The sequence below is a fragment of the Neophocaena asiaeorientalis genome, unplaced genomic scaffold (assembly GCF_003031525.2).
Source record: "Neophocaena asiaeorientalis asiaeorientalis breed wild unplaced genomic scaffold, Neophocaena_asiaeorientalis_V1.1 scaffold401, whole genome shotgun sequence".
In the NCBI taxonomy this organism is placed as follows: Eukaryota; Metazoa; Chordata; class Mammalia; order Artiodactyla; family Phocoenidae; genus Neophocaena; species Neophocaena asiaeorientalis.
Genome location: NW_020174937.1, coordinates 476,877 through 621,055, shown reverse-complemented (window position 1 = coordinate 621,055; position 144,179 = coordinate 476,877). Strand labels below are relative to the sequence as shown.

Here is a 144,179-nt window from a genome sequence, read left to right as displayed (position 1 = left end):
ACTTGACCTTAAAAAGTATTTTCTTCTTTGTGGTGATAACAATGTCAATCCTAGATTCTAGCAATTACCCAAATGAAATGATACCATTGGCTGATGACCATTGGGACTTTAGGTTGATTACTCCCTCATTACCCACCCCCTCCAATTTTACCTAAGGAATGCAGCAACTAGAAAATGACAGTATTCTGAAAAAATATTTCTTGCTGTTTTTCTTTGTTTAAGATAAAAATGTTTGAAAATATAGAAAAGCACAATGAAATTAAGAAACATTTCTTATAGTACCACCAGCAAATGTTAACTGATTTTGATGTATTTACTTTGTCATTTTCCCATTCATATCTTTTTTAAAAAAAATCAAGAATTGGGATCATCTTATTAAAGAATCTCAGCAAATAGTGTTTGAAAAGACTCCCTGATACAGGTGAGCTAACCTGGAGCAGTCCCATGCTGGTCTATGATCTCTTTACAGATTGCTTCATTCAGGGTATATCTGAGTAAACAGGTACATTACCAGAGACACTGATCTAACCCTCATCAACAAAAGCCCAAGCTGCCTTAATGTGACTTTAGGTATTTGCTCATTGTTAAGAGGACAAGAATTAGGTGATTATATCTAGTTATGCTTTCGATCACAAAGAATTTCTCCCATTTTCATTGCTCAGATTATGTCACTAAACTCTGATCAAAAAATGAAACAAGGAACATTTAATGGAGACATGAGTGTTCCTATTAATATATGTCTAATACCTGGGTATTTTATTACTTTAAGCATCCAAACTGTATTACCTAATTAAGCTACTTATAGTGATTAACTTAATGGGCAAATTTCCATTTCATTTCATAGTGACAAGTAGAAAATATGAATCCTTCTGACATGCTGGTCAAGAGTCATGCTCTTCAAAGTTTTTTCACTGCTCTTGGTGTAGTTAATGAAAATTACTTGCTAGCTGGGGTTTCCCTGGTGGTGCAGCGGTTAAGAATCCACCTGCTAATGCAGGGGACACGGGTTCGATCCTTGGCCCAGGAAGATCCCACATGCCGCAGAGTAACTAAGCCCATGTGCCACAACTACTGAGCCTGTGCTCTAGAGTCCACGAGCCACAACTATTGAAGCCCATGTGCCAGAGTAGCCCCTGCTTGCTGCAACTAGAGAAAGCCCCCGCACAGCAGCAAAGACCCAACACAGCCAAAATAAAAACAAATTAATTAATTAATTTTTAAAAATTTCTTGCTAGCTAACGAAAATTGGACAATCTCTCTAATCTGTTTCCTCATCTGTAAAATGGGGATGATAGCATTGTTTATTTCACAGAATTGGTTAAAGATTCTTATGAGTTGACTCATGCAAAGCACCTAACAAAGTATCTGGCACTTGGTAAACACTCAGCAAATAGTAACTAATAGCTATTATTAACAATAAGGATTATATAATTCCTAACCTGTTTTCAGACAATCTCTGAGAAACAATGTTAGAGTTCATAATCATGTGATGGGTTCGGTAATGTGTAAAAATGGATGTAACAGCTACTTCAGTGGGTAAGTGTAATAGGATACTTAAGCAGAAGTGCTGTAATGAGCTGTGAGTTAAATGTACATGAAGAAATGTGCTTTGCTAAGAACATGAGGACATGCAGAATCATAGGTCACTTCCTTTTTCAGAGTATTGTCTCTAAGCCTGGGTTCCACACCTTTAAAATGCCCAGAATAACAGAGAAGTTACAAAAATGAAATACAAAATAATTTATGTGTAGTATGTATAAATTATATCTGTTATATATAATAATACATTAAATTATATGCAAATAATAAAGTTGACTTTAAAAATAATCTTTGGCACCTTACCATACAACTGAGCAATTCCACATTTAGGTATCTACCCCCCAAAAATGAAAAGATACCCAACCCAAATTTTGTACATCAATGTTCATAGCAACATTATTCAAAATCACCAAAAACTGGAAACAAGAGACTTCACTGGTGGCGCAGTGGTTAAGAATCTGCCTGCCAACGCAGGGGATATGGATTTGATCCCTGGCCTGAGATGATCCCACATGCCACGGAGCAACTAGGTCAGTGCACCACAACTACTGAGCCTGCACTCTAGAGCTTGTGAGCCACAACTACTGAAGCCCACGTGCCTAGAGCCTGTGCTCTGAAACAAGAGAAGCCACTGCAAATAGAAGTCCTTGCACCACAGTGAAGAGCAGCCACTGCTGGCCGCAACTAGAGAGAAAACCTGCGTGCAGAAACAAAGACCCAATGCAGCCAAAACAAAAAAGAAACAAACAAAAAAAAAACACCTGGAAACAATCCAAATGTCCATCAACTAGTAAAAGGACAAATAAATCGTGGTACATTCATACAATGGAATACTACTAGGAGATGATCAAGGGGTATAGCCAATGAGTCCAACTCCAAGATAGCCTGCAGATCTAGGATAAAACATGACTGGAAGCTATAGTCATTAAAGGGATTAAACACCTGGATTACAGGGTTGAAACTTAAAAGAATCAACATCAGAATTGGAAATCTTTTCATAGGAAATCTTTATAGACATTACCCATGTGTTTATATACTTTATTTTTGCTACATGTTTGGCATATGTAATATATAATATAATATATAATATATTTAACATACTGTATATACATATTACAAAATAAAATAACTGTAGGAATACTCTAAACAATAAGGAAGGCTACAATTTACTACAAAATGAGGAAGAACTGTACCAAATTGAATAATAAGAGTCAAGAGATATTCTTGCACATTTATTTGAAATGACCTACGTCCAAGGATGTTTATTCCACCCTTGTTTTCAAAAAAGCAAAAAAATGGAAAGAACCTACATTTCCATCAATAGGAGAGAAGTTAAATTATGATTCATCTATATAATGGAATAATTTTCAGCCTTTACAATGAATGAGACAAATTATATAGACCAATCTTGAAGATATATTGTTAATAAAAAACTTAAGATACTGAACTGTAGGTGTGGTTTGCCCATTTGTGTAAAAATCAACTATACATACATATATGTGTGTGTATATATGTATATATGTGTATATACATATATATCAATTTTTCATGTATATATATTTATGTATGCATATAAGATACTGAGAATCATGGAATGGTTGATGATTTCTAGTTCTCATTCTTATAACATCCTAGAATGGCTGGGATTTTTAAAAACTAAAGAAAAATTTAAATGCTATTAGTTTAAAAAAATTTATTTGGCTGCGCCGGGTCTTAGTTGTGGCACATGGGATCTTCATTGCCACATGAGGGATCTTTTAGTTGTAGCATGCAGGCTTTTAGTTGAGGCATGCAGGATGTAGTTCCCTGACCAGGGATTGAACCCAAGCCCCCAGCATTGGGAGTGGGGAGTCTTAACCACTGGACCATCATGAAAATCCCTATCAGTTTTGTAAGTGTCATATTTTTTAGGGATCTGAGTTTAGACTCAGACTCACTGGTGCCTCAATGAAACAAATTATAATTTCATTAGTAGTACTAGTAGTTGCAGCAGCATTCACTGAACTCTTGCTATGTTCTAGGTACTTTTCCATGTACTTTAGATGTGCATGGAAACCTTCACAATAACTCTATGAAATATGTATTCCTTTTTTAAAATTCATTTTAAGATGAGGAAACTGAGGCACAGAGAGACTGGGTAACTTGCCTAACCCTCTCTCTCTCTTCCCTCTCTTAAGTGTACACTATGACTGGGTTGCTCACTCATCAAGGACAAGGGACAGTCAGTATCATTTTTATCATCAAAGTTCTCATCTGATTTTAGCAGGACCGCTGCCAGGATGAATTCCTTGATCACTCTGTGAACATAGTACTTGAAATGCTTGGCTCACCCTACCTCAGACAGATTTAATGAGCACTGAGAGGTGAACATATGTGAAATATGTTAACATTTTAAAGAAATGTACAAAGAAAAAATACATTCTATGACTGTATGATTCTAAAATGCTTGAGACAGACAAGGTTTTACAACCTCAATACAGGTGATATTACTATTTACCTAGCTGGTAATTTCTTTAACAAGAAAAATCCTTTTTCTCTTTGGATCTCATGCATTTTAGGAAAACTATTATATTTCCCTTTTAAAGTAAGTAAAGAAACTTGCAATTGAAGGGAAATCGCAGCAGAAATTCCTAAGAGAGGGCATGGGGACAACAGACGATAAGGAGACACTAAAGAAAAAGAAAAAGACGGTAAAGGAAACAAAAAATAATAGCTCCCACTGACAAGAAATAAGAAAAAAAATCTGTCCAAACCAAACTGTTTAATAGCTCTCTACTCTTAATAAGAGCAGAACAGGCTCAAAACAGGCATAATTCAGAAATTATAAAGTATTATAAGCTGATAGTGTCTTTCTTTTATAGGAGATTATCAAAATATTTTACCCAAAGAGCAAATTGACAACCTCCTTATTCTCTAGAGGAAATCTCTTGCCCAGAGTATTGGAGGTTTACCAGAGATGGTACAAAGCCTGAGAGAGATTTCTGCCCTTTGATTTTACACTCAAACTCCCTCTCCTGTAGAAAACTGGGCTTGTGAAATATGCAGCATTCATACTTTAGGAAAACATAAGCAAGAAAACGGTAGACTGTATTGTGAGAGGGCATTGTGACTTATTCACGGAAAGCCTTTTCTCAGCACTGGCAGCTCTGAACTGTAAGCCAGAACACGGCTTATGGCAGCAGGAAGGTTACAAAGCAGTAAACATCTTTCCTCCCTAAATAGTCTGGCTTATAAAGAGAGTAATTATATTGAGCAGATAACAACGTGGAACACAGTGGGAAGAGAAGAGAGTCTGGAGCAGAACAGAGTTGGAACTCGGGGTCTTTTGTGTTTCCATACAAATTGCGAAATTTTTTGTTCTAGTTCTGTGAAAAATGCCAGTGGTAGTTTGATAGGGATTGCATTGAATTTGCAGATTGCTTTGGGTGGTAGAGTCATTTTCATAATATGATTCTTCCAATCCAGGACCATTTTATATGTCTCCATCTATTTGTATCATCTTTAACTTCTTTCATCAGTGTCTTATAATTTTCTGCATACAAGTCTTTTGTCTCCTTAGGTAGGTTTATTCCTAGATATTTTATTCTTTTTGTTGCAATGGTAAATGGGAGTGTTTTCTTGATTTCACTTTCAGATTTCTCATCATTAGTGTATAGGAATGCCAGAGATTTCTGTGCATTAATTTTGTATCTTGCTACTTTACCAAATTCATTGATTAGCTCTAGTAGTTTTCTGGTAGCATCTTTAGGATTCTCTATGTATAGTATCATGTCATCTGCAAACAGTGACAGCTTTACTCCTTTTCCGATTTGGATTCCTTTTATTTCCTTTTCTTCTCTGATTGCTGTGGTTGAAACTTCCAAAACTATGTTGAATAAGAATGGTGAGATGGCTTCCCTGGTGGCGTGGTGGTTGAGAGTCTGCCTGCTGATGTGGGGGACACGGGTTCATGCCCTGGTCTGGGAGGATCCCACATGCTGTGGAGCGGCTGGGCCTGTGAGCCGTGACCGCTGGGCTAGGGTTTTTATCATAAATGGGTGTTGAATTTTGTCGAAAGCTTTCTCTGCATCTATAGAGATGATCATTTGGTTTTTCTCCTTCAATTTGTTAACATGGTGTATCACGTTGATTGATTTGCGTATATTGAAGAATCCTTGCATTCCTGGAATATACCCCACTTGATCATGGTGTATCATCCTTTTCATGTACTGTTGGATTCTGTTTGCTAGTATTTTGTTGAGGATTTTTGCATCTATGTTCATCAGTTATATTTGGCCTGTAGTTTTCTTTCATGTGACATCCTTGTCTGGTTTTGGTATCAAGGTGATGGTGGCCTCGTAGAAGGAATTTGGGAGTGTTCCTCCCTCTGCTATATTTTGGAAGAGTTTGAGAAGGATAGGTGTTAGCTCTTCTCTAAACGTTTGATAGAATTCACCTGTGAAGCCATCTGGTCCTGGGCTTTTGTTTGTTGGAAGGTTTTTAATCACAGTTTCAATTTCAGTGCTTGTGATTGGTCTGTTCATATTTTCTATTTCTTCCTGATTCAGTCTTGGCAGGTTGTGCATTTCTAAGAATTTGTGCATGTCTTCCAGGTTGTCCATTTTATTGGCATACAGTTGCTTGTAGTAATCTCTCATGATCTTTTGTATTTCTGCAGTGTCAGTTGTTACTTCTCCTTTTTCATTTCTAATTCTATTGATTTGAGTCTTCTCCCTTTTTCTTTTGATGAGGTCTGGCTAATAGTTTATCAATTTTGTTTATCTTCTCAAAGAGCCAGCTTTTAGTTTTATTGATCTTTGCTATCATTTCCTTCCTTTTTCATTTATTTCTGATCTGATCTTTATGATTTCTTTTTTTCTGCTAACTTTAGGGTTTTTGTTCTTCTTTCTCTAATTGCTTTAGGTACAAGGTTAGTTTGTTTATTCGAGATGTTTCCTGTTTCTTAAGGTAGGCTTGTATTGCTATAAACTTCCCTCTTAGAACTGCTTTTGCTGCATCCCATAGGTTTTGGGTCGTCGTGTCTCCATTGTCATTTGTTTCTAGGTATTTTTTTATTTCCTCTTTGATTTCTTCAGTGATCACTTCATTATTAAGTAGTGTATTGTTTAGCCTCCATGTGTTTGTATTTTTTACAGATCTTTTCCTGTAATTGATATGTAGTCTCAAGCATTGTGTTCCGATAAGATATTTCATACAATTTCAATTTTCCTAAATTTACCAAGGCTTGATTTGTGACCCAAGATAGGATCTATCCTGGAGAATGTTCCATGAATACTTGAGAAAAATGTTTATTCTGTTGTTTTTGGATGGAATGTCCAATAAATATCAATTAAGTCCATCTTGTTTAATGTATCATTTAAAGCTTGTGTTTCCTTATTTATTTTCATTTTGGATGATCTGTCCATTGGTGAAAGTGGGGTGTTAAAGTCCCCTACTATGAATGTGTTACTGTTGATTTCCCCTTTTATGGTTGTTAGTATTTGCCTTATGTATTGAGGTGCTCCTATGTTGGGTGCATAAATATTTACAATTGTTATATCTTCTTGGATCGATCCCTTGATCATTATATGTAGTGTCCTTCTTTGTCTCTTCTAGTAGTGTTTATTTTAAAGTCTATTTAGTCTGATATAAGAATTGCTACTCCAGCTTTCTTTTGGTTTCCGTTTGCATGGAATATCTTTTTCCATCCCCTCATTTTCAGTCTGTATGTGTCTCTAGGTCTGAAGTGGGTCTCTTGTAGACAGCATATATAAGGGTCTTGTTTTTGTATCCATTCAGCCAATCTGTGTCTTTTGGTGGGAGCATTTAGTCCATTTACATTTAAGGTAATTATCGATATGTATGTTCCTATTTCCATTTTATATATTGTTTTGGGTTCGCTACTATAGGTCATTTCCTTCTCTTGTGTTTCGTGTCTAGAGAAGTTCCTTTAGCATTTGTTGTAAAGCTGGTTTGGTGGTGCTGAACTCTCTCAGCTTTTGCTTGTCTGTAAAGGTTTTAATTTCTCCATCAAATCTGAATGAGATCCTTGCTGGGTAGAGTAGTCTTGGTTGCAGGCTATTCTCCTTCATCACTTTCAGTATGTCCTGCCACTCCCTTCTGGCTTGTAGGGTTTCTGCTGAGAGATCAGCTGTTAACCTTATGGGGATTCCCTTGTGTGTTATTTGTTGTTTTTCCCTTGCTGCTTTTAATATGCTTTCTTTGTATTTAATTTTTGACAGTTTGATTAATATGTGTCTTGGCGTGTTTCTCCTTGTATTTATCCTGTATGGGACTCTCTGTGCTTCCTGGACTTGATTAACTATTTCCTTTCCCATATTAGGGAAGTTTTCTCCTATAATCTCTTCAAATATTTTCTCAGTCCCTTTCTTTTTCTCTTCTTCTTATGGGACCCCTATAAGTCGAATGTTGCTGCATTTAATGTTGTCCCAGAGTTCTCTGAGACTGTCCTCAGTTCTTTTCATTCTTTTCTCTTTATTCTGCTCTGCAGTAGTTATTTCCACTATTTTATCTTCCAGGTCACTTCTCCGTTCTTCTGCCTCAGTTATTCTGCTATTGATCCCATCTAGAGTATATTTAATTTCATTTGTTGTGTTCTTCATCACTGCTTGTTTCACCTTTAGTTCTTCTAGGTCCGTTAAATGTTTCTTGCATTTTCTCTATTCTATTTCCAAGATTTTGGATCATCTTTACTATCATTATTCTGAATTCTTTTTCAGGTAGACTGCCTATTTCCTCTTCATTTGTTAGGTCTGGTGGTTTTTTATCTTGCTCCTTCATCTACTGTGTGTTTTTCTGTCTTCTCATTTTGCTTATCTTACTGTGTCTGGGGTCTCCTTTTTGAAGGATGCAGGTTCATAGTTCCCTTTGTTTTTGGTGTCTGTCCCCAGTGGCTAAAGTTGGTTCAGTGGGTTGTGTAGGCTTCCTGGTGGAGGGGACTAGTGCCTGTGTTCTGGTGGATGAGGCTGGATCTTGTCTTTCTGGTGTCAGGTCCACGTCTGGTATTGTGTTTTGGGGTGTCTGTGGCCTTATTATGATTTTAGGCAGCCTCTCTGCTAATGGGTCCGTTTGTGTTCCTGTCTTGCTAGTTGTTTGGCATAGGGTGTCCAGCACTGTAGCTTGCTGGTCGTTGAGTGAAGCTGGGTGTTGGTGTTGAGATGGAGATCTCTGGGAGATTTTCGCCATTTGATATTATGTGCAGGTGGGAGGTCTCTTGTGGACCAATGTCCTGAAGTTGGCTCTCTCACCTCAGAGGCACAGCACTGACTCCTGGCTGCAGCACCAAGAGCCTTTCATCCACACGGCTCAGAATAAAAGGGAGAAAAAGTAGAAAGAAAGAAAAAGGATAAGATAAAACAAAGTTATTAAAATAATTATTAAGAAAAAAAATTTTTTTCAAGTAAAAACAAACAGAAAAAGGACGTATAGAACCCTAGGACATATGGTGAAAGCAAAGCTATACAGAGAAAATCTCACAGAGAAGCATACATATACACACTCACAAAAATAGGAAAACGGGAAAAAATAATAAATCTTGCTCTCAAAGTCCACCTCCTCAATTTGGGATGATTCATTGTCTATTCAGGTATTCCACAGATGCAGGGTACATCAAGTTGATTGTGGAGATTTAATCCGCTGCTCCTGAGGCTGCTGGGAGAGATTTCCCTTTCTCTTCTTTGTTCGCACAGCTCCTGGGGTTCAGCTTTGGATTTGGTCCCGCCTCTGCGTGTAGGTCGCCGGAGGGAGTCTGTTCTTCGCTCTGACAGGACGGGGTTAAAGAAGCCGCTGATTCGGGGGCTCGGGCTCACTCAGGCCGGAGGGAGGGAGGGGCACAAAGTGCGGGGTGAGCCTCCGGTGGCAGAGGCCTGCGGGACATTGCACCAGCCTGAGGTGCGCCGTGCGTTCTCCTGGGGAACTTGTCCCTGGATCACGGGACCCTGGCAGTGGCGGGCTGCACACGCTCCTGGGAGGGGAGGTGTGTAGAGTGACCTGTGCTTGCACACAGTCTTCTTGGTGGCGGCAGCAGCAGCATTAGCGTCTCATGCCTGTCTCTGGGGTCCGCGCTGTTAGCCGCGGCTCACGCCAGTCTCTGGAGCTCCTTTAAGCAGCACTCTTAATCCCCTCTCCTCGTGCACCAGGAAACACAGAGGGAAGAAAAAGTCTCTTGCCTCTTCAGCAACTCCAGAGTTTTTCCCGGACTCCCTCCCCGCTAGCCGTGGCGCACTAACCCCTTCAGGCTGTGTTCACTCCGCCAGTCCTCTCCCTGCGATCCCACAGAAACCCGAGCCTCAGCTCCCAGCCCCCACCCGCCCCAGCGGATGAGCAGACAAGCCTCTCAGGCTGGTGAGTGCCGGTCGGCACTGATGCTCTGTGCGGGAATCTCTCCGCTTTGCCCTCTGCACCCCTGTTGCTGTGCTCTCCTCTGCGGCCCCAAAGCTTCCCCCTCACTCCGCCACCCGCAGTATCCACCCGCGAATGTGCTTCTGGTGTGTGGAAACCTTTCCTCCTTCACAGCTCCCTCCCACTGGTGCAGTTTCCGTCCCTATTCTTTTGTCTCTGTTTATTCTTTTTCCTTTTGCCCTACCCAGGTACGTGGGGAGTTTCTTGCCTTTTGGGAGGTCTGAGGTCTTCTGCCAGCGTTCAGTAGGTGTTCTGTAGGAGTTGTTCCACCTGTAGATGTATTTCTGATGTATCTGTGGGGAGGAAGATGATCTCCGCGTCTTACTCGTCCACCATCTTCCCCCTCTCTCCTCTCTTCCCCCTCTCTCCTCAATTTCATATTTACTTTTAAGGATTTTGTTTTTAAGCCTTTACTCAGAGATGGACCAAGTTCTTGGTCTTAAAACTTCCTGATGTCAGAAAAGGATGGAAAAGAGAGAAAATTCCTCCCCTTTTTGCAATAGAATTGGAAATGTCAGCAAAAGGTATTGGTTTGTTTTCTTTGTTCTTTTTATCAGCAAAGCCAGTGTGTTGCTATTGTTTGCTGGCCTGACAGAAAAGGAATCAAAGCTTTCACTGTACAGCCTTCTATTCTTCAGCCAAATGCTGAATCAACAGCCCAGATTCTGTAACAGCTTGGTTTACAGCCTAGACAGCTTCTGTTTGTGTCATGTACTGGGTCACAAAAAGGATAAAGGGAGAACAGAAAGGAGCATGAGAGAGAAGTGAAATGAGCACTTTGAAGGTTATTTGGGCTGGTATCAAATTAGCTCCTCGGGAAGGCAGGACTGGAATTATTAGCTTCCTACTACATATGTTTTTAGTTATTTCATGTGTTGTGGTAAAAATTAATGTTTTGTAAAATCTCTAACCTCATTCAACAGAGTGCATTCAACTATTCTCAACAAATCCTTTTATGATCTTTATAACTCTTTTGGGAATTTTGATTTATTGATTTTTAAAACTGTTAGTGAAGGACTTCCCTGGTGGCGCAGTGGTTAAGAATCCTCCTGCCAATGCAGGGGACACGGGTTCGATCTGGGAAGATCCCACGTGCTGTGGAGCAACTAAGCCCATGCACCACAACTACTGAGCCCACGTGCTGCAACTACTGAAGCCCACGTGCCTAGAGCCTGTGCTCCGCAACAAGAGAAGCCACTGCAATGAGGAGCCCGTGCACTGCAACGAAGAGTAGCCCCCACTCACTGCAACTAGAGAGAAAGCAACAAAGACCCAATGCAGCCAAAAAAACAAACAAAACTGTAACTGACTCTACCTAACAAGCACAGTCAAGGTTTTGATGCAAAATCAGATAAGCAGTCTCCAATCCAGAGGTTTGTTAGGGTCTCGGGGTGCCCTCACAGCAGCTCTCACAGTACAAATTGCTAGAGGGGTTCAGTGACCCCAGGGCTATGAATTAAAAATGATGACTTTTAATAATGATGGTTGCATTCTGAGCTAGAGGGAGTCAGGCTTTCTTTTGGGACATTCAAGTCACCACACCCTCCCATCTGGTTTGTGGCACTGAATTCCCCATCTTCCAGGAAACTTGCAGTAGAAGAGATGTTCAAGACCACAGTTATGAAAAAAGCAGCAGCAAGGAATGGTTGGCTGCCCTTTTCTACAAAAACCACTCTAATAATCTGAAATTGCATAATTGAAATGCCTCAAGTCAATGAGGACTCTTTTGAGCAACATTAATTAGGGTGTTTTTGTGATCAGTGTTGACTAAGTAGTGAGCTATGTAGGAGTCCTCTTTAACTCCCTTGATGACAGAATGTCTTCTGGTCATTTCTAATGTAAAAGTCCCCTTGACTGAAGTTGGGGGACTGATAAAAAGTGAAGAAAAAAGAAAAAATTAAAGCTGGAGAGAGTAAAAAAAGAGAGAGAGAGATCACTTAAACATGTTTGGAGATAAAACCACCTATCCTTGCTCATCCTTTGTATGGGTCACCACCATTAACTGCTCATGTATATCCACCTGCTCACTTCTTAAAATATTGGGTGAGTGTTCCCAAAGTTGAACTAGGTTTTCCCCTTTTCCCAAGACATCTTTTACCAAATGGAAGAATAGGTGAATGAGTTAAGGAATGAAATTGAGGAAGGCAAAGGAAAGAACCAACAGCTTCTAGGACCTGATTTCTTAATCTACCTGATATACCAGGTATACTTGGACTCTGAGCACAAGTCAACTGATAATGTGATAAATTAACTCAGACACTAAAATACTGCCATTTTACCATTATAAAAGAAAAATATGAAAATTCCCTCTTTACTCCAACCATATGCAGCTTAATTTTAGTTGATTTTGGGTTATTTTGCAGTTTCACTTCACTCTTGTCATTTATTTGATTTCATTAGAAACAGACTATTTACTTTCTGTTTCTTTTATTCCTAATTTAGGCTACAAATGGGCTGTAACTGAGGGAAACTGCAGATGAGGGTAAATCACATTTGCTGTTAATTTGAAATTACAGACCCTTGATCTTTTTGAGGAGGTAATTTATCTATAGTGGCTCAGCGGCCATGGCTCACGGGCCCAGCCGCTCCGCGGCATGTGGGATCTTCCCAGACAGGGGCACGAAGCCGTGTCCCCTGCATCGGCAGGTGGACTCTCAACCACTGCGCCACCAGGGAAGCCCTAGGTCAAATTTTAATTTAAAAAATACAGTTTTATAAAATTGATGTTGATAAGAATAAAAAACATAGTCATAGGCATTCTATATTATTCTGAGAAAATGTTCTATAAAGTGTGAAAGAGTTGCACTATTTGTCTTTCCTTCATTTAAAAATTGCTAATATAAATTTTTAGTAGAATTATAACCAGAAGTAACTTCTGAATGAGCAAGGAAGGAGGTGATCATGGCTAGTAGAGCTTGTGTGTTAAATGATGTGTAAGCAGTTTAGAGCATGGACTTTAAAATCCAAGAGACCTTTAAAGGCTTTGTGGCTTTCTGGTGAAAAGACGCTGGGAAAGCTAAATAACTTCTCTAAAGTCTTGGGCTCCTTGTCTATAAAATAGGGATAATAATAGCATCTTACTTTACATGGTTGTGATGAAAATTAAATGAGATGATGCATTAAAGTCCTTAGCACAGTACACAAAGTAACTACTCAATAAACAATAGACATAAGATAGGATGATATATGATATGAGATTTCTCTGAAACTGGCACAAAATTAATCAGAATTTTGAATTAACTAGAATATCTTTTCCTTGGTCATTTGAGAGAGTATAGAAAACCCTAAAATAAATTAATAACTTTTTTGGGAAGGTGCTAAAAATAATGATTTACTACATTTTGTTTGTTCTATTTGTTCTATTTGAATGTTTCACTATTATTATTATTCATCAGGGGTACTTTTGCAAAACCTGGTTGCTTTAGAACCAGTTTGGTTGGTGACAGAGATTTAAATTCAGGAATAAAAACGATTTCATTTTAATATTTGTAAAACAATCTCAAATTGTTTAACATATGGAAATATAGAAAAAAAACAGTTTTCTAATAGTTACATACTTTCCCAGTAATCAACACTAACATGCAGTCACATAGGTTAAAGAAATCCACATTAGAGAAAATATATGTCTCTAAGATTATATAGAAAAAAAAGGGGGGTAAGAAGGACATTAAACGTAATGATCTGGTGAATTTTTAAAGACTTCTTTAATCCAAGCTATCCATATGACTTTTGGAAGATTCTGTTATCAGACCATAAATGATACAACTAAGCCTACAGATGAGACTATATGTTGGAAATTCCTCAGTGTGGAAATGTTAATAACTCTCAGGAAAAGCTTAACTCTCATACTTCTAAATAACTATTACTATATATATTTTCTCTCTGGTGGAAATCAGTGTTAATCATTTTGTAATTCTCCTAAAACCACCTGTGACCCCCCCTTAGGCATCTTTTCCTCCACCTGCTGATAGTAATAGTAATCACTACACAGTTTGTGTTCTGGTCATGGCAGAACATCTTAAATTTCCTAAGGAATACAGAGGAAGGACCAAAAGAAGATCTAACTTGTCTATTCCATTTGCTCAAGGTGTACCATTTCACCTATAAGTAAAAACAGTCATTGATTACTCTTAGAAAGTCCTGGGCTTTTGAACCAGGCAGATGTGGGTTCCAATTTAAATTCTAAGTAGGACTTACTTAACTGGGAGGTTTTGGGCAGGTCCTAAAAGCTCTCTGAAACTTGAGGAGTTTCCTCATCTGTAGAAAACAGGTAACAGTATGTTGTAGCACAGGGCAGGGCTTACGGTAAACCCCTGATGCACAGGAATGCCCTCCATTTGTAACTCTCCTCTGACCTCTCATGCCTATCTTCAACTCTTCTATTTTCCACATAGTTATATAAACAAATATGTATCCACAGATTAAAAAAAAAAAAATCTCCCCAACTCAGAGTTGTATTTAGCTCATTAGCGATTAGAGGTCCTCAATTTTACACCCATGAAAAAAATCAAGAAAACTCAACAAAATTCTGATTTTCCCCATGATTATTATTTTGATTTTTTTTTTTTAAATAAAACATTGACTAACAAATCCTTTCCAAGGTTTTTTGTTTTTTTTTTCTTTTTAAATTTGGCGGGGGTGGGGGTGGGGGCGTGCATCTTTCCTTTGCTGGTGCCCTAAATACTTGTTTAAACTGCCTACTGTACAATCCAGCACTGCCCCAAATGTTGCATTATTTGCTTTTAGAATTAAGGAGAAAGAGAATAAAAACTACATAAGGAAGAGTGGAAGTTACCACTTTCGGAACATCAGTGGTGCTTACTAAATGACCTATAAAAGTTAGTTTCCAACAAACGAAAGGTAGATAGCTAGTGGGAAGCAGCCTCATGGCACAGGGATATCAGCTCGGTGCTTTGTGACTGCCTGGAGGGGTGGGATAGGGAGGGTGGGAGGGAGGGAGACGCAAGAGGGAAGAGATATGGGAACATATGTATATGTATAACTGATTCACTTTGTTATAAAGCAGAAACTAACACACCATTGTAAAGCAATTATACCCCAATAAAGATGTTAAAAAAAAAAAAAGTTAGTTTCCTTTGGCTCTTCTTTCAGGGTTTTTAAATAGTATTAATTTACTCCTATTATGAAAGTTAAAGATTTGGCTCATTTAGACCATCTCCCTCTCCCTTACCCCATTTTTGAGAGTTTATGAGCTTTACTCTTCTATTATATACGTTTATAATATTAAATAATATTTAATAATATTTCTATCATTAGATAGAATATTTTGATTCTTCTCAAAACAACTGTTTTGATATGTATATTACCTTTATCTCATTGATAAGGAATTAAGATTCAAAGGTTAAGTAGCTACCAAGTGGTAGAATTCAGATTTGAACATTTACAAGATAGAGCAAAGATAAAAGAAAAAATATATGCTCCCAAGTGAGTGAATACACTGTCAGAAGTGAATACAAATAGGAAAAAACTGGTACCGTACTTGCTGTAACTAAACTATTGTTACTTCCTAGCACAGTGTATTCTTTCTACTTTCAAAGGTTGTCTGACAGGCAGATCTATAATAGATCCAAAGTAACTATAACAGTTTTTGAAATTGGGTGGCTGCAATGACTAGTATATGTGAGTTACTTTTGTATCAGTAAGCTTTTTTCCAAATTGTATTTATTAGTTGCCTTTTATTTTGCTTTACATCGATTTACTATTTATCTTTTTGCCAAATCCACAGTATGGATTTGAGAACCAGTAACTTAATAAGCTAACTAGTTGAGCTTGAAATACTACTTCCAATATTAGTTTTATTTTCCTTCATGCTAAGTAGGTGGCTGCCACCTCATTTACAGCTGCTTACAAGAAAAATAAAGTTTTACATGAAATAGCAGTCATATCGTCTCTATATGGTCAAAGTCAGCAAGAATTTGAGTAATTAAGTTTTATGTTCTTAGGTGAACATAATATGAATAAGTTATTATTCAATATTAACGAATAGACATCCTTTCCTTCTCGTTTCAATGAACTTTGACAAAATTCATGGGAAGTAAAAGCTTCTATTGCACCTAGTTAACTTTAGAGGATGTTTTCTCACCTTGATTTAGGTATGAGTGAGCCATTGGCATTCTAAGAACTTCTTCGTGGTCAAATCTTGGCTCCTTATTTCTCAAATATTATGTTGTACAGACAAAAAAACTGTATGCATCTAGGTATTTTTTGCATTGTTAACATTCATGTATATGACTTCAGCAAGTTGACTCTCTCTGTGTTCTCTTGTAAGCAAAGAAATAATGACACCTTTTTTGCATGAACTATTTTACAATTTTTCATGATATATATATTCAAATATGGTTGTCAAGAATGAACACAAGGGCTTCCCTGGTGGCGCAGTGGTTGAGAGTCCACCTGCCGATGCAGGGGACGCGGGATCGTGCCCCGGTCCGGGAAGATACCACGTGCCGCGGAGCGGCTGGGCCCGTGAGTCATGGCCGCTGGGCCTGCGCGTCCGGAGCCTGTGCTCCGCAGCGGGAGAGGCCACAGCAGTGAGAGGCCCGCGTAACGCAAAAAAAAAAAAAAAAAAAGAATGAACACAAACTTCTCCCCTTTTCTGAATAATAGAATAGTCTAAATGTCTCTTTATATTGTCATGGTGAGTCCAAAGAAACTCAAGCACAAGGATAATACATACCAGTTGGAAACCCTGAGATTAGCTACATAGGGTGAGGAAATTAACAGTTATTGAGTGGTGAGTAAGCAAATGTTCCGCATATGTTACTTAACTCTCACTACTGTCTCTCAAGAAGGGTATCAATATCCCTAGTTTACAGATAAGGGAACTGGGGCTCAAAGAGGTGTAGACCTGAAATAAATGGACTGCTAGGTATTTTTCCAGCAAAGACGGGCTTATTTGGGATAGAGAATTGCAATTCTGGGTCTGCAACCATGGTGAGCCATGTGCAAGTCCTCCACACAGCAAGGGAAGGAGAATGCTTTTATACAGGGAAAAAAGAAGTTGGGAGGGCTATAGTAAACAATGTGTCTGTTAGGGAAACCACTGTCTGAAACCACCCACTCTGGCCAGGCCCGATAGCAACCACTTGCATGAGTTATCTTCAACAGGAGGTTCTGGCAAGGAATGTGGAACCAACAAGCTACCACCAACCAGAAGAATTCGGGAAAGGTCAAAAGGAGAGAGGAGACTCCAGTCCATATGTCCTATCAACCTCCCAGAATCCTTCTCGCTGAAATCCATCTTGGCTGAGTGATGCATGTGCCACCAAGAATGCCCTGAGTCAGAATGATTGGCCAGAGACAACCCGGAAACTAATCCCATCACCATAAAACCCAAGACTGCGAGTCACATGGCAGAGCAGTCCTCCTGGGTTCCTTTACCATCCTGCTCTCCACCCAGGTGCCCCTTCCCAATAGAGTCTCTTGCTTTGTTAGCACGTGTATCTCTTCAGACAATTCATTTTGGAGTGTTAGACAAGGGCCCATCTCGGGCCCTGGAAGGGGTCCCCCTTCCTGCAACATGTCCATGGCTTTTCATTGGCTGAGTCCTTGCCAGGAAAAAAAAGGACTCTTACTTCCTCTTGAGTTTGGCTATCATCAGAGGGTGAGAGAGCTCCCCCTTCTGGTCTCCCAACTCTATTTAACTGAGGTTTCTGTTTATTATCTTTTGCAGAGGATAAGGGGCTTGCCTCAGTTCTTTTTACCACCTTTTATTTCCTTCAAGTGCTGATGGCTAAAAATGTCTGAATGTAATTATTTCACAATGGATTGGAAAACTTGTTCACTTCAAAACCCTCTATAGAAAAAAATATGTAAGTCTCTAGATTTTTCTCAAATCTGTTAATACTGGAAGTGTTTGGATTAACTAGTAAGAATACGAACTGGAAAATCTTCATATTGAAATTGAGCAGGAAAATGAGGGGGCCTCCTGGGTACAAAAGCCTGTCCATGTCCTCCCTTTCTTGTTTGTAGAAAAAGGCTTTTGTCTCCTAGCCCTTCCCTGAGTTCCAAAGAACAGACCCAAGCAGTTACTAATTAGAGAAGTGAAGGAATGCAGAAACAAAGGAAAATCAGCCAAGCAAGAAAAGTAATGATAGCTTAAACTATAGTTCAGCAATAAAACAGAATCCTAGTTCCTCCCCAAGGAATATGCATAACAATCAGATGCATATCTTTGAGTTTTTCTGCAGAAACTAAGACCACCACACAGGTGGAGGATGGTGACTGCATGCTGACCACAAGCACGTAGACCCCAGACTGGTTGGAACCAGCAGGTCAATGATTAAGACTCCTGAAACGACACACTGTTACCTCACCACCAACCAACCAGAAGAAAGTCATGCACCCTGCAGCTCTACAACAAATGTTACCTTTAAAAGCATTTCCCTGAAAACCATTAGGAAGTTTGGGTCTTTTGAGCATTAGCTGCCCATGCTGCTTGCTTGGCACCCTGCAATAAAGGCTGTACTTTCCTTCACCACAACCCAGAGTCAGTAGATTGGCTTTATTGCACAGCAGTGAGTGAACCCAAGTTAAGTTCGGTAACCATTTTTTGCAAAAATAGCAGTTAAGGTTAATTTTATTAAGAGAGATGGACACAGAAAGGCCTTTTCCTTAATCAGTTAATATTTCAATAACAGTTTCAAATTGTTAAACCACAGAAAAGGTATTTCATTTTCCCTCTTTATCCAACTCTGATAATATAGTCAGAACTAAATAATTTCCTGTAATTGATTGGAAGTATTGGGGAGGAAGAAATTTTCCCCTACCCTTCTAGGTTCTTCTGGATGGTCTAAGCATTAAATGGACATGAGACAAATTAACAGGAGAAGATCAGCGTTTAATAACATGTTTACATGGGAGAGACCTAGGAAAACTGAGTAACCTGTCAAAATGGCTGAAGCCCTCACCTTAAATACCATCCTCAGCTAAAGATAAAAGTAAGTCGAGAATGAGGAGAGTCAGTTAAGAGAGGTTGCAGGAAAAGCACAGTAAACAAGGATGATTTTGTTACAGATTTAAGTCATCGCCTATTCCATTGATAAGAGTTTCTAGAGATTTGGTCATCCTCCTCTTCCAGAGTCAGAGAGGGAGATGCCCTTACAAATGGAGATTTCCCTTACAAATGTAATGTTTCTTACAAAAGTGCAAGTCCTACTTGGTTTTTAGAGCACTTCTAATGTGTGCTGTTTCTCAGAAAATAACCAGCTTAAAACAATTAATATGCCAAGGAACATATTTTAGGGTGGCAAATTCTGCTCTGGAAACTACATACATATATACAGATACATATGTATATATGTCAAGGAATTCTCATGTCAATTTGCCAAATGTTGTCAATAATTTCAAGTCTATATATTAGTAAGGTATAGAGAAACACAAAAACTAAATATATGTGGTGAGATAAACCTTGAGACAAACTACAGGAGACAAATAACAACCACATAAGAAATTAAAATGAAGTCCACTAGAGATCATACTAAGTGAAGTAAGTCAGAAAGAGAAAGACAAATACCATATGATATAACTTATATGTGGAATCTAAAATATGACACAAATGAACTTATCTACGAAACAGAAACAAATTCACAGATATAGAGAACAAAGTTGTGGTTGTCAAGGACGGGGGTGAGGAAGGGATGGATTGGGAGTTTGGGATTAGCAGATGCAAACTATTATATGTAGAATGGATAAACAACAAGGTCCTAGTGTATAGCACAGGGAAATATTTCAATATCCTGTAATAAACCATAATGGAAAAGAATATGAAAAAAGAATATATATATATACACACATATAACTGAATCACTTTGAGTACAGCAGAAATTAACAGCATTGTAAATCAACTTATACTTCAATAAAATAAAATTTTCTAAAACAATAACAAAAAAATGAAGTCCAATAGAAAATGATTCTGTGGGAACTTCAAGCTTACCAGCTCAACTGGAAAGTATTTTCTAACAGTATGTGTCTGCACAAGACCTTCTAATCAGCACCATCCAAGAGAAGTTTAACAGGAACCACATATACAATTTTACATTTTCTAGTAGCTACATTTTAAAAAAAGAAACTAGTGGGGGCTTCCCTGGTGGCGCAGTGGTTGAGAGTCCGCCTGCTGATGCAGGGGACACGGCTTCGTGCCCCGGTCCGGGAGGATCCCACATGCCGCGGAGTGGCTGGGCCCGTGAGCCATGGCCGCTGAGCATGCGCGTCCGGAGCCTGTGTTCTGCAACGGGAGAGGCCACAACAGTGAGAGGCCCACGTACCGCAAAAAAAAAAAAAAAGAAAAAGAAAAGAAACAAGTGAAGTTAATTTTAATAATGTCTTTTATTTAACTGAATATATATTTAAAATATTTTTTCAACATGTAATCAATATAAAAATTTTAATGCAATATTTTAGATTTTTTCATATTAAATCTGGTATTTTAACTTTATTTCAAGTATTCGGTAGTATGGGGTTAGTGGTTACTATACTTGAAACAGTTCAAATCCTGCTGAATTATGCAGAGTTCTTAGGGATTCATTTAGGATCTGGGCTTTGATATAATTAGGCAAGTCCATTTAACAACAATAGGGAGCTTGACACGCAGGTGTTTGTCTTACGTCTAAAATCTTAAACCTCTCCTGTCTTTTATACTAACGTATGCCACTGATAAGAGCTATTGATATCTAAAAAGCTGTGAAATGTTGTAAATATATATCACATACTTTGTAAATTTGATATGTGTGCACTATGAAAGTATCAGAAAAGCTAATGCAAACTCGGATTCTGAATAAAAAGATAAATCCAGAAAGAGAAATTTGAGGGTCATGCCTTGTGTTTGTCACTCTTTTTAAAGAGGCGGGGGCTTCCCTGGTGGTGCAGTCGTTGAGAGTCCCCCTGCCGATGCAGGGGACACGGGTTCGTGCCCCTGTCTGGGAAGATCCCACATGCCGCGGAGCGGCTAGGCCCCTGAGCCATGGCTGCTGAGCCTGCGCGTCCGGAGCCTGTGCTCCGCAACGGGAGAGGCCACAACAGTGAGAGGCCCGCGTACCGCAAAATAAATAAATAAATAAATAAATAAATAATAAAATAAAAAAAATAAAAAGGCGGGCAAAGACTAGGGAAGGAAGAGACAAGTCCTCCTACCCTTCCTGACTCTCATGCTTAGTGCTAGTGTTTTCTGGTTTTTTTTTTTTAACATCTTTATTGGAGTGTAATTGTTTTACAATGGTGTGTTAGTTTCTGCTGTATAACCAAGTGAATCAGCTATACATATACATAGTGCTAGTGTTTTGAGAAGGATACTAACATGTGCAAATCAATTAACAGCAACCAGGGGAATTGTGAAAAGGCTTGAAACCACATCCTGTGGATGTGGAAAGCAACAGTGGAAAGCACTAGGAATATGGCTTCTGAAGACAGAGGGTGCGGCCAGGGTGGTTAAGCAGAGAGATAATAAGCAGAGGAGAGTGGGGTAGATATGAGGATTTGCTGTATTGGCAAGTATTTAAAAGGGGTGTCACAGAAGAGGAATAGGCAAAAATAAATAAATAAATAAAACTACTCGTGAAATAGAGGGCAAGTTGGCTGAATACAAAGAAAGTGGTTTCTAAAACTGCAATGAAAAAAATGCCTTGGAAGCCAGGGAATATCCCACTTTAGTGGAATTTAGGAGGGGTGGGTCAAGGCGGGGGAGGAGGGGAAATTCATGACACCTAAGGCTCTTCCTAACTCCAAGTATGGATTTTATTTTTCCCAAATATTGAACAGAGAGGTAGTGTGGAGGTTTAATAGTTCACTGGCCTTGATGTTACAAGTCCTGTAGCTAAATCTCGGCTCAACCTTTAGGAGTTAGGTTACCCTGGGTAAGTTTCTTAGACTCTTTCGGTTTGTTTCCTCTATAAAATAAAAATAATACATCCCACATCTACTTCTGCGATTACTGGAAGGCTTTGTAAGCTATAAAATGCTACATAAACACAAATTTCTGTTTCCCTGGGATAAACCAAAGAAGGCCCCTTAACTCAGCCCTCCTATTTCTTTTTCCTTCTCCTCCCTTTATACTGTATTTCAGGTCCTGTTGTAACCAAGCAGGACCCTATGGGGCCTTCCTGGGACAGATTACTTGCCCCCTCAAGTCCTCTGCCTGCCTCTTGTTTGTGAAAAAAAAACTTTAGCCTCCTAGGCCTTCCCACAGTTTCAAAGAATAAATTTAATCAAAGAAGTGAGAAGCTGCAGAAACAAAGCAAAACAGTCAACCAAGACAAAATAATAATAGTTTAGCCATTAAACAAAGTCAAGGACCTTTAGTTCCTTCTCAAGGGCTATAGATAATATTCTGAGACATATCCTTTAAGCTGTTTTGCAGATACTGAAACCCTCACCAGGTGGAAGAGGTTAACTGCCTACAAGCATGCAGACCCCAGATGGATTGGAACCAGAAGGTTGATGATGTTGACTCCTGATTACCTCACCACCAAACAATCAGAAGAATGTCCCTGAGGTGATCACACACTCCACAACCCTCTCCCTCACCCTGCCTTTAAAAACCTTTCCCTGAAAGCCACAGGGGAGTTCAGGTCTTTTGAGCATTAGGGGCCTGCACTCCTTATTTGACACCTACAGTAAACACTGCACTTTCCTTCCCCACAACCTGCTGTCAGTACATTGGCTTTACTATGCACCGCAGCCAGCGGGTCCAAGTTTGTTTCCGAAACAGTATTCCCACACCCAGCTATTCCTGGTGCCACCCCTTAGATGTACCTTATCTTACTGATGGAATACAGGAAAGTCTACTGTAAGGATAAATGCAGTCTTTTTCTACCTCAAGGTAGGGCAAAGGGTCAAAACAGTCAGGAAACAAAATCTTTAACAGCCATTGTCTACATTCTTCATCCTGCAATTGCCATCTCTAAAAACGAGCCAACCAGTGCAAGGACCGCCAAAGAAAATATTATACTATTTCAGGATTCCTCTACTGAGGATTAAACCTCTTACCAGAGACCTTTAACCCTCATTAAAAAAATGAATTCATGCCAGCCACCTACACCACCCATGTTTTGAAGTTTGCAGCAGAATTTTAAAGTTTGCACTGTTAAAACCAAAAAGAACTGGATTAACTTCAAATTATTTTTGAACTGTGGTCTTTAGATTTCAGGTCTGAGAGTGGAGACTGAACTTAATTAAACCCTTACCCACAGGTAACACATACAATCACCTCTTTTCTGTAACCTGATTCCCCTCCCCCAGCTTCCATATACGTTCAGGGAGATAGCATCGAAGGTACAGGTCCTAGAGTGAGATTGCTTGGGTCCAGTGCTGTGGAGAGGGGCCTCAATTTATCTGCAACACAAAGATAATTCCTACTTCACAGAGTTGAGGATTAACTAAGTAAACCCCTTGACACGTGATCAGTAATAAAAGGGAGCTATCAGTACTATTCTGGCACTCCCACCAGCAAAAGGCTGTCGGTATTTCCGAAGCTTTGGTCTCCGTGACTTCCCAAACCAACCGATATTTAAACCCTTTTCAGCTGTCTTCTGGGAGTGTCAACAGCAAGTGAAACTACCGGCTCGCGATCCACCAAACCGGGTATAGACTGCCTCGAGGATACTCCATGGCACTTTAACTCAAGACTAGGTAAATGCTTTAAAACAAGACCTCAGGGGATTAGGAGTGCAAAACCCGTGCCGCGTGACGACCACTGGCGGGACTCAGCCACACGCTGAAAGACGGGTTCCCTTCCCGCGCTGCATGGATTCCAAATCCCACTGCCGGCCTCGACGTTCTGCGCATGCCTAACTGCATTGAGTGAGGAGGGCGGGCGAAGCAGCTAGCAGTGTAGCGGGCGGAACGCGGAATTTCATTGAAAGTGGGCGAATAAGACGCGGAGGGCTGGATGCGAGAGGGCGGAGCAGAAAGCGGAAGAATTGAAATCAGCTGACCGGGTCTTGTGACAGCCTGGGCGGGGGCGACGCAGGCGTATTGGAACGCGGTCGCTCAAAGCCTGTGCGAAGATGGCGGCCTCCAGAGTGAGCTTCTGAGAGGCAGAGGGAGGAGGCGGAGGGGGCGGGGAGGCAGCGCCGCCGCGGCATCAGGACCCCGCGGGAGCAGAGCTACAGGGCCCTCGCGGGGGAAAGGGGAAGTGGCGAGGGGGAGGAGGCCGGAGGGCGCCTCATCCCACTCTGGACGTTGAGCCGGCGGCGGGAGGAGCTCGGGCTGGAGCCTCTCCAGCCTCCCGCGAAGGTAAATCACTACGGGCACCGGACTCTGGAGCTCTGCTTTACCCCCTCGCCACGCCGCGGGGACTTGGGGGACCAACAGCAGGGAGAAGGAGGGGTGGTGTCTAGGCCGCAACTTCCTTCAGTTAAGGAAAGCAGATTACCCTCCCCCCAGACTGCTGGTCTGGTTCCTGCCCTCCGACCCCGCCCGCCCCCCGCGGTTCTGAGTGACAGTCGCCCAGGGCCCTGCCTTGTTCAGCCCCACCCCTCTTTTTGCCTCGTTTTCTGGTTTTCTACCCACCACGGTCCCCCACTCCACTCTGCACATCTTTACCCCATACAGCCCTTATTCCTTTCTGGGCTCCGCCCTCGGGATTCCCTTCCAGCTTCCTAGTCTGAGCACTCTTCCCGCTGGAGGCCGGGAACTCTTGTTTCCTTGGGTGGGCGACCCTCCTTCCTCCCACGCCCTGCATAGACTATTTGCTTAGTTTTGTTTCGTTTTGTTAGGAACTGGGGAGCACCCGCGTGGTTTCTTCTCTAGTCCCTCCCTTATCCAAAATGAAGTTTTCGTCCACAGCTTTTCCTTTTTGCAAGGTAGCTTATTCACAGGGGCCTTTCCTTCGCTGCTGTGATTTTGCCTCTGAATGCGGCCTTTGGAGTGGATGAAATAGGACTTAGACGCTTAGTTAAGAGGCTGTTAAACGCGGATTTGACTTACGGCACGTAAGAAGAGTGTATTCCTTTAAATTGTCTCCTTACTATAGGATGTTAAGTTAACCACTCTTGTCTTGAGATTGTTACCTTTATCATTTGCTTAGGGGAGAAAATTAGAAATCTTCCCCAGATGTGGCGATGGTTTCCTGAAGTAATGATTTCTCAATTCCCCTCTCTGCTTCTCCCTTTGACCCGACCTTGATTTCTCTCAGGGCCTCTACCTGATGCTGTTGCCTCACTGTGAAGGACTTTATACTGTAGGGTTATTTTGAGCGTCTTGGAATATAGTGTCTTGGGTAAAAAGTTAAATTTCAGAATATTTCTTCAGGACCTGTCCCGAGGATTGTCTTACTGTGTTTTCTTTCTTGCTTGATGGATCTGGTAGAGTTCTAGGTTTGAAAGTACTGTCAGCAGAGTTTAAGGAAATTACTCACGGTGGTCAGGTTTTGTAGTTATGTTACCAGTACTCTCTGAGTTTATGGGAATATGAAACAGAACTTGCCTTTAAAAAAAAAAAGGAAATTTAGAAAATTACTTGTCAGTAATTGGGTATCCCCAAAAGACTTGATTTCACTGGTTTTTAGAAAGTGCTTTATTGTTTGACTTAATTTAGGATATAACGTAAGATCTTGTTAACATTTTAAATGTAATGTGAAACAGTTTAAGCAGCTATGTCTCAAACTTGGCTTTTGCGATTAATATCACAATGGAACATAAGTCCATCCTTGCTTAGAAATATTACATTATACTCCTTGTTTGAAAACAGGAAGTAGAACATATTAAGGGAGGAAAAGAGGAGTCAGAAGGTTAAGAGATAGGAATGTAAAGCTGTAGTGCAGTTCATGGAAAATACCACAATTTGTATTCCACTGGGAGGTAATGGATATTCCTGTTTTTCTAAAGTGGTGGTAGTAAATAGTCTAAAATATATGAATGGTATGAGAGGGAAAGTTATGGAATTATGGAAAGCATAAATTCTTATTTGTAAGAATTAACTTTATCCACAAAATGGAAGCTGGTTGCTTAGGTGGACTGAAACAATACTGGCTATATTATTGAATTTGTAAAAAGGTTGGTAGTGGAGTCAGGTTCTCAGTAGCTGTTAAATTCTGGTTGAAATAAAATGTTTTAACTAATTAGGCTCCATTCCTCAACCAGTTCTATTTACACAGGTGAATTTGAGGTTTCCTTCGCACATACCTTTCCCCTTTTTCTCTGATTGAAATACTTAAAATTGGTAAAATAGAAGTAAGGCTAAGCAGATAAACTAGCAAAAATTTTGTTGCTACTAATACTGTAGTTTTAGGCCTAAATGTTAACTGTAATACTTATTAGTGGTTAAAGGGGAGTTGTTTTGAAAGAGATCCTTTAAGTCAGTGTATCTCAACTTTATCAAACCCAATAAAGGCCAACATTTTATTTCAAATAATTAGTAACAGCCCCTTTACTATCCTGAAATAATAGTTTATAAATAATATAACCACCTTCTGGCTTTGGCCCTGGGACAAAAAGAAGCTTTGCTTCCACTGTTAGAACAAAAAAGAACTGGACTAACTTCAAATTCATGACTTTTTTTTTGAAACCTATTAAAAAGCTGAGGCCACAGAGCAAACCACTGGCCCAAAGTTTAAGGAGAGAAAGAGTATGTATGAACTGACATTCACCTTCAGTAGACACAGCTGGACACTGTTAAGCGTTCAGCTAGAATAGCTGACAAGAAAAGGAAGCCTGGGTGCACCTTCTTCCAATCTCTTTACCTACAAACCTCACTGGGTACTCCTAGAAAAGACTGGGTTGAGCTCTGGGGAGTGTCTACTGTGGTGCTGACCTAAAGGAGGAGAAGAGCAGCAGAACTTTCTGGAGGGGCAAGAAAACTGTGCTCTGAGTCTTCCCCTCTGTCTGTTCTATGGAACAAAAGCCTTAATCTGTGGAGGGAAGGGCATCTCTGCTAGCAGGCCCTGCTGGTGAGCATTCATTGAGCTGGGGGAAGACAAAAGTAGGGGGAAAGAATCTTCTCTTGGGGGAGGGGCACTGAGCCCCAAACTGCAGCCTGGGGAAACAGGAAGATCACATCCCTGTGATCCAGAGACAAAGTGTGTGTCTAAGAGTAAACCTTAATCAGAGCAACAGAGACTGTACCCCCAACTCACTGCCATCAAGCTAAGAAGCTGTGAATAATAAGCAACTGCGAAATAGTACAAGGTGAAGAACAAGATTATGCAAAGAGGCTCAGGGCAAAGAATCAAATAGACATTGCTTTAGTAAACCACCCCCCACCATAGGCACAAGCTATTGTTTAGATATTCGAAGGCTGTGGTACACTGAGGATAACCGTAGCAACAGCAAAATCATAAACCCAGCCCAACTCCTAACACCCAGCACTAAATACCTAGCAAAGAAAAGGTGTGCCCATTTCCTGTCACAAAAATTATTTACCTCTATCTCTACTGTCTTATACATGTCCAGCTTTCAACAAAAAATTACAAGTCATACAAAAGGCAAAAAAAATTCCCAAGAGAAAGAGCAATCATCAGAAATACTCTTTGATTAATGCAGATGCTACTATCTGGTAAGGAATTTAAAATGACTATAATTAATATGTTAAAGGTATGAACAAAAAGTGGACAATGTACAAGATCAGGTGGGTAATTTCAGCTGAGAGACAGAAACTATAAGAAAGAATCAAAAGGAAATGTTAGAAGTTTCATTACATAGTAAAGAGCTGCAGAATGCCTTTGGGCTCAACAATAGATTTGACACAACCAAGGAAAGAATCAGTGAACTTGTAGATGTCAGAAATTATCCAACTGAAACACAAAAAAGAGTTCAAAAAAAGAACAAGATCTTGGGGATAATATCAAACATTTATTATAAATACATGCATAGTTGGAATCCCAGAAGAGAACAGAGCAGAAGAAATATTGAAATATTTGAGGAAATAATAGAAAATTTCCCCAAATTAATATCAGACATTAACCCACAGGTGCAAGAAGCTTAGAGAACACCAAGCAGGATAAATACCTGCCCCTTAAAAAACCAACACAAAACATACCTAGACATAGCAAATTCAAGCTGATGTAAGCAAAGGACAAAGAGAAACTCTTGAAGGTAGCCAAAGAGAAGCATTACAGAGGAACAAAGGTAAGAGTTACAGCAGAGAAACCATGCAAGCAAGAAGACAGCTGAGTGACAACTTTAAAGTACCGAAAGAAAAAACAATAAGAAATATAAAAAGTGAAGACAAAATATAGATACTCTGAAAAGCCATGAGAATTCAAAGTATAATCTCTCAGTTTATATGATATATGTATTCCTGGAAAATTATGTGCATATTAAACTGCAAAACATACTTTGTGATTTGTATTTTAACATAAAACTAAATTCTGGGGTTAACTATAAATAGGCTTTTATCTATGTGAATGACCACTTGGATATTTGAAAGTCACTTGAGGACAATTCTTCAATCTATGGGACTGTCTTATACATTAAGGGGTATCTAGCCCCATCTAGTAAATCCTAGTAGTGTTTCTAATCATAGTGTCTCAAGGATCAGCATTCCCCCCCCCCCACCTCCACCCCAGCAACCATTACTTTAATTCAGAATTTTAATCAGTGTTTTCAGCACGTTTTTCTGCTTCAGCAGTGTTCACACATGCTTAGCACATGTCAGTCAGTAACGTCTCTTGTCATATGGTGTGATTCTTAGTTCTGGGAACTCCTTTGAGAATCACTGATTTAGGCGATATCTTTGTAGCAAGTAACTTAAGCCAATATGGTTGTGATCATTTTTGCAAACTTAAGACACAGTTACCTGTGCAAAGTTACATTTAAGTATGGTTCAGTCAATAAAGCTGAGCATAATTTGCTAGTAGTTCTTTTCAGATGCTCTTAAGTTTATTCAGCAGCCTACATATTTGAGTTTTACTTGTACTTTTATGGACTACTTCAGGGGAAGAGTGATCTCTAAAATAAAGTCTGAAATCAGTGGGGTTTTTATAGTTTCAGAACTTAAGTTGCCCTTAGAAGTAGGCCACACTGCTTAAGCAGTGTTCACATATTTAGCACATGCCCATTGGTAATATCTTTTTTTGCAGTTGATCAATAAGAATTTGACCTTTTGATGAACAAATTGAAAACAAAATCCCTAAAGCAATCTAAATTATTTTAATGTTCTGATTTTGCCAAGTATAGTTGTGAAACATAATGGAAGGATTGATAAGGTTATGGTTAGACTTTCTCTAATGTGTAATAAATTCTGTACTAATTATATTAAAATTTAAATTCTCTTACTAGTGCTGTGGGGTTTCTCTCTCCCTCAGACTTGTACAGAATGTATTTTGGATGTTTATCAAATCTTAGAGTAGATAAGCCATTTCTCTCGATAAGCCATTTCTCTCCCCAAACTAATAGGACTGGGTTTAATTTTAAAAGTAGAATTTTCCTTTTTTTTAAAGATAACTGGTAGATTTGGGAGTGTTCTGTAAACTGTGAAGCACTATGGCAGAGTTAGGAATAATAGGGATTTTTCAGAAAGAGCCAAACTAGAAGCCTACTGTTGTTGCTATTTTGTATTGGGTGAAAGAAAGGGAAATTGCAGCCACTTAAACTCTGTCTTTTACTAGTATAAAGAGCACAGGGTTTGGGTATTAAGATGCTTACTGTAAAACTTTATTCAAGTTATATTTGTTATATGCTTAGGAAATTTAAGTCCCCCATTATGCGTTTACTATATTGTTAAGAAAAACAAGCTAAAATGTGGAATTTTTTACCATTAGGGTCTATTTAGCATATTAGAGCAAGATTATTAAGTGCCTGTTTGTGAGCTGAAGAACAGTTTATTGAACTAGTACATTTTGTTCTTGCATAAGCCAAGTTAGCTTCAAAGATAAAATGAAATAAAAATTGTGTCTAGAAAGTTTTAAGAATGTGTGCAAACTAAAAATGTGTAAGTGATCAGTACCACTGATTTCACAGAATTGCTTAAGTGAACACATTTCTTAGTTGTTTTTTTGTTTTTCTCTAGGTGAATATTTTAAGGCATTTTTAAGTTTTGGAAAGGGAAGAGTAATAACCATGCATCTTTCCTGGCAAAAACATTAATTTTTTTTTTTACGACAGATAGACGTCTATTTTGTGAGAAATAAGAATTATTCCCTCAGATTGAATCTAAAATATGAAGAGATAGGTATCTTTTTCAATATCTGATTTACATTGAAGAGAAAAAGCCAGCAAAATTAACTGCTGTGGTATATATGCTTGCTTCTCCCCCCATTGAGATCATACTAAGTGTTTCTTCAGGTTTAAGGGTTGCTTTTGAATTTCTCTTGCCCTTTTATTTCATGAATATATATTCAGTTTCTAATTGGAGAGGAATGGATTTTTTTTAAAGAAAATGAGGGGATCTTAGATTATTTTGCCCTATGGTGGCAGAAGTATTTGAAAGTTTATTTTAATGTGGCAGACAATTCAGAGGTTTCAATATTGTAACTTCTGGGCAATTATTTGGAGATGTGATTGTCAGCTGAAATTTGGTGTTACCACTGGCTTTCTTACCACATTTATTTCTGGAGTTATCGGGTTCTTCAGCAAGTTAAGAAAGCTAAGATAGTGTGTACTAAAACCTTACTTTGTGATCTATTTTATAGTTATTTAAAGATCCCTGTATTGGTAGGTGTCATACGCATTACATATTACTGATTTGTTGTTTATTTAGAAGGAAATGCTTTTGCCTATACTTGAGTTATATATTAAAACATGAAAATTAAAAATTAAAAAAGAGGGTTAAGGCTCATATCAGTTTTCTTTCATACACAGCACATTCTAAGACAGTCTAGTTGTAGCTTTTTAATGTGGGTAAAAATTAATGTTCTGTTAACCATTTATATTTTTTACCTTTTATATGAAACTGAACTAACCTAGTGATATAATTCACTTAGGTTTTGAATCTAGTTACAAATAAAACTAGGTGTTTAAGGGCTTCCCTGATGGCGCAGTGGTTGAGGGTCCGCCTGCCGATGCAGGGGGCATGGGTTCGCACCGCGGTCGGGGAAGATCCCACATGCCGCGGAGCGGCTGGTCCCGTGAGCCATGGCCGCTGAGCCTGCGCGTCCGGAGCCTGTGCTCCACAACGGGGAGAGGCCACAACAGTGAGAGGCCCGCATACCACACACACACGAAAAAATGTAATCAGTCCTAAAAAAAACCCAAAAAAACTAGGTCTTTAAGAAGCCAGTAATAAGGAATTCTCTCTTCCATCATTACTAAGGATTAGCCTTTGCCTTAGCAATCGTTCTCCTTCCTCCTGCATTTTCAGTAGGATATAGATGTATGAGGAAGTATTAAGTTCATAAATTAGTTTCTATCATGTGAATGTCTACCATATTTTCAGGTGTAGTTTTACAATGTAGCAGAAAAACTGTTTCTTTTGTAGGCGAGTTTGGTCAGAAAATAAAGGCAAATGTAGTTTTCCCCCAATTTAAAAGTTTTCACCTATAGCCAAGTTGAAAGAAATTTACATTAGGCTCCCATATATTCACCTCCAAGATTTACACATTAATATCTTGCTATACTTGATTTATCACATATCTATCCATCTTTCTATTCACCTTATTTTTTGATGCATTTCAAGACAACCTCATGTTTTTAATTCATTATTTGAGAGCAGAGTTAATGATGAAAGAGTTCATTCTTTCATTTTATAGAGTCAAGCTGGAAAGTTAATATCTGCTCTCTGGAAGTTGTCATATTTGTGTAAAAATCATTTCCAGTTGGTCATGCAAAATGTATGCTTTGAAGGCAAGTAGCCTTGATTAAAGCCAATTCCTTCGTTCATTCACTAGTGTATTATTTTTCTGAGCATACTCATTCAGCCCTGGCTAAGTGCTCTGTTTGAGTTTTTACTTAACACAAGCCATGCACATAGACTTAATTTTGCTATGTGTGCAAATTCTTTTGCTTATTGCCTGGCCGTAATCTGCTTGGGTGCTTGTGGTGTTGAGTCCCTTCATTCTGCTTTTTGTTCTTAGTGTCATTTTGATGTAGTCTTCTCTCATTGGACTCTCAAATCCTGCAATTTTTTGTCAAAATCATACCATCCAAAAGATTGTTCTCATTTTATCCATAAATGATCTTAAAAGAATTGTCAGTTTTGCTGCCAGTAATAAATTAAAGAATGTGAGAACGTTAAGTGTTGTTTGAAAGCATGAAGCAAGGGAGCTCATTGAAAAAGGTGAATCTAGCCAAAATGCCAGTTAACTTGAATTTGACTTTTTAACCCTTAGTACAGTTCTCTCAAAAGAACAAACTGAGAAGTTGCAGAAAAGCTCTGTTGGTGGTATAATATTAGGATGTAGAATAAGAATAAGTAAAGCCAACTTTAGAGTTTAAGTGAAGCAGAATTACAGGGACTTCCCTGGTGGTGCAGTGGTTAAGAATCTGCCTGCCAATGCAGGGGACATGGGTTCGAGCCCTGGTCCGGGAAGATCCCACATGCCGCGGAGCAGCTAAGCCCGTGTGCCACAACTACTGAGCCTGCGCTCTAGAGGCTGCGAATCACAACTACTGAAGCCTGCGTGCCCTAGAGCCCGCGTACTGCAACAAAGAGAAGCCACCGCGGTGAGGAGCCTGCACACCACAATGAAGAGTAGCCCCCGCTCACCGCAACTAGAGAAAAGCCCCTGCGCAGCAATGAAGACCTAACGCAGCCAAAAATAAATAAAACTAAAAAAAAATTAGAAATACTTTCAATATGATTTAGTTACAAAGGGCATGTAAACTTGAGTTTTTCTCATCAAAAAGGTCTTTGAGAATTTGAAGTGGGACAGTCCTGCAGGGAAGGAGATGAAATTAAGCGGTAATTAGTTTGAACAGATAAATTCTTGCTAATTTGAATAGTACCTTAGCAACTGGCAGGATGGCAAATGCTGATGATACAGCTGCTACCAAGATCTCATCCAACAAGTTTTACACTTTTTTAGCTGGACAATTTGTTGTTTTTTAATCGAATATGCCTATAAACGACTTACGCTATTTTGCTTGATGCTAGAAATTCTGCAGATTTTTCATCGCTATTAATGCGAATTATGGTTGCTTATGAGTTTTTGCCTGTAAGCAACAGTTCTAGAACCACTTTTAGAGCTTATTTAAGAACTATACAGAGGAGATAATTGAATGGGGATTAAATTATTTTTATGGAGTTTTATGGAAACTTTTTTTCCAACAGTTTCATAAGCTGTAACTTATAGGCATCAAACATAAATTTTAAAACATTAGGTTGGTTTCAGGTAAAGAAGCATTTCTAAGAGCTGAAATTGTAAATGCCTAAGTGGGAGATATTTTAAATGTAGTAAATAAGATTGACTTGCAAAATAATAGTATTTTGTAGGAATAAAGTTGAAATAAAGAGAAGCTTATAGTTAAGATGATTTTTTTTTTTTTTTTTTTTTTTTGCGGTACGCGGGCCTCTCACTGTTGTGGCCTCTCCCGTTGCGGAACACAGGCTCCGGACGCGCAGGCTCAGCGGCCATGGCTCACGGGCCTAGCCGCTTCACGGCATGTGGGATCTTCCCGGACCAGGACATGAACCCGTGTCCCCTGCATCGGCAGGTGGACTCTCAACCACTGTGCCACCAGGGAAGCCCCTAAGATGATTTTTTTTAAATGTCATCTATTGTGGTTATCTTGGCTTTTATATTTTTTCTTTTTAAAAACACTTTAGGAAAGAAATTGTAAAGAATAAAATAATAATAATGATAATACCCTGATGTACTCCATCCAGTTTAAGAAATATGATATATTGGTATAGTTATTTTTGAATGAGCACATTAACAAGTATGAATACTGATTAAATCAATAGAACACTATTTTTGAAGGTAGAAGTTCTATGTGACACATATTGATGATATACATTGAATAGTACAAGGGCTGAAGTTAATAGATAAAAGATTTAGGATCAAGTAATTTAATAACAACTTTCCCTCCATAATGCCTTAAAAAGTACAGGAGCCTGTAGGTAATCTTGAAAATGAAATAATAATGCTCCAAAGAACTATTGCATATCTGGGGTAGTATATTTAAAGTACAGTAGTAATTATTATGATTGCTAACAAAAATATTAAGTATATTTTTGAGTGCTTATTCTGATCCAGACATCACAGTAACCCGTTTATTCAAGTTATCTCACTTGGTCCTCACCATGGCCTTTTGAGACAGGTACTGTCATCCCTATTTTATAGATAAACTGATTCTGAGAAGATAGGAAACTTGTTCAAGGCCATGCAGCCAGTAAATGGCAGTTATCACTAGTTTGTCTTTGACCATAAGTAATATTTTTAAAACTCACTACTTTTATCTTGGTGATAGCTTATTAAAACTACTTCAGCTTGTGTCTTATTAACATTAGCTTCTTGTGCTCATCATTAGTTAATGTTTAGTGTGTGCGATAGCAACTCTAGTTATCTGTGCTACGGGGAGGTATTCCAAGTGGGTCTTCCCAGATTGAATTATCACTTGACCACGGCACTTGGGGGACCTCTAGACTTGCTTTTACTCATTTTCCAATGGTTCTTTTGAAGTTGTTCCAACTGTCACTTTAAATGATACATAGTCAAGCACAGAATATTTTTGTCTTAGTTTTTCTGTATTTTCTGATATCTGTGCATTACCATTATCCACTAGTGAATTATTTGTGTCTAGAAATATCCTCATGGTCTGAAAGAGTTAATGCAGTTTCCACACCAATTACCTTCATTAGATGAAATGACTTTATCGCAAAGTGGTTGAGATTTTATTGAGCATATAAAATAGATTTACTTGAAAATGGAGAGGTTAATATTGCACCATTGGGAAGTAGGTCCCAACCTATCTCATTAATCTGATTCTTTTAAAAGCTCATTGTTTGTTAGAATAGTATTTTTCTGTTGGATTCTCCTTAAAAATTATCCTGAAACCACATATTGGTAGCAGATTTCTGTTGTCGTGTATTTGTTTTGAACACTTTGTTTTTTTAAAAATATGTAAGCTTATTTATAGATGGAAACATTTAAAATGTTTATTTTTACATAGTAGAGTATTTCAGCATTGGCAACATCTTTTTTGTTTTATTTCTTTTGCCCTGTGTTAAGTACTGTAATTTGTTTCACTGCTTGAAATTGTGAGTTTCAAAGTTTCCAACAATTGCCTAATCATATTTCCAGGTGAAGATAATAATTGGCACTAGTTCTGAATTAATCTAGGAATGTGCTGTCAATGATAAGTCTGTAATTACATGGTCAGAATGAATTTATTTTGATTTTCTAAATTTGAAGGAAGGTATTATAGTTAAGCTTAAGTTCATAGAATGTGGAGTTAAGCAGGTTGAGTTCAAAAGCCTGGCCCAATCACTTACCAGTTGTTGTGACCTTAGAGAAGTGGTTTAATTTCTCTAATTCTGTTTTCTTGTCAATAAAATGGGGATCATCATTCCTGTATCTTAGTGTTGTTATGGGGACAGTGAGATACATAAATGGGTGGTAAGTGCCCAGTGTCATCATTAACACATGATGAATACTTAATAAAAGTTGCATAATTTCATGACATGTCATAATTTTTTGGTTAGGGTCACCTACCCTCCCCAATTTTAGGATAATCTTTACTGAGGATTCAGAATAGAAAAACATTATCCTAATTTCCATTTTGAGGCTGCGCAGGCACTAACATTAGCTTTGAATTATCCCATCATTTCTGGGGTTAACTTGGCTACTTAGGTAAGTATTTCCTGCCTTCATTATCTCTCCGGTGTATCCTTACCTAAATATAACATGGCTGAAAGTGAGCTTTTCAGGTAGAGGAGTGATTTTCTTCCATAAAGAGCACTTCCATTTTACTAGCCTTAGCCTTTTTGGATTGTTGTCATTCAGGGTTGGATGCAGAACAGCAATATCACTTGTTGCTTCCTAAAACATGAGAGGTAGTTATCAAGTGTGCTGATTTTGGCCACAGGAACTTGTATTGATGTCCAGAGAATCCTTTAATCCTACATTATATTTTTCTGTTAGCATTGTCATCTGCATCAGGAATACAGTATTTTTTTTCTGACAGGCCAGCTAGTGGTATACTTCTTAAATTTTTAAAATTTAATTTTTTGGGACTTCCCTGGTGGCACAGTGGTTAAGAATCCACCTGCCAGTGCAGGGGACATGGGTTCGATCCCTGGTTCAGGAAGATCCCACACGCCACGGAGCAACCAAGCCCATGCGCCACAACTACTGAGCCTGAGCTGTAGAGCCTGCGAGCTGCAACTGCTGAAGCCCACGTGGCCTAGAGCCCGTGCGCTGCAGCTACTGAGCCCGCGTGCCTAGCGCCTGTGCTCCACAACAAGAGAAGCCTGCACCAGAATGAAGAGTAGCTCCTGCTCGCCACAACTAGAGAAAGCCCGTGCGCAGCAACAAAGACCCAAGGCAGCCACAAAAAAAAAAAAATTAATTTTTTGAGGGTAAGAACACTTAACATGAGATCTACCCTCTTAACAGATTTTTAAGTGTACAATACATTATTGTTAACTATAGGCACAGTACTGTACAGCAGACTCTAGAACTTACCTTGCATAACTGAAACTTTATACCCGTTAATTAGCAACTCCCCATTTCCCCCTCACCTTGGTCCCTGGCAACCACCATTCTACCTTTCTGCTTCTGTGAGTCGGACTATTATAGATAACTCGTGTCAGTGGAATGACGCAGTATTTGTCTTTCTGTGACTGTCTTATTTCAGTTAGCATAATGTCCTCAAGTTTCACTGGTGGTGTTGAATATTTCAGGATATCCTTTTTTAAGACTGAATAATATTTCATTGTGTGTGTATACCACATTTTCTTTATCCATTCATCTGTTGATGGACATTTAGGTTGTTTACACATCTTGGCTTTTATAAATAATGTTGCAGTGAATATGGCCATGCTGTCTCTTAGTGGTCCTAATTTCAGTTCTTTTGGATAAATACTCAGAAGTTTGATTGCTGGATTATACGATAATTCTTTTTTTTTGGCCGTGCCATGCGGTTTGTGGAATCCTAGTTCCCTGACCAGGGATCAAACCCAGGCCCACGGCACTGAAAGTGCTGAGTCCTAACCACTGGACCGCCAGGGAATTCCCTAATCTATTTTTTAATTTTCTGAGCAACTTCCATACTGTTTTCCGTAGCGCACCATTTTACATTCCCATCAACAGTGTACAAGGGTTCTAGTTTCTGTACATCCTCACCAAAACTTGTTGTCTTTTATTTTTTTGATAATAGCCATTGAACAGGTGTGAGGCAGTATCTTGTAGTTTTGAGTTGCATCTCCCTGATAGTGACATTGAATATCTTTTCATATACCTGTTGGCCATCTGTATGTCTTCTAGTAGTTTAATTTTATATTAATGTGTTTTATCTTCTCTCCCTTTATCCTAACCTTGGAACTCTCTGGAGTCTAGTATTTTCATCACCCCCGAGTTCATAGGTCTCCAAAAAGTTGTAGATAAGCCTTCTTGATGTAAACTTGTTTTAATTCATTCCCCTCCTAAAAAATTCATTTGAGTTACATATTCCCCCAAACCAGTGATACTTATGAGATCATTGTTTAGGGTTTTTTTTTTTAATTCTTAAATTTGCTTTGTTAGTGTGAGATTTCCCCCTCCCCTTTGATTTATTAGGGATCTTTACTCCTGGGTCATGCCATAAGTTCTCTGTGGCTGTCATTTTAAACTCATATTATTTTTTCTCTCACTTTCCTTTTAAAGTCCCTTGATGAGGTCAGCCAGTCTTCACTCAAACACATTTTCTTTCTTGTCAGTTTTCTCTAGATAGGTCTTTGGTTCAGTCAGTCATTCTGATGTAAGAAATTGTGGACTCAGAATCCAAACTCCACTCTTCAATGTCAGCCATTTACCTTTTCTGTCCTCCTTTTTCTTACATTTTTCCAATCTTCAGTTACAGTATGTAAGGGGAAAATATCATCTGTAGACCTATAGTTTTTCACTTTTTTGGCAACTTCTCAGAGATCCAACCTAAGTTTCTTTTCAGCAATATCGTTTACTACAAGTAATTCAGGAGGCAGGGATGATGTGTGCTGGGTGTAGTAATTCTTGGTTGGCTGCCTGTGTCATTTCAGATACACAATCCAGAAAAAACAAAACAGCACACCAAATGACAGGACTATATTTAACTGTCTCCATGCACACTAGTAGGAAGATGTCATTGACTGTTAAGAGATATTTCCTCTCTGGTAACAATAATGGTTTCTCTAAACTTGCTGTTACTTGTGGTTCTCCTATTATTCCTCAGAGCATGAATTGATGTTTTTCTGGAAGGTTTGCCAAAACCTTATTTGGGAGTACCTGTTAGAATATCAAGTTTGAAGTGGCCATCAGAATTACTCATGGGGTTGCTGAATTTCATTCATTCACTCAGATACTCATTGAGCACCTGTTTTGTGTTAGGTACTCTTGCCAGCTCTGGAGAGCCTAGAGAAAATGAGCATAACAGACAAAAATACCTCTCTGGATATTCTAGTAGGATTAGATAAATAATAAATAGACTAAATTGCACGTTAGACTCTGAAAGGTACCCTAGAGAAAATATGAGCAGGAGTTAAGATAGAGAGTGTAGAATGAGGAGGGTAATCACAATTTAAAACAAGATAGTTAGGCTAGGCCTCATTGTAAAGGTGACATTTGGACAGAGTTGAAGGAGCTGAAGGTGTTAGCCATGTAGATATTTAGGGGAAGAGCGTTCTACAATACATAGAGTACAGAGGCCCTTGCTAATTTGCTGATAGAAAAACAAGAAGAATGAAGAAAGCAATGTCAAAATAGAGGTATCTTTAAAAATGTGTTTGCCTCTCAGATACATATCCAAGAGAAATGAAAACATTCACACAATATGATTGTTCATAGCAGCATGATTGATAATAGCCAAAAAGTAGAAACAACACAAATGCCCATCAACTGATGATAAAATGTGTTGCATCTATACAATAGAAGGAAACTGATCTATGCCACAACATGGATAAACTTTGAAAATGTTATGCTAAGTGAAAGAAGCCAGTCACAGAGACCACATATTGTATGATTCTATTTGTATGGGATTCCAAAATAGGCAAGTGCGTAGTGACAGGAAGTAGATTAGTGGATGCCAGGTGGTGGGAGTGAGGGGGATTGGGGAGTGGCTCCTAGCAGGGGTTTCTTTTTGGGGTGATAAAAATACTGTGTTGGTTGTAGAACTCTGTGGATATGCTAAAAACCCATGAATTGTACACTTTTAAAAGGGTGAATTTTATAGTGTGTGAATTGTGTCTCAAAAAGCTGTTATAAAAATGTTTTTGGATAAAAATGGTTTTATTCTAATTATGAAAAGAATACTTGTTGACTAAAAAAAGTTTAGACATATAAAGATGTAAAGAAAGCTAAGTGAACCATACTTCTAACCATACTTCTAACCAGTTTGCATTATTGACCCTTTGGTATGTACCTTACAGTACTTTTTAGAGAGCATTTCTAATTATTAAGGGTAGGAAGCAATAGCCAAGTGACACAAGAAATAAATAACCATATTCATTTTTAACTTTTATTCAGTGTGAAGCAAATGATGCAGAATTTTCAAAATTTATCATCAGTCTTTCATTAGTAGCCAGTTTATGCAATTATTCTGTAAAATTAGCTAAATTGAAATTTTTTCATGAGATAAATGGATTCTGGATTTTTTACACCTCAAGGTTATAGTCAACAAACTAATCTTGAAATATTGCACATAACATGGTCCCTCTGCCTGTGGCTGTTAGGAAGTTCAACAATCTTCAACTGTCCTGTTTAACTAGAGAGTTCACTAACCAAACTGTAACAAACATTTCTAAACACTTAATTTCTGCACTCATCTTGATGTTTGCAACTACACTTTGAGTAGCATTGTTCTAGTATGGAATACCATGTGACTTAAAAATTATTTTCTCAAAGTATAGTTCTGTGGAAAAAGGTTAATATTCTGTAAAAACAGGTTAAGTGGTATGAATGACAATCTCAATTTTGTTTAAAAAGTTATTTTTTCTAGATAGAAGAAGGGAAGCTAGATTATCTTTGGATGCTAGAATGAAAGATGCTTTACTTTATGAACATTAAAAATTTTTTATTATGTACTTGAATTACTTTTATAATGAGACTATTAAATTAAACCTTACTTATTTACAATAGGTTCCCTTTAAAGTGACAGGGACAGCAAGATGGCTGACACTTAGCAGCTAAGTGTTTAGCTAAGTGTTTTGTCTAATAGACAAAAACCTATTAGATTGGTTTGACCCTTGGGTGCCCATCATGTGTTAAGACATTGTTTGGCAATGTGAGATTTAAAGATTCATTTACTTTAACATTTTTTAAATTAGGTTCTCTGCAATCGAGATGTTGATAGAGGGCGATTCTTGTCCTCAAGAAACCCAGTGTAGTGGAAGAGAACTGTGACAATATGCTGTGCTAAAGGCTGTGATAGAGAGGTGAACAGACCATCCCTATCCTTTAAAACCTTATGGTCGTGTAGAAAAATTGGTGTCTTAAAATCAGTGACATATGGCAGGTTATGAAATTATGGTATGGGAGATTCAGGGAAAACTCTTAAGGATAGCACTATTATGAAATTTATCCATATTTTTATCTTTCAGGTTTCAGCACAAAATGAACATAATTAGGGAAAATAAGGATTTAGCATGTTTCTACACAACAAAACATTCATGGAGGGGAAAGTAAGTATTTCTGTTGGCTTTACTTTTCTCTGCCTCTATAAAGTATTTTAAACGTTACTTTTTTAGTGTCTTGAATAGTACTGCACAACTCAATAATGTCATTCAGCCCTTCTCTTCTGAAAAGCATATGTACATATTTTAAATGCAAATGCTACATTTAGAATAAATTATTGTTCTTTTTTCTTTTGATATGTCTGGTTTTTTCTGTCTGTCTTGGGAAGGAATTTGGTAGGAATTAAAAGGAATATAAACCAGTTATCCACTGTCTTGAATGCTATCAATTAACGATGAGGTTATGTAGTAGTGGAGTGCTAAGTTCACAACTCTGTTGCTTAAAGATAAGCCTGTGTTATCAATACATATTCATTTCCATTTGACTCTCAGGGAAAATATGCCAATAATGCATTTTGTAATCTTTTTTTAAACCTGTAATGAAATGTAAAAATTGGGTTTGGTCTCTTCCTTGGCAGGGGTTGATGACATTTTTCAGTAACTTGTGTGGTCAAAGCAAGGTGTACATGCTTTGTATCCTTTTGTAAAATGGATAGTAATTCCTACCCCTCAGACTGATATAAGGATTAAATGAATTGATATGGAGTATGTGAAGGTTTTAAAATTATACCTTAAATATATTGAGTATTCAGTGAATGGCACCTTTTGACCATTACAAAAAAGTTTAGTCTGTGGTCATTTTGAATAGTAATAAGTAAAATGAGTGTGCCACACTTTGACAAATAGGTAACCACATTATTCCAGATCAGACCTCAGACAGATAAAACATGACATGTGTACAAAGCCAATAACTTTAGTTTTTATTCTTTTTTTTTTTTTTTCCTCTGGAGGATGAGGAGAGAGGTTGGGGTAGTTCTTATTTTTAACTTTCCATTTTTTAGGTAATAGTGTTGTAACTTCTTAGAATGGTGCAACATCTGAATTCTGTAGTGTTTCTGGTTTGCATTAAGAAACTGACTATAATTTTGAAAGATTTGAGTGTTTAATTTTGTTTCCTTTTAGTAGCTCAGTTGTATGAGCTACTTAATTGTTATCCTGTGGAATACTTGTCTTGAAATTTTTTTCTTCAGGTAATTTCATAGAGCAAAGTTAGAATATTGGCACATCCAGAATAGTATGAGTCTCTTTAGTTCTTTTAGCCTTAAAAAAAGTTGTATATTTAAATGATCTTTATTTTTTCCTCAAGAGTTAAATTGCTCTAATCATCATAATATAGCTTTTGTTTTTTAATACAATTATAGCATACTGTTGAATTAATTCTAAAGAACAAACTTCCAGTAATACTTTTTGCTTTGTGAGCTTATCAGTAACTGTGATCACCTGGAAAAACTTTTAATGTTCTTAGTAATGACTGTGACTTAAAACAATCCTTTTTTTTCTTTCCTTTTTTTAATTATTTGGAGCAGAACTATTTCTATGCTCCAAGCACAATTCCTTACCTCCATCATTCACACCTTGAAACTTTTTTGTTTTGTTTTTATAACAGCTTTATTGATATAATTTACGTAACATAAAACTCACTGTTTTTAAGTGTACAATTCCGTAGTTTTTTTAGTATATTTGTAGAGTTGTGAACCATCACCACTAACTATTTATAGAACACTTTCCTCACTCCCCAAAAATACTCCTCTAAATATATTAGCAATTCCTCCCCTCTCCCCTCTTCCCTGCATCTGGCACCCACTAATCTATTTTTTGTCTCTGTATTGCTTATTTAGAACATCACATATAAATGGGCTCATCCAATATGTGATCTTTTCTGACTATCTTCTTTCACTTAGCATGTTTTCAAGGTTTATCCATGTTGTAGCATGTGTTAGTACTTCATTTCTTTTTATTGCCAAATCTATTGTATGGATATTGCCACATTTTGTTTATCCATTCATCTGTTGATGGACACTTATAGTGTTTCTACATTTTTACTATTATGAATAGAATAGTGCTACTATAACACATACAAGTTTTTGGTTGAATCTATAATTCCAGTTCTCTTGGCTATATACCTAGGAGTGGAATTGATGGTATTGGGTTGGCCAGAGTTCATTGGGGTTTTTCCATAACATCTTACCAAACACCCAAACGAACTTTTTGGCCAACCCAGTATATGGAGTTACATAGAATTATATGGTAACTCTATGTTTAACTTTTTGAGGAATAGCCAAACTGTTTTCCAAAGTGGCTGCAGCATTTTATAATCCTCTCATCAATGTATGAGGATTCCATTTCTCCACATCCTTAACAACACTTGTTATTGTCTTTCTTTTCATTTTAGCCATCCTAGTGCATATGAAGTGGTATCTCATTGTGGTTTTGGTTTGCATTTCCCTAATAACTAAGATGTTGAGTATCTTTTCATGTGCTTATTGGCCATTTTTTGTATATTTCATGAAATGTCTATTCAGATCATTTACCCAGCTTTTAATTGAGTTGTTTATTCTTCTGTTGTTGAGTTGCATAAGTTCTTTATGTATTATGAATACAACTTCCTTACAGAGGTTTGATTTGCAACCCTCCTGCTCAGTGGGTTGTCTTTTCACTTTCTTGATGGTATGCTTTGAAGCACAAAGGTTTTAATTTTGATGAAATTTTGATGAATCCAATCTATTTTTTTCTATTGCCATTTGTGCTTTTGGTGTCACATCTAAGAAGCCATTACCTAATCCAAGGTCTTAAAGATTTATTCCTATGTTTTCTTCTAAGAGTTTTATAATTTTGATTTTGGGTTAATTTTTGTGTGCAGTGGGAAGTAGGGATCCAGCTTTATTCTTTTGCATGTGGATATCTAGTTATCCCAGCACCATTTGTTGAAAAAACTATTCTTTCCCCATTGAACTGTTTTGACAACCTTGTCAAAAATCAATTGACCATAAAAGTTTATTCCTGAATTCTCAGTTCTATTCCATTGATCTATATGCCTTGCCTACCGTTATGGCAGAACCATATTATCTTTTTTTTTTTTTTTTTTTTGGGCCGTGCCACACGGCTTGCGGGGTTTTAGTTCCCCTGACCAGGGATCAAACCTGGGCCCATGGCAGTGAAAGCGCCGAGTCCTAACCACTGGACTGCCAGGGAATTCCCAGAACCATATTGTCTTAATTACTGTAGCTTTGTACTAGGTTTCAAAACTAGAAAGTTTCAGGTTCCAACTTTGTTTATTTTCAAATTATGTTGCCTTTTCTGGGTCTCTTGCATTTCCAAATGAACCTTAAAGTCAGTAGTCAATTTTACAAAAAACGCAACTGGAATTTTGATACGGATTGCATTGAATCTGCAGATCAATTAGGGGAGTATCGCCACCTTAAGAATGTTAAGTCTTCTGATCCACAAACATAGGATGTCTTAACATTGAAATCTTTTAAAATTTCTTTCAACAGTATTTTGCTTTCAGTGTACACACCTTGAAACTTTTAACTTCTTCTTGAAAGGTACTACATTTTCCAGATAATGAATCATTTCATTAGGTTATATACATTATTATGTGGCACTGAATCTTTTATTATATTACCTATTTTATGTAGCCAATTCTAATCTAAGTATTTCTCATTGGTCTTATGAAAAAAGTAAATGGTCAATATTAAAAATTTTCTGTTGTTTCAGAGTTGCTATTTGAACCCTCTCTCTAGCAACAAATCTATATGCAACAAATTTTGTGTGTGATTTTGGGGTTTTAGGGCCTCAGTTTTAAGAGATTCCAACATTTTAGAAAATGTTATTGATAGTGACAGTAAAGATGGACAAATATTTTTCTTTATCTTAATATACCTAAATTAAAGATAACCTTTCCAGATATTTCCCTTGGGGATATTCATGTGACCTATTTCATTTTACCTTTGTAATAGTTTTCATATGTTTACATTGCAGCCGCTACTCATGTTTTTAATGATTAAGGTCTCTTCACCCCTTGGCTAGCAGAAATGCTGTGTTTGTCATTTTCCCACTTGTAAAGTACACAGTTAAATTATATCTTTGTCTGGAAGGAGCAGGAAGGGGGAGGAGATTTCAGTGGTAAAAAGCACTTTTCTTTCATGAAAGAACAAAGTTTCCTTTTTGACCTGGCAAGTCATTTCTGATAGGAAGGAAGATGCATACATTTCAGTTAAAGCAGAAATGCAGATTCACTATGGAAAACTTCACAGTAATGTTGAAAATTAGATGCTTAATTTTTTTCTGGATGGAAATTACATGTAAAATCTACCTGTGGATCACTTTAATATTTGCATACATTAGTTGTAGCAAATGCTCTGAATTTAAAAGTAGCATTTTAGTATCTGAACAGGATTTTAACTGCAGTACATTGGGATATATCATAATCAGTCTATGAAATTCATTGGCAGTTGCCCACTACATTCATAGACAGCCTGTGTAATGACTAGATACAGGAAATTGAGAGAAGAGTTGAGGGAAAGGGAAGCTAGTGAATTTCTCATACCTTTCTTATAATGTAGGAATAGAGTCCTACAAGAGAAGAGAGACTCTTCTCTTTGGCTGCCTGGCATTTACACATCTCACCAACTCTGATAACTCTAGGAAACCTGGGGTTTTTTTCCCCTGCTTTGTTAATTTTAGTCCTTGACCCTGCCAGCCTCTAAACCTCACATACGTCCATCCTGAATTCTCTTTGTGTTTTCTTTGTACATCTCTTTGTGCTTATTATCAAGCAGTCTGGTATTTGAATATCTTTCAAATGCAAATAGGATCACATCTGCTAGGAATTTTATATTTTACACACAATGCTCTATTAAAAGCTAGTTTTAGGAGCAAAGAGTCTTTCCAACAAATGATACTTGAACACCTGGACATCCACATGCAACAAAATGAATCTAGGCATGGATTCTACATCCTTCACAAAATTAACTCAAAATGGATCACAGACCTAAGTGTGAAATGTAAAATTATAAAATTCCAAGAAGATAACATGGGAGAAAATCTAGATGACCTTGGGTTTGGTGATGACTTTTTAGATGCAACACCAAATACATTAGCCATGAAAAAAATGAATTGATAAGTTGGACTGCATTAAAGTTGAAAATTTCTGCTTTGTGAAAGACACTATCAAGAGAATGTAAAGACAAGCTGGGAGAAAATATTTGCAAAAGACATATTTTATAAAGCACTGTTATACAAAGAATCCTTAAAACTCAACAATAAGAAGACAAACAACTTGATTAAAAAATGAGCCGAAGATCTTAACAGAGACCTCACCAAAGAAAATATTCAGGAAATTCCCTGGCGGTCCAGTGGTTAGGACTTCACACTTCCGCTGCAGGGGGCGCGGGTTTGATCCCTGGTCGGGGAACTAAGATCCCACATGCTGTGTGGTGCAGCCAAAAAAAAAAAAGGAAAGAAAATATACAGATGGCAAATAATTCAGAGAAATGCATGCAAATGTAGAGATACCACTATACATCTATTAGAATGGCCAAAATCCAGAACACTGACAACTCCAAATGCTGGTGAGGATGTGAAGCAACAGGAACTCACATTTATTGCTGGTGGAAATACAAAATGGTATAGCCGCTTTGGAAAATAGTTTGGTGGTTTCTTACAACACTCAACGTTCTCTTACCGTATGATCCAGCAGTTACACTCAGTTTACCCAAAGGAGTTGAAAACTTATGCCCACACAGAAACCTGCACAAAGATGTTGATAGCAGCTTTTTTCATGATTACCGAAACTTGAAAACAACCAAGATGTCTTTCAGTAGGTGAATGAGTAAATTGTAGTACATGCAGACAATGAATATTATTCAGCACTAAAAAAAATGAACCATCAAGTCATGAAAAGACATGGAGGAAATTTAAATGCATAATAATATTAAATAAAGGAAGCCTGTCTGAAAAGGCCATGTGCTGTATGATTCCAACTGCAGTATATGACATTGTGGAAAAGGCAAAACTTTGGAGACAGTAGAAAGATCATGGCTTTCAAGGTTTAGCAGGGAGGAAAGGATGAATAGGCAGAGTTCAGAGGATTTTTAGGACAGTGAAACTACTCTATGTTACTGTAATGGTGGATACATGTCATTATACTTTGGTCCAAACCATAGAATGTAAGGCACCAAGAGTGAACTCTAATGTAAACTGTAGATTTTGTTGGATAATGATGTGTCAGTGTAGGTTCACCAGTTTTAACAAATGTATCACTATGGTGGGGCTTGTTGATAACGGGGGAGGCTGTGCATGGGTGTGAACAGGGAGTATACTGGGAATCTTTGGACCTTCTGCTTAATATTATTGTGAACCTAAAACTGCTCTAAAAAAGCCTGTTTAAAAGAAAGCTCCATCTGAGCTGGAAAAAATATGGACCCTGCATCACAGAAAATAAGTCCTTAAAATACTACGTTTCGGGCTTCCCTGGTGGCGCAGTGGTTGAGAGTCCACCTACCGATGCAGGAGACACGGGTTCGTGCCCCGGTCTGGGAAGATCCTACATGCTGCGGAGCGGCTGGGCCTGTGAGCCATGGCCGCTGAGCCTGTGCGTCCGGAGCCTGTGCTCCGCAACGGGAGAGGCCACAACAGTGAGAGGCCTGCGTACCGCAAAAAAAAAAAAAATACTACATTTCATGGGATGCCCTTTAATTAGAAGTGGGACATTTTCTCACTGAGTTACTGCAGAATGTTTCCTATACATTTCTTTTTTCTCTTTTCTGAGGAATACAACTTCTAATGTAAATGAGCCCTCTCAGGTGAAACTCATCTTTCAAGTGGAGTTTGACCAGAATGGAGTATCCCGGTAATATAATGAGATGAATGATCAATTAATTTTGTTCTATATTTTAAATATGAATTCAGCAGTCATGGATACTTGAAACATAATGATAGTGATAATAATTAGTTCAGTGACTAGGGGAGTGTTGAACCCTCCCCCCCGTTATTCAGTCAACAGAATAAGAGCAATAAGAATAACATATATTGATTATAAACACTAAGTGACAAGCACTTTACATGGATTATTTAATTCTCACATCATGAGCTAAGTATGCATATTATCCACATCTTTCAGATGCGGAAACTGAAGCTTAGAGAGGTTAAGCAAGTTATCAGAGGATACACAGTAAGTGAACAGTTTAGGCAGTATTTGAACCCAGGCAGTGTGACTCCAGAGCTGATGGGCTTAACTGTCAGAGTGCTTACCATTGATCTCTTAACTCTTTGAGAAAACTTGCACTTCAGTTATCCCTAGTTACGTTATCTGATGGACTAAAATTTAGTTCAAGTAACTAGATTCTCAAGCTTTTAATAATAAAAGGAAAAACTCTAGATTCTTTGAGAATCCTAAAGGCTCCTAGAAATTGGTGTCCAAATCTTTTTGTTTATTTTATTTTATTTTTGGCTGTGTTGGGTCTTTGTTGCTGCACGCAGGCTTTCTCTAGTTGCGGCCAGCAGGGGCTACTCTTTGTTGCTGTGCGTGGGCTTCTCATTGTGGTGGCTTTTCTTGTTGTGGAGCACAGGCTCTAGGCACGCGGGCTTCAGTAGTTGTGGCACACGGGCTCAGTAGTGGCTTGCGGGCTCTAGAGCACAGGCTCAGTAGTTGTGGCGCACGGCACCCCGCGGCATGTGGGATCTTCCCTGGCCAGGGCTCAAACCCATGTCCGCTGCATTGGCAGGCAGATTCTTAGCCACCGCTCCACCAGGGAAGCCCCCAGATCTTACTTTTAAATGGTTGAGGCACCTAGGTGTTCAACCTAGGAAAGAATTTGCACTGAAAGTCTGATTGGCAGAAAAATTAGGTATGCTTCATATGAAGCTGAAGGCAGAACTTGGACCAGAGGGTGAAATTTGTGGAGAAGTATATATTGGCTTAGAACTAAGGAACAATAGTCAATATCTGCAGTACTGGAAAACAAATAGAAGGTTAGTTGGTTCTTTCGTACTGGTAGTCGTCAACTACTAAAAGTAGCCAACTTTACTCAAGGTACTATAAGGGTTCGAGCTGTATGTTATGAGGACTAGATGAGGTAACATAAAAGCTGTCTTCCAACTCTGATTAGATGTGTTTGGCTTATTTGAGACCTGTTGCATAGACTGTCCACTGAAAGGATTGAGGATCTTAACTTTAAAAGTAACACACAAAGGTTTTATTATCCCAAGAAATTTGAGAATCATTATTTTATAATAAACACAAAGCTTTTTCTATACCTTACAAAAAAGTAATGTTTAATTTTCTCTATTTTGAGAGAACTGAATAATATGAATTTCTGTGCAGAAGGGTATGACATTGTGATGGTGGCCAATATTTTTGTAATATCTCTTTCTCTTGATACTATTGTACATGCCTAATTGATATAAGCTAGTTAAGAAATTCAAATCCGAAATAAACTTTCATACAATAACCGACAGGTATCTTAGCTATTACTACTTTGAAGTTTATTTCAGATGTCTGAATTAGTTAACTAAATAACAAACAAAATATCTGCCCAGAGGAAACCAGGTCTTTAAGGGACTCTTATTCACTGCCACACCATTCAACCCAGCACACTATGCTCATTTAATATTGGATCAATCCATGATAATATTTAATATGCAATATCTGACCTAATGTATTAGTTTTTTCTCTCCCCCCCAAAAAAATTTGCCATATGGAAAAAAATCGTGATATAAAAAGTTGTTTCAAAGAAGAAAGCAATATTCATAAGGACTAGAAAGTTTAAGAATAGCATAACATTTTTATTTGCAGGAATTAATACAGGAGTGTGTTTTCATGTAAGTTAATATAAATTTAATCTGTCTGTTAAAAAAATCTGAACATCACTTATCAAGATCCAAAACTGGAGTACATCCCCAGTTTTTGCTTCAGCGGTCTTGCTTTGCTGTCAGATGATCTTTCTTATCTTATCAGCACTATTGTTAGCACATCTTTTGTTCTTATCACCCAGTTATTTATCACCGATTGCTATGGGAGCAAAATGCCCCAACATAGAAAGCAGTTGTCTCAAATACTTTGTAATTTATTTGAGTATCATTAGTTTCCTGATTCTAAATAACCTTATAGTTAATGGGTAATGTAAATCATTTCTTAATAGGCTATCACATTGGAATAAATCTGTGAGTTAAGAAAACTTAAGGAGTGGAAGAAATGCCTACTCCCTACAGGCATTTAATGATGTGTGTGGCTTTAGTTCCTGAAGAAAAGGAAACAAGTGCAGTAAATATATTGAATATTATATATTTACTAATGAATATTAATTTCATTAATAATAATGAATATTAATTTCATTGGGGGCAAAGGTGTTTGCTTTCACATTTCATCATGTGTATGGCATCATCTGTCATATTTCTCATTTTGTCTACTTTAGTCTTTATTCCTTTTGTAGTTGATTTTATGTAGCTGTATATTTTGTAATAAGAACTTGTTTTTAGTATGATAATTTTTAAGAATTAGTCAAGAGATTCATCTCAGACCCATAGAACTGCAAATTAAATTATTATGATTTAAAAATGGCAATTTCATAGACTTCCCAGGTGGCGCAGTGGTTAAGAATCCGCCTGCCAATGCAGGGGACACGGGTTCGAGCCTTGGTTCAGGAAGGTCCCACATGCTGCAGAGCAACTAAGCCCGTGTGCCACAACTACTGAGCCTGTGCTCTAGAGCCCGTGAGCCACAACTACTGAGCTGGCGCACCACAACTACTGAGCCTGCGCACCACAACAACTGAAGCCTGCGTGCCTAGAGCCCGTGCTCCACAACAAGAGAAGCCACTGCAATGAGAAGCCCGCGCACCACAAGGAAGAGTAGTCGCTGCTCGCCTCCACTAGAGAAAGGCCTCGTGCAGCAATGAAGACCCGATGCAGCCAAAAGAACAAACAAAAATCAGCTTTATTGCTGATTGCAAATTGCAAATCAGCTATATTTCAATAAAAATTATTTTTAAAAAATTAAAATGGCAATTTCTCATTACAGATAATGAATAAAATGTATTTTCTTCCTAAAGATATGAACAGTCTTTTCCTGGTGTCACAATGGTTATGAAGAAAAAAATTGGTGTGCTGTTAATTGCTATCTGATTTATATTGTGTTTTAAAAGCAATAGTAAACTCATGGGTCATATAGATCTGAATGCATGGATTGGTCTATTTAGCTATTGGATAAACATTTATTGAGTACCTGGCTTTATGCAGTGCTGGGTACTATGCTAGGAGTTAGAGTTTCAAAGATAAGGAAGACATGTACCTCCTTGAATATATAGAGTATTTGTCTATTCTTTATGACTTAAGACACCAGTGACTTGGTGAAAGTAAAATTTAAGAGAAAAACCTTAAATTGCAGGTGTAACTAACATACCATACATGTGAGCTCATTCAGATTTTAATCTCTAAATCTGATTTCCAAGGGGCTTTTTAGATACTCTTTGAAGGTTTAGGGCTGCTTATAAAGGTTTTAAATGACCTAGAAGTATTTGCCCTAACGTTAAAGAGTAGTCCAGCAGCCATTCTAGAGGAGAGAGGCATGGGGAGCTCTTAGAAGAAAGGAAGGGGAAGAAAGGGGAATGGAAGGGAATTCTGGGAATTTTCTTACAGCTCTCTTCTTAGGAAGGCTTTAGAGCTCTGTATTTATCTGAAAGATAGCTCTGAGTTTACCAGTCATGACAGTACTTTGGGCCTAATGAGCACCTCACTCCAGCATCCTTTTGCTGCAGGATCTAGACTGTGTTCTCTCCCATATGGTAGCCACTAAACATGCATGGCTATTTAAGTTTAAATAAAATATAAAATTCAATTGCCCATTAGCCACATTTCAAGTGCTCAATAGAGCTACCTAATTGGACAGTGTAGATACAGAATGTTTCCATCATTTTGGAAAGTTCTTTTGCACGGCACTAATCAGGATGAAAAAGTTACATGAGAAAAATGTTAGAAATTAGAAAGGGCTTCGTTGTGTGGAGGAAATTAGTATAGAATTGAAAAGTATATTTTCTTAACTGAGATCCTCTAAGATTTTGAATATGACAACATTAGTTGACATTTGGAACATTTCAGGCATTTAATTCTTACACTTTTGCTCCCAGAGTAAAATAAGTAAGTTCTGTAGTTTTATTTCAGGATTATAAAAATTGGCATGTTTGAAATGAACTCATGTACAAAACAGAAATAGAGTCAAAGATGTAGAAAACAAACATGTTTACCGGGGGTTAAGGGGGGGAGGGATAAATTGGAAGATTGGGATTGACATGTACATGCTACTATATATAAAATAGATAACTAATAAGGACATATTGTATAGCACAGGGAATTCTACTCAGTACTCTGTAATGGCCTATATGGAAAAAGAATCTTTAAAAAAGTGGATATAGGGCTTCCCTGGTGGTGCAGTGGTTGAGAGTCCGCCTGCCAGTGCAGGGGACGTGGGTTCGTGCCCTGGTCCGGGAGGATCCCGCGTGCCACGGAGCGGCTGGGCCCGTGAGCCATGGCTGCTGGGCTTGCGCATCCGGAGTCTGTGCTTCGCAACAGTAGAGGCCACAACGGTGGGAGGCCCGCGTACCGCAAAAAAAAAAAAAAAAATGCATATATGTATATGTATAACTGATTCACTTTGCTGTGCACCTGCAACTAACAACATTGTAAATCAACTATACTCCAATAAAAATTAAAAAAAACAAAAAGTGGCATGTTTGACTCAAGATGATTCTGAAAGTTAGAATTTGTGAATTCATATTTCTGTCATACGTTTGATTTCATTATGCAATCTTCTGAGGCAAATATTGCTTTAATAAGATTTTCTTTGTTCCCATTAATTGATTAAGCTTCTGAAGTTTTGAGACTTTTTATCTGTTTAGATAAATCCTCATCCACTTCACCAATCCTTCAACTTCTCCCCACTTTAGAAAGCAGCAAATGAATGTTTTTATGTTAAAAGGAAGGGCTCTCATTCTTTAGTTTCCCATTCCACTTTAGACATACGAAATTAGGGAGAAAAATTTGTAATGTAGCAATATGAAAGATTAATACAATCTATCGTTTTTCCCCAAAATGGAAATTTCATCATTTTATTATATAATATTATGATTAGAAGAAATAATAGGGAAATTAAAATGTGAAAGAGAGCTCTCTTGATCTTAATGGGAATACTCCTAGTGTGTGACCCTTGAGTCAGCTAGTGGCTGCTGGATTAAGGTGCCTTTTTACTGTATTAGTAGTTTAAAGCAGAAAAGCACAGTCTTTTCCATACATATAAAAAGACATCTGGGGGGCTTCCCTGGTGGCGCAGTGGTTGAGAGTCTGCCTGCCAATGCAGGGGATGCGGGTTCGTGCCCCGGTCTGGGAGGATCCCACGTGCCGCGGAGCAGCTGGGCCCGTGAGCCATGGTGGCCAAAACAAAGAGAACCATGATAACCCAAAAAAAAAAAAAAAAAAAAAGGCATCTGATTGTGTTTAACATACATTTTTGATCATTTAAAAATCTCTTATTAAAATACAAATATTTCAATAAATATTATCAATTAATACATTCTTTTGATATTCAGCTGTTTTCCTAAAATGACTGTCTTTGGTCATGGTGTATTACTATTTGAACATGCCATTTGATTCATATTGATAGTATTTATTTTAAAATAGATTGGTGTATTTTTTTTCTTTTTTGTATTGACTTACCAGATTTTAGTATCACTGAAAGAATTGAGAAGCTGTCCTTAGTCTGTTTCTTGGAACAATTTAAGAAGCATAGGATTTACCTGTTCCTTTAAGATTTCATCTCCTTGTTTGAGCCTTGGTACTTTTTTAGGGTGTAATTGTTTGCACCTTTTTAAAATTCTTCTATATAGGGATTGATTTATTCGTAATTTTCAAATTTATCAGCACAGACTTAGCATCATTTTTTTTTCTTCTGTGTCTATGGTTATAAATTCTTTCATTCCTAATTTTGTTTTTGTATTTTCTTAGACCTATTTTATTATTTTATTTCCAAAGAGCTAATTCTTCAGTTTTAAATAATTTTTTCTAATTCAGTTTCCACTTTTATCATTATGAATTGCTGTCTCTTCTAAAGGATTACTGATACCCAAATGGTTTTTCTCCTTCATATATGTTGCTTTAAGTGAAGGAAGTGAAGTGAGAAGTGAAAATTGCTTGTCTGTGATGTAGCCTTCCTACTTTTATAAAATTGCAGCACTTAAATGTAATAGGTAGTTGCTTAAATAGAAATTATTTAGATTCCAGAATAGTAGCGTGACAGACCAGTTGTAGGCCATAGCTTTTCCTTCATTTGCATCATGTTCTTGTCGAAAGGATATTTTGAAACAATTAGTAGTGTACAGTGTCTTTTTTATTTTAATAAAATTTTCCCATTTAGAATCTTTTGGCATCCTCTGGCAGTGATTTGCTAACTTCATGTATACTAACAGCACAAGATTGCTTGCATAGGTTTTACTTTTCTACTTAAGGATCTTACTGTTTCACAGTAAAATGAGTGATGGGTGGGTCTTAATACCAGTAGCATTTCAGAACATTAAAAATGTGAGAATATAAAACAAAGATATATTTAGTCACATTAATCAGTTAACACATTTCTATTTATTTATTGAAATGTTCCTTTTGTGTTATATGTATTTTGTTATAAAATGTTTCTTTTATTTAAGACTAAACTTAAGTACTTCCTTTGTAGGTATAAGCGTGTCTTTTCAGTTGGAACCCATGCGATTACTACATATAATCCCAATACCCTAGAAGTAACAAATCAGGTAATTATGTTAGAAGCTATTAGGTGTTTGAACTCCATTTGAATTTTAAAAGCCAGGTTAAAACCTGACCCATGACTCCCTGTCTGAAATCAGTACTTTAGGGTAGAAGTGTCAAATCTGAAAAAGATTAATATGCTTATATAATGCTAAGTGCTCAGGACCAAGCATAAATAAAGGGGGCATGTGTGTGCTTATTTCTAGGCTCTAAGGGGTATAACATTTTAATATGTTACTATTGATTACAGCAGTCTTTTTAATGTAAAATTTGTAAATTCTTTATAATTTTAAAGGTAGCCTTGTTACTGTAATACAGGCATACATAAGTCAGAAGTGCAGTGGTTGGAAAATACTTGTAATGGAAGTAAGGTTACTATCTATAAAGGCAAGACTAATATGAATATGGATAAGTAAACATAAATATATTCTAGTTTATTTTAATTCTAAATTAGGTATGTTTTACAGATTCTTCTTTTTGTTGCTGTTTTTAACACATTTGTAGGTAATCATAAAATGCTATTCCCCAGTTCTTTTCACATCTATGTATTTTAATTGTTTTGGATTAATGTCATCAATTATTGAAGTTGGAAAACGGATAGGACTTCTTTATTGTCTCTGATGACTGAAAACGTTTAAAAGTTTGTTTTATAGAATTATTGTAAGACAAAACCATTTCTAGACCTCAGTACTGTTTTGTAAAATTTTCTCATTTAATCAGTGATTGTGAAATTAAAGTAGTAAAAATAAGTGTTGCATTTCCCCATAGTATAGCACAAGTTGAAAGAATTCCTTTCTTTTTGTTAGTGGCCTTATGGAGACATTTGCAGCATCAGCCCTGTTGGAAAAGGACAAGGAACAGAGTTCAACCTCACATTTCGTAAAGGCAGTGGAAAAAAGTCAGAAACATTAAAATTTTCTACAGAGCACAGAACAGAACTTCTTACAGAAGCATTGGTAAGAACCATTTCATGTTAATAAACTAAATTTCTCTCTTCTTTTTCTTAATGAAACAGTTACATTAAACTACAGATATTAATGTTCTGAGTCCCTGTTCCCACTATGCTTATTTTTTTCTTATTGACCCTTAACTTGACACTGTGAAACTTTCACGTTTTTCTTACTGACAGGCTGGTTAATCCCTTATATTTGATAGTTTTTAAATACATTATACAGAACAAAGCAGTTTTACGTTTAATTAATCTATCCTGTTTTTCAGTAAAATTTCACACTTTATTGAATATCCTTAAACTATAACTTTAATAACATTTTTTGTAATTTATTTATTTATTTTGGCTGCATTGGGTCTTTGTTGCTGCACACAGGCTTTTTCTAGTTGTGGCGAGTGGGGGCTACTCTTTGCTGCGGTGTGGTGGCTTGTTGCGGAACACGGGCTTTAGGCGCACGGGCTTCAGTAGTTGTGGCGTGTGGGCTCAGTAGTTGTGGCATACGGGCTTAGTTGCTCCGCAGCATGTGGGATCATCCTGGACCAGGGCTCGAAACTGTGTCCCCTGCATTGGCAGGCACATTCTTAACCACTGCGCCACCAGGGATGTCCCTAATAACATTTTTTAATATCAGGGTTACCAAGTTGGGATTTTAACTTTGGATAGAAAGTACTGAATTGAAATGTGAGTCTTTCTTACCAATCTGTGGTTATAAACTATGCTTATATCTTCTCTTTCAGAGATTTAGAACTGATTTTTCAGAAGGAAAAATCACAGGAAGGGCAAGTATTTAACATTTATTAATATCTATCTTTATTATTTCAAATGTTGTGCTTTAGAAATCATTCCATGAACTGTGTGTTCCCTTTATGGCAAAGTTAAAGGGGAAAAAAATGAAACAACTTTAATGTCTCCTGATATCATGTGATAGAGAGATGAGTGTAATTTAACAGGAAACTCAAATATGAATAATTAGACTTATGACTGTTACTGCTGATAGTTGGGAAAAAATCTTCAGCTAGAACTCAGCATGAAAAACAATGCTTCATTCACGAAGTCTTTATTCAGTATTCTAAAACAGCAAGAGAAGCTTCACACTGCTGATAATACTTGTTAGACCATGCAATAGTTGTTTGGTGTAGGAGATTCCTATTTCAGAAGTATTAAAGTTTTAAGAATGTTTATGTATTGAAACTGTCTTATTACATGTTCTTGCACTGGATCTGGCCAATAATGAAGCTTTGCAGGGTGCACTGACAGCTTTCAGGAAGTCATGGTTACTCATTAGAATTTAACTTTTCCAGGCCTTCTCTGGTCATGTTACAGCAGCATTTAAACTAAATCAGTCTTCTGGGGACGGTAAATGGGTGTTGATACGTTTTTCACTCCCTTGAAATAGGGGGGATGTAGAGTAATGTGTAAACTCATAGCACTGTCCAGAACGCTAGCTTCTGGCAGAAGGCAGGATCTGAACTCTCATATGCTGGCAGCACTGTTCCCCTGTTTTTTTTAAAAGCCCTCATCCTGTATATAGATGTTCTATTCCTGTTTTAGTGTCCCAAAAGCCTCACTGATCTCAACTCAAGCAATTGACTGGTTGCCCAGGAGCCATTTAAAATAGCTTAATGGCGTTTGGTGAGCTGCTTGTTTCTTATACATGATGAGGCACAATCAGATTTATATAAATCATAATTTGGTATGCTTATTATAGTTATTTTATGTTAGTGGGTGAGTTTTCTGTATATCTCATCTGTTTAGAAAACAACTGCTTCCAGAAGCATACTTAGAGATTTTGTTTATAAGCTTCCTTTTATATCCGTTAACTTCAGCAACTTAATACTTTTCAAAATTTTGTGGTGAAAACAGTATCCCTAGAAGATTGCCTGAAGGACAGCAATTTTACATAAGTTGAATTTGGCCTCAGGCCTCTCATTGCCCCTGGATGTACTCTAAATCAGGGTCTCTCAAGACTGTCTTGGCCTCCACAGTCCTGAAGGACAATGATTTGTTTCCCTTGGCAAATCTCTTTACTTGACAGTTGATTATCAGCTGGAGGAATGGAGAGTATCCTGTGCGAGTGGGCTATGGGGCATGTAAACGAGCATAGTTGGGAAAAGCACCACTGTTTGTGGCCTCCCTTCTACCCCCACTTCTGCTGGAAAGGTGTGGCACTGCTCCATCCTTTAGTTCAGAATCAAGGCTCTAAATATATTCTTGGGTTAATGCAGGCCTTTTTGTCTTTCAGCAGAATTCCTTTTATGAAACCATAATGTGCATGATGCCATATATCAGTAATGCTGAGGGGATTGATGTGGTATGATCCTATGAACTTCATTGCTGGGTTTAATGTTGGGGTATTAGCGGAGGTGTTTATTATCTAATGCCTTACTGTCTTTTCTGAATACCTGCAAGAGAATTTTTCTCTTATTTTAGTATTAGAAATAGTTGTACTCTTGAGCAGCAACCAGTTTATTTTTACCTTAAGAATCATGTAACTGACCATGCGTTCCTCTTCATATTGATGGGTAGAAAACTTTGTGGTCTTTTTGGGTAGACAAGGGAATGTTCACTACACATCTGACATTTTGTTATCCTTATTTTCTCTTTACCTCATTTTGCCTTTATTTTAAATTATTCTATACACATCATTTTAGTTAGCAGCCTCAATTAAACATTTTTTTCTTTTTAAGAGTAAAACTGGGTAGTAAATGGATGTTGACCATTGTAATTATTTCTGATACTAGGTACTTTAATTTACAAAGGAATGTTCTCTAAATGGAATTTTACTTGCTAATGAGATCAAACTTCTAAAGATAAGTTTCCAATGGTGTGATTAGAAAAGCCTATGGTGTTTAAATTGAATACTGTAACAACCCTGAAATGTGACTTAGCTCTTTTCTATATCTAACTTGGTTAAAAGAAGCATAGGGACCTCAGCTCAGTGCTCTGTGATGACCTAGATGGGTGGGATGGGGTCGGGGGGTGGGGGGAGATCCAAGAGGGAGGGGATATATGTATAAATATAGCTGATTCACGTCGTTGTACAGCAGAAACTAACACAACATTGTAAAGCAACTGTAATCTAATTTTTAGAAATCCATTAACAAAAGTTGAAATCTTTTCTCCAATAGAACTCTTGAAGAATAACATTTCTATTTAGGATTTCCCTAAAAAAATTTTTTTATAGATTTGCATAAAGGTGACTTAAAATTGTTTCACAAAATATTGTAACCCAAACCTTTGTTAATTGTAAAAGGACATACTGTCTTCAGTTAGCATGAACATTCTTAACTGAATAAACATAAACCTCCAAATGTCTAAAATAAAAATGATTTTAACAATTTGGATAGTATCTCTACATATTTATAATTTTTGGTTGTTTCAGTAGTGACTGATAAGTTAAACGTAACTGTGTTTTATGGTAAACTTAAATGTGAATCTAAAAGTATTATTATCTTTCTCTCTAGAGATATAACTGCTATAAGCATCACTGGAGTGATATAAGAAAACCTGTCATTTTGGAAGTAACACCAGGAGGCTTTGACCAAATTAATCCTGCAACCAACAGAGTCCTCTGTTCCTATGACTATAGAAATATTGAAGGCTTTGTAGATCTCTCTGATTATCAAGGAGGGTTTTGTATACTTTATGGCGGATTTAGTAGATTGGTAAGTAGTGTTTTTAAAAAGCCATTTTAAAAGGGACATGACCATTTGAAGGACAGCAGAGTTAATTTTGAAATTTCCTGAGTCCTCAGGGAGGAAGTATGATATGTATTATGAGTGCAGGCTTTGGTATCAAAGAGACCTGAGCTTGAATCCCAATTTGCAGCTCTATAAAATGAGGAGAGTAATAGGTATGTTAATAGGTTTTTGTTTTTTGGATCGAATCAGATAATCTATGTAAAATGCTTAGCACAGTGTGTGGCTTAATATTCAATAAATGGTAGTTACAGTTTTATTTTCATTACTATTAATGTCTTACCTGAAGGTTTCTAAGCTTTCTTTGAAAAGGTATTTTAAAATCTTTTTTTTTATAGTCTTCTTTCCTTCGCCCAGCTATTTGTAATCTGAATATTCATTGAAACTTCAAATTTGGAATTTATTGCATGTTTTTGTCTTGAAATTCTGAATTATTTGTAAATTTTGGGGGTACGGCAGAATGCCCTGTATGTTGGCAGTAGAAGCTGAGCTGTAGAAGATGACCATCTTTTTTTATAAGAAACGTCCTGCCTTAATTAAACCCCACATCTCAAAGATGAGCATTAAGAGGGTCTACATGGAGAGGCTCAGCTGAACTTACTCTCAAGAATCCTTTCTCTTGAGAATTTTAATTCCCATAGCTACCTCAATGTCCTGGGAACACTACTCCAAGATTTAATGTTCTGTAGATAAATTATCCATCCCTGGGTAACAGGGCCAGGGCAAGTCTTTTGGATATACAAGAAGCTAGAGGGTAGCAAAAGGGAAGTAAAAAGAATGGTGGGGCTTCCCTGGTGGCGCAGTGGTTGAGAGTCCGCCTGCTGATGCAGGGGACACAGGTTCGTGCCCCGGTCCAGGAAGATCCCACATGCCGCGGAGCAGCTGCGCCCGTGAGCCATGGCCGCTGAGCCTGCGCGTCTGGAGCCTGTGCTCCGCAACCGGAGAGGCCACAACAGTGAGAGGCCCATGTACCGCAAAAAAGAAAAAAAAAAAAAAAAGTGGTGGATGGGGTGAACAATCTGACTTACAAAATATGTTAACTCTTCAGAGTTACAGGCCTTTACTCATCCTAGATTTCACTGCTTACCCAGATGATGGGTACCATCCTAGTGTCCCTCATCTAGGAATGTACATGTAGACATTTTGTTACCTCTGAGTCTAGACCCAAAAGGTGAAGGCCCAAAGAGAAAATTAGTTCCTTCTCCCACACTAAAGCAGCCTAAAGCCTGCTGTCATAGTGCTGTCCAAAGGTCTTTCTCTTCCCTGGGTGGTGGAAATTTATAATTAACACCTTGGTGGAAAACATACCTAATTACAGGAATATGGCCTCACAGACCTTAACAGAATCACAGTAATTCACCAAGCCTTACAATGCATAAGGTAAACATTAAGGATAAGAATTGCCAACATTTTTTATTGCTTGATGGCATCAAGCACTTTTAAATTTTAATCATCCACTTTCTGAGCATACTGTCTGCCTTTTAAAAGGTACTAGCTAAAATGAGACATTCACTACAAATATGAGACCATGACAGATCCATTCAGCAAACCTTCATCTGGTACCTGTTGCATCCATAGTGACTAGATATGCTGCTGGGAATAAAATGAGGTTTTAAAACATGATCTGATCCAGTGTTTCTCAGCAGGGTACTTAGTGGCATTCTGGGCAGGACAGGTCTTTCTTGTGTGGGATTCTCCTGCCCTGCCCTTCACGGGATATTAAGCATTTCTGGCCTCCAGGTACCAAATGCAAATAGCAGTGTATCCTTAACCTTTGTAATACACTCTGGAGGTTGGTTTGTAATATTCATAGGCCAATGACTTGTAAACATTTAAACATTCTTCAAGGTAATCTTGCAAGAAAGTCTACCATATAAAAACAGACGAAGTCAGAGCTACCTTAGTTGAAACTGGGAATCCTGTCCATATAGTACCCACGCCCTGACTGGACTTAGCTGGGGTCCCTGGGGCCTCTTTTGGAAGCCCCAGAGCGCTGTTTTCCACGCGGTGATGAGAACCAGACTCTGAGAAGTTAGGAGATAATTTCTATTCAGTGATTATTTTGCCAGGCTCTCTATCTCAGACTTTGTGATTTTAATTTAATAATAGTATTTCAGCCACAACACACTGCTTATTTACTTCTGATAAGATCTACCTTTTTCTGCTAGAAGTGCCCCTTCAGTTACTTTCCTATGAGTTGATTTCACTATGGTCACATTTTAGTTATTTCAACGCTGACTTTTTAAATTTCAAAATTTGTGCAGCATTTATTTGCATCAGAACAAAGAGAAGAAATTATCAAAAGTGCAATAGATCATGCTGGCAACTATATAGGTATTTCATTGCGGATCAGAAAAGAACCTTTAGAATTTGAGCAATATTTGAATCTTCGCTTTGGGAAATACAGCACTGATGAATCCATCACATCTTTAGCAGAGTTTGTAGTCCAAAAAATATCACCTAGACATTCGGTAAGCCCATATGTTAAAAGTAAAAATTTGTTCATCTGATTTTGACATTTTTCTTCAATAATTTTTTAATATGTATCAATTTTGTTTGAAGGAACCTATAAAAAGAATTCTAGCACTTACAGAAACATGTTTAGTGGAACGTGATCCAGCAACCTATAATATTGCAACATTGAAGCCCTTAGGAGAAGTAAGTTTCAGCAATATTAGCTTCAATGAGATTTCTCCTTATTGATAAATTAGAATAATTTTCTTTCTATTTTAATATTTTTTAATGCCTAAAGAATAGGAAACAGGAAGACTCTGTATTCTTCGTTGTATTTACTGATCTTAGAACAATGAATATTGCAAAATTTATTTTCCAAGTATACAATGAAAACTTTTTATTTGATATTGTGTGAAAATTTGAATGAGACGTTTAAGCGGCTCTTAAAGTCTGATATTATAAACAAGTTACATCTTTAAATATTGACTTCTGTCAGCTAAATGATGTGTAGTTTTTCTAATGAAATACTGTAAAACGAAATGTCTTTCGTGGAACTTGTGTTTTATTTTCCTTAGGTATTTGCATTGGTTTGTGACTCAGAAAACCCACAACTTTTTACCATTGAGTTTATAAAAGGCCAAATACGGAAATACTCTTCAACAGAGAGGTATTTTTTTAAATTCATCTAGCTTTTAAGATCCTAGTATGTGCAGGGCAAAGTGCTTCATTAAAGTGCTTCATTACATAAGTTACATTAAAATTATGTAACTTAGGAAAAGACAACTCTATTTTGTTGCATATGTAAAATGTCCTTCATTTAGTTTTCAAGTTTCTAAAGAGTATAAAAATGGTGACTTGATTTTAAATGAAAGGATGAAAAATAAAGTGTATTTCTGAAACTTACACTTTTAAAGTATTTAAAAAATAGCACCTTTCACTTTCATTCTTAAATTGTTTGGATAATGGCAGCAAGTTACTTTAATATAAATATACTCAATGAAACTAACACAGCATTGTAAATCAGCTATAATTGTGTGCAGGTTTTGTGTGGATGTAAGTTTTAAACTCCTTTAGGTGAATACAAAGGAATGTAATCACTGGATCATAGGGTAAGAGGATGTTGAGTTTTGTAAGAACTGCCAAACTATCTTCCAAAAGTGACTGTACCATTGTGCATTCCAACCATTTTGCATTCCAACCAGCAGTGAATGAGAGTTCCTGTTGTGTTCCACATCCTCATCAGCATTTGGTGGTGTCAGTGTTCCAGATTTTGGCCATTCTAATACTGGTGTTGTGGTATCTTATTGTTTTAATTAGCATTTTCCTGATGTCATATGATGTAGAGTGCCTTTTCATGTGTTTATTTGCTGTCTGTATATCTTCTTTGGTGATGTCTCTGTTAAGGACTTTGGATCATTTTTTAATTGGATTGTTTTTCTTATTGTTGAATTTTAAGAGTTCTTTGTATATTTTGGGTAATAGTCCTTTATCAGATATGTCTTTTGTAAATATTTTCTCCCAAACGTGGCTTGTCTTTTCATTCTCTTGATGAAGTTTCTTGAAAAAGTAAAACTGTAGAGACAGAAGGAGATGAACGGTTGCCTTGGGGTGATGGAAGTGTACAAAAACTGGTTTGTGATAATGATTGCACAACTGTACAAATTTACTAAAAATTACCAGACTGTATGATTTAATTGAATGAATTTTGTGATTTGTAAGTTATACCTCAGCAAAACTGTTAAAAATCTTAAAATTAAAAAACAAGAGGAAAACGTTAACACTCCATGCCTTTAGTAACTCATACATGGTATGTAACAGCAAAGTGAAGAGCTAGTATTGGAATGTCAGGTTCTCTCCTAATGCCACTGTTCTTTTTAGCTTCCCTTGTACCCAGAGTGCCCCCCTGAGTAGGTAACCTGCTAAAGGGCCTATGCTTCCTTCTAAATCAAAATTTTCCTAAATTATCAATCCTAAAACCTTTTTATTTTTAACCTTGCTTAGAGATTCCTTATTAGCAAGTTTGCTGGATGGAGTAAGAGCCTCTGGTAACAGAGATGTTTGTGTAAAAATGACATCAACTCATAAAGGTCAACGATGGGGGTTACTCAGCATGCCCGTCGATGAAGAAGTAGAGAGCCTTCATCTCAGATTCTTGGCTACACCTCCAAGTAAGTATTGATTTAAACGTAATTGCATTTCCATCCATCTACTTAACAATAATTTAAGAAATATAAAGCAGATCTCTAAATCTTTTTGAACATTTCATCTCCTTACAGATGGCAACTTTGCAGATGCTGTATTCAGGTTCAACGCTAATATTTCATATAGTGGAGTTCTCCATGCTGTAACGCAGGATGTAAGATAAATTGTATCATAATATGTTCATTGTCATTAACTTTTGGTATGGAAACTTCTTTGAACTATTCTTCCTTACCTAGGGTCTCTTCTCAGAAAACAAAGAAAAACTGATCAATAATGCCATAACGGCATTATTGTCCCAAGAGGGGGATGTTGTTGCTTCCAATGCAGAACTTGAGAGTCAGTTCCAGGCTGTGAGGAGGCTTGTGGCTTCCAAAGCTGGTTTTCTAGCCTTTACTCAGCTTCCAAAGTAAGTTGCCTTAATTTTTTTCTTCAGAGAATTTGAACAACTCAAAATAGCAAATAATCAACAGTTTACCTCTTTATATCTGAGTAAAACCTGATACCTTTTAATATGGTGATATAGTAGTTTCTATTCATGAGAAATAAAAAAGGAAGGTGAATGGAAATGATATTTCTGACTTATTTATCCATTCACCCGTGATATTACTGACTCTGTTTTAGTGAATTTGAATGGGAAATTTTATGCCTTTTAGTTTTAATTAACCTTAAAAAAAATCTTCCCCTTGAAAGAAAAAAATTATTGTGATAACTGATATGTTCCACAGATGGGATTCAGAATATGTAATTGCTATAGTAATGCAATAGAAACTGAAGATGATTTATGTTATATTTTAATAATAAAATAATAGAATAATGCTCAGGCATTGCTACTATATGCTGTTGTTTTATTCTACAAGGTTTCGGGAGCGTCTAGGAGTGAAGGTAGTAAAAGCACTCAAGAGGAGCAACAATGGAGTAATCCACGCAGCCGTTGATATGCTCTGTGCCCTCATGTGTGTAAGTACTAGTGTTTTTCTTAAGTAAACTGATTTTGTTTAAGTTGACTGATGGTTTAAACTTCCACAAATCCAGATTTTCATTGTACCAATTAAATTCAGTGTTTCTATATTTCCTAACTTGCTCTCATAGCAATCTACTTATTCAAATAAACATTTGTTTAGCATAAACTAGGCACCATGCTATGTACTAGAAATACAAAGATGTTAAGGCAAAGTTACTTCCTTGAAATTGCTAACAGTTTAGTAAGGTTGGCATACGTATACAATATAAAGTAGTAGCAGCCATGGGATCTGTAAAAAGCAGCACTTAATTTTGGTTTTGTGATGAGGAGAAGATAAAAGATTCTAAGCCAGTCTTTCTGGAAGACATTACCTTGATCTGAATTTTGAAAGGCAGGCAGGTATTTTCTAGCTGTGAGAAGACTTTCCTAGGAAGAAGGAATAGCATGTGCAAAAGCATATTTGGGAAGCAGCAAATAATTGAATATGACTGGATCATAACATATGTATGGGGGCACATGGGATTAGGAGTTATAGCTAGAGATGTATGCAGAGACAGCCATAAAAAGCCTTTTGTACCAGACAGAGAAGCAAGATTTGTATGCTTTAGTAAGGAACAACTGAAGGATTTTTCAACAGGAGTGATAACATACCATGTTTGAATTTTAGAAAGCTCATGGATGGTATGTGGAGTGTAGATTAGAGGTCAAGTTAAGAGGCAGGTAGAGCAAATTATCATGTAAGACATGAGGTGCTGAGGTAGGATGGGCTAAAGAAGGCACATTTGAAAGCTGTTTGAGAGGTAAAAATCTAACTTGATGACAGCTTGTTGGGAGGGAAAAGCAGCTGTTCAATATAACTTTCAAGTTTCTGATTTATCTCAATTTTGTGTAGAGTATATGAGACTTTATTCCTTATATTAAGTGTTTTTAGGCAGACTTAGTGGTATACAGTTAATCATAAGTAATCACTTGTTTAAAACCTTGCATTTATTCCCCAAAGTGGATTTTATTATCTTTACTACAAATAATTCCATTAAAGAATTAGTGAGGGACTTCTCTGGTGATCCAGTGGTTAAGACTTCGTGCTCCCAATTCAGGGGGTCTGGGGTTGATCCCTGGTCAGGGAACTAGATCCCACACGCCGCAACTAAGAGTTCGCATGCCGCAACCAAAGATCCCGCTTGCCACAATGAAGACCCTGCACACAGCAACGAAGATCCCGCATGCTGCAACTAAGACCCTGCATGCTGCAACTAAGATCCCGCATGCTGTAACTAAGACCCGATGCAGCCAAGTAAATAAATTAATTAATATTAAAATAATAATTAATAATAAAAAGAATTAGTGGAATAACTAGAACATAAAATAACAGTAGTGTGAAGTAAACACATTGAGACCTCATTAAAAATTAGGTGTTTGCTGTGTATTTTACATGAATTATCTCATTTGAACTTCATAATAGTCCAGTGAGGTAAGTACTGTTATTCCCACTTTGTAGCTGAGGAAAATGAAACTAAGAGAGTTAAAATAATTTAACTGTATCTAAGCTTGGTTATAGTCAGCAGAATTAGGATTTGATCTTTACTCTTAACTATCATGCTGGAATCCTTTTTATGCTCTTAGTTTATTCCAGCAGTCAAAAGATAATCATCTTGAGACAGGAAGTATTTACTGCTAATTTTAGTACTTACTTTTTTTTTTTTTTTTTTACAAACCCTTGTGTCGAGGGCTGACTTTCAATAGATCGCAGCGAGGGAGCTGCTCAGTACTTACTTTTAAATGCTAAGTTTTATCATTTCAAATTTATATTACAAAATTGGGGGAGGAAGAATGGATGTCATTTGCTTTTTAAGAAGGAGATCTGTGACATTTTCTCTCAAAATTACCTTGTGCAGTACTATCTACAGTTACTTGTTAGGCAGATCATCCACGAAGTCTCATCAGACCCAGGAGAAATGATCACTTCTGCCCTCTTATCACGAGATTCCTTTCTGCCTTAAATTTTAAAGGCTATGGTTTTTAGTTCTTTCAGTGTTCAATGAGTACTCTTTATAAATGACTTTTGTGTGATGCCACTGCTTATGAATTATCACTGTTTTTAATCAATAGCCCATGCATGATGACTATGACTTAAGACAAGAACAGCTAAACAAAGCTTCTCTTCTCTCTTCAAAGAAGTTTCTGGAAAACTTACTGGAGAAATTTAATTCCCATGTGGTAAGTTATAATTAAATTTGTCTTAATGAGAGATACCATACATATTGAAAGGTATTGTGTAAGTACAGCATGGACAGTTTTTTGTTTTGTTTTTAAACTGTGGCCCTCAACTTTTGGTCAGTATTGGTTTAGCTTGGACATTAATAATAAAATAATCTGTTTTAGGACTATATCCATTTATCTGGAAAGGATAAGTTGCAAAGCCTTTAAATTTTTACAGTTATATCACAGATTTTTGCTTTTTTTCTCTCTCTTTAAAAATGTCATTATGAAATAAGTTGCTTAAAAAAAAACTAAGCCAAATCTTTGTTCCTCAGTCATTAGTAACAGTTTTGGAGATAGGCAGTATATAACATCTAGAAGGAATATGAATAAATTGCCAGAGTTTTGCAAGTGTTGTCAAAGATTGCTTATTATACAAATACACATTAACCTTAGTTATATATGTTTGAGGAGTCTTGGTTCTCTAGAAATTTGACAGAATTTTAATTATTTTCCCTTTGAGATATGGTAAGCACTGTGGATTTGATACATTAGTAAAACAAGTATTGCTTCCAGTAGTACTCAAGTTAAGAGTACTTTGAAACTCATGTAGGGAAATTAAATGTTTACTTCTAACATATAGAATAACAGGAAGAAACCCATTACTGCTATGTTTTAAGTGAAGCTCTCTGTACTAAGCCAAGGCAATATGTTACTTTGTTTCAGGATCATGGGACTGGTGCCCTAGTTATTAGTTCACTCTTGGACTTCCTTACTTTTGCCCTCTGTGCTCCATATAGTGAGACAACAGAAGGGCAGCAGTTTGATATGCTCTTGGAGATGGTAGCATCCAATGGAAGAACACTTTTTAAACTCTTTCAGGTGAGAGCTTATACTTTTATCAGATCACAACTAATCTAAGAGAAGCACTTTTTGGGTCAGTTTGTTTTTAAGATAGTACATGTATGCTTCTGTGGTAATATAAATAAATATAGCCTAAGTACATTATCATTTTAGGACATTTAATTCCATGAATTTCATTGTGTTTCACATAGAGCTCTGTTGATAGCCTTTGACCACTATTTGACACTGTTGCCCAACTTTTCCATCTTAGAAGTAATGAAAAACTCATTTTTTTCTGTGGTAGACCCAAAGTTCCCTTTTGTAGTTTTTTGTAGTTCCCTACAAAATTTCCAAATAATAAGATGAGCTTTAGCAGGGCTGTTCGTAAGAAATTGAAAATATTTATTTCATATAATACCATAATATTTATTATGTACATGTGTGTATATGATATTTATATTTTATGTTTATATTATAAATGTTGATTTCTATTATTTTAATACCATAGTTATTTGATATCATTCCAGTAAGTAGAATATGTATTCAAATAAGTGCCAGCTGTTTTCTACTACTATAAACTTTTGTTTTAAGTATGTGTGAAGCTATATTGTAAGAATACCTAACATTTTTAAACGAAACTGTGAACTGACTTTGAGATGTAGCCTTTACTAATTTTATGGCTTTTATACCTTGCATAAAATTGTGTATCCCTCTTAAGAGCAACAGCTAAATATGTTGGGATAAGATTCTTTTATTCTATGATACTTTTCTCTCCCTATTTTGAAGCATCCTTCCATGGCAATTATAAAGGGAGCTGGATTGGTTATGAAGGCAATAATAGAGGTGAGAGAACAATTTTGAAATGTTAAACTTACTTGAATGTTGATTGGCTATTTTAACTTGGGCTGACAAAATTACCTTTCAGTCTTTTATGGAAAATATGCAGTTTTTCTGGGTAAGAAAAGTAATTTTAAATCCTTAGATTAGTTTTAAACTAGTTGCAGAAACAGTCCTCAATAATAAACTAAGAATTTAAAGTTCTTAAGTGGATTTAGAGCAAATGAATCTTTCTGGTCCTCCATTATTTGTTTGGTTTACTTTAAAAGAAAAGTTAGCATTTTTTCTCTCTTCCTCTTTTTTTGGGAATGGTGGTGGTGATGGTATTGAAACTTTAGGTACTGAGTTTATATGGAAATCTGTTAATGGAGTTAGTTTGTAGCCAAGTAGTATCAAATAAGTATGGTAACAAAAAGTTCCTCATGTTAACCTGCATATGTAATTAAGCTCTAGAGATCAGGACATACTATTGGTGGACATGAGCTGTTGCTTCTCCAGGATAGTTGCTTTAGCCTTATATGTTTTCTGGAAGATGAGATGGGGCTATGAATGTGAACTTACATACTGGATATTTACAATATCAGTCTAATGGCTTTTGAATTCTTGTATTCTTCTGTTGTCTTAGTAATAATTTGGTTAAAATGTAAGAGTGTTTGCTTCTTTTATCAAAAAATTCTGCCATTATAGCTCATAAATATAACAAGTAGCTAAATAATAAGCACAGAATTAGTATACTCATAAGCAGCTATTAAAAAAATTATAGACATTAGATTGATTGGAACATCAAGGTTTATTTGCATTTTTAGTGTATACGTGCAGCTAAAGGCTAATTTTCCCCCTCCAGCTAATGGGTTCTATGCTCAATATTAGCTTCCAAAGTAAGTACCACATCTCTTGCTTACAGAGCTTGAAGTAACCAAGGACAGTTAGGACCGTGAGACCATACAAAAGTATCTTCCTGACCTTGATCCACTAATATATTGCCATTCATTCAGAAATATTTAATGAGTGGCAGGTATAACCAAAAAACCAACTTTGACTTCAGTGCAAGCCACATATATCAGATTCGTAGCCAGTGACTATAGCCAGTGTCTGTGTAAGGAAGGCTTTATTTATTTACGCTGAAATCCTGGCAGGTATCTTAAATTATTGTTTTCTGATTGCGAAAGCAGTATATGATCTTTTAAGAAACATTGGGTTGTTCAGAAAAAAACAAGAAAGAAATAAATCACCTGTATTTTTACCATCCAGAGACAACTGCTATTAGTATTTTGGTAAATTTCCTCTTAGACCATGTTCAAAATTATATATGTACATATACATACTATGTATATTTTATATACATACTACATGTTCATTTGTGTCAAAATGATATATGTACGTATTCATACTGTGTATATTTGTATACTTCCTGCATATCCAGTTATTCTATTTACTTGTACTTTTTTTCAATAACGTGAGCATTTTTACTTTTTGACAGGTTGTCTTAAATATCACACTGCTTGCTTAATTCATAATTCTATGATTACCTTTGATTAATAGTTCTATCTGTCCTACCCTTTTGTCAAAGTGGGTCTAAATAAGCAGAGTGACATCAGAATAGAAAGAACTACCTCAACATCACATCATTCTTTAAAAAAGATAAAGAATTGTATTCACCATGAAAATGAATATATCTTTAATAACAAAAGCAAACCAGGTTTGCAGATGTCTTTGGTAGGAATTGCTGATTTCTGTGAGTCACCTCTCCCCTTCATTGGCTGATATTATATATACTAAGGGAATGAACCTACTTTTAATATTAAGCAAAGTATAATTCATAAGATAAATTTATCTGGGACCATTTAAACCTCATTCCAAAGGCAAATAATATTTTTTAAGTGACTTATACTACTATTTGCTTATGTTATTTTTGGATAATTGAAGTGGCATTTTTAATTTTTATTATATTGTATACTGAATAATTTTATCTAGAGATGTAAAATTAGTTTTACAAAATCAGGATAGCTTGCTTTAGATTGTTGCTTTAGGGATCATCTTACCCTTTTTCCAAAGGAAGGTGACAAAGAAATTGCTACAAAAATGCAGGAGCTTGCCCTAAGTGAAGGTGCCTTACCTCGACATTTGCATACTGCGATGTTCACAATAAGCTCAGATCAAAGGATGCTTACAAATAGGTAGGTTAAATTTAATTTGCTATAAGTTAACTTGCTGTTTAGAGAAGGGGTTCAGATATTATGTAAAACAAACAGAATAAGTCTTTGAATTACACAAATGTTTCATTTTCTTTTGATTCACCTAGTTCTTTTCCTTTCCTTATGGAAGGATTTTACCTAAATGATCATTGTCCCTATCCGTGCATAACTTGGGAGGAAAAAAATAAAACTGCTTTTTTTCCCCCCACTCTCTGCTCATCAGGCTCTATACCCATAGTCATGGGACTGGAACATGGAAAAGAGTGCCTAGTAGCTTATGGAACTAGAGCCACATGTCCCCAGGGTTTTACTCCTTTTATTTCTTCCTGACCATCTTGCATGTAGATGACCCACCTAGTCAATTTTCAAATAATTTTGGTCAGTTAGTTACTCTAAGAATAAAGAAAACTTTAATATCTAACCAGCCTAATCTAAGCCTATCCTAAATCTCTTGTAGTTAAACAGTTTTCCCTTTGGCAAGTCTTTTTTTTAAAGTAATAATCCTTCAAATATGAGGAAACACATAAATCTGTTTACTCCAGGCTATATGAATTCCAGCCCTTTTAATTTTCTTTATAATTCCTGACATGTGATCCTTTCCTATATCCTTAGCATACCATATTATTACTCATGACTCATATTAGTTAAAAATATATATATAATAAATGTTTTAATCATGTTCTTTTTGGCCTTTTGAAATAACAAATTGCTGACTTAGGCTTACTTTGTTATGGAAATATAAATTTCATTTTTTTATCACCTATGTTAGGTTATTGGATGTTGTAGTATGCTGCCCTGCCAATAGTTTTCTGCTGTTTATACTATTATAAGAAGCTATCTGCATCCCTTACTTGTAAATGTTAGTCACAAAAGTAGTCTTCTGTGTTGCTTGTGAGGATAAAAAATATAAAAGGAAGGTTATTTCCTTGGTCTGCTGCCTTATTAGCAATGCTAAGCACCATCTTTCATTACACTAGAAACTATTTGATGTCTAATTCTATTAAACCCCTTCATGTTAGCCCTTTACTTCTTGTGTTCCTTTTTATTATAATCAATTGCGTTCCCTACTGTGATCAATCACAATATTGAAAAGCTGTCAAATTATAATAGAAATACTACATTTCATTTGCATTGCTTTATCTTTTACAAATTGCTGCTATAAAATGTTATCTCTTATCCCTAATTAAAACCTTTTTGGGAATCATTGATATGTTACCTACCAAGTGCCAGTGAAGGAAATTACAAGTGTCATTACTTCAATACGTTAGCTTACAAATAGGCATAAGAGTGAACAGTTTTAGTAGTTTTGTGTGTGTGTGTGTGTGTGTCAGAACAAAGCACAATTTGGGTTTTCCTATTGAACTTTTTTCTTCTGGGAATATAACATATAAATACATAAGCCTGTAGATGGTTATTTGGTTATTCCCCTCACAGGTTTCATGCTCATTCTTATTGCAAATGGCAGTTGAATCCTTATCAAAGCACAGAATGGTCTGTGGTGAATAAAATATATACCCTGTTTGTGAGGAGCTTCCAGTTTGTGTAGCAGATATCATCATGGGGATTAAGATTAATAAACGACTAAGTCATAGCTTCAATAATCTTAGATTTTCACTTTGAACCGAAATGTGCTTTTAGCTCAAAAATGCTTTAAGTCTTTGTTCAGACTCCAAAACTGAAAATATTTTCTATCTCTGACCTTGTCAAAAAGTATATATTAGAACATAGTTGACTTTTGCTCATGTTCAGAATTCCAAAGAATTCCAGAATGCTCTGGTCACTATAGCAGGATTTGTTATACAAACTTAATTATATTATCAAGTCAAATTGTTTCCCTATCTTTAAAAGTGGTAAGAACCTACTTCTTGATGTTCAGGTCCATTGAAAATTAGTGAGTTCATCAAGGAAGCATTTTAGTTTGGAGAAAATACTAAAACGTTAGTAGTATTTGAATTAACTATCTCATACATCTCTCCAAATTAAAATATTAATTTTTAGTATTTAACATCAGAATGATTTTTAAAACTTTTTATTGGAGTATAGTTGATTTACAGTGTTGTGTTAGATTCAGGTGTACAGCAAAGTGAATCAGTTATACATATATCCACTCTTTTAGATTCTTTTCCCATATAGGTTATTACAGAGTGATAGAATGTTTTTTTGTTCTTTTTTTTTTGTTTTACTGTAGTCTTATTTCTTATATTTTGTTCTTAAAAATTCCTTTTTGTTCTACCTGAGATAAAGAAGCAAACCTTTCTCAACGTCTGCTTTTTTCAGACAGCTGAGTAGACATTTAGTGGGACTCTGGACAGCTGATAATGTAACTGCAACAAACTTGTTGAAACGCATTTTGGTAAGTCAGTTGAATAACTAGAGAAATGTATATATTCTTGCCCAATAATATTTCATTGATAAGTTGTTTATACTGTTAAGGGTTTTTTTAGTTTATCTGTTTGTTTTTAATGTAAAAGATACTTATCAAAGGAGTTGTCATATAATAAATGCTATGCTTAATAGCTAAATCATAGTATTAATTTATTTGGGTTTTGAAGGCTAGGTTTTTTTTGTGTGTGTGTGCAGTTGTTTTGAAAATGGACTTTATATCTTGTTTTTGATTGTTGTTTTTAGCCACCAGGCTTGCTAGCTTACTTGGACAGCTCAGATCCAGTTCCTGAGAAGGATGCTGATCGGATGCATGTTAGAGATAATGTGAAAATAGCAATGGTAAATATGCTTGCCCTGAGTATCTTTTCGGGATGAAAGAGTACTTTTTTCTGAAACACATGTTAAATAGTAGTGTTCTTTTTAAATTATTATTATTAACAGCTTTATTAAGGTAAAATTTACATCCCCCAAATTTTAACCTGTTTTTAGTGTCCAATTCTATAATCATTACATTTATGCAGTTATCACCACAATCTAATTTTATGAATAATAGTAATCTTGTATTTTTTTTCTCTAACTCAGCATATTGGTACATTCACGAATGGATTTTTTTTTTTAATTTCAAATGTATAAGATGATATTTTGCACATAATATGTAATTGATAAATGTTGGTGAAGGTGATAATGTTGGTGATAAACGTTACTGAAAAAAATAATTTATGTAGGGCTTTTTTTCTTTACAGAGCTATCTTAATTATTAATGTTGGGCTATCTTTGAGAAAATTACTTAACATCTTTCAAGATATGCTATTATAATAATGTCTTATATGTGTTCTTTTCCTGTCTTCATCCCACTTCTGTCTGCACCCATCTCCCACTTATATCTTGCCATCCCTCTAAAAGGATTCATCTTGAAAACTAGGTAGAAAAGTTTAAGATTTCTTGGACAAAATGTATAATTTGTTGTAGAAATTTTCACCTTGTTCTTTCACTATTTTTTTTCAGTATTCATTTAATCATGTAAAATAGTGCAACTTGGCTTTAATTAGATTTTTAAAATAAATTTGAAATTATAGGACTGTAATGGAATTCAACGTTATTTTATAGGATCAGTATGGAAAATTTAATAAAGTTCCAGAGTGGCAAAGACTAGCTGGTAAAGCTGCTAAAGAAGTTGAAAAATTTGCCAAAGAAAAAGTGGATCTTGTGTTAATGCATTGGAGGGATAGAATGGGCATTGCACAAAAAGAGGTAAAAATAAAGTCTTCTTCCGAATTTCTAGCACTTCCATATATCCTACATTACTTCAGTTGTTGCTGTTCACAAAAATGGTACAGGTACTTTTGACCGAACACTTGAAGAAATGTCACTTAATTCTGATTATATTTTTATATAAATTTTTCTTAATTCATAGTTTTATGAGTCAGTGGTTAGGATTTTAGTTAGTTAATATAAAATTCCACTCTTTCTTATATAAGTTTCTTCCCATAACTTCCAGTTTCCAGACTTTTAAATTCATATGTATCTTTTTCCTTCCTTCTCTGAACTTTGTTTTGTAGCTAGACAAAGTTTCCCTTCTTGTTTAGCTTTTTTATTGAGAGCTAGCTAGACAAGTATTTTGAAAATAAGATTCACATTGTTAAAATTAAATTTACTATATGTACTTAAATTTCAGTATTATTAGCTCCTCAAATCAAAATCAGATCTGAAACAGTTTTAGTCTCATTTTTCAGCATGTAGTATGTGCTACAGAACCTAATTCCAGTAATATTCATCCTTCTATCTAGGATGGAATGTGCAGTGGTTAAGAATGATTTAAGGTTTCATGTAAAAGTTGATTTGATCTCAGTTTTTGTTGACCACACTTATATTCTTTGCCTTTAACCATCTCTTTATTTATGGTAGCTATTTTCTTATTCAAGGAAAGTAATATAAGTAACTTTCTGAAACAAACATGTTTCTTTTGAATTTCCAGAATATCTAGACATAAGGCATCAGGTGCAACAGAACAGAAATATTATTGTTGTCTTGTGTATCTATCTGAAATTGATACCAAAATTGAGTTCTTTAGAAGTTGAGCATAATGAATTAATGCTAATTTGTACGAGTGACATATGCACTATAAAGAATCATTAAACAGGCTTTCAGAGGTCTAGGATAGTAAAGAGAATACTGAACTTTGAATTGGTTAACCTACATCTGAGCCTGGTTCTGTCACTTACTACTAACCCATATGGCAAGTTACGGGTTTTCAGAATTTCACTTTCCTCTTTCATAAAATCAGAATTAACAGTACCTCCCTTCTCTGTCCTTTGGGGTTGCTTTGATGTACAAGGAAGTCAATAATAAAAGCACCTATAATAAAAGACAGTGCATGTCTTGTCATGATAATATTGCAATAGCATTTGAAAATTGAAAGTCTGTAGATATGAAATGAATGATTTTCACAGTTGTTAAAAATTATAAGCTTTTGGCTTCAGGAAGTTAAACCCATTTCTGAAATAACAATTGTTTCAAGCTGTTGGGTATAATTATACTGAAAATAAGTTTTTGGCATCAGATTTCATATATAACATTTATCCAGCATACACTTGAACACAGAGCTATTTTAGCTAGAAATGTGGATAGCATCTGTTATTTAAAGATAAAAAATTCAGAGGGAAAACAATGTATTTTTAATATCAATAATGTTTTATTGGTCTGTTGGTTTCATTTACATGAGGTGTTATCTAAAGTGCTGAGCAATTATTTCTGCCAGGATACTGTTTTCAACATTAATTTCTTTATGAAACAGTGAATAATCTTTGTGACTATTTTATTCGTAGAAATATTAACACCAAAATATCTAATTAATGAACCTGTGCTTTAGCTAAAGTCTGAAAATTAACCATTGTCTAGATTAACTGTTTAGTCTTAAAATGAACTGCATTTCTTATATAATCAGAATGTTTAGGGAATCAGTTCCATTTGTAGCTAATGTTCTTTGTTGGATTAATAATAACCTTTGGCTAATGTATAAAATTGCTTTTTTTAATTTATGTTATTTTCAGTTTATGGATTTGTTTAGCCAGTTAGAGCTTTTAACCTAAGTCTCTAAATCAGTCAGCTTAGTTTATGGAGAGCTGGTTGTCCTTTTTCTGTATAGTGTTTACATTTTCATAACTCTAGACTCCCAGCTTTTTGTCTTGAAGGCAGAGGAAATTGAAGAAAGTAGTACTTGATTAGAGGTTTTAAGGAAGGGTTTGTCATTAAAACTAAAAATATGAACTATTTATATACTTTGTTCAAGTCACCCAGCATTAGTTTTCATGATAGTGTACAGAATTAAAATTTGTAGGGAATATTTCCTTAATTAATCAATGTTTTACATTTCAAACAGCATTTACTTTTTAAAATTTACTTTACCTTTTTTCTTTCTGTGATACCTAGTCTGTTTTCTTGCTTTATTTTATATGATTTGCCACTTCCTTAATGAAGTTACAGACTTTCATGTTTTAATCTATAAATACTTCCTACTTTTTGCTTCTGTCACATTGAGGATTAGAATTTTCATGACTGAAATATCTACACGTTTTACTCGGAGCAAAGATTCTTAACCTCCAGTCCATATATAGACTTCCAAGAAATCTTTGAAATCTTCCCCTCCATTTGTAAACCTTATGTATGTGTTTTTCTCTGGAATAGGACCATAGCTTTCTTTGAATTCTCAAATGGGTTTATGACTGCCTAAAATTTGAGTCATAGAATTCAGAGAAGCAGGTGGGCCTTTTTCTGTCTTAAAGATGATTTATACTGGTGACATCCTTGTGGAATTTGTATAATAGAGATAGCATAGCAGATGTAGGCTCACTCTCTTATTTTTATTTCATTTAAATTTTTTTTCCTTTTTTACAATTAAATTCAGGACAGAAACAATATGGTGAGTTTAAGTCCCTGCTACATGTGTGAAATGCATTAAACTGCCTGCATGTGGAGTTGTCTTTGATATTCTTTGTCTAGTAAATTAAAGTCTCACTTCACATGTGTCTGTAGATACTTATTTCTTGTGCATTAGCTATTTCAATTTATACTTGCTCCTCTTGGCTTTGGTAGCAATTTAATAACCTATAATCTTTTGTGTTTATTGTTTTGCCATGATTTTTGTATTAACTGCATGTAAATGTTTAAAATAAGTCACCTCTTTTTGACTGTTACAAATTTTATTAGTCATCACTGTAAACTTTAACAAAATTTGGATTTAAAACAATAACTTTAGGCTACATGGAAAATATTTCAGCTACACTATAGAAATATATGCTGGCAAAGTATTATATTGTGATATAACCTAATATTCTGTATTCATATTTTATAGATTTTGTTTCATTAATTTTATCTCTGCCAAAATTTGATGAAGGAAATGTTTCTCATCACTTACAAAGTGATGATATTCTGACTGAGCTTGTTTGGTAGCTCCAGATTGAGCACTATGAAGTTTTTTTCTTTTCCAGAATATAAATCAAAAGCCAGTAGTTCTTCGAAAGAGAAGACAGAGAATAAAAATAGAAGCAAACTGGGATCTCTTCTATTATAGGTAAACTTTAGGCCTCTCTTCCAATTAATTAAATTTGGTGTTGCCAAATTTAATTTTTGGACAGTTGTTTTTTTGTTTTTGCCTGAATCTAGTGCTTTATGCTACAGGTATTTTTATGCTCTCAGGGTCAAGAATTATAACTGTTAAGATTGGTATGATTAGTGATGCTTTCATAAAATTAAGCCCTTTTATAGAGTGTTGGTAGTCTGACGAGCCAAAGGTACTTTTAGCATTTTATTAAAGGCTTAGAGATGGTTACTTTAAAGCACTTTATCATGGCTTAGAAACAACTGTATTATAACTTCTTTCAGCCTTGTTGGAAATAGAGTCTTTAAAGAGCTGGATGATGAAACCATAAGGAGCCTTGTGGGAAATGGGTATCCAAGTTAGCTGACCTGATACACTTTTCCAGCCTTTCTAATATGGTAACCCTTCCTCCCCATCTACTGCTCCCACCACCTCCCCAGCACCCTCCACCTCAACACCCTCCCCACACACACAGTCATACACACATAGAAGGACTTTGGAACATTTTGGGGAGTTTGCAAAAACTTTTTTGAGATAACCCACAATACTCAGTCTGGAAGCTGACCTATTGATTATACCTTGGTTAATAAGGGAAAATATATGCTTTGGGAACTTCCCACAGTACTTTAAAAGTGTAGTATATATATAATACAGCCTTAAGAATATGCCTTGGTTTTCTTCCTCTGGAATCTCTCAGTTGTGTTGTCCTCCCTAGAATTCCCTTGGAATTCTGGCATCAGACTTTTTAGAAGGATTGCAGTTTGAAAGTGAATGGGTATAAAGCCCACCCACCCCAGTTTAGACTTGAATTCAAATTTATTATGATAGTTAAATAATTTCATGAATAAAAGGAAGGTATTTTGAAAATATCAATCAGAGCTTGACAGTTTAGCAGTATTTTTTCTTGGGTAGTTTGTAACGTTCTAATCTAGAATGTTGCTCATCCCACACATTTCATACTCAATTATCCAGAAATTCTTATCCCCAATATGTAATTTGATATCTGTTTATAATTCTTTTCTGACTGGAATTTATATTAGCAATAAATATTAAAATTGAAATATCAGTTCCTTGTTTTAAAATCCACACAGATTTGTCTTATAGTTTGGCTTCATTTTTTCCCCCATTTTATAATGAAAACTTTTAAATATACAGAAAAGGTGAAAGAATTTTACAATGAGCACCTATATACCTGTGACTAAAATTCTACCATTAACCTTTTACTATACTTACTTTACACAGTAGATTTTATTTTCTTTCTATGCTTGCTAAAGTGAATTAATTCCACTGTTTTGTTACTTATTATAAGTTGTAGTAGGGGAGATTTATAGATTTTTAAAACTGTTTATTGCTTCCCACTATTTTCTGATTACATGTATATCTAGGTTTGGTCAGGACCATGCCAGGTCAAACTTAATTTGGAATTTCAAAACACGAGAAGAATTGAGAGATAGTCTTGAATCTGAAATGAGAGCATTTAATATTGATAGAGAGCTTGGTAGTGCTAATGTGATCTCCTGGAACCACCATGAATTTGAGGTAAATTTTAATTTTCGTAGTATAGTAGTTTTTTTTTGAAGCATGTATTAGTTTTGGAGTTTTTCTTTTTTTTTTAATTTGTAGTTTGACATACATCTTTACCTTTCACTCATAATTTTATGAAGGAAATATTAGAAAACTTTCACTTTGCCTGAGACAAATGAAAAATTAATTTTGTTTAGTACCTCAGCTTTGTATGTGAAAATCATGTAGGAGTCAATAAATTTGATCCTATGCATTCTAGATCTGTTCCTTGCTTTTTTCCACTTTAAATTCTTTATTGAAACATAGCCTGTTCTTATTTCTTTTAGCTTGTTTAATAGACTTTTCGTGGTAATTTGATTCTGAATGTGACCATTTTTTTGCTGCTTAATTAAAATACTGATGTGAAGAATGACAAAGTAAGAACAAGAAACATGTTGGTGGTAGATAATCGTGTGTGTGTGTGTGTGTGTGTGTGTAAATTTTTATTATAGGTGTAAATTTGAGCATGTTTGTGACCCTGCCCGCTTTGCTGTTTAACCCAACTGCATTTCTTAAACATGTTAATGATTTGTTTTTGCTCATTCCCACCTCTTTGTGAAAACTTTCTTTACTTTGGTTTTGGGAGTCTGTATTCTCTGGGATTTTCTCCTTCACTGTCCATTCCTCCTCCTTTGCTCATTTTTCCTTATTGCCCCAACTGCTAAATGCTGGTTGGCCCTGAAGGACCAGTTCTTGGGCTTCTTTTCATTTATATTTATTGCCTCAGTTATCTCATCCATTCTCATGGCTTAAATGTTTTTTATTTGCTGATGGCTTCAAGATTTTTATCTCCTGCTTAGACTTTCTTTCCTAGACTTCATACTTTTACCTTATAAATTGGATATCTAATAAGCTTCTAGAACTTCGCTGTAAAACTCTGCTCTGGTTCTTCCCTCAAACCTACTTCACTTTCAGTCTTTCTGATCTTAGATAATGGCTATTCCTTATTTTCTAGTCAAAACCTTTGACATCATCTTTTTTTCTTATGCCCCAAATTCAGTTTGTCAGCAAGTCCTATTCAGTGCACCTTGAAAATTTACCCAGAACCCAGCCCTCTTCTCTCTATGGGATTGTAGCAGTTTCCCCGCTTCCACCATTGCCTTTCTGTAATCTGTTATCAACATAGTAGCAGTGTGATCTTGTTATAATGTAAGTAGGTCTTGTTGCTTCTCTGCTCCAAGCCCTCCCTGGTGCTCTTATTGCTTCCCAACTCACTTAGTAAAAAGCCTGGGTCTTTAAAATAACTTACAAGGAAAGATCTGTAGCCCCTAAATCCAACCATTGTTTCTTTGATCTCATCTTCTAATATTCTCACCATTGCCTGTAGCCACACTGGCTTCCCTGAAAACACCAAATTCATGTTCTTAATTCAAGGTCTTTCTACTTGACGTTCCTTCTGCCTAAAATACTCTTTTCTACAGACAGCCTCATTTTCTTCAGGTCTTTTCCCGAAGGTTGTCATCTGAGTGGGCTTTCCCTGGCCACTCTGTTTAAAAATATAGCCCTCTTCTCTCTCTCTCTCTCTCTCACTCACTCACACACACACACACACACAAACACACACACACACACACCTGGCCACCCTGTTTAAAAATGTAGCCCTTTTCTCACACACACACACACATCTGGCCACCCTGTTTAAAAAATAGCCCTCTTCATACACACTTACACTCTCTCTCTTTCTCTCTCTCTCTCTTCCCCCCCTCCCCGCTTTATTTTACTCCATAGCACTTACTGTCATCTAACTACCATATGTATTTTACTTTTTTATCTGCTACGTCTGTAAGGATAGAACTTTTTACGTTTTGCTTAATGCTATATCCCTGATGACTAGAACAGTGCATGGCACATACCTTATATTCTTAATAAATGGAGTTGAACAAATTAAAACTCAGAATTTATAGGAAAAAAATGAAATGGATATACATATATATTTGATTTTGTATAGTTTATATTTTTAGAAAACAGCCGTTTTAGGCTTTGGAAAAAGAGTTTTGATAATCTAGTCAAGAAATTCCTTTTTACAGCTGCTTGCAAATCTTTGCTTGAGACAAACCCCAGTTCCCAATCAGGGGCTACTCCCTCACATATCACTTCCAGTGTGTAACATCTTTAGCGACCTATTTGCCAATCTTTGTGCATACAGAGAGTGCATACTGTATAAAAATGTACCATAAAACGTAGTTGATGTGTTGGGAGATCAGGGAAGACCTGAAGTGTCTTGTGTGAGTTTGGCAAACTGTGTGTAGTGTGGGATCATTTACTTCTTGCTTGATTGTAGCCAGCTGAGAAGGGAAGGAAGCATGTTATCCTTTAATGGTGTTTTTAGTGTTTTCTTCCCTTAAGTCTTCATGGACACCATATAGTCTTGTGACAGTTTTTATCAGCAAGTTTTACATTCATAAAATTAGTGTGTAATTCTGACTCTTGACATTTAACTAATGAATTACCAGATATTTTAAGAAATGACAAACTTTTTTGTTAAAGGCTGTCTCATCAAGAAAAGAAAAACACTCTGAACAGAAAGAATTTAAGAAGTGATTATGTGAAAATTGCCAATAAAAGTATTGTAAACTAAAATAATGTAATTTGCTTTTATTAATAAAGGTTAAATATGAGTGCTTGGCAGAGGAAATCAAAATAGGAGATTATTACCTGAGATTACTATTGGAGGAAGATGAGAGTGAAGACAGTGGATCAATTAAGAGATCGTAAGCTACTCTTCATATCTTGTTATGTTTGTTTTTACTGTTGGTTTCATGGCTAATTCTATTGTGAACATTTTTTTTAATCTAGGTATGAATTTTTCAATGAGCTTTATCATCGTTTCCTGCTCACCCCAAAAGTAAACATGAAATGTTTATGTTTACAAGCCCTTGCTATTGTTTATGGCAGATGTCATGAAGAAATAGGACCTTTTACAGATACAAGATATATCATTGGAATGTTAGAGAGGGTAAGGATATCATTAAAAAATAACTGCTACTTGATAGTGTCATTGGAGTATATGTTAAATTTTCAAAGCTAAATTTAAGTTCTATTTGATCACGTTGCTGCCATAACTTTCTACATGAGTTTTTCTGTAATTTACATTATACGTCTTTAAATAAAAGTTAGATGAACAGGAAAATGACTAATGGGTTAGCGTTTGTCCATGTTGGTTTATTTTTTTCAGTTGCTGCTTTTGAACATCTTTAGCGACCTATTTGCCAATCTTTAATTTAAGTATGGATGAGCTGGACAGGTGTGTAAAAGAAATAGTGACTTTTAGAGTTGAATGTTCTTTTGCAATAGACATTTTGGAAAATCTTAAATGATGCTAGCACACTAAACTTCAAAGTGTGAAAATAGAACTTTTTAGGACTACAGTGATAAAGAAGGGGAACTTTGAGTTAGCACAGTTTTTTGGTGGGGGGGTTGTTTTTTTTTTAATTTAATAAAGTTTGTCATTTAACATTTCAGCAAGGTGGGAGAACAAACAGATCAATTCATCCATTATGGAGCTCAAATTTGAGTGTTCCTTACCTGTATACACTTTATTCTTTCATTTGTATTTACATTCCTCTTACATTTAACAATTTAAATTTCAGTGAACTGACAGAATCATTTCACCAATTTTTAAAATGGTCATCAGTGCTTGCTATAATTGCCTTAACTGTCAGTCATGCTTTGTGGATTAGAAAACTGGTTCTGAATAAGTTTACAAAACACACCCAGATGAAAACCCTTATTTTTTGCTGTTACACGAGATTTATCTATTGAATTCTAATTCACTCTTACTCCAGTGAACTGAGTACTTGTGGCATAGCATGTGTATTTTAGGCAGTTACATTTTTTCCTTCTTGTGTTCATGATGATGTGATTTTTGTGAAACATCACTTACCAATTCTTTAGAATTTTTACTTAACTTGGGAGTATCATTTGGGCCAATTCTTTCATTTACTTCAATTTTTATGTACATTCTTAAAGCTATGTATTAATCTATTTGTGACTTAAAATATCTGCCTTTCTAGGGAAATTAAATAAGGTTTATCAAATTGCAGAGAATGTAAGACATTGAGGAATTGCAATAATTGACAGTTTTCTCTGATTTTCTTTGTTTACAAGATGACTTTTTTTCTTTTTGGCTGTTGGTTGATTTTGTCCAGTGATGGTAATGTCTTAATTTCTGTTTCTATTTACTTCTGACTAAATTCTCATTTATTTCGATAGTGCACAGATAAACTTGAACGAGATAGGTTGATCCTCTTCCTTAACAAATTGATCCTTAATAAGGTACAGTATTTTGCATAAATATGCTATTATTTCCAAGTTAAGTCACATGTATGTAACAAAGTAAATGATTACAGTTTGACTTAATTATCAAGACATGGTTCTTATCTTCTCCTTTTGCTCTCAACTCTTGAAGGGAAAAGTTTTTGCCAAATATTCATTTTTGAAACCAACACTGACTTGCTTAATTTTATTCTCACTTTTAGTAAATAATGCAGATGTTTTTAAATGAAATAAAATGAGTAAGCCCTAGGAAAATTTAATTTGAATTATAATCTCTTACAAACTTCTAAGAAATTACCAGTTTTTATCTTGCTTACAAAAACAAACTGGAACTTTAAAAAGTTTTTTAATGTACTGGATTCTATTTCTGAGTACAGATTATTTATTAACAAAAAGACATTGGAAAAATGCAGGATAATTATAGAGCCAGAGAGTTTATCCTGGGTGTTATTCCTGCCAGGCTTTAATTTGTTTATTTTTATTTTATTTTGTTTTGCTCAGAATATATTTAAGTAAAAATTCTTTTTATTCTTTTTTAATTAATTTAATTAATTAATTAATTTTCGGCTGCATTGGGTCTTCATTGCTGCGCATGGGCTTTCTCTATTTGTGGCAAGCGGGGGCTACTCTTCGTTACAGTGTGTGGGCTTCTCATTGTGGTGGCTTCCCTTGTTGGGGAGCATGGGCTATAGGCGTGCAGGCTTCAGTAGTTGTGGCACATGGGCTCAGTAGCTGTGGCTCATGGGCTCTAGAGCGCAGACTCAGTAGTTGTGGTACATGAGCTTAGTTGTTCCGCAGCATGTGGGATCTTCCCAGACCAGGGCTTGAACCCGTATCCCCTGCATTGGCAGGCAGATTCTTAACCACTGCACCACCAGGGAAGACCAAGTAAAAATTATTTATATGATCTCTCTGTAGTATAGTTTTGCCTTTTTAATTTTTATCTAAATTTATGCTTCCTTGAACACAAAATCCTGAAAATACTGAGTAATACCAGTTATATGCCAGTTTTTCCAAAGAGATTCCAAATATTCTCTTCTTTGAGAGCCTTTTAGGTAGTAATATCTGTTGGAGAGAAAGATTTTAAATTATGTAAACATGTTTCTGTCTTTCAGAAAAATGTTAAGGACCTCATGGATTCAAATGGAATTAGAATCCTTGTGGACTTGCTTACCCTTGCACATCTCCATGTAAACCGAGCTACAGTACCACTGCAAGTATGTATGCTTATCTAGATTTTATAAGTTTAACATTCTTTGAGTACAAATTTAGGATCAAAAGAATCATACAAATCTGAAAATATGTCAGGGTGTCTGGCCGTGAATCTCCTTCTCTAATAACTATGATAGTACTAATGCCTGGGAGATTAAGTCACACACACAAAATGAAATAACCAAAATGGACAATGATGATCCAGTTTTATTTTTCTGATGTCTCTTTTGTCTTTTAAAGTAACTGCATCTCTAATGTGGCTTATTTTGAGGCAATATGCCCTTTAGGATTTAAACTGAATCCATCAGTTATGTAACTAGAACATTCAGCATTGACATCCACTGAGAGTATACTTTGCTTTGAGGAATCTGGAGGCCTTATTGAAACCAGCCAGTAAGAGGACAGAGCTGCAGGTCTCTACCTAAAGGCCTCTTCTGATACCTAATTTATAGAAGGGATCTATACTTGGCTCATTGGTGTTAATGTTAAATTTTTGTTTAATCTCCTTGTTTGAGGAGATGTGTCATGTTTTGGCAGAATTGTGTACAAAAGTGCTATCTGAATATTAGGACATGGCATTTTCTATTAGGTACAAATAATAGTAATCATGATGCTTGCATCATATTATAGTGTACCAGGTACTGTTCTGGTCCACATAATATATTAACTCTTTAAACCCCACAACAGCCCTCCCATTTTACAGATGAGGAAAGTGAGGAACAGAGAGACTAAGTTTGTTGTCCAGGGTCACCTAATAAAGGACAGAGCCAGAGTTAGAACTCGGAAGTCTGTGCTCTTAACCACTTCCCTATAGCTGTCTATATGACTCTAACTGAAAGCTGATGGTAATGAGGGTATTTAAAATCATGTTTTAATAAAATATACTAAGTACATAAAAATTCTATCCTAGATTCTTATAAACATTGATATATGAAATTATAAGAATTATCTGTCATGAGGGTAGTAAATTGAAAGTAAGTGTTTAAAACCACTAAAAACTTTCCTGTTAGCATTTTAACTCATTGATCTCAGGTATTTATTGAAACTTTTAGTTGGAGTGAGTTTTTTTCTTTCAAAAGAACTTTAGTATTTTTGAGCATTGTGGTTTTGGTTAATGGTATATGTTTGATTATATAGCTATTTGCAGTATTCTTTGCTACTAAAATTTTAGTGTCCTGAGAATTTATTAATGACCATCTGGAATATAGATGTCTTTGAGTTTAGCTTGGATTGCCAAGTGAATTTAGGAAACTGTTTACTTCAAATGCATAACAAGGAAGTAGCATTTTTGGACTATTAGTATAGGCATCTAATCCTTAACTCTTAAAATTGGGTCACTTAAAATTTTAGATGGATTTCTAAACAAATATAAACTCAAGAAATTAGTACTGTATAACTTTTTATGACATCTGCCCCCTTAGATTTCTGCCTTGAAAAATAACTAAATATTTTTAAAACTTAGAGCAATGTAATCGAAGCTGCTCCAGATATGAAAAGAGAGAGTGAAAAGGAATGGTACTTTGGCAATGCAGACAAAGAAAGGAGTGGCCCATATGGATTTCATGAGGTATGTGTTTGGGAGAAACTTTTCATGGAAGTCTTAGTCATTTTTTATATCCTCCTGATAGCACATATAGAGATGTGGAATATTTTAAATCTATGATTTGATTTACTGTCATCAGCTCCAAGGACTCTGCCATTCTATTTCCACATAAAGGATGAGATGACTTGTATTTCTAGACACACACACACACAAAATCATGTCTTCAAATCTTACTGTTTAAAAGCTATTGTTATGACACTGCTAATTATTAGAGAAATACAAATCAAAACTGCAATGAGATACCACTTCATACCAGTCAGAACGGCCATCATTAAAAAGTCTACAAATAACATTTGCTAGAGAGGGTGTGGAGAAAAGGGAACACTCCTGCACTGTTGGTGGGAATGTAAGCTGGTACAGCCACTGTGGAAAACAGTGTGGAGGTTCCTCAAAAAACTAAAAACAGAGTTGCCATATGATCCAGCAATCCCACTCCTGGGCATATATCTGGACAAAACTATAATTCAAATAGATATGTGCACCCCTATGTTTATAGCAGCACTATTCACAATAGCCAAGACATGGAAACAACCTAAATGTCCACCGACAGTTGAATGGATAAAGTAGATGTGGTACATATATACAATGGAATATTACTCAACCATAAAAAAGAACAAAATAATGCCATTTGCAGCAACATGGATGCAACTAGAGATTATCATACTAAGTGAAGTTCATACTAAGTGAAGTAAGTCAGAAAGAGAAAGATACCCTATGATATCACTTATATGTGGAATCTAAAATATGATATAAATGAACTTATTTATGAAACAGAAACAGATTCACAGGCATAGAAAACAGACTTGTAATTGCCAAGGGGGAGGGGGAATGAGGGGAGGGTTGGAGTGGGAGTTTGGCATTATCAGATGCAAACTAGTATATGTAGAATGGATAAACAAGGTCCTACTGTATAGCACAGGAAACTATATTCAATGTTCTGGGATAAACCATAATGGAAAAGAATATAAAAAGAATGTATATATGTATAACTGAATCACTTTGCAGTATAGCAGAAATTAACACATTATAAACAACTATACTTCAATTAAAAATAATTTTAAAAATAAAATAAAAGTTATGGAAGTAGCACTCAGGTTTTTAATGACTTTTGTATAATAATTATGTTAAGCTATAATGCTTCTTTATGGTATGAACAGGTAAGTTTTAATATACAGTCTTAAATTCATTGAAAATTGCCTATACACTCCCAAGGGCAATTTCCATCTTAATTAACATCTGGTGATGTTTGGTCCTGCCAACTTGGCTTCCAATTCTTGGCTTCCGAGGCTCAGTCGGAATTTAGTCAAAGATAGTTTTATAGAAGACCAGCCTTCCACTTATATATAATTTGGTTGCTTTATACTCTGCCTATGGTGTTTATTCTTTCCAGTGTTCCTTATGCTCTGCAGTTTGGCCAACTAAATGGTTATTTTCTGATATTAGCAGCCAAATTTGAGTTCCTGAAGGCCTGTCAACAGAAGTCTTTTGCTTTCTAATAGTGAATTTGTATGTGTATTTCATAGTTCAGTTTATATTTTCTGTAAAATAGAAAACATTAGCAAACCTTTTCATTTTGTTTGGTCTGCTTGTAATAATGATGCCTTCCATTCATTTAGATGCAAGAATTGTGGACCAAAGGAATGTTAAATGCAAAAACCAGATGCTGGGCTCAAGGCATGGATGGATGGCGACCACTTCAGGCAATACCCCAGCTTAAGTGGTGTCTGTTAGCCAGTGGACAGGCTGTACTAAATGAAACTGACCTTGCTACCCTTATATTGAACATGTTGATCACAATGTGTGGATATTTTCCAAGCAGGTAAAATGTAATTGAACATTTCCGTGGTTAACAAGGACTCTAAAACATCTTGTTCTCCCCATTTGTATGGGTGCTTGCTAAGGCATGGGATTGTTCTAGTGACTTAGAGCAAAGGTTTTCTATTTGTGGCTTTGGGGGAATGCTGCTTTGGATTTTGGAGCTTTTTGAAGCAAGATATAAAGAAATAATTTGCAAATTTTATTGATAAAGTAAGCTAAAAAGCAACTTTCTCTGGGAAACTTCAAATAATGTTACAAAATTGAGGCTTACTAGCAGCTCTCTAGCAACAGTAACAATTGTCATATTCATTGAATCAGGTATGAAAGTTTTGAAATGAACACTCTGTGGTTCATAGACCAGTGGTGAGTGCCTAGTGACTGCTCCTGATCTGTCAGGTTAGCCTCTCCTGGTTTAAGAACATGAGTCTAGGCCCACATCTTGACCCGCTTGACTAGTGAAGGTGAGACTTTGTTATCCAGTGATAGTCATAATTATAACCCTTGCATGGAACTTTTCAATCTTTCAAACTTTTCAATCAAAATTTGCATATATATCATCTTGTTTTATTACTATAGTAAAGATACTTTGTGATGGAATTTAATGAGTAATTGTTAGTTTTATAGCATTCGAGGCTTTTATAGTTCCAGTTCTCTTTAAAATTCAGATCAGGCTTAAAAACATACAATTAGTATTTAGAAGTAATGTAGCACTAAAATTGAGGCTACACTTGGAAAATACTGAGAGTAGTTAAATTAAGGTTTACATTTATTGAAAAAGTTTGATATGCCCTTTGGGGGGAATATCCACTGACAGTGTGTTGGAAAACACCAAGTTTAAATAATAAATAAGAGTCTCTGGCTGTTCTAGGGTACTGTTTTTCAAGGAAATCTTTTGGAAGGAAATGAAGTCATATTAAGCAGCCAAATAGATTTAAACCAAAATACCTAATCATGTTCCCAGCTGTATGAGAGCTTAGTCTTCATTAACAAAAATGTAAGGTAACATGCTTCATGCCTAGTAGAATGTCATATGCTCTGAACATACAAATTTTAATAAATATATTAAATGTTGACCATAAAAAAATGTTTTTCTAGGGATCAAGATAATGCCATCATTCGACCTTTACCTAGAGTGAAAAGGCTGCTGTCAGACAATGCTTGCCTTCCCCATATTATTCAGGTAAGTTACTTTTATGTTATAAACTAGGAACAATATTTTAAGAATCATTTTCCCTTATTTAAGTTTATTGTGAGCCCCAGTCTTTGTCTTATTGTAGTATGTTCCATTTTCAAAAGGCCTGAATTATACTTACCTCACTTACTCCTAATTGAGTTGATATTCTGAATATACTGTGGAAGGTTGTGTATCCAAGAGCCTAGACATGGGAAGCTTCCATGCTCCAGAATTATTCTCATAAGGTTTTATTTATTATCTGTTCTTAAAATCACAACATTGTAATAACTGAAAGGTGACAGTTTGTGGTGCATGTTGGTGTTGTTAGGGGTACTGGGAAGCACACCAGCATCCCACAGATGTGGGCATGGTGGGTTATATCTTAAGAAATAGTTACAGCAGTCTTGTCAGCTTGCCTCAGAGTATTTGAGTCTTCTCAGTTATATGTTATCATGGATAACAACTAATCCAAAGCATTGAGTTGAAATTATGTAGGATATACTAAGTATCTTTTCCTTCTTTCTTATTGTTATTCTGCTCTTTGGGAATTAAGCTACTTAAACTCCACATGAGCCCTAAGTCAGGTCGCAGAGATGTCAGGTCACTGTTTCTCTCCTGTCTATAGATTATTCTGTCAAATCTAATTTTTTTTATATTAACCACACATGGTGTGGCTTTAAAATATGTCAGTAACTTGTGCCATTTGTATCTCTCAGTTGTACATTGGTGTGAAAAGGGAGAGGAGAGTGACTCAGTATATTTTTACATTCACCAATAGTGAAAGTCACTGGTAATGAAAAAGGCTTCTGAATATGACAGTACCTTATCAACTTTTAAAAGAATTTTCCCCAACTTCTGTTATTTAAGCATACCAGCATTTCAACATTTGTGCGCTTTTCTGTTGTGGGCATTTCTTTTCAGAGCCTTAATTGAAAGCCACTACCACCCTGGCCTATGTGTGTCTGCAGCTGCATATGTGAAGTGGTACAAGGAGAGGGATTTGTTCTCTATCCCGGCCTCTCTCCTGTAGAGAAAGGACCATGCCTAGAAAATCTGTCTCTCCCAAACATTTTCCCAAGACTTATGAAACTGAAAGGAAAGAAGCAAGGTTGAATTTCAGGCCAGGGAGGATTGACTGAAAAACAGATTTTAAGAGATGTGGTCAGTGTAACATGAAACTTTGGGGGGAAGATCTGTTTTAATTAACAAAAATTTTTAATAGTAACTGAACAAGTAGGAAGATTGAAGAAATTTATTGATAAACCTAGCTGCCTTTAACAGTATATGCCTCCCATATTTTTTTGTACTGAGTTCAAAAAAACATTTCTTAGAAGCTGTTTTTGTTTTCACTTAATTTTCTATATTCTGGGAGGCCTTATTCTTGCTAAGCACAGTTAGGCAGTTGTAGTGGTTTTTAGGAACATTATCTATCTACATTGCTTGGTACAGATTTCTGTACATCATTTGACTGTAAGAGCAATCACCAGTTTTACCATCTGATACAGCTTCAGAATTTTTGGAGTCGTCTAAGATACACTGAATGAATGTCCTAGGTTTTCTGATATAGTCACAATTTCAAATATTCTAGGTTGTTGCCTGTTAATTCCCGTATTTTTGTTAGAGTGATGTCGAATCTTAAACACAAACACCATTAACACTAGGGAAAATCCTGTGTTATTATATCTCAGTTTTTCTTTTGTAAAGTATATCATAGTACTGTTTTACTATGTATAATCTAAATACCTTGTTGAATAGGTAAGACACCAAAAACAGAGAAATTTAAATTACTTACTTAAAAGACATATGGTTATTCAGTCTCATACACTGAATCTAGAACTTTGACCCCTAATCTGAGCTAGTACTTATTCTTGTTATTGTAATTTTTTACTGGTAGCATTTGACTCCAAATTGGGAATTCTTCAGAAGTAAGTGTTTATAGGAAATTGAAATGCCACTTTTATTAAAGAAATTTAATAAGTTTTATCTTATCAGGTGTTTAGTCATAGCAATACTGTATGCTTTTTCTTATTAGCCCAGATTCATTCCAGTGATCCCAGATAGTTCCTTCAGTATTGCTAGCTCAGATTTCTGTAAACCACATATCTTGGTACTTTCTGGTAGTAGCACTACTGGTATTTGGTTACCCTCTTGCCTTGTACCTGCACTTGTAGATCTGTTTTTTAGTGCTGTTTCACTAAAAGCTGTTCTTTGCTCAGCTCTTTTGAGTTCTCAGATAGTCTTCAGAGGATGCTTCCTTTCAAATCAACTGACCTGAAACTAACCCAAAGGGTAGCTACTTTTTTTTTTCTTCTTTTGTCATTAACAGAGAAATCCATTCAGGAAGATTCCTGCACAGGAAATAATTTTATCTATAATCATGACAAAGCAGCTTCAGGCATGTTTGCACTTTTTATGAATAAGTTTTGATCAATTCTTTATTAATATTTTACTGTCTCTGCATTAAATGCTATAAAATATTTTTCAAATCTGTTTAGAACCTGGTAGACAAGCATACTGAGTCTGATTTTTATTTTGTTACACTACTTATGAGAAACTGTAACCCCAGCACATGAAATGCATAAACCTAAGATGAATGGTGATGTTGCAAGTTTTTTACAGCCCAATAACCAGACATTTTATTTCGTTTTTTTTTAGCTACTGCTGACCTTTGACCCTATCCTTGTTGAGAAGGTTGCAGTTTTGTTATATCGTATTATGCAAGATAACCCACAGTTACCTCGACTTTATCTTAGTGGAGTATTTTTCTTTATCATGATGTATACAGGTTCCAATGTGCTTCCTGTTGCTCGGTAAGAGCTCTAGTGATAATCTATTTGAAATTACTTGAATTGTACATGGACAGATTTATTAAATTAGTTTTTTGTGAGCATATCATTGTATTTATTAAATTTTTCATTATAAGAGCTGTTTATATATGTCTGAAAATTTGAAAGTTAGAAGAATAGGGGAGGACTTCCCTGGTGGTGCAGTGGTTAAGAATCCGCCTGCCAATGCAGGGGACACGGGTTCGAGCCCTGGTCTGGGAAGATCCCACATGCCACAGCGCACCACAACTACTGAGCTTGCGCTGTAGAGCACACGTGCCACAACTACTGAAGCCGTGTGCCTAGAGCCCATGCTCTGCAACAAGAGAAGCCACTGCAATGAGAAGCCTGCTCACCGCAACAAAGAGTAGCCCCTGCTCACCACAGCTAGAGAAAGCCCGCGCGCAGCAACCAAGACCCAACGCGGCCAAAAATAAATAAATTAAAAAAAAAAGAATAGGAGAAAAATTGTTCAGAATTACACCATTTTACCACATCTAACATAAGAATTGTATCATCTAGCATTTTAATCATACAGATTTAACTATATTCATATTATATACAGTTTTACATTTTGCTTTTTTCTTAAAATTGAGTAATTTTTAATATTATTACATAACTGTAATATGACCATAATTTAAATTTTTTTCTAATTCATTTAAGTTCTTGCCTTAATTAGAAATTAAACTGTTTGGGAATATGGATTTACAAGTTACCTTTTGTGGCTCTTATTTACATATAAAAGATGTGGTCTTAAACAACAAGGTCCTACTGTATAGCACAGGGCACTATATTCAATATCCTTTGATAAAACATAATGGAAAAGAATATTAAAAAAAGAATGTCTATATGTGTATGAGTCACTTTGCTGTACAGCAGACTGGCACAGCATTATAAATCAACTATACTTAAAAAAAATCTGGTCTTAGAAAACTAAGGTTACTAAATCTAAATCAGTTCCTATACCTGATAAGTAATTTTCTTTTTCCTAGATTTTTGAAGTACACACATACCAAACAGGCTTTCAAGTCAGAGGAGGTAAGGCAAATTAATCCTCTGAATACGTGACTTAATACTGGGGAAGCTGTCTTGGCACTAAAGTTTACTTAGCCGTGAATTTTCCTTCCTTCCTTTCCTTATAAGCACTTGAGGGCAGGTATTTTATTTTTTGCATTCCTTGTGGTACCTTGCACATAGAAGGTCTAAGCTAATATTTTTAAAATGAAAATAAATGTTGCCTATTAGAATTAATAATTAAATTGTAGATATGAATTATAACCTGACATTGCTATGATTATAATTTGTTCCCTTAGTGTAAAATTTACATTAGTAATGTTCATAAATAATTCAGTATATACCTGAGTCTCATATAGTCAGCTCAGATTCAGTAAGACCTCCACCTTCTTTTTGTTCATATCCCAACATGTTAGAAGTGCTAAGTTTCTTTTTTGAAGGTACTTAATTTTTCAGGTGCTCTCAAGTATTATTGCCATTTTACTGGGGAGGAAAAGTAGGAATCCAAAAAAAGATAAGACTTATCCAGGTAGCTCTGACAAAATGTAGCTTTATACCTGCATTTTACAGAGATATTTATTGTAAACACATAACTGAATTGTGTTTGAAATTTTGTTAGGCTTTTCATGGAACATTGATTTTCATATTTTATTGAGAGCAGAATAAACCAAAACTAGACCACTGTTTAAGAGACTAACCAAGGAATGTTACACCAGTCTGACAACAGACACAAGACCAAAACTGCATGTTTTATAGAGAAGCCAGTAAAGCCCTAGAAAGTAATCTGTCTACAGTCTAATAATACTAAAGTGATACCCATGGAAGTATGATTTCCATAGCTTTATGCAAACAGAAAATGAGAATATAAAGTTTTAAAAAAATTTGCCCCTATTGTTACCACCTTAATGTAACATTAGGCACTTTTAATCATTCTTTTTTTTTCCTTTTTTTCTGTGAAGTTATGCATATGTAATCTTTTTCTTCAAATTTGTAATATGAGAAACTATATACATCATTTTCCCTAACAGTATTTTGAATTACAGCCAAACAATAGTTGTTTATAGCAGAACTCTAGATGTAGGAATTATGAAATAATAATATTCTAAAGAAGAAGCAATTCTTCAACCCCAAAGTTTAACAGATAGTCAGTTTATGGCTTTTATTAGTGAAAAGCCTGAAAATATTCATCATCTAATTTGTCTTTGCACTAAGTGGTAAAACCATGTCTGGGTTTTTTCCCCCCGTCTCTCTGTCAGATCCTAGAAGAATAAAACATCCTCAGTTTGCCTAGAAGGAAATAAGAAAAGTATTCATAGTCTTTAGGAAGTTTTTCCATCAGGTAAAGACATGAGTTTAAAATTTTAGCATGATAAATATGAACATTACCCTGACTTCATTTGGCCAGTCAGAGAATATGGAGTTCTTAGTACAGTTAATTATAATTACTTTGTATAGAAATACTCCATCTAAATTCTAGCCACATTTCATGAGGATAGGCTCTTTAAGATCTCAATTTTTCTGTACTTATTTTTGAAAACAGAAGCAGGTGCAGGTGGGAACTATAGCCAACAATGTAACACAGAATAATTGATGTAAATCTTTGCAGAGTCTTCCTTGTGTTGTTCATTACTGTTATACATGGTCAAAAGCTAAATTGTGCTAAATAATGTTGGCAACACCTGACCGATGAGGAGGTTAAGGCTACTGCAGGGTTAGAGCGGGTAGTTCCACCTTCGTGTTCATGCCAAGCCAGTTTATACCAGACACCTTGCACTTCTTATTTTGCCATTTTTCCATCTAAATTTCAAAAGCATAAAAGCAGTATGTTCCAGTTATTCTCCTTTCTTAAAATGTTCTCTAACCCCAATTCATTTATTAGAAAACTGAAAGATAACTTTAGTGTTTCTGATTACGTTTTTTTGGTTTTTTTTTTAAAGACGAAAGGACAAGATATTTTTCAGAGAAGTATACTTGGGCACATTCTACCAGAAGCAATGGTTTGTTACTTAGAAAATTACGAGCCTGAAAAGTTTGCTGAGATTTTTCTAGGAGAATTTGATACTCCAGAAGCAATCTGGAGCAGTGAAATGAGGTAAATAGCCAGCTGATTGTATTTTATACACAGAATCTTTGCCTCTTCCCATCTGGTTTGACTTCTGTGAAAAGATTTCCTTTCACTAGTTACATAATCTAAAGCTACAGTAGTCATTGGTGCCAAATCAGGTGACTGCTGTTGACAAGGCCCTGAGCTTTTTTCTGTTTTAAGATGATTTGACACAATTACTGTTACCTTAATAGAGCTTTATATAAGGGTGGAGCCTATTACCACTGGTGCTTTTAGACAATTAATATCTATGTAAGAGATATATAGGAATAAAATCAAGACACTCCTTCTGGGTATTTGGAAATAGAACTGTACCCCACTAATTAAAAACTATGCCCACATGGAATGGATCAGTCTAGAGATACCCACAATCATTTTAGAATGAGGGCTCCCTAGCCAGCACATATTGACCATAATCTGGAGGTTAGCAGGAGAATGCCATAGGAAAAGCCTGTTTCCACCAAGAAAAAGGAGAGGCCCAGAAGCAGATATCAGTGTCCAGGCAGGCACTGTCCAGGAAAGACTCGGCAGTTAATGGTTCCAGTGTCAAGTCTGGCTCTCTGGAGAACCCCTTGGTCTTCTTAGCTGGATGGCAGTTGATCTTCTGAGTCAGTTACTCACTCTTCTTTGGCTGACTCATACTCACAATGCCACCTGCTCGTCATCATTTGGCTTCTCTGATAGGTTGACCTACAGGCTTGGCATATACTAGCCATCAATTTGAATATATTCTGTATGAATATTCATATAGAAAATTGAAAATTTTCAATTTGAAAATTGAAATTTCATATTGAAAATATTCATATTTTTCATTGGGAACAAATGTATAGGAACATGAATACGTTTATTACAGTTATTCTGTATAATATTTTTCTCCGGAGATTGGTTAGTATGAGTCTCTCATCTAAAAGATGTAGCTCTCTGTATACTGAGCAAATCAATTTTCTGCTTAGCTGAGGGCCAGATCCCAGGTTGTGCTACGTTAACTAAAACAAAGACCAGACAGTGAGCTTCTTTAGGGTGATAGCTAACTTGATTCTGTGGCTGTGCCCTCATGCATGCAGATTCCATACCATTTGACTTTCTAATGACTGAATTTTCAATAAGAAGGGCTGATATTGTCAGTCTTTTTCTCTGTGGTCTTCTTTATAGATCATATTACAAATAAGTTTATATCCATGGAGTGTTTTTACATAGTAAGTTTAGAATACTCTGAGTAACATTCTTACAAGCTCTCATTTTAGGCCAATAACTAAGTTATTCTGAAGAAGATCCATTTAATTACCTTGAATGGTTACCTGTCTTAACCTTTTCTTTAAAATAGAATAAAATAATGCCTTCATAATGCTTGGAGACTTTTCTAATTGTAGGCGCCTTATGATAGAGAAGATTGCTGCCCATCTTGCTGATTTCACACCTCGTCTTCAGAGTAACACAAGAGCACTTTATCAATATTGTCCCATCCCAGTTATCAACTACCCACAGCTAGAAAATGAACTATTTTGTAATATTTATTACCTCAAACAACTTTGTGATACACTCCGTTTTCCAGATTGGCCAATTAAAGACCCGGTAAGTCAGCAGATTAATTTTTGCCTTCTTAAACCATAAAAAATACCTCTAATCACTTCTGGGTATTTCTTCTTTCTGTGATAAGAAGGATAATAGCTTTCTTAAATATTCCTCCTTACTTAAGCACTGTGTAATTCTGAGTGTAGTTCAGTACATTTGGGTAAATCCCAAACTGAAAGACAGTTTTTTCAGGGAGCATGAAAGGACTTTACAATCTTGATCTTTTGTGACAAAAACAAAACAAACTCAATTTCATGTATATAATACAATTACATACTATAATAGCTTGGTGGGAGCTCATCTTTATAGGAGATTCATTAAGCTCACAGATGCTTCAGTTAGGCAGTCTGGGGTTGAGTTTCAGTTTGGCCATTAATGGCTCTGTATGTACATTCAGTGTACCGCTTGACTTCTCTAAGCCTCAGTTATGGTAATAGTACTAGTACTACCAATAGCAACTGTTTCATATGGTGGTTGGTAAGATTAAGTGAGAATTCACATAAAAAAACACAGCATATTCCTGGCACACACTGGAGGCAGTAAGTGTGACTTGCACATTTGTATAGTAGTATCTGCTGTCGCAGTGCCCTTGGGACCCGTCCAACTTGAGCCCCTGGATACCTAGTGAAAGCCTGGAATAAAGTAGGCCTGGGTGCCCCTGTTGGTCTGTTACTATAGCAGAGGTTTTACCATTACCCTTACCATCAGAAGACTTAAGAACAATTGCCATTTGTACCACCAGGCACTGCCTCTTTACAGTGCAATGACCAAATGAAGGCAGGTAGACACTGCTGCTTGTTCCAGATTCAACATGAGATAGTAGAAAAAGTGTGGGCTTTTTAGTCAGACCTAGGTTTGAATCCAGCTCCATCACTTATTAACTGGGAAGTATGCAGCTGTCTCTCAGAACCTCAGTGTTTTCATGTATTACTGAAATTTTATACAAGAATTAAATCTGCAGTCTGTAAAGCACATACCTTCTTGGCACATAGGCATGCAGCAAATATTAGCCCTCTTCTTCTCACCCCTACCCAGACTCCCTTGTGTTCACTATCCCTTATGTTTGTTTGAATACCAGTATACCAGTAATTATGTTAGATCACCTTGAGAAGCATGCCATCATATACTGCTTCCTCTCTTACTACAGTGAATGCTAATTCCAAAGTTTTCCGTACTTTCTGAACGTTTCTTTAACAATTAAAAGTAGAGACAGGGCTTCCCTGGTGGCGCAGTGGTTGAGAGTCCGTCTGCCGATGCAGGGGACACGGGTTTGTGCCCCAGTCCGGGAAGATCCCACATGCCGCGGAGCGGCTGGGCCCGTGAGCCATGGCTGCTGAGCCTGCGCGTCCGGAGCCTGTGCTCCGCAACGGGAGAGGCCACAACAGTGAGAGGCCCGTGTACTGAAAAAAAAAAAAAAAATAGAGACAAAAATTGGCAGAGAATTAAAATATCACTTTAGGGACTTCCCTGGTGGTCCAGCGGTAAAAGAATCTGCCTTACAATGCAGGGGACGCGAGTTCAATCTCCGGTCAGGGAACTAAGATCCCACATGCCACTGGGCAACTAAGCCCGGGCGCCACAACTACTGAGCTCTCGCGCCTCAAGTAGAGCTCACGTGCTCTGGAACCCGCGCACCACAACTACAGAGCCCATGTGCTCTGGAGCCGCCTGTCACAACTAGAGAAGTGAGAAACCCGCACACCACAACTAGAGAGAAGCCTGCGTGCTGCAGCAAAGGATCCCGCATGCCTCAACGAAGATCCTGTGTGCAGCAACTAAGACCCGACACGGCCAAAAATAAATTAAAAAAAAAATTAAAATTAATAAATAAATAATAAAATATTACTTTTTAAAAAATATAGCCCCATAACAAATACCTTGCTATCTGACCATTTAACAGTGCTAGAAGGTGATTTTGGTTATTTATATTTTAGAAAGCTGTTAATTGGTTAGCCTAGAAATGTCAGTTGAAATAAATACAGCACAACAACTCTGTAATTTAAAAATTATATTCTGAAATAGTTTAATAGATATAAATTTTAATTCTCTGTCTTTAAGGTTAAGCTTCTAAAAGATACCCTTGATGCCTGGAAGAAGGAAGTAGAAAAGAAGCCACCTACAATGTCAATAGATGATGCTTATGAAGTGCTTAATCTCCCTCAAGGACAGGGACCGTGAGTCATTTTCAGTATCATCTTCCTCCTTCTTGCAGTTTGTGTTATACATGAGGAAGAGATTTGACAACAGTGTGTCTAGGATAGTAAATGACAAACGTATAGGAAAGAATGCAGATTTAATTTATCATCAGTGAAGTTTTATAGTAGAATAGATATGTTAGAGAAAAAGTTTAAAAGACATTTTAAGTATAGACTGAATTTGTTCATTTTTGACAAGGCTGATAGTTAAAATAACTTAGAATTATAGTTTGAAGTGACAATTTGAAAAGTTAGTTTAAAATTCTTAGTTCTTCAAAACCCAAATATAGTTTTGTAATTTGAAGTGAATATGGTAACCTTGCATAGGGAATGTTTAGGTTTTATCTTTTATGTGTAAAGATAACACATAGGAATCATCTTACTTAAATCTTACTGGGTTTAATTTGATATCTACTATATGATCATACACAGTAAAAGTAAGGTTCTTAAAATATCATTTCAGATGATTGTGTAAGTACTTTCTTGCACCTTAAGCACTTTTAGATGATTTTAGATGATTGTGTAAGTATTTTCTTGCACCTTACTTAATTCATGAAACAGTTTTCCTATTTTGTAGGCATGATGAGAGCAAGATTAGAAAAGCTTACTTCAGACTTGCACAGAAGTACCACCCTGATAAGAATCCAGAAGGGAGGGTATGTACTGCCTTTGGAATTAGGGCTTTGGGGTTGACTTGCTTTTGCTTTATTACTATTTCAGGCAGAGGAAAGATACGCTCATCTTAAGCGCCAGTGTCTGCCTCATAATATATGTCCAGTATATGTTTAATTAACCTCTGACCCACGTGCCCAAGTTTTAAGCATAAATGATCTTCTCTCATTTTATCAAAAGAACTACCCTGTGACTAGTAACTTTTGGGTTTTATTCTCTTTCCTTACCCATGTCGGTTTGAGAATTAACTCTAATGGGCAGTCACATGAATAACTGAAAATTAGGATATGGGTGAACTGAATTCATTTGTAGGTGATGCCATTGCCACCCAGATTGCTTTGGGTAATTTATTTTTTTCTAATGACATCCAACTTCATATCACTCTTAATGAAAAAGTAGAAAATTTGCTTCAGACTTAAAGTCATCTGCTGCCAGCATTCCCTGATCTTGTCTTTTCCAGCTTCCTACTACAGTGCCAATGGAGATTCATAAAAGATAAAATCAGACAAGGACCAATAAAAACAGTACTCATAGTTTGTTGCTAGAAACTTGGAGTAATTTCCACTGATTCAGGGCTAGTGTTTTTTATTAGAGACAGGCAGTATTCCCGAATAGGAAGACAGCATTGAAAAAGTGTCACTTTTATATGTTTAAGACATTTTTAATCAAAAGCCTGGGACATTTTTTGAGAAATCTAAAGCAATTCAGATTCATCTGGGAAAGAAAACAATCAATATAGGAAGAAATTTTGAAATTAGAATTAAGTTGCTAGACTTAAACTACCAGATATTAAAATACTCTATAAAACTGCAATAGTAAAATAGTATTATACTGGCACAAGGATCAACACATAGATAAGGAACATTATAGTATAGTAGTTTAAGAGCACAGATAGAGTCAGACCTGGGTGTGCATCTTAGCTCTGTCAGCAATGGGCTTTGTGACTTTAGGCAAGCTAACATCTTTAAGATGAGGTTAATAAGGGTACACACCTCACAAGGCTGTTTTGAGGATTAAGTGAGATAATGTATGTAAAGCATTTAGCACAGTGCCTGCCATAGTGCTCAAAAAACAGTAGTTCTTATCATAACTATTTTTATAACAACTCAGAAACTATCTCTGGTGTGTATGAGTTTAATATGACACATATGGTATAAGCTACTGAAGAAAAATTTTCAGTAAATGGTACTGAGATCATTGAATAAGTATTTGGAAAAAAAAATTGTTTCACCTTAAAAGTATACCACCTATATTACAGTTGGAATGAATTCCTTTATGTAAAAAATAAAACAAAATAGTAACCAAAGAATTTACTGGCAAAATACAAATCATCTATGTTCTAAGGTGTAATTCGAGATGTTAACAAAAGTTAATTGTCTTTGGTTACATACAGGATATGTTTGAAAAGGTAAATAAAGCCTATGAATTTTTATGTACCAAATCAGCAAAAATAACAGATGGACCAGATCCAGAGAATATAATTTTAATTCTGAAAACGCAGAGCATCCTCTTCAACCGCCATAAAGAAGGTAAGGCATGTGTTATTCTCAAATTTTGATTTACCCTCCAGCTAATTCTACCATGCTCCTTGTTTCTGCAGCCTATTTCTAATTATTATTGCAAAAGACTCTTAGAATTGCATTTTAGTTATAGTAAAAGAGTAGTTTTCTGTAGTTAGAGTAGTTTACATTTCCAACCAGATTTCATTGTTCCGTCCTAAAGTACATTTCTGTTCTCTGGAGGTACTTGGTTAGTTTTTGTCTTTAGCCATTTAGCAGTAAACATATTAACTGAGATATAAAATGGACCTGGTATTTAAGGATCATTAAATATCTTTTATAAGACTGTACCTATCCATAAACCTCTGAAGGCTGAAAACACCAAGAGTGTTCTGGTTTTTAAAAAGCAACAGAAACTTTTCAAATGATCCTATATATCCCTTCACACCTCATTTCCTGTGGTAACTTTCGAAACCCTCTGATCCTGTGGGACAGTTTGAAAAATTTATAGATAAAATAGGTGTGATTTTGTAACCAAAAGTGGGATCCAGCTGCTCGCCATTCAAAAGCCAATAACGAGGAGGAAAGTTTGCTTTATTTTGGATGCCAGCAATCAAGGGGGTGGGGTGGAGGAAGGGCAGCTGCCTGTTCAAAGGCTGATTTCCCCCCACCCCAAACCAGTGGGCAAGAGCTTTTATAGGCTGAGGGAAGGGGCTACATGCAGAAACAGTCCAGTCAGCTCTGACAGTCATCTTAAAATTGGTCATGTGGTGGTCTGACCAGTGTCATCTTGATTGCTTTAAGTACAGTTAGTCTTCAGTTCCAGGGTCAGTTTGTTCCCATTTCCTTGAGGCCACATCTTAGAATTGTGGCAGCTTATGTCATGGCTATAGTCTGGTCATCATGTAGTTAACTTCTTCCACCTGGTAGGAGTTTTCAGTATTTATAAGAGAGCTCACAGGATATGGCTCAGAATATTATCTGTAGCCTTTGAGGAGGAACTAAAGGTGCTTGACTTTGCTTAATGACTAAACTATCATTTGGTCTCCTTTGACTGTTTGCCTTTGTTTCTGTATTTCCTCACTTCTCTGATTAAACTTATTCTTTGGCTAAAGTTTTTGTACAGGTGGAGGACATGGAGGGCAAGGACCATAGGGTCCTGCTCTGTTTCAGTTTCAGGATACAGGTTATTGGAAATCTCCAGCATGTTTTCAGGGCTATTTAGTAGCAGCCAGAAAGCTAGGAGCACGTTGAGAATTTTTAAGACTCTGTTGAGGGTGGGAATTGGGTTCAATATGGCATGTGTCCATTGGCTTGGGAACTAAACTTGTCTCACACACAAAGTGGGAGACCCATTTGCTCTATAGGATGATGGGAGAAAAAAGAGGACAGTGGGGATCTGAGATAAGCAGGAGTGTTGGGTAATTGAAGACAAGTAGGGCTCCAGTTTAAGTATTGGAGGGGACAGCGTAGGGATTGAGCAGCTTGGTCATTAGAGAACAGTGATTAATTGATTCACTTTTGCATATGAACTCAACAGAAAACATTTGTAAAGCATTTAGTTATATGGCATTTATCACTAATAAGAATGAGTTTAAAGAAGTCTTTTTCAAACCATTGGTTGTTTTTTGATGGCTGGTAAATCTATATTAGCCACAAGGTGTAGTTGTAGCTCATCATTGGTGTATTATCAAGGTCAGAATGTTTTTTCAGGCTGTCTTCCACTTTTCCCAAAGGGGGTTTATACTCAGTAAGTTGGGATGGGGGTCCTGATCTGATAGAACTTAACATTAATTCACTCTTCTTCTTATGTATGTATGTGTTAGGACTACTGGGACCAGTTCCAAGGGGCTTTTTTTTTTTTAAGCCATCTTAGAAATGAGTTAATTTAAAGCAGATTATTTGTCATCCTCAAAAGGCAAAAAGCTTTATGCTGATTTCAAGTGGGATGACAGAGATACTTATAAAGTCAAAGCCAATTAATTTACATATTTCCGCCTTGTAGGTTAGTTAAAAAAAAAAAAGAATGAAAAGAACAGGAATTGAGCACCAGTATACTTCAGATTTCACTTTTAAATTTGCTTATCAAAATATGGAATTAGCCAAATACAGTTAATAAATTAACTTTCTATTTTGTATTCATAGTAACAAATTATATTCAGTATTTTCAAACATTTATGATAACTGGTAAAATAGGAAAGTACTCCTATTATTCAGAAAGCAGAATATAAAATATTCACTCATTTAAATCAAATGTTTCTATCTCTTTATAAAGAGGTATGGGTCTCTGGTGCATTGGCTATGTCTTGCTGTCTGTGATCAGGTGAAAAGTTATAAAGATCACATGGACAACATAGAAAACAGATATTCTGCAAAGGATCAAAACCACTATACACAAAGTTCAGTTTTAATCTACCAGAAAATACTCTTTTTCTAGTGGAAACATTTTAGAAAAGTCAACCAAACAAGTTTGCTAGTTGAAAAGATCCAAGGGATTTGTACTTGGTTTAATTTCTTTTTATAAACTAGAATTAGGAAACATTTAAGATGTTGCATATTTTAATCTTTTTTTTTTTTTTGGCAACATAATTGAAAGTAGTGTCAAAATTAACTTAGAACCATGATTATTTCAGATTTACAGCCTTATAAATATGCAGGCTACCCCATGCTAATTAGGACAATAACAATGGAAACTTCAGATGACCTCCTTTTCTCAAAAGAATCACCATTGTTGCCTGCTGCTGCAGAGCTGGCTTTCCATACTGTTAACTGCTCAGCCCTCAATGCTGAAGAGCTCAGAAGGGAGAATGGAATTGAGGTAATATGGAATGACCTTTGTCCTTGTCTTCAAGCTAGCTTAGGCAAACTGTATGTCTCTTAGCAATAAATAATTCACCAAGTACAAATACAGTTGATACAGTTTCTTTAATTTTTTGCAACAGATAACAATATTCTGTATATTATAATACCAAAATTAAAATAAATGGAGCTTTATTTCATAACGTGAATTGGAGAATATTGGATTCAAAATTGGTGAGCTTAATATTACTTGCAAAATAGCATAGTGGGATGCTTAAAAAAACTTCAGGGTCCTTTGTTTACTTGTTTATTTAACAAATGTTAATTGAGCAAATATTTCTTTGCCAAGTTTCAGATATTAAAAGGTTATTAATGTTTTATCCCTACCAGAAAAGGCTTTTCGGACTCCAACTCAAAATGGAGAGTTAATGGCTGACTTCTTTTTCTGCAGGTGTTACAAGAGGCATTTAGTCGCTGTGTGGCTGTCTTGAATCATTCTAGTAAACCAAGTGACATGTCTGTACAGGTAAGACTAAAACATATGGTTCCAAGAAAGTTACGCTAGACTAGTAGTTCAGGCTTTAACATCTGTAAGAATCACTTGGAGGGCTCATTAAAACCTGGTTTGCAGGCTTCCCTGGTGGCGCAGTGGTTGGGAGTCCACCTGCCGATGCAGGGGACGCAGGTTCGTGTCCGGTCCGGGAGGATCCCACGTGCCGCGGAGCAGCTGGGCCCATGGGCCATGGCCGCTGAGCCTGCACGTCCAGAGCCTGTGCTCCGCAGCGGGAGAGGCCACAGCAGTGAGAGACCCACGTACAGCAAAAACAAACAAACAAAAAACCTGGGTTGCTGAGCTCTGCCTCCCAGGTCCCCTGCCCAGAGTTTCTGATTCAGTATGTCTGGGGTGGGGCGTGAGAATATGCTTTTCTAACAAAATTCCCAAGTGATGCTGATGCTGTTGGTCTGTGTATCACACTTTAAGAACCACTGTGCTAAATCATATGTAATCTGTTGGCTTAATTTTTTTTTACCCAGTTTCAAACATTTGTCATTTTGCCATTTTTGTTTCACTTATCTTCTATCCCCTTCCTTAATTTCCTTCTCTACCTCCCTCTCCCATCCCTAGTGTTTTCATTGGCTTCTTTTCTGTTGAATTCTTTAATAGAAAAATCCATCAGGAGTTCATTAAGATCACTGTAGATGCATCTTTTTATGTGGCCTTTTGTTTATGCCAGCAAAATTTAGAATATAAAACAATCGAGTACAGGCTTTTGAGTTTCATCCTTATTTTTAAGTACAGTACATTATTAGAATTCTGGACAAAAATACTTTATTCCAGAGGTTGGCAAACTTCTTTTTATAAAGGTCCAGAGAGTAAATATTGGAGGCTTTCAGGTTATGTACAGTCTGTTGCATATTTTTATTTGTGATTTTTGCAACTCTTTCAAAATGTAAAAACCATTCTTAGCTTTCTGGCCATACAAGAACAGGGTTGACTTGGCCTGTTAGCCTTAGCGGCCATGGTTTGCCAACCCTGCATCTATAGGGAATCTTAACCAGAAATACTAATAATTCAATAGAAATGTTCTGTTTAATTTTGGAGTGTCATATATACCATTAAGCATTATTCACGAATCTCCGCTGATTTGATTTCCACTGTCTTAAATAAGGAGTGCACATGTGACTTTTTTTTTTCTCTCTTATGTTGTCTGCAGGTGTGTGGACACATAAGCAAATGCTATAGTGTGGCCGCTCAGTTTGAAGAATGCCGAGAGAAGATCACAGAAATGCCTGGCATCATCAGGGATCTCTGTCGGGTGCTCTATTTTGGCAAGGTAGAGGTCATCTTTACCACTTTCTGGATTCAATCAGCAGTGGGTTTTCTTGTCAAGTAGCCAGTCCCCAATTTATTAACTAGTTGTTTTCCTAAAATTATTTTCAAGTAAATTACATTTTTCACTGAAGCCTTGCTGTAAATGGTGGCTTTTGTTCCTGGGCTGGCCCACAAAGCTTAAGACTAGAGTGACATATCTAGAGGGAAGTTGGTCTCATGTGAATATTTGAACAGAGGCAGGGAAGCAAGAGAGAAGACTAGACTAAATCAATCTAATGAAAGTAAAGGACCACGTAAAACCTGAAACTTAAGAGTTGAGTCATTGCCTGGTGGAAAAGCTATAGGGAGGGATCTGAGAGCTTGCTGTTTCCTCCCAGTCTAGTACTGCCAAGGGAAGTTGTCTGTGGGTGATGTGATAGGTGGCTGGGAAGGAGAGTGATTTCTCAGGTAACTGGGCAGAGTGACAGTTGTGTTGGAATAGAACAGGATTAGGGTGCTGATCCCAGGCTAAGGTACCTAGAAATAAGGAATCTGATGAAAATAATGTCCTCAACTATATTTACTTGATGTCCTTAGAAGTGTTTAATAAGAATGCAAAGTCTGGTATAAAGAAGTAAATCTGTACACCTGCACTAAAGATATCATTGATACACTTAAGATCACTAGCACGTGTGTTGCTATTAATGCCTTATCAGTATTTTTAAAAATTAAAAATACAAGAAGTGAAACAAAGAAAACTGTATTCCCAAGTCTTTGACACTAACTAACCTCAAAGATAGTAATTCTGATACAAATCAAAACCACAATGAGCTATCACCTCACATTAGTGAGACTGGCTATCACCAAAAAGTCTACAAATAATAAACGCTGGAGAGGATGTGGAAAAAAGAGAACCCTCATACACTGTTCACGGGAATGTAAATTGGTACAGTACAGCCACTATGGAAAACAGCATGGAGGTTCCTTAAAAAAACTGAAAATAGAGCTACCATACTATCCAGCAGTTCCACTCCCGGGTACATATCTGGAAAAATGAAAACACTAATTTGAAAAGATACATGTACCCAACGTTCATAGCACTATTTACAATAGCCAAGACATGGAAACAGCCCAGGTGCCCATCAACAGACAATTGGCTTAAGATGTGTATACACACACACACACACACACACACACACGCAACAGAATGTTATTCAGCCATAAAAAAGAATGAAATACTGCCATTTGCAGCAACATGAATGGACCTTGAGAATATTAGCTTAATATAATAAGTCAGAGAAAGACAAACACTGTATATCACTTACATTTGGAATCTAAAACATAATACAAATGAATGTGTATACAAAACAGAAACAGACTTAGACATAGAAAATAAACTTATGGTTACCAAAGAGAAAAGGGAGAGAGAGGTGAGAAGGGACAAATTAGGAGTATGGGATTAACAAATAAAACTACTATACATAAAATAGATAATAAGGATCTACTGTATAGCACAAGGATTTATATGCAGTATTTTGTAATAACCTATAATGGAATATAATCTGCAAAAAAATCAAATCTCTATGCTCTACACCTGAAACTAACACAATATTGTCAATCAACTATACTTCAATTTAAAAATTAATTAATTTTCTAAAAATAGGAATTCTGTGTCTTTTCACAGGGTTACTTTTAATTTTAAGCTTTAAAAGATATAGGATTCAGATATAAACTGGTATTGAAAATATAAGAGGAGGTAAACACACAATAAGTTAGCTAGCTTGATATACATTGACAGCCTGTTTCTCTTGGGAGCTTTTTTTTTAATCCTGTAATTAATTCCATTATTCTTATTCTCAGAGTATTCCACGGGTGGCAGCTCTTGGGGTAGAATGTGTCAGCTCTTTTGCTGTGGATTTCTGGCTACAGACACACCTATTGCAAGCTGGAATTTTGTGGCATCTGCTTGGTTATCTGTTTAATTATGACTACACACTAGAAGAGAGTGGTATTCAGAAAAGTGAAGAAACAAACCAGCAGGTAACCTTAACACTACTTTAACATTGAATTTGAACCCATACCGTAGGTTAATGCAAAGCAAAGCCCTAGCTCAAAGCCTCAAAGGCATAAACTGTTTTTCAAGGTTATTAAGTTTATTGCTCTTTAAGCCCCCAAACTTTGTTGTTGTTGTTGTTGTGGTGGTACGCGGACCCTCTCACTGTTGTGGCCTCTCCCGTTGCGGAGCACAGGCTCCGGACACGCAGGCTCAGCGGCCATGGCTCACGGGCCCAGCCGCTCCCCGGCATGTGGGACCTTCCCGGACCGGAGCACGAACCCATGTCCCCTGCATCGGCAGGTGGACTCTCAACCACTGTGCCACCAGGGAAGCCCTAAGCCCCAAAACTTTTTATCTTAACCACTTATCCCGGAAGGATTCAAGGCAAGGGAATTTGCAATAGCATATTCTGTGCATAACTTAATCTTTTCTTGGTTACTCAGAGTCACCTTTATTTTTGCAAAATTATGGTTGTGTATCACAGGGAGATCCTAACAGTGCTGTTGGGGCTAGCTCCCCTAAACACTTGAGAACTTACCTGATTTTTACAGATATTTTTTTCTGTCCTTTCCTGTTCACTGTCATTCATTACTCATTGTGATATGTGCCTGTAGCGATCAGATCTACCTACCCATCCCAATTCCCCACCCTATCCCCCAATGTGCTTCTTCCAGTTATCTACAACATACCGTATTAGGTATAAATGAGTACATAGATTTTGATGGTCTCTCATATAAAGAAAAGAATAAGCTCTGACGTCAGTGTTGGGGACTTTTTTGTTTCTTTTTTTTTGCTTTCTGTTCCTTAATATGTTCCAAACTGTTTTGATTCCATAAAGGTACTGTTGCCTGTGTAAGATAACAGATCTATTTTAATGTCTTAATGTCTTAATTTTTTTATAACAGGAAGTAGCCAACAGTCTTGCCAAACTGAGTGTCCGTGCTCTGAGTCGCCTTGGAGGCTATCTGCCTGAAGAACAAGCAACACCAGAAAATCCAACCATAAGGAAAAGTGTAGCTGGCATGCTGACCCCCTATGTTGCTAGAAAACTTGCTGTAGTTAGTGCTACTGAGGTATGTGCTTCAGAAGTAGCCTGGGTTTTTGATAAATACTGCAAGATTCTTTAGACAGTAGAGGAATATAACAATGTTGATTGCTCTCGGAAACTTAAAAATTGAAAATGCTCACATGCTTGTTCTCTCAACTAAGAAATTTGGTTTGTTGTTGTGGCTTGATGCTGATGTTATATCAGCTCTACAAGTCCAGTCTCTCTGTAAGGGTAGATTAACTTCATGTTTCTTAGCTGTAGAGCTCCCCATAATTCTTAATAATATTGAATCAGAAAGGAACAGGACAAGAGAGTGAACTTGGAATGGACAGAGGACTGGGAGTCAGGAGACCCAGATTCTATTTTTAGCTGTTTGTTATAAGCTATAACTTACTTACACTCAGCATGGAAATCCTAAAAGTCAGTATATACACACATATGCATTCATGACAAAAATAAGTATGATCGTGGCAGATCGCCCAACCTCTTCTGTGAGAATCATTGAGAAACAATCTAAGCTTTAGAGAATTGACCTATAGAAATCCATTAAATAGAATATCTTGAAGCCTCAAATTGTAAAGGTATATGGGAAGACATTAGAAGATGTTTAAAGTATTTTAAGTGAAAATGTTAAATCCCATTTTTGGTATTAAAAAATTGAATGGATGGATCTATATCAATATGTTAACTGTAGTTATCCCTGAATTGTAGAATTGTAGGCTATTTTATTTCATTTTCTCTGATAATCATCTAATAGTTTTAGAAGAAAAAAGGCCTCAGTGTTCCAAATGTAAAATATTTTTAGAATTTATAAACAACTTATTTGTTTTTTTAATCTAATCTGATTGAGTCTGTTTTCTGGTGCAAGACACTGCCTTTCAGATCCCCTGAGTAAGAGAGAAGAGCTTTAGATGCCAATCTTGATCTTGGTTCTTTTTCCGGACTTTGTGTTCACCAGTGTGAAGTATTTTGCTGACTGAAAACATTCTTTCCAGAAATACTAACAAGTTGTTGATTAACTACTACAGGAAAGAAAAAAAAAAAAGTAACACTTCAAAACAAGTTGTTGATTAACTACTACAGGAAAGAAAAAAAAAAAAGTAACACTTCAAAATTTTGGCCTGGACTCCATCTGGATTTAATAAAATACTTATTTTAAACTGCCACTTCTCAGAGTTTTAAAATTTTCTTCATGATAAATTTTTTCAGTCATTTTACTTAACTGGTAGTTCATGTTTTGAAAACAAGGGTTGGATGTCTTTTTGTAAGATGGAGGTAATAACCCACTGCTTTCCTCCTAGCACAGAGCTCTGTAAATGTAAAGTGTAAAAAGTTCTTATTAAAACATTTAGAGAATTCCTGGTATCCCAATGGTTAGGACTCTGCTCTTTCACTGCCAAGGGCCCGGGTTCAACCCCTAGTCAGGGAACTGATATCCCACAAGCCACAAGGCACAGCCAAAAACCAAAAAACAACAACAAAAGACATTTAAAGGAGAGTTAAATGTCTCTGTGAACACTTAAAATTGAGGAGAGCTAAACAAAGGGAAAGCACCCTGGATGGCTAAGCAGGCATAAGCTATGTCTGCAGAACTACAAGGTTTGGCCAAGAAAACCGGAACTGAGTCTCTGCCCATAAATTTTACTTCCCTTTCTAGGAGTATGCTTCATAAAGACTTAGATTTTGTTTTCAAATATATGTATGTAAAGGCAGTATGGTATGATTCTTTTTAAGCTTACATTTACTGAGTTTATAAAATGCTTTAACACAGGATATCGTATGTAATTTTCACAAAGCAGAGCAAATGTTAAGAATGTGAAGTCAAAACAGACTCAAATTTGAATCCCAGTTTCACCACTTAAGGGTTGTGAGACCTGGGGCAAATAATTTGATCTTTCTCAGTCTTGATTTTTCTCAGCTGCAAAATGGAAAATATTAACATACTTGGTAGAATTACTGAGATCTGTTATACTTAAGGCACCTATTACGGTGCTTGGCATGTCATAGACAATTTTAATGAATGGTAATTTCAATATATTTCCTAAATATTATAAAACAGTAATGTTCTTTCTCCTAGATTTTGAAGATGCTTAACAGTAACACAGAGAACCCCTATTTGATATGGAACAATTCTACAAGAGCAGAGCTACTTGAATTTCTTGAATCCCAACAAGAAAACATGATTAAAAAAGTATGTTACTGTTTTATAAATTACTTACTCTAATGGAATCTCTGGAAATATAACTTAGTATTGATGAAACAGAAACCCGTTATTTCTCTATTGGGTGTTGATCAAGCCTATAGGTTTTGCTACCTAATATTTGGCCCATTTAATCATAGCATTCTTATTGTATTTAATATACATTAGGATGTTTTGTTGTGTTTTTAGTTACCATTTACATATAGCTGTCTTCTATTTTAACCAGTTTTTGTGCCCAGAAGCTCTGTTTTAATTGTTCTCTTTAGCCTCTTTTCCCCAGTAAATTAAAATTGCTTTCTGGTATCAAAATTGAATAATTTCTCCTATCCTGCCACCTTCTAGAGGAGAAACTATTAAGACATGAGAAAAACAAAAGACAGTAAGTAGAATGGGAGAGAAGGAGAAGGCCTGGATAAAACAAACATTAGATGGTTGAGTCTTGATTGTTTAGAAGAAGTTGTGTTTTGGGGTTTGGACTTCATTAAAGAGTAACCATCACTGGGTGTCCTGAATTATTCAAAATTTAGTTTTGAATTCATTTCATGATAGTCACTCAGAGCTCTTCATTGATAGAAGTTTTGAGAATTACAGAGCTAGGGAGAACAAGTCTCAGATTTCTATATATCATCTATTCTTTTTTTTTTTAACATCATTATTGGAGTATAATTGCTTTACAATGGTGTGTTAGTTTCTGCTTTATAACAAAGTGAATCAGTTATACATATACATGTTCCCATATCTCTTCCCTCTTGCGTCTCACACCCTCCCTATCCCACCCCTCCAGGCGGTCACAAAGCACCAAGCTGATCTCCCTGTGCTATGCGGCTGCTTCCCAAACTACCTTATGTTTGGTAGTGTATATATGTCCATGCCTCTCTCTCACTTTGTCACAGCTTACCCTTCTCCCTCACCATATCCTCAAGTCCATTCTCTAGTAGGTCTGTGTCTTTATTCCTGTCTTACCCCTAGGTTCTTCATGATATTTTTTTTTCTTAAATTCCATATATATGTGTTAGCATACGGTATTTGTCTTTCTCTTTCTGACTTACTTCACTTTGTATGACAGACTCTAGGTCCATCTACCTCACTACAAATAACTCAATTTTGTTTCTTTTTATGGCTGAGTAATATTCCATTGTATATATGTGCTACATCTTCTTTATCCATTCATCCAATAATGGACACTTAGGTTGCTTCCATCTCCTGGCTATTGTAAATAGAGCTGCAATGAACATTTTGGTACATGACTCTTTTTAAATTATGATTTTCTCAGGGTATATGCCCAGTAGTGGGATTGCTGGGTCGTATGGTAGCTCTCTTTGCAGTTTTGTGTGTGTGTGTGTGGTACACGGGCCTCTCACTGCTGTGGCCTCTCCTGCTGCGGAGCACAGGTTCCAGACGCACAGGCCCAGTGGCCATGGCTCACAGGCCTAGCCGCCCCGCGGCATGCAAGATCTTCCTGGACCGGGGCACGAACCCGTGTCCCCTGCATCAGCAGGCGGACTCTCAACCACTGCGCCACCAGGGAAGCTATTTGTAGTTTTTTAAGGAACCTCCAATTCCCAGAGGTCTCTGAGATTGTCCTCAGTTCTTTTCATTCTTGTTTCTTTATTCTGCTCTGCAGTAGTTATTTCCACTATTTTATCTTCCCGGTCACTCATCTGTTCTTCTGCCTCAGTTATTCTTCTATTGATCCCATCTAGAGTATTTTTAATTTCATTTATTGTGTTGTTCATCGTTGCTTGTTTAATCTTTAGTTCTTGTAGGTCCTTGTTAAATATGTCTTGCATTTTCTCTATTCTATTTCCAGGATTTTGGATCATCTTTGCTAACCTTATTCTGAATTCTTTTTCAGGTAGACTGCCTATTTCCTCTTCACTTTTTAGGTCTGGTGGGTTTTTATCTTGCTTCTTCATGTGCTGTGTGTTCTTCTGTCTTCTCATTTTGCTTATCATACTGTGTTTCCGGTCTCCTTTTTTGCAGGCTGCAGGTTCATAGTTCCCGTTGTTTTTGGTATCTGTCCCCAGGGGTTAAAGTTGGTTCAGTGTGTTGTTTAGGCTTCCTCGTGGAGGGGACTAGTTTCTATGTTCTGGTGGATGAGGCTGGATCTTGTCTTTCTGCTGGGCAGGTCCACTCCTGGTGGTTTGTTTTGGGGTGTTCGTGGCCTTATTATGATTTTAGGCAGCCTCTCTGCTAATGGGTCCATTTGTGTTCCTGTCTTGCTAGTTGTTTGGCATAGGGTGTCCAGCACTGTAGCTTGCTGGTCGTTGAGTGAAGCTGGGTGGTGGTGTTGAGATGGAGATCTCTGGGTGATTTTCGCAGTTTGATATTACAAGGCGCTGGGAGGTCTCTTGTGGACCAGTGTCCTGATGTTGGCTCTCCCACGTCAGAGGCACAGAACTGACTCCTGGCTGCAGCACCAAGAGCCTTTCATCCACATAGCTCAGAATAAAAGGGAGAAAAAGTAAGTAGGTAAGTAAGTAAGTAAGAAAGAAAGAAAGAAAAGATAGAAAGAATGAAAGGAAGCAGATAAAATAAAGTAAGATAAAATAAAATAAAGTTATTAAAATAAAAAATAATTATGAAGAAAAAAAAATTTTAATAAAAAAAAAAAATGGGCAGACAGAACCCTAGGACAAATGAAAGCAAAGCTATACAGACCGAATCTCACACAGAAGCATACACATACACACTCACAAAAAGGGGAAAAGGGGAAAAAATAATATGTCTTGCTCTCAAAGTCCACCTCCTCAATTTGGGATAATTCGTTGTCTATTCAGGTATTCTACCGATGCAGGGTACATCAGGTTGATTTTGGAGATTTAATCCACTGCTCCTGAGGCTGCTGGGAGAAATATCCCTTTCTCTTCTTTGTTCGCACAGCTCCCGGGGTTCAGCTTTGGATTTGGCCCCGCCTCTGCGTGTAGGTCGTCGGAGGGCGTCTGTTGTTCGCTCAGACAGGATGGGGTTAAAGGAGCAGCTGATTCGGCAGCTCTGGCTCACTCAGGCCTGCGGGAGGGAGGGTTACGGATGCGGGGTGAGCCTGTGGCGGCAGAGGCCGGCGTGACGTTGCACCAGCCTGAGGCGCGCCGTGCATTCTCCTGGGGAAGTTGTCCCTGGATCACGGGACCCTGGCAGTGGCAGGCTGCACAGGCTCCCGGGAGGAGAGGTGTGGATAGTGACCCGTGCTCGCACACAGGCTTCTTGGTGGAGGCAGCAGCAGCCTTAGCGTCTCATGCCCGGCTCTGGGGTCCGCGCTGATAGCCACGGTTCGCGCCCTTCTCTGGAGCTCCTTTAAGCAGCTCTCTTAATCCCCTCTCCTTGCTCACCAGGAAACAAAGAGGGAAGGCAAAGTCACTTGCCTCTTCGGCAGCTCCAGACTTTTTCCCGGACTCCCTTCCCAGCTAGTCGTGGTGCACTAACCCCTTCAGGCTGTGTTCACGCTGCCAACCCCAGTCCTCTCCCTGCGCTCCGACCAAAGCCCGAGCCTCAGCTCGCAGCCCTGCCCTCCCCGGTGGGTGAGCAGACAAGCCTCTTGGGCTGGTGAGTGCCGGTCGGCACCGATCCTCTGTGCGGGAATCTTTCCGCTTTGCCCTTCTACCCTTGTTGGTGTGCTCTCCTCCGCGTCTCCGAAGCTCCCCTCCACCGCCACCTGCACTCGCCACCTGCACTCCCCACCCGCGAAGGGGCTTGCTAGTGTGTGGAAACCTTTCCTCCTTCACAGCTCCCTCCCACGGGTGCAGGTCCCATCCCTATTCTTTTGTCTCTGTTTATTCTTTTTTCTTTTGCCCTACCCAGGTACGTGGGGAGTTTCTTGCCTTTTGGGAGGTCTGAGGTCTTCAGCCAGCATTCAGTAGGTGTTCTATAGGAGCAGTTCCACGTGTAGATGTATTTCTGATGTATCTAGTTTCAAGGTTTTCTAATAATTTCAAGGATACAAATAATCATGAGGCACAAGCAAAGCAGGGAGAGGTCCTGGGTCATCAGTGCAGCTCCTGTAGTGCTTTCTTGCAATCTTCTCTTCACAAAGACAAATCCACGCAAAATGGAATGATAACCCTCGAGCCCACAGATGGAGACAAGGGGTCTTTGAAGGCGATTCTAAGGCAGCTTCGCATGGAGCAGCATAAGTCGGGATCCTGTAAAGTGTTGTCTCCCTGAGTCACCAGGGAAACCACAGACTTAATCTTGTCGCCCTCAAAGACCTGCTAGTGTTGGAGGGTCTGCTGCAGAGGTGGGGGTGGCTGTGGCTCACCGTGGGGACCTCATCTATTCTTTTACCAGGAGAGAACATCATTCTCTCTTCATTTATTAACCCTTTACAACTTACTATACACTTTCACATATTATTTTAGTCCCACCTAAATTTTGAGTGATTTCCACCTAAATCTTCTTGGGGCTATTTTTTTCCCATTCCTCTTTCCTATCATTTTCTTTGTCCTTAAATGGAAATTCTTCTTGATTTGTCAACCCCTCTACTATTACCTTGCCTTTTTATTCAGAGATCCTGTTTTCCAGCACTTTTCACTTAATGTATTACTTTTTAAAACCAGTCCAAATGTGTTCATTTCTTAGCTCTATCACCCTATATCTGACTGGGCCAAATGTTTGCTGAGCGGATAGAGAAGAGCCACGTGTCATACTTGCTTATGAACACTTCATTGGCTTACCTCAGTGATCTTTTGAAATATTAAAATGAGTTACAATATTGATCTTTGGATTAAGAAATAATGTAATTCTATGCCTTTTCCAGAGTCTATATTACTGATTACAAACATTAAAATTGCATTGAGTGCTGTGATGTGTATCCCACCACATTTTTCCCTCTGGAAAATGAATGGATCTTTCAAGTTATTTATCTGCTAAGTTATTAAACTGAATATGGATAGATTAATAAACCAGACACTAATGATTCCAATTTACCTCTAACAATCTGTTTTCTTTTTTAAAAAGGGTGACTGTGACAAAACCTATGGATCAGAATTTGTCTACAGTGATCATGCGAAAGAACTTATTGTAGGGGAGATTTTTGTTAGGGTCTATAATGAAGTCCCTACTTTCCCACTCGAGGTAAGCTCTCTACTTTTAATTTTGTCTGACACCTTTGATCATTTGTTATGGAAAGCTACTAGTTTATTCACACTGTATACATTGAAATAATACCTGTTTTTTGCCAAATGCTTTATACTAACTTGGGTGTGTGATGGGGTGACCATTGATAACTTATGATCCTCTTTATTTTGAATGTTAAAGAATTTAATTTTGTGGATTCATGAATAAGAATTTATTCCTTTCCCAGCTGTTTCTGATATTTTATGCATAATGCTACCCCACTGTATCATGTATATATGCCTTCAGCTTTACTGTTCTCTCGTGGATGTGTAAGGCCATTTACATACTCATTCCATCATGTTGAATATCAAACCACCAGACAGTAGTCTGTCTCTGTCCCATTTTTAGAAGAAAATAAGAAAATAGAGGTGGAAAGCAAAGAGAAGTTTTAGAAGATGACTGGGGTCACACCAGGTCATCTCTTGTGATGATCCCAAATCACTTCTGGAAGCAAATGATCTTCTTTTCCTTCCGTAGTGCTTGGAAATCATGTAGGAAATTTTTGTTGTAGTTTTTTTTGGAGGGGTGGCAAAGAGAATTTGTTGGTTGATTGGTTTGTAAGGAAGAAAGAAGTGAGGCTATTTCTCTAAAGCAAAGAGTTTGCTCTTGGAAAAAAAAAGAATTTACTAAACTGTAACATTTACTATTTATCACAGAATAATATCTATAAATAGCTGCTAAGCAGAATGAGTTCAGTGATTTGTGAAATGTCTTTGAAAACTGTCTTTTGAATTTATAATCTAAATATATATAATTTTTAAATATAAAACTATAACCAAATTGTAGAAGTTACATATCATACTATCAATACCTTGGTAAAGGGAAGACATACTCATCTCAGAATTGTTATACTGAGATACTGATGGGAGTATATCAAATCTCTAATGGATTTGGACAAAAATGTTAAACACTTCCTAATGCAATTGGGTTTTGTCCCCTTTCTCCCCCTCTCCCCACTTAATCCATAGGTATATTCATGTGTATGTATAATTTAATCACTTTCATGGCTTGAAGTATTTTGTTGTTGTTTTCTCTGCTGTGGAGTCTTTGTTATAGGTTATTTCTAAGGGCACACTCGTTTTTAAATATTTTTCCACTCAACTTAGGTTCCAAAAGCATTTGCTGCAAGTCTCTTGGATTATATAGGCTCCCAGGCCCAGTACCTCCACACATTCATGGCTATCACTCATTCTGCAAAAGTGGAGTCAGAGCAACATGGAGACCGCTTGCCAAGAGTGGAAATGGCTTTGGAGGCTCTGAGAAATGTTATAAAATATAATCCAGGTGTGTGACTATACCCTTGATGAATAAGATCCTACAATGGAAGAGCCCAAAAATTCCAGTTCTCAATTTTACCAGAGAAATGCAGGAAAAATTGTACTTGATTATAATGTTATACTTTGTATAACATTAAGAGGAATTGACCCCATAGTATTTTTACCTCTAAATAATAGTCTGGAAAGAGGTCAGGTCACCATGCTTAGAATAATTCGTATCTTTAAGAGCATATGACTTTCAATGAGTTGAAAAGGCAGAGTAGCTTGCTAGTGTAAAATATCACATTGATGACATAAATTGACATACCAAGTATCAATATAAGGGCTTAAATTAGATTTATTTATTAGGTGATCTCATTTTTGTGTCTTCTGGTCCCTAACACAATGCCATGTTTTTGAAAAACTGCCTGAAGTTTTTGGTGTATAAAAACTGAAATAGTAAAGTGAGAATTGTCATTTTTAAAACATCTTTAAGAAGGACATTTCCAAGAACATTATCACTCTTGCCTGACTTCAGGGAGATGGATGGGTGAAAATCTGAAAGCTTCTTCCAATTCGAACTTTGATAACAAGTATAGAATATAAAACCTAAAACAATATATATTCAGTTTAAGTTACATGAAGACCTCAAATCTTTTTTATTAACACTTAATATTATCTTTCATGTACTTCTTTGCTCTTTTTACTATGTATTACAGTAATACATTATTCAAATAAAATAACCAACAATAATTAAATATTTAAGAAAATAAGTCATTCCCATGGTATATATACATGGGGATGTTTTTAAAGGCAGTATTGTAAAATCTGAAGAAAACTTCATTTCTTATTGTTTGGAGTTGACATATTAGGTACAAAGGAATTGCAGTAAAGCTGGCTATTGATTTGGCACCTTCTTGTTATAATGTAGTTCTCAAGTGGCAGGGTTCTAACTCAGTCTTAATTAAAAGCCAGATGATGTCACACTCTCCCCAAGTGTAATTAGGCTGACTTTAATTACTGTAGCTCTATAGTCTTGAGGTAAAGAGTAAAAATACCACCTTACACTTAATTTTTGAGTTGTATTTGGATTGTGTGTTTGATAAATTTCTTGTTTTTAGCCTGTGGGTTAACAAGGGGTGGGGATGGAAATGAAGACAAAACAAACCTAAGATAGTCTAATATCATTTAACTTCTTAAGATTTACTGCTCCTTGTGATACTTCACTCACTTTGTGTCACAAACGTTAAGAAAAGTTTACCAGAGACTTATAATTGACAGTAAACAAAATGTATATCAGTTTCCTAAAGGTGGATAATTTAGAACATCTCTTGGAAATAAAAATTAAACATTTTATTTTTACTTCCTAGGCTCTGAAAGTGAATGCATTGGGCACTTTAAGTTAATATTTTCTCTTCTTCGAGTCCATGGAGCTGGTCAAGTCCAGCAGTTGGCTTTAGAGGTAAAAGAATTTTGTACTAAAGCATGTTGTCTTTCCTACAACTTACTATACATGGTTTGATCCTTGATTAATCATCATCTAAAGTTGAATGGAAGTTTGCATGTGTTTTTTTTCACTTTTCCTATTAAGCCAAGTGAATATGTTTTTAAAATTTGAATTAATATGCTCATTTTGAAGAGCAAGTATTGTACAGTGTTCAAGGTACTTTCCCTCTGTGGTCATCGTCTGTCATGCATTAGAACTTGGGATGCATTTGTACAGTGTCATGTGGCGTGAGTTAAAGAATGGGCTTTACTTGGGAAGCTTGGAAGCCACAGATCAACAAGAAAAGGAGGCAGGATTTCCCAGATCTCTCAGTGTCCCCACAGAGAGACATGTTGAGACCAGGGCACTGTGCTGGCTGCACACTGTGGGTTTGTGTTCCCTCCCCCTAAGTTGCTCTCCCTTCTTATGGTCTGGTACAAAAGCAACCTTTCCAGTGAGGGTGACAGACAGACACCTGGTATGTTACGTTGTTTACAGGAGCTGTCTAGGAAAGGCAGCTGCCCAGAACCTGTGGGCCTTGACGGTCCAAGAGTGGTTGGAGGCCCCTCCTTCAGGAGAATGAAATCATTGGTCCCACGGGAAGCTGTTTGGGTGGAGCCTTTTCCTCTGGGAGAAGCAGGAAGACCCTGGTCACAGGGGACTCCTTGTCCAGGCAACCCAGAGTGAGCTCCCAGGGTCTTTTTTCAGATGATCCTGACTATTATAACACACGATTTATTATGAAGAACACCAAATTCAACACTGTGGTAACAGGTTAATGAGTACTTTATGAATGATTAAGTGTTCTTAGATTGCAGTTTGGTTTAAAAAAGATGTTTAATAAAATAATAAATGTTAAATTGTTCAAAAACCTTAGCAAGCGTGTTCTTTAAATTGAAAAGCATGCTTCTCCACTTAATTCCTTCAAGTATCTTGTAACTCTTTAAATAAGCATTATTAAATCTAGGATATTTTGCTTTGAGATGCTGACCACATAGTTCAAGTTAAGTGACATTGATCTTTAGATCAATGTATATAATAAGTTAGACTTAAAAGGTCATCCTCTTTGAAAGAAAAACATGCGTATTTCTGTATAATGGAAAGATAGACCTAATCTGTTGTGCTGGGCACTGAAGACATTTACTTTCTCCCTCTAAAAGAAAAAGTCCCAGTAGTAAAGATGATTATCTTCCTAATCACTTGCCACCCCAAATCTACAATTGGAAAGCACTACAGTGTACACCATAGTTCTAGAGCATGAACTGGTGTAGAATTGAAGCCTTCTTATAAGCCTCAAGATTGTGAATGGGTGCTAAAATATTTGTTTAGATGATTATATTTAATTCTTACCTCTAAATTAATAGAAAGCTAATGTATATAATATATGCATTAGCATTAACATTTTTTATTCTCAAAAGAACAGGCCAATCTTTTAAAATTAAACCCTTGCCTAAAAACGAAATATATTGTCCTCCAAACATTTTTCTCACTTTGGTAAAGCCTTTAAGTTTATTTAGGTCTGACTAATTTGACTGTTTAGGTCCAAAATTATTTCCAGAACTCTTAACATCCTATTGATTAATTTTCAGGTTGTGAATATAGTGACGTCTAACCAAGACTGTGTCAACAATATTGCTGAATCAATGGTTTTGTCCAATTTATTGGCTCTTCTACATTCTTTGCCATCAAGTACGTATATTCACTGGAATTTTTGAAACAACAGTACAGTCAGCCCATTGAGGGGAACAGTTACACAGATGATACAAAACCTCTGACACAGTGTTATCCGTGTTTTGTTTTGGAATATTTTAAGTGGTTTTTTTTTTTTTTTTTTTTTTTTTTGTGGTACGCGGGCCTCTCACCATTGTGGCCTCTCCCGTTGCGGAGCACAGGCTCCGGATACGCAGGCTCAGCGGCCATGGCTCATGGGCCCAGCCACTCTGCGGCATGTGGGATCCTCCCGGACCGGGGCATGAACCTGTGTCCCCTGCATCGGCAGGCGGACTCTCAACCACTGCGCCACCAGGGAAGCCCTAAGTGGTATTCTTTATATTAGATGTGTCTTTCTAATTATATTTTTACATAAGTTAATTATTTTGCATTTCTCATATCAAAAGTTGAAAGAGGTAAGAGAGATCCAAAAGCAAAAGGAAAATAATCTAGGATTTTCAATTTGTTGAGTATAAGCTACACATGAGTAATTGAGAATTGACTAATATTCCATGGTTTATTAAAAAAAAAACACACACACACAGTTGATCTTGGATGATAGGAAAAAATACTTAAGATAAAAATCACCTTGTGTTAGCTTAAAGTTCAACCCTGCATTATTTGTCCTTTACTGATTTGATGCTGATAGCAACTGTTACCACCAAATGATATCAGTTTTTTAAAATACACCAACCTGATTTCTTGAATACAGCCTGTAATAATATAGACTCCTTACAAACTGTACAGTCTTCTAGCATAAGTGCTAGGATCAACCTTGAGATTGCTTTTCAAAGGCAATTGGCGATACTAAGTCCAACTTTGCCACTTAACTGTCAGCAGACATTGCTCAGTTGGCTTTGCTAGCCCCTTGGAAGTCATGTTAATCTTGACTTCACACCTGTTCACCTCCTTGAGAGCAGCAACCTGTCGCATTTGTTTTATGCCCCAGTGCCTTGCATGTGTTAGGGTCAGTGAATTGAGTGGAGTTCAGTTTCCATTGAATATTTTTGTTTTCTTTAATGACGTTTGAAATAGCTCTTTAAAATGACAACTTTTAAAAGTCATTCACAGATTATTTTTATCATCCCTACAACCTTAGTTGGTTTTTCTTTTTTTTTAGTTTTTAACAGCTTTACGAGGCTTCAAACAATGCAAAATTAAACTGATTGATGAAGTGAAGAATGTTACAGAAGTCATAACTTGAAAGTTATTTTATATTCATATCGGATTTATATAGTCCAGTCATTATTTTAATCTTACCGGTAAAATAGCTGACATCAAGATATCTCAGCCTACTCTGCTATCATTTATATTTTAGACTAAATTATCTTTAACTGTTTGCTAAGGGACATTAAAAACATAAAATGTTAACTTCCTCTAACCCCTCCAAAGACTTGTTTTCCTTTGAAACTATGGTTAGAACAGTGGTAGGTTTTCAATGAAGTACTGTTGCTTCTCTTAAAAATCTGCTTTTGAGTGTTTTTTCTCCTGCCTGTTAACTTAGCTCATTCTGGCTACCATCCTTTGTTGTTTTAGTCTCAGCCTAATACTTGGCAGCCTTCACCCTCTTTGCCAACTCTTTACTCCTTTGGTCACCTGTCTGTTGTTGCCATTTTGACTTTAGAAAAGTCCAGTAGCTGAGTCTACTTCAATGACAAGGGTGAGAAGCGCACAGACTATGTGCAGAAGGATGCTATTGTGTCTTAGATTGGAACAGTGTCTTGCAACTGCTACTTCCTACTCATTTCTCTAAGATACTAGCACCACATAAAAATTGTAGATCCCTGAATAGAGTGTTCTCAGGGTGTCAGGAGGTGAGAAGATTTTGTTTGCACAGTGAACAGTGAGGTAGCAAGACAGTATGGCATAGTGGTTATGAGTATGGATTTTGGAAGTCAGACTTCTATAAACTTCTATATACCTCAGTGGTATAGTGAGCTGTATCTCTCACTAGCTATGAATCCATGGGTTGGTCAAACTGGGTCTCAGCTTCCTCACTCATGGAGGCCACAATTCCTGTCTTGCTGGTTACTGTGAAGATGTAAGTATAATACCCTGTGTAGAACACCTAGTTCAGTGCCTGGCACTGGTGCCCAGTAAATGTAAGCTAATGTGATGATACATTCCTTGAAATGTCTTTTACTTTGCAGGTCGTCAGCTTGTTCTGGAAACTCTTTATGCTTTGACATCAAATACAAAAATAATCAAAGAAGCAATGGCAAAAGGTAATGTATGGAGTGCTTTCTCATCCAGTCATGCTCAGTAATGGTGAGGCTTATTTTGAGCTGCTTTGTATAGTCTGATAAACTAGAAGAATGCTTTGGAAGGCTTACAGTTTAAAAAAAAAACCAAACTGCATTGAGTTGAAACAAGGTTGAAAATGAATTCTACTATGATTCTATGATTAGAAAAGTCATTTTTTTTTTTATTTAGAGTATAAACACTAATTCTTTCTTTCCTTCACAGGAGCTTTGATTTATTTACTAGACATGTTCTGCAATTCAACACATCCACAGGTTCGAGCCCAGACAGCTGAACTTTTTGCTAAAATGACAGCAGATAAACTAATAGGTCCAAAGGTGAGCACAAAATGGGTTCTTAGAAAGAAATTATTAAAGCTCTGTAACTTTGATAACGGCTTTCATGAGGGTTACCAAAGTCCGAGATGGTGAGGAAATAATGTGAAAGTTGGAAGATCGACATATCTGAAATTATTCCTATATATTACTAGTTAGAGAAAAATTATAGTCGGCAAAGCCTGCACTAGAATTGAGAAGTCTTAAGAGAGTATTTGAATTATGGTGATAAAACTGTTCATCTCCCTTGAAGAAAGAACAAAAGTATATTTAAGTTATGACGGCTGATACGTTAGGTTAGACTTTCACACTTCGAGGATTGGCCTGTGGAGGTAGCTTGTGAAGGAGATACACCCCACACCTGTATTAGTTAAAGCCATATAGCACGTGAGTGTAAGGCACCTTTGCTTCTCCTCTCTGCAGGGAGATCTCTCATTAAGAATCTGGAGCTAATAAGATGATCTCTGGAACCATGGTCCAATTTGCAGAGCAGGAACCTGTTAGAACAGCACTTCTAAATAGAATTGCATTCAGACACAGGTGTAATCAAAGTCCCCTTCTTCTGTTATTAAATCAGTTTCACATGAAGTAATGCTCACTGAAGCCAGCCCAGATATGAAATAAAGGCTCCTGAGCCCCCACTTCCAGAGTGTTAGGTTTTACTTTACATCAGTAAAACACATTAGATTTAGTTGTTTTTTTTCCTTGTCTGATCTCCTGAGAATCTGTCACAGGACCTGGAACAGTTTTACTTTGGGAATATGGTTAATAGTCTGTCATCAACAGGGTTGACAGGATAAGGGCGATTGCATTTGGATACCTATAGCAAGGGTCCATAAAATCATGAACATCGATTTTTAAAAAAAAATTTTTGGCCACACCATGCACGGCATTTGGGATCTTAGTTCCCCTACCAGGGATCTAACCTGTGCCCTCTGCATTGGAAGGCAGAATCTTAACCACTGGACTGCCAGGGAAGTCCATGAATATTGATATTTAATATTGAGTTTTCTTAAAGCTAGAGTTGGGTAGCACATAATTATAATGTCTAATATTACATGTTTTAAATAATGTTTTAGATATTTAAAATAAATATGTACTAGAATTGATTTTTGAGCGCTTCAGTAATTTTTTGACCTTTGAAATACATGAGGGACAAATTTTACCAAGGTGAATATATTTACACTTACATTTTCTGTATAGGAAAAATATAAGTGTCAGCTCCTTAATTGAATGATTTGCAGCAAGAGATTCTAGAACTGGGGTCAGTAAACTTATTTTCCTTTTTGGTAACAACTTTATTGAGATAATAATTGACATGCCATATAAGTCACACATATGAAGTATACAGTTCATTGGTTTGGGCAACAACAATCAATTTTAGAAACATTTTCACCAACCCAGGAAAAAAACCCATTCCCTTTAGCAGTCACTTCCCATTCACCTTCCCCTTAGCACCTGGCAACCACTAACCTACTTTCTGTCTCTATAGATTTGCCTATTCTGAGCATTTCACGTAAATGGAATCATATGTGTCTTCTGTGTCTGGCTTCTGTCACTTAGCATAATGCTTTCAAGATTCCTCCATGTTGTAGCATGTGTCAGTACTTCCTTCCTTTTTATTGCCAAATAATATTCCATTGTATACATATACCACATTTGTTTTTCCATTTATCATTTGAAAATGGACATGTGGATTATTGCTTTTTGGCTATTCTGAGTGAGGCTACTGTGAACACATGTATACAAGTTTTTGTGTGGCTATGTATTTTATTTCTCTGAGAGTAGAATTTCTGGATCATATGGTAACACTATTTTAAACTTTTCAAGGAATTATCAGACTGTTTTCCACAGTGGCTGCACCATTTTACATTCCCCAGTGATGTGTGAGGATTCTGATTTCTCCACCTCTTCTCTGACACTTGTTATACTGGGTGGGCCAAAAGGTTCGTTCAATTTTTTCCATAAGATGGCTCTAGTAGCACTTAGCTGTCTTTAACTTGATTCAAAACAATTTTGTTAGATTGAATGTGACAGCTATCATATCAGCATGCATTTAAAAAAAGACTTAATCAATATTGGTTAAGTTTTGTGTAGCCATTTTAATATTGAACATTGTCGGCATATTATGCTTTATTATTTCAAGAAAGGTAAAAATGCAACTGAAACGCACAAAAAGATTTTTGCAGTGTATGGAGAAGGTGCTGTGACTGCTGGAACGTGTCAAAAACGGTTTGAGAAGTTTTGTGCTGGAGATTTCTTACTGAACGATGCTCCACGGTCAGGTAGACCAGTTGAAGTTGATAGCGATAAAATCGAAACAATAATTGAGAACAATCAATGTTATTACCACGCAGGAGATAGCCGACATACTCAAAATATCCAAATCAAGCTCTGAAAATCATTTGCACCAGCTTGGTTATGTGAATCGCTTTGATGCTTGGATTCCACATTAGGTTAAGCAAGAAAAGCCTTCTTGGGGCTTCCCTGGCAGCGCAGTGGTTGAGAGTCTGCCTGCCAATGCAGGGGACGTGGGCTCGTGCCCTGGTCCGGGAAGATCCCACATGCCGCAGAGCGGCTGGGCCCGTGGGCCATGGCCGCTGGGCCTGCGCGTCCAGAGCCTGTGCTCCACAGCGGGAGAGGCCACAGCAGTGAGAGGCCCGCGTACTGCAAGGAAAGAAAGAAAAAAAAAGCCCTCTTGACCGTATTTTCTCATGCAATTCTCTATTGAAACGTAATGAAAACGTTTCGTTTTTAAAACAAGTTGTGACGGGCAACAAAAAGTGGATACTGTACAACAGTGTGGAATGGAAGAGATTGTGGGGCAAGCAAAATGAACCACCAGCAACCACACCAAAGGCCGGTCTTCATCCAAAGAAGGTGGTGTTGTGTATATGGTGGGATTGGAAGGGAGTTCTCTATTATGAGCTCCTTCCAGAAAACCAGACAATTAATTCCAACAAGTACTGCTCCCAGTTAGACCAACTGAAAGCAGTACTCCATGAAAAGCGTCCAGAATTAGTCAACAGAAAACACATAATCTTCCATCAGGATAACGTAAGACCACGTGTGTCTTTGACGACCCGGCAAAAACTGTTACAGCTTGGCTGGGAAGTTCTGATTTATCTGCCGTATGCACCAGACATTGCACCTTAGGATTTCCATTTATTTCAGTCTTTACAAAGTTCTCTTAATGGAAAAAATTTCGTTTCCCTGGAAGACTGAAAAATGTACCTGGAACAGTTATTTGCTCAAAAAGATAAGTTTTGGGAAGATGGAATTATGAAGTTGCCTGAAAAATGGCAGAAGGTAGTGGAATAAAAGGGTGAATATGTTGTTCGATAAAGTTCTTGGTGAAAATGAAAAATGTGTCTTTTATTTTTACTTAAAAAACTGAAGGCACTTTTTGGCCCACCCAATATATCTTTGTTGAGTATAGTCATCCTAGTGGGTATGAAGTGTTATCTCAGGGTTTTGGTTTGCATTTTCCTGGTGCCTAATGATGTTGAATGTCTTTTCATGTGCTTAAGTGGCCATTTGTACATCTCTTTTAGAGAAATGTCTGTTCACATCCTTTGCTCATATTTTAATTGGGTTGTCTTTTTACTATTGAGTTGTAATTGTCCTTTATATATTTTGGATACCAGTCCCTTATCAGATATATGATTTCAAATATTTTCTCCCATTTTGTGGATGTCTTTCCACTTTACTGATGGGGTCTTTTTTTAATTTTGATGAAGTCCATACTATCTTTGTTGTTGTTGTAGCTTGTGCTTTTAATGTCATATATAAGAAGCCATTATCTAATCCAAGTTTACAAAGATCTATGCCTGTATTTTTTCCCAAGAGTTTTATAGTTTTAACTCTTGTATTTATGTCTTAGATCCATTTGACCCAGAAAAGTGACACACATCCTGTTTTGTGGATGCTCTCTATCATGTAACTGACAGTGTTTCCTTTAGTTCATTAGCTGCTAGGAGTTCAGGGCTAAATTTGTAATATATTGCTTGCAATTTTACAGAGCTTTTGATGTTTCCTTTGTGTACTGACTTTCTATTAGTCTCATTCATTCAAGTAAGAATCTGAATGAGTATACTCAGAGTATACACTGAATGAGATATTCATTCAAGTATCTGCTTGTGCCAGGGGCTGAAAATACAGCGACAGCAAGACAGACTTGGCCAGGGAAGTTTTCTATAAGATAAGATTTGAACACAGACTTGAATGACACAAAGGAGGGAAAACTATGTGAGGACCTGAGGGAAAAACTTATCTTTCCAACCTTCATTTTCCCTTTGTCCTTATGCCTCAGACTAATTTTCAGTTTGTGTGTATGTGTGTGTTGGATATATTTTTTAAGCTGTTTTTTAAATCCTTTCTGGAAAAAGGCACAGTATAATGTAAAACATAATATAGCAAAATAAATGCACTAAAAAATACTTGTACGACACAAAGGTAGCATGAGAAAAATTTGTGAGGGTGTGGGGTGTGGGAGGGGTGGAGGGACAGGGCAGCTAAGGGCCTTCTGGGAAGAGGGAACAGCATGTGCAGGGCAGGATCTGGCAGAGTGGTGTGCTCTGGGAACTTCACACACCACTGGTGCTGAATTTCTTAATGTTTCTTAAATTTGAGGAGGAGAGAGGAAATGAACCTGGATAGGTAAGTAGTAGCAGGTCGTAGTGAGTCTTGTTACCTTTGCATAAACCAAGGTTTATCTGTTCTCTCAGTCCAGAATTTTTGGATGATAGTTGTGGCCCATATCAGCCATAACACAAATTACAGCAACATTCTATCTTAGAGAAATGTAAAGCAGACCAAATATTGAGATGTTTCCAATAGGTCTTTTTTCTTTCTCAAACCTCCTCATCTAGGTTCGAATTACATTGATGAAATTTCTCCCGAGTGTTTTTATGGATGCCATGAGAGACAACCCTGAAGCTGCCGTCCATATTTTTGAAGGAACTCATGAAAATCCTGAGTTAATTTGGAATGACAGCTCCAGAGATAAAGTGTCCATGACAGTTAGAGAAATGGTGCTCGAGTAAGTCAAGAGACACGCAGTAACTTAGGGCCTTCAGGTGGGGTCACCGGGCAGGCAGGCATGCCTCACGTCTGTCACCTCTCTAAGGCTTACTCTACATGCATGAAAGTGTGTCTTGTGACTGAAGTTTGATGTCCTTTCCCCTTTTTTTTTCCCAAGGCACTTTAAAAATCAGCAAGACAACCCTGATGTAAACTGGAAGGTAAAGTATACTTTTATTCAGAGGAAGGAATTCTACATTTTACTGTAAATTTTTGTTTTTTTTTTTAAATTCCTGATGAGTGAGTTTAATGCCAACCTTTTAGATACTTTGTCATTAAGAAACTTAGGTCTTCCCCTTGAAAATAAGGTTTTAAACATAAAAGTAGGAATACTCACTTTCAGAGTAAGTAATTTAATCAAAGGACTTTTTCTGAATTTTGTTAAGAGAAAATAAAACAATAATTTTGATTTGATTATATTAATGACTGTTTAAGGACTAGTTAATTTCATAACGATTTCTTGAATAGGGTTTTTATTTCTTGCTTAATGTACAACTAATGATGAGTAAGTGACTTGACTATTCTTTCTCTATTTAAAGTTGCCTGAGGATTTTGCTGTGGTGTTTGCAGAAGCAGAAGGTGAACTTGCTGTTGGAGGAGTTTTCTTGAGAATCTTTATTGCACAGCCAGCTTGGGTTCTAAGAAAGCCTAGAGAATTTCTTATTGCACTGCTAGAAAAGTTAACTGAGCTCCTGGAGAAGAACAATCCTCATGTAAGCGTTAGCTGTCAGCCAGACATTTCGTATAGTTTGCTAAACATGTTGATAGTGTTTCTGTTAAAACACCATCCTCGTTGACCATACATTAAGAATTGGCTACCTCTTTCAATGTAGCAGCCACCCTTAAATTCACATATGCCTTGTCAAAAGTGAAACTTCTTGGTAAAAGTTGGAGTTATGTATATTGAGAGGATGCTATTTCTAACAATTATAGTAGCTCTGAAAGGTTTCTGCCATCCCATTTCCAGTGATTGTATGGTTTTAAGGAGAAACCTAAATGTGCAGTGTAGAAACCTAAATGGAAGTGTGTCCTGCTAGGGCATGTTCTTCACTTAGCTTGCCATAGATGGCAGGAATGACCCTACTTAAAAAAATTGACAGGGGAGTCTTAACTACATGGGTGAACCCTGTACCTATGCTCAAAGCTAAAGGCTAGCAGGAAAGCAGGAGTGAGTAGGAAAGTAGACTTGGTCTTTGCTTGGCAAGTCATAAACCCTGATGTAATATAAGCTTTTGTTATTTGAACTCGTATATTGAAAATAATTGAGGTACATAATTAATTAAACCAGCTGGCTATAGAGGTGATTAAGAGCCCGATCTGTGTTAGATGGTCCCGGACCCAGTACCAGCCCCACCAGTGACTAGCTCTGTGACCTGGAGTAATGCCTCATGATTCTGCCTCAGTTACCTCATAGAAAGGTAACAGCATCTGCCCCTAAGGCTGAAGTTTTCATGAGTTTTGATAAATGTGGAGTACTTGGTATAATGTCAGGTACTTAGAAATCATTAGTTACTATCATTAGCTTTGCAAGACTTCAAAAAAAAATTAACATTACGTTAGATATTTACATATGTCTTTCTATAGTCACATTTTCTCTTTACTAGGATTTTTACTACATATATAGTTTGCTTAAAAAATGAAATCCTCAGAAAGGAGAAACTTGGAAACAGAAAAACGTATAACATTTTCCTTCTATATTGCTTTCTTATTCGGTGCATCCCAGCTTCCATGTTTATTTAAGACATGTTATGTTATGGATATATATGTTTGCATATAATGGTATAAGCTACAGGTCTTTGCAATCCATTTTCCACAATAGAAAGTGCATAATGGCAGCCAGACATGTTAATTAGTAGGATTTTTAATAGAACTGGGGAAAACATTTTCGCTAGTTCTTCATTCTCCTGAATTACTGATGTTCTTTGATATTGGCATTTCTATAACATCTGAAAATTTCTAGTAATATCTTTTGAGAGATGATTTCTTAATAGACATCTCTTTTATCTGCAGTAGAAATGAGATGTGGAATAGAAATGCCCAGAGAAAGGCTGCTTAGATTAATGTATCACATTCTTAAAGTCTTTTAAATTCATGCCTTTGTCAAGATGGGGAAGTTTGTTGTTCTTTTAGGATTTAGGGATCACTTTTAAGTATCAGCACTTAGAACTTGTGGGCCCTTAGTAACACCAAATAATTACCAAGGATGTTTAGGACTTCATCAGTATTTTACAGCTTGCTTGTTTGTTTGTTTTATACCCTCTCCAGGGAGAAACTCTGGAAACTTTGACAATGGCAACAGTATGCCTCTTCAATGCACAGCCTCAGCTGGCTGATCAGGTCCCACCATTGGGCCATCTTCCCAAAGTTATCCAGGCGATGAATCATAGGAATAATGCCATTCCTAAGAGTGCCATTCGAGTTATTCATGCCCTGTCTGAAAACGAGGTATTGATGAATCCATTTAGTAGCTTATAGCTCTAGAATTTATCTGTGCTCCCTCTTCCTGACTAATGTACATTGAAGTATAAATCCCCTTCCTACCATGTGCCTTAATCCATATGAGCCTCATGGTATTGTAACAATTCTTAAACTGGTTTAAATGATCTGATTAATAGGAGACTGAATTTGACTTAGTTCATTATTAAACTTGAGCTGAAGGGACTTCCCTGGTGGTCCAATGGTTAAGACTTGGCACTTCCACTGCAGGGAACATGGGTTCAATCCCTGGTCGGGGAACTAAGGGATTTTTGGCATGGCACGGCCCAAAAGCAAAAAAAAACTTGAACTGAATGTAGGTTTTTCATATATTATTGTGGTATTTACCTTGTTACATAAAATATTGCTAGTCTACAAGTAACCTTCTCTTTTTGGGCACTTAGCTGTGTGTTCGAGCCATGGCATCTTTGGAGACGATTGGCCCACTGATAAATGGAATGAAAAAGAGACCAGATACTGTTGGTCTAGCCTGTGAAGCAATTAACCGAATGTTTCAGAAGGAGCAGAGTGAATTAGTAGCACAAGTAAGTGACTTTCTAGATTTCTATTTTAGGGAAGGCAACATACCAAACAAATAGATTTTCACTTACTTAGCACTGATTTTGGTTTCCCTGACTTGACAGAGAGGTAACTTGTGAATTTGTGCATGTGTAATTTTATATTTTATACACACACACACACACACACAGGCACATGTATATATACACACAGAAAAGGTGGGCCAGCTACCCAAAATCCTACCAATATCAAAGTACTTTTGTGATGTCTGAATTTTAAATTTTGGTTATTTACTAAGCATTTATCCTTAACTTGCTTTGTAAAATTTATTTTATCCTTTTTGGAAAGATTCATTCTGTTTATTCATTCCTTTGTTTCTTTTAAGTCATGTTCAAAAAACATGCCAACTTTCTTATAGTCCTTTTCAAAGAGACTACCCATCTAATGAAAAGAAGACTTAGTGGGTACCAATGTTGTAGACACCAAGGGAACAAAAAAAACATATAATAAATTTAGAAGCCATTGAGAAAGTGATCTTTCTGAAATACAACTCTTAAAAGTGTAACTCATTCTTCACTTAAAAATCCTTCAGTGGTTTCCCATTACCTGCCAGATGACAAAGTGACATTTGACATCCTTAGCCTGAATACAAGGCCCTTGCATCCTTATTATCTGGCCCTCCTATTTCCCAGCCCCTTTTCCTCTCACATCTTCTCTCCCCATCCACCCCCACTTCCATCCCTGTTCCTTGTTCAGTCAGGTTAGAAGTACTGAGTACATTTCAAGGAGATAATTGGATGCTCTGAGGTTCAAACTTATAATTGGCTAGGAGGGTTGTTGTATTGGAAAGAACATGAGTTAGTTCTACCACTTGATGGCTCTGTGACCTCAGGCATGATATTTACCCTTACAGTACTCAGATTACTCATCTGTAAAATAAAGTTATGACTTCTCACAGGGTTGTTCCAAGAATAATATCTGTAAAAATGAGGTAGACTGACTTAGTTACTTCCACCTCTTTCCTTTGAATCTCAGAGTGGGCAGTGAAAATTGTGTGGTAGCAGAGTATTATTTAGCTTTTATTAGGCTGATAGAAAATGTATGGTGAATGCAAAGGTTGATGTTTTAAGAAAATGTGAAAAAAAACTAATATACTGCCAATATTGTTGCCCATCAGTACATGTCCTTAGAGGAAGCAGACCAGTATACTCGCTGAAGCTCAGGTTCTGTACTTTATAGGTCCAGACACAGATTCCATTACTGTCTAGCTCTGTGACTGTCAACATATTTTACCCTCCATGCGTTGATTTTTCCATCGGCAATATTATAGTTATGCCTACATCATTAGGTTTTGGGAGGATTAAGTAAAATAATCAGCATATAGCATTTAAAATAGTTGATGGAACAGAATAAAATCTCATTAAGTAAAAATGTCATTATTATTAGATACCCTCACCCCCAAAATTCTGCATCTGGCATTAAAATAAAATAAAGCAGAGTGTCCTCTTCCAGATATGGTTCTGGGGGTGAAATTATTTCCTCAGTGGATGGCTTACATTTTTTAAAGCGTATATATTTGTGTTTGTGTCTATCTATATATATATATAGACACAAAGACACATATATACACACATGTACACACATATGTATACTTAATATTATCTTCTAGGCCCTGAAAGCAGATTTGGTCCCATACCTCTTAAAATTACTTGAAGGCATTGGCCTTGAAAATCTGGACAGCCCAGCAGCCACAAAGGCTCAGATTGTTAAAGCTCTCAAGGCAATGACTCGAAGCCTGCAGCATGGAGAACAGGTGAGTCTACATAGAGGTAACTTTGATCTGCCAATTACAAGGCATTTTCAAAGCCAGGTGTCTTGGCCTTTGGTGATCTATGCACCTCAGCTCAGGTTCCACCTACAGGTGTGGTTCTTGACCGTAACTGGAGCAGATCCCAAGACCAGGGATGGACTAGCATAGCTGCCTCATAAAGCACAAACTATATACTCAAATAGTCACTGGGAGGATTCTTTCTCTGGATAGTGGTAACATGTTGCACATTCTTCAGCATAGAAGAATACTGAGCATTTAGTTGCCGGTTAAGATTAACTTTCAGTTCTAGGAGTTACTGTGGAGTAGTGATAACCGCATTCATTAACCATCCCATAATACCATTTTAAAAGATACAGAACATCATTTTAGTTTCATCTCCTTCCGTTACTAGCACTTACAAAGTGTTGGCTTCCTTTTTGTTGTAACTTAGATTCTATTAATGTGTTTCAGCCGCATGCATATGCTGAGTTCAAACCAGTTCAGTAATTTAATTTTCCTCATTGGTTTTATTCTTAATGTTGCTTCTGAGGAGTTCCTTATTCAGTATTATTATATAGCCCTATCTAGTAACGCTCTCTTTTTTTAAGGTGAGGTGAAATTTACACAACAAAATTAACCATTTTAAATTGAACAATTTACTGGTATTTAGTGCATTAACAATGTTGTATAACCACCACTTTATCTAGTTCCCAAAACTCTGTACCAATTAAGCAGTTATTTCCCATTTCTTCTTCCCCTCAGCTTCTGGCAGTCACCACTCTGTTTTCTAGGAATTCACCAATTCTGGACATTTCACATAAATGGAATCATACAATATGTGACCTTTTGTGTCTGGCTTCTGTCACTTAGCATGTTTTCAAGGTTAATCTGCGTTATAGTGTGTTTCAACACTTCATTCCTTTTTAAGGCTGAATAATGTTCCATTGTGTGTATATGCCACGATTTGTTTACCCATTCATCTGTTCATAGATGTTTGGACTATTTCTACCTACTAATGTTCTTCTGTAGGTTTAAATTGACTTAAAGCTCTCCTTTAGTGAATCCACTGTGTTTGTGTGTTCCAAATAAAGAAATATTTTTTATGCTGTTGTCCCTCCTAGCAGTATTATCATTTGAACTATTTAAGGTGATAATAAAGAAGAGAGACAGCATGTGCTGCCGCAGTCATTAACTATATGTTGAATAAAGTTACCTGTGGGTGTTCTGAATGCCAAGCAAAGGCACTCCTGTGTACCACGCACCGGCAGTTGTCCTCCCCTCCAGATTCCTGTTGATGACAATTAGCAGAGCAACCTTGACACCCACCTTCCACTCCCAAGGGAAGGAAAGAATTATGATAGTTTCCAAAATAGGAACTTTAGCACCTTCACAACTAATCACTTCCACCATTGCTTCTCCCCAAGGTTGGGACAAAGAGTCTTTTGGACTCACACAGTCCCCGTGTATATCTCTACTTTAATGCTTACCACTAAGTTATCTGGCATTGTCTGTCTCCCCTACTAAACTGTAGGCACTTCAGGGACAGAGAAAGTCTTTCTCATCTTTGTGTCCACTGTGCAACCCACATATGAGGTGCTCAATAAATATTTGATCTGAACTTTGATATGCGAAAGATATCCTCTACATTGGAATTTCCTAAACTTTGTTTTTTAATCTATGTCACAGAAAGAAACATGTCTTCCATCTTAGTCCAATACACATTTACACACGTTATTTATACTCATATGTGTATATATATCACAGAACAATTTTGCCCACTTTACATGTGATACTCTGATGCTTTCTATATTAATCTATTTTATTTTCTCAAGCATGTTGAGCACAACTGTCTTAATAGATTTCTTAAACTTCTAACAGGTCACATCCATAGTATGAAAAAGTGCTTTAAATTGTAGCTTGAGGGACTTCCCTGGAGGTCCAGCAGTTAAGACGCCGCACTCCCAATGCACGGGGCCCAGATTTGATCCCTGGTCAGAGAACCCGAATGCCGCAACTAAGAGCCTTAATGCCACAATGAAGATCCCATGTGTCGCAACGAAGACCCGGTGCAGCCAAATAAATAAATAGATGTTAAAAAAAAAAAAAAAAGTTGTAGCTTGAGTTTTGCAGTAGCTCCTCCCCAAACCCCTTCCTCAGGAATACTTCATGAACCCACACCACACTGTCAGCCAGTTGTTACTATCACAAGAACATCTTCATGCCAAAATTACATACAAGTCAGTAAGTTCAAACAGTAGAGTCCAAGTTTAGAGGGAAGACTGATTTAGGGACTTCTTTGCATCTGGCTTAGTGAGATGTGCCTGGTGTAGAGTGTCTGATGAATGTGAGGTCTTGGTTCATCTTTGGTTCTTTCTTCAGGTGGCCTCTTCCTTTTGTCTTGGAAGTTTGCTTTTTCTCTTTAATTTCATCTACCAACATCTAGCACTTAGTTTGTTTAAGTTCAAAGAGTTTGTTTTACTTCCCTAGGTGAATGAAATCCTGTCTCGTTCTTCAGTCTGGAGTGCCTTCAAAGATCAGAAACATGACTTGTTTATTTCTGAGTCACAAACAGCAGGATACCTCACAGGTAAACCACACCAAATTCTCTTCCCTAAGACACATGGCAGAAGCCACTTGGACCTTTCTTTTGCCCTGTCTAGACTAAAAATGGCATTTAGAGGGTTTTCATAGGTTCCTAGCTACCTGTCTTGGAGATGCTGTGGGCATGCAGTGGACCTCTGGTTCTAGCCCAGACAGCATGCGAACTGCTGTGGTGTTGAATGTGTGCTGACTGCAACACGGACTCTGCTTAGTTTTGATCCAGTAAATCCATGGTGTCATATGTTGTATTTGGAGTATGGCTGTATTAAAATGTTTATCTTGAACATATAACGAAAGAGTAGAGAAATATCTACTCAGAAATATCAGTATCAGAAACATGATAGCATCGTTCCATTCTGTCAGAATACTAGGTTGAAATGCCAAATATGCATACTCACACGCGAAATATTTTTTCTTTGAAGTTACCAGTGATTAATCTGAAGTTTTACTAAATATTTAGGGTTTATCTTTTTGTGGGAGGAAATATGTGGGTATCAAAGGAAAGGATGTTTTACTGCCTAGGGATCAGAAGATAAAACACTTCAGAAGCTTGGGACATTTGTCCATTTGACAGACTTATTTTAGTAAGTCTGAAAATGAAATATAGTCTTTGGTATAAAAGTTTTTAGTTTGAAATTAACCTTAGGAATATTAAGTGGTTCTTGCAGTCTGCCTGAAATTATAATATTTTTTAAAATATCAGCCCTGCGTCCTCCTCTAACCAGAGATGATGTAGGTAAATTGAGAGAAAAAATTAATTACCCAGCGTTTCTCACACCAGTGTAACTGTTTTAATAATCTTGATCGCTAGTATAGAAATTTATAAATCCTGAAGACCAAATCTTAAATATTCAGAAGTGAGGACTTTGGAGAAAGTTTTACATGGTTTTAATTTTAGATGTGGTTGTGACATTACTGTTTTTTCCTCCACTGTGACCTGTTTAATATTAATCCACTAAAATTTATAATCAGACTTCTAGAGTTTATGAACATGTGGTACATGTGTGTACATTAAGAGTAGAGTGCCATGGGTTTCCCTTCTACCTTTCCCATCCCCTGCCCTATGATTCCTATGGAGAGAAATACCTAGAATATAGTCTTAGTCTCTTCCATATCTCTTTCAAATTCGGGGTAAAGCTGTAGCTTCTAAGTAGGGGTATGTTCTTATAGACACACTAAAAACTTTACCTCTTTAGACTCTTTTCCCAAAAAGTTTACAGAATACCACTTTTTCATGGTATTATATTCATTACTTTGTATGTAAGAATGGTATGATTGGAAAATCTGCTGTATTTTTTCTGGCTGAGAGTAAACTTATTTAAAATTTTACCTTGAAGAATAGGAAGATGTAGATTACAAGCAGGGACAGGAAGCCCTCTTCTAATTCTTTTTGTTCTTGAGTGTACTTCACATTCACTGCATTCACTGACTTGACTGGATGGAATAAAAGACTGCAGGTGATCCTTGACGTACTAACAGCTGTGGGTCAAAAGGTCTGTCGTTAGAATACAGAAGAGAGAAGTATTTATCTTCAGAGACCTACAGTTCCTTTAGAAATCACTTGGTCCTCACCCCCACCCAGATTCCCTAATAACTATAGGAAAAGTTCAGGGAGCCAAAAGGTTTCTGTCTGTGCCTTTCCTTTTACTTGGATCCCTGGGGTGGCTTCTGAATGAGTTATGAGAAGCAGCTTTGATGGGCTGCAGAAGGTTAGGGAAATAAAAAGGCTGGGGTTTATAAATTTCTTCACATCCTTGGTCTGGCTCAGGGGGCAGCAAGTTCCATATAAAGCCATCGAGGGGTAGGTGGTATAAATCCCAGCCTGGAAAGGGCCTGGAGTTTTACTGTGGCCATTCTGAAGGTCATTGTTGAAGCCCAAGGGCACATCAGTTGATGTGGGACAATCTGGACTAGCTCTGAGCTGTGTTGGCCCCTAAATTGTCCAGTTCTTAGCACATCATCAGTCTGGGATGTTCTTTTGTTGTGAAAGTACTACCGGTTGAACCGATGTATATTTATCGCTTGGGTTGCCAAATGTTTTCTATTTTGTGTTTGAGCTTTTCCATTGAATTGTGTGTCATTGTTTGATAAAAGGGGCTAGTACTTCTAATAATGATAAAATCCCGTTATGTGGAACTCCATGGAATGTATACAGTGTTGTGTTGAATTGGAATTTTAAATTTACCCCATCCTGCCTTCAGTCTTGAGAAGATTCAGTTTGTACCAGCCTCTGTCTAATCAATTTGCAAATGAAATAACGTGCTGTGAGAACATAAGTCGTCACCATCCTTTTCTTCCAATAAGTCGATTTTGTTTAGGAGATGGGGAGAGATGAGAGAAAGCTAATTACTATTTCAAAATAAGATGGGAATGACTAATCACATTTATAATTTTCTTCTTCTTGGCTGCTGAGCAAATGTCACTCAGTCACATGTTCAGGATTTGGAGTAAAAATTAAAATATCCTAGGCAGGATTACTCAATGTTGATAAATTGGGATGAGACTGACCCTCTAGCCTGGCATTATTGTTTTGTTTTATGATAAATGTTCATCTAAAAGTGCCTCAATGGGACTTTACCCACGGTGCAGTTAAGCTGTAACTGCTCATTGTGTAGGGCCTTGGGTTACTTAGCCATTTATTTTGTTTTAGAAGAGCTTGGTGCTAACAAGCGCAAAGCCCTATAAAAATAATTTCAGCAGTGAAAATCCTCAGATTTCCTCACCTAGAAAATCAATAGAGAAAGAAGGAACAACAGGGAAAGAAAGAGTAGTGGGCCAAGGCAAAGATGCTTTTAGGAGCTAGAATTGGAGATGAAGAACTTTGTACTATATACTTATTTACTTCTATTTAATTAGAGGCATGTGAAATAGTTATCTTGTTTTCCTAAGGTCATCAAAGGGAGCAAGGGTGCATTTCTTGGGCCTCTCATCAAACTGGTCCATTAGTTCTTTGCAGAGTTGGTTTTTATTACCTTTTGGTTTTCTTTTTACACATGTCCAAGACTACACAGTGGGAGCCATGTTAAGAAAGATTCCCTAAGGTCAGTGTCGGTTTATTGTAGGACATTGCTGCTAAGACAGGGCTTCTTTTTTTTCCCCCCCACTGAGAATCCCATGTTCATTTTCACCAAAGGCCGTGCTCCTTCCACTACTCCATCATGGCAGCCAATTCCGTTCTGTGGGATTCTTGTTTTCACATCCCTCTTAAAGAGTCCAGCTGCCTTACACAGTGTGCCATGTGCCCCGTTTCTGGCAGCCCCTACTCTTTCCTGCCATGTTTCTCTGGAGAACACAGTGTCGTATCCTAGCAGACTGTAGCTTCCAGCCCCTAGAAACCAGACATGTCTGGAAGAGGCCAGGAGTGTGAGGGAGAGAGTATCTCAGACTTCATTTAGAGAAATACCAGGAATTGACTTGTCTTTCCTAAAGAGGCAAATGGTGGGGCTAGAATTTGGTCTCTTCTGAATAATCCTTCTAGGCCCATCATTCACAATTTAGATTTTAGCTCAGAGGTTCCTAAACTTTCTCAGTTCACAGTGCCTTACTATCTTAGTCTTTTTCTTTTTTTTTTTTTGCGCTACGCAGGCCTCTCACTGTTGTGGCCTCTCCCATTGCGGGGCACAGGCTCCGGACACGCAGGCTCAGCGGCCATGGCTCATGGGCCCAGCCACTCCTCGGCATGTGGGATCTTCCCGGACCCAGGCACGAACCCGTGTCCCCTGCATCGGCAGGTGGACTCTCAACCACTGCGCCACCAGGGAAGCCCTATCTTAGTCATTTTTTTTTTCTTGATCTACCCCTAAGCCAAAAGAAATGCTTAATAATTAAGTTTGTTAAGTAGTTATATCCAAACAACTTGCAAGTAGTTGTTTGTATGGTATCCAACAGATGTCACTTGTCTCTCAAATTTAAAATAGCCCATGTGAATTTGCCCCTGGGTGCCTCAGCGTGTAGTCTGAGAACCACATCCTTAGTCCTTTCTCTATATGTAGCATTCATGATTTGGTCTCATAATCTATTCATTTGATGTGAACTAAGTTGAGCCCACATCAGAAGTGCTCAGGAACTGTACCAATCTGGAGTGTTTAGGGGTTTATTCTTAAGGTTTGCATCCTTGGCGTGTGCCCTAGCAATCTTGCTGCTGCCTGAAGTTCAGAGTGGCAGGTTGGTGGGAAGTGATGTAACCGTGTGGTGCTATTGCTCTGAACCGCTGTCAGGGGGGTATGGTCTCTTTCCTGAGCAGTCTGTGGAAGGCCTGGTGTCCTGATTGGTGGAAAGCAGGGGTTGATAGATGCAGGCCCACCTTGCCTTAGAAAAGGGAAAATCCTTTTTCTAGGTTTTCTAAGTTCCCGGGCGCTCCAGGTGGCAAGCGGCACCTCACGTGAGCTGAGTTGTCTCTGGCCACTGTGTAACCACGTGCTGCATACACAGTGTCTGCTTTCTTCACGTCCTCAGTACAAATGTTCATGAGGTTAAAAACAAGATGAATCTGAATTGTCCCCCTTTTGTCCTGCTTCAGTCCCTGTTATACCTTAGCCTTCATCAAACTGCTCTGCTGTTTGCACTTCCTTATGACTTCCCTTGCTGCTTATGTTTCTTTTTTCCCCTCAGGTGTCTCTCCTTCCCTTCTAACTGGCAGCAGTCCCCTTCACCTCAGGAGCGGGCTTTAGATCCGCTCTGCCAGGCAGCTTGCTAACTTCTGTGTAGCTCTCTGAAGCAGGTAGAGAACCATTTTGCTAAATGCATGCCGCTTCCACTGCTTTTCTAGTCCTAACCCTTCAATGTTCCTTAGCTGTTTGCCTTGTTTCCTATGATCTCAGCTAAAAGTATTGTTCAATATGCAGTATTATGCTACAGTACGGTGTCTCTTGCAAGTACTCTGTACAGTTGTGCAGTGATTCTGAGGTGTAATTAAATGTCTCTGCAGTTCATGATAAACTAGAGGACTAAAGCCATTATATGCTCATAGGCCACATCTTCATAAATGCTGGCATAGATAATGGCATTTTTGTGCACTAGAGATTGTTAGAATCAAGACATATAAAACTAAAATATTGATACCTTTTCCATAGCACTTATTTTTTCCTATGAGCGATGTCCAGAGCTTGCATTTTCTTTCTCAGAGACCTTGGTGTAGCAACCCTTGTTCATTTGGTGTTACTTGTTATAGTAGCATTTCTTTGCACCAAATGAAAATAGGTTATCTCGAATGTGGATAGAAGTGTTTTTTGTTGGGAATTCATCATGTATGACTTTCGAATGGACTGACCCAAGTACAGAGTTTCTTTCCTCTGTTCCTGTTTTTTCTCATTTGACGTTAGCTATATCCTTCAGCGTCCAGGATTTTTTGAAAGATTGAACTTCCCAGATGTGAGAACGGAAATTTTTTTCCATATTTCCACACCCGTGTTACTGTCCAGTATAAATTTTGAAATGATTTTTAACTTTGTCATATAGTAAAGGCAAACCATGAAAATGGTGCTGTGTAGCTGTTTTAAAGGTTTCGTTGTATGCTTAGGTAATCCTAATAGATTGTATCAGTTCCTTGTGATGGGGTGCTTGACCTGGTTCTGACATTTTTATAAAGGTCAGTGTTCTCACATGACTCTGCTCTTTAGAAGGTGTGTATTTTCCTTTCTCTCTTGCAGGACCTGGAGTTGCTGGCTACCTTACTGCAGGGACATCGTCATCAGTCATGTCTAACCTGCCGCCTCCCGTAGACCATGAGGCAGGCGACCTTGGCTATCAGACTTGAAACTTTCTTGAGAGACAATAAACGCTGAAAGGCCAGTGCCCCGTCCACATTCCTCCAGCTGATACGTTGAAGAAAACTCTTAACTGCCTTCCTCCTCGTTTCATGACAGTGTTATTCCTTTTTCTATAAGTATATTTTTATTTAGGAAAAAAGTCAGTGATTCTAATTGTATCACGTTATAAGAAAGCACTCTGTGGATCAACCTAAGCAGGTACACAAGAATTTTTTTTCTTGATGTATGTAAGCACATTTTGTTCCTTTATATCTGTTTACAAGACTGTGAATCAAAAAGACAAAACTTTCTTCCTAGTTTTTATAATGTTTTTTTGAACTAGTGTGACTGTGGGGTTGAACTGCAGTCTACAGAAATTGGGAAATCTAAGTCACCCCTAAGAAGGGCATTTCCCTCTCCTGCATCGAGTCTGTGTGGCTGTTCTCCTACCGTCGAACACTATTAGGTTTTGTCCTTGCACCTGTTCGCTGGTATCCTCTCCTCAATTATTAACCTTCTGAGAGCTCACAGCATACGTCAGTATGTATAACTGGCTTTACCAAATTGAATGAAAAAGGAGTTGTGCAAAAAAATTTAAAAATGGATGTCAAGATGTTATGTAAGAGATTAGTGTAATTGTGAAATGTTCTATACATTATCAAATATATAAAGCTTTCTATATTGAATGTACATTATACAGATCATTCTTATGTGTACATAAAATTTTAAAAATAAAGGGAATTGACTGCTTTGTTAATGAGATATATTTGTTCTCGTTTCATTTTTCCCTTTGAAGACCTTGTATATCTTTATTTCTAAGACAGATTTAGTAGTAGTAGCAGTAAACAGACTTTGCCTCACATTTCTAGTATCTCATACAGCTACATTGACATATATGTTCATTCCTAAATCCCTTCATTAGTATTTCAACCACATCTAAATTTCAAGACACAGACAGCATCTCATTTATTTTCCATACAATATTCAGGAATGGGTCAGGCTGTTAATAAATAGTTTAATGCATGTGACACATTAATTCCAATATTTTTAAGAGGAAAGAAATTTAAAGAGTGAGAGGAGATTTCACATAACACAGATTTCAGCACCAAGGTCTTCTAGTGTGATCACAGACTACAAGAAAATATAAACATGTAAAATATATACAAACACTTCTTAAAGAATAGGGAAGTATCCAACCCTCCAAGTTGCCTTTGAAAGCAAGAACCAAGTTTATTCCACAGTTGATGTGTAAGAAGAGCTGGAATGGACACTTAATTCATATCATAAATTGTTAATTCAAAATTTTCCATCAGATTTATCCATCTCTCAACTTAAAGATTATGGAGTAATGTACCCATGTAAGTATTTTAACATATACCTAGGTTTTTAGTTTCTAAGAGGCAATATTTAGTTATAAAAATATGTTCACTAAAAGAGATTCTAACAGCTAATTTAGGAGTAGGTGTTTTAGAAGAGCATAAATCAATACAACAATATATTTTCTTTAAATATTAAAAGAACATAAATATTGTGAATATTTACAGTAAAGGCCCATTTAAATAAATCTGCAAGTCACTGATGTTTGAGTACCAATAACAGTTCATCTTTTTTTTTATATTTGAATTTTATTTATTTTTTATACAGCAGGTTCTTATTAGTTATCCATTTTATACGTATTGGTGTATATATGTCAATCCCAATCTCCCATTTCATTACACCACCACCAACTCATCTTTATTGAACATTATGCCAAGCATTTTATAAAGTGTCATATGTGCATGACTTCAATTAATCCTCAGCAAACCTATGGGCTTGTTGCTGATATAATTCCCATCTTCCAGGTGAAGAACATGAGGTTCAGAGAGGCAAAGCACCTTACCGAAAGTCACACAACTAGTAAGTAACAGAGTAAGAAATTAAAACTACTTTTACTTGACACCATAGTCTGTTTTCTGAGCCACTATCCTGAGATAGCAATAATCTCAAATAGGTGTATGTGACTAGGAAGACTGAGTTTCTTTTTCTTTTTTTTTTTTAATATTTGAGTTATTACTTTTTTTTTTTCTTTTGGCCACACCTCACGGCATGTGGAACTTCCCCGACCAGGGATCAAACCCATGCCCCATGCAGTGGAAGCACAGAGTCTTAACCACTGGACCACCAGGGAAGCCCCTGTTTTTCATTTTTAAACATTTTTTTTTGTAAACTAAAACAGGTATAGAAAATCTCACTGAACAAATTAGTTTAGTGAATCACTCTTGACCTCCCAGGCAGGTCAAGAACTTTGCCAGCCTCTCCAGAAGCCCCAACATGTGCCCCCATCAGAATCACAGCCCCTCCCTTCAAAAGTGACCACTTGTCCAACGCTTCCTTGTGTGACTTCGTAGTTCATCACCCACATGTACATTGCTAGACACCAGAGTTTGGTCTTGCTATTTTTCTTTTTTAAATGTGTCTTGAGTCTCTTTCAATCTGGCTGCCCCTCCATCCCTTTCTTTTCCCCACCACTTGTCTGTCAAAGTCCCTGCGGCCATTTGACTTGTTGGTTTTCCTACAGTTGGAAGTTGCTGATCACAGTCATGGTGTAATTCAGGTTGGTCCTCTGTCCTCTTTTGGAGTGGAGGTTTTATCTGAGATTTATGCGTGGGGAAATTTGCCCTGAGAGAGAAAAGTGAGGCAGCATGAGCAGGGTAACAGGAAAGTAAGTATAGGATATCTGGAGGGGTGGGGTGGTATGGTGTGG

General features: G+C 36.9%; 1 protein-coding gene across 4 annotated transcripts; it reads left to right on the top strand.

Annotated features, from left to right (window-relative positions):
• The first annotated feature begins 23,961 nt into the window (after window positions 1-23,961).
• Window positions 23,962-142,198, top strand: DNAJC13 (DnaJ heat shock protein family (Hsp40) member C13). 4 transcript variants are annotated; one of them, XM_024761689.1, is made up of 57 exons: window positions 23,962-24,189; window positions 40,540-40,620; window positions 54,230-54,305; window positions 55,107-55,256; window positions 55,987-56,028; window positions 58,714-58,914; window positions 61,212-61,418; window positions 61,510-61,605; window positions 61,977-62,068; window positions 63,403-63,569; window positions 63,678-63,757; window positions 63,840-64,009; window positions 64,461-64,560; window positions 66,674-66,781; window positions 67,490-67,645; window positions 68,393-68,449; window positions 70,499-70,620; window positions 72,916-72,991; window positions 73,267-73,362; window positions 74,131-74,274; window positions 76,928-76,942; window positions 77,511-77,593; window positions 79,006-79,159; window positions 81,791-81,894; window positions 81,980-82,139; window positions 83,396-83,458; window positions 84,574-84,675; window positions 86,133-86,237; window positions 87,890-88,092; window positions 89,187-89,271; window positions 91,921-92,075; window positions 93,083-93,128; window positions 95,042-95,196; window positions 96,579-96,780; window positions 98,839-98,954; window positions 99,553-99,631; window positions 101,041-101,176; window positions 103,780-103,964; window positions 104,397-104,471; window positions 105,661-105,780; window positions 107,619-107,798; window positions 108,720-108,887; window positions 110,940-111,053; window positions 116,016-116,132; window positions 117,281-117,458; window positions 118,801-118,892; window positions 120,506-120,605; window positions 122,777-122,851; window positions 123,093-123,205; window positions 128,074-128,243; window positions 128,403-128,445; window positions 128,824-128,997; window positions 130,550-130,729; window positions 131,164-131,304; window positions 132,948-133,091; window positions 135,576-135,675; window positions 141,338-141,444. In XM_024761689.1, exons 2-57 carry the CDS (start codon window positions 40,553-40,555, stop codon window positions 141,442-141,444), a joined length of 6,747 nt encoding a protein of 2,248 aa, XP_024617457.1. In that variant the 5' UTR covers window positions 23,962-24,189; window positions 40,540-40,552. The 4 variants fall into 4 exon arrangements, with proteins under 4 accessions (XP_024617457.1, XP_024617459.1, XP_024617458.1 ...); XM_024761691.1 differs by lacking the exon at window positions 68,393-68,449; XM_024761690.1 differs by lacking the exon at window positions 76,928-76,942 and having other exon boundaries at window positions 24,089-24,189; window positions 141,338-142,196.
• Window positions 142,199-144,179: the final 1,981 nt, after the last annotated feature.

What these genes read in the sequence shown, in the direction of transcription:
- DNAJC13 (XM_024761688.1), top strand. Translation starts at nt 40,553, where the DNA reads ATGAACATAATTAGGGAAAATAAGGATTTAGCATGTTTCTACACAACA. An exon ending in ATTCTTGGCTACACCTCCAA is followed by an intron (nt 63,570 to 63,677) that starts GTAAGTATTGAT and finishes ATCTCCTTACAG; the next exon opens with ATGGCAACTTTGCAGATGCT. An exon ending in GCCCATATGGATTTCATGAG is followed by an intron (nt 86,238 to 87,889) that starts GTATGTGTTTGG and finishes CCATTCATTTAG; the next exon opens with ATGCAAGAATTGTGGACCAA.